The sequence below is a fragment of the Molossus molossus genome, unplaced genomic scaffold (assembly GCF_014108415.1).
Source record: "Molossus molossus isolate mMolMol1 unplaced genomic scaffold, mMolMol1.p scaffold_m16_p_21, whole genome shotgun sequence".
NCBI lineage: Eukaryota > Metazoa > Chordata > Mammalia > Chiroptera > Molossidae > Molossus > Molossus molossus.
This window is the reverse complement of record NW_023425357.1, coordinates 19,396,016-19,538,664: the sequence shown is the minus strand read 5'-3', so window position 1 is coordinate 19,538,664 and position 142,649 is coordinate 19,396,016. Positions and strand designations below refer to the sequence as shown.

The 142,649-nt window shown below is 49.2% G+C and overlaps 3 protein-coding genes, 1 long non-coding RNA gene and 1 other non-coding gene across 15 annotated transcripts; 3 read left to right on the top strand and 2 right to left on the bottom strand.

Moving 5' to 3' along the window:
* Positions 1–54,592: 54,592 nt before the first annotated feature.
* On the top strand, positions 54,593–62,636 carry LOC118638982 (speedy protein E4-like). Its single transcript, XM_036275124.1, has 7 exons — positions 54,593–54,716; positions 55,230–55,454; positions 56,095–56,153; positions 56,547–56,632; positions 58,815–58,986; positions 59,158–59,232; positions 62,532–62,636. The coding sequence occupies exons 1-7, from the start codon at positions 54,608–54,610 to the stop codon at positions 62,634–62,636; spliced, it is 831 nt and encodes a 276-aa protein (XP_036131017.1). The 5' UTR covers positions 54,593–54,607.
* Positions 62,637–80,814: 18,178 nt separating this feature from the next.
* CUNH16orf95 (chromosome unknown C16orf95 homolog) lies at positions 80,815–97,297 on the bottom strand. 9 transcript variants are annotated; one of them, XR_004961145.1, is made up of 10 exons: positions 96,998–97,297; positions 95,801–95,852; positions 94,951–95,091; positions 88,409–88,555; positions 87,678–87,824; positions 86,804–86,840; positions 83,016–83,226; positions 82,756–82,797; positions 82,441–82,638; positions 80,815–81,366 (listed from the first exon to the last, which is right to left on the bottom strand). XR_004961145.1 is itself a non-coding variant. In XM_036275336.1 (9 exons), coding segments are annotated over exons 1-8 (777 nt in total). In that variant the 5' UTR covers positions 97,000–97,297; the 3' UTR covers positions 80,815–81,366; positions 82,756–82,757. The 9 variants fall into 9 exon arrangements, 7 of the variants coding, with proteins under 7 accessions (XP_036131229.1, XP_036131230.1, XP_036131231.1 ...); XR_004961146.1 differs by having other exon boundaries at positions 80,815–81,071; XM_036275336.1 differs by lacking the exon at positions 82,441–82,638.
* Positions 81,735–84,217, top strand: LOC118639111. The gene is made up of 3 exons (XR_004961147.1): positions 81,735–82,498; positions 82,811–82,973; positions 84,090–84,217. It is a non-coding gene; the product is annotated as an uncharacterized LOC118639111 (long non-coding RNA).
* A 5,935-nt stretch (positions 97,298–103,232) lies between the features above and the next one.
* On the bottom strand, positions 103,233–142,312 carry FBXO31 (F-box protein 31). Of its 3 annotated transcripts, XM_036275374.1 has the most exons (10): positions 141,964–142,312; positions 127,708–127,779; positions 123,690–123,776; positions 119,045–119,121; positions 116,787–116,954; positions 115,884–115,958; positions 110,281–110,390; positions 109,610–109,763; positions 108,157–108,476; positions 103,233–105,405 (listed from the first exon to the last, which is right to left on the bottom strand). In XM_036275374.1, exons 1-10 carry the CDS (start codon positions 142,310–142,312, stop codon positions 105,183–105,185), a joined length of 1,635 nt encoding a protein of 544 aa, XP_036131267.1. In that variant the 3' UTR covers positions 103,233–105,182. The 3 variants fall into 3 exon arrangements, with proteins under 3 accessions (XP_036131267.1, XP_036131268.1, XP_036131269.1); XM_036275375.1 differs by lacking the exon at positions 123,690–123,776; XM_036275376.1 differs by lacking the exons at positions 123,690–123,776; positions 127,708–127,779; positions 141,964–142,312 and adding an exon at positions 119,287–119,489.
* LOC118639638 lies at positions 114,800–114,901 on the top strand. The gene has a single exon (XR_004961218.1). It is a non-coding gene; the product is annotated as a U6 spliceosomal RNA (small nuclear RNA).
* Positions 142,313–142,649: the final 337 nt, after the last annotated feature.

Below are 142,649 nucleotides of genomic sequence, written 5' to 3'. Positions count from 1 at the left end.
ACAGAGTGGGTCTGATAGATCAGGAGCTGCTCCAGGCACTTGGCAAGGGTTGACGCTGTTAGCCACACACCCCGGCAGGTCCTATTATCCTGCCCATTTTACTGGTGAAGAAACAAAGGCACAGAGAGCTGGAGCCCCTCAGCCATGATCACACAGCCAGGAGGAGATACAACCTCCTGAGTCACCACTTTTACCACCATAGTCTCTTAGTTCCTACAGGATAACCCACAAGGGCAGCCCGGATAGACCAGGTTTGTTCATTTCATTCCCTCCTCAAAGGACGCAGCCTGTGAGGAAGGAACTCTGGGGAGAAGACCCCCCCCCACACTCCTTGAGGGATCGAGGTCAAAGAACCCACACAGCTCAACACGTGAAATCTACCTGATTCCGAAAGCTGCATCCGGAGATCCTTCCTGTAGACCAGGTAAGTGAGAACTTTCCGGAGCCTTACCTCCCGTACCTCCCTCATGCTGACCCTGGAGGGGGTAGAGAGGGAAGAAGGGGAAGTGAGAGAGAATGAAGAAGACGACTTCCACCCACCTGCCCCTTTGCACGATTCCAAGCCTGAGGGGCCTGATCTGGGGAAGGAAGAAATCTTAAATTGGGTTATGGTTTGGAGTTCTACCGTTACCCTGGACTTCTACTGCCTGGGGAGGGAAAAAAAACTTTTTTTTTTTATTTAAAAGTGACCAGATAGGGTATAGACTTGCCCAAGATTCCAGCCAGGGGGAGCGGGAACAGCATGCAGGGAGAGCAGGTTTAGTGGGAGCGGTGGGGGGCAGAGGGAGTGGCATTCAAGAACCCACACAATAAGCAAATCGCTTCATCTTGCAACCAGGGATCCCTGGGCAAACATTTGGGGGCAGAGCATTACACAGAATTAAGCCAGTTTGGGGGTCACCTTTTCTGACAAACTCATTGGCATGAATTTCTATTTTCATTTCTACCCATTTCTTTCATGTCAGGCTCTACTTTTAGATGTAAATTATCCAAATACATAGTTAACAGGGAGCCTAACAAAAGCCCTGCCCCCTGGAAAACCAGGAGCCCCGGGGGGACCTGCAGACAGTGCCGGCACCACCCCGAAAGGACACGCAGCATCCCTTTCGCCCATTCCCAGCCTGGGGACGACTTTTATTAACCAATTAATTGGCCAAGTGTTTCCCAAAGTGTGTTCTCCAGGACCCTAGTTTCAAGAGGCGGAGGGGGGAAAAGAATGAGAGGATGTCCGGGGTTAAATCTGTTTGAGGGAGGGACGTTCAACTACGTTAAAGCCGTGATGTCATTCGCAACCTTCTTCGGGGAAGCAACGGACATAGCTGGTAAAATGCGTGAGTGGCGTTTCAAAGAAACGTCCCGCTGAGCCTCAGTCGGGAATCAAGGATTGTCAGCCAGTTCCCCTTTTCTCCCGTGTCCGCGCTGAAGGTTCGAGAGACGGAGGAAGTCGTCAGCCTTCGCTTTAGATGGTTTTGTCATCTTGACGTTTTTGCCACAGCCGTGTATTATTTTAACAAATGTTTTTGGAGATTTAAACGTATATCACGGCCAGGGTTGTGGAAAAGCTTAAACGCCACGTGGAAGTATCTGGAAGTTATCACGCAAGCGATAGGGAACCACGGAAGGTCCCTGTGCCGAGAATTTCCTGGACTAAGGTGTCATTTTTAGAAGATTTACCTCGAACCAGTGATCTTCTCCCCCTGCCCCCAACCCCCTGGCCTGACCGTGTCTCTTACACGCCTCCTAAGTGAGGTTTGGATAGTACAGTCTTTCCAGGTGAGGATTCAGAAATAGATTGAAATAGAAAGGGGCTGTTAAGAAAAGGTGCGAAACACTTGGCAATAGGTAAAAAGGATTGTTGGACTTCATGGGAATCCATGAAATTGATTGATTGAATTGAAATATCAGTGGAGTCCTGGCCGGTTTGGTTCAGTGGTTAGTCGGCCTGCGGTCCGGAGAGACCCGGGTTCAATTCCCGCTAAGGGCATGTACCTTGGTTGCGGTTTGTCTCCGGCCCTGGTTGGTCGTGCAGGTGGCAGCCACTCGATGTGTCCCTTTCACATCGATGTTTCTCTCTCTCTCTCTTCCTCTCTCTCCCTCCCACTCTACCTGAACAAAAAATGGAAAAATGTCCTTGGGTGAGGATAAAAAAAAAAAAAGAAATATCAGTGGACACTTCATTGGAATGCCAGCAATTGTCCAGCGAACCCTCCAGGGCCACCTTGGTCTTTGAGCGGCTGTTTAACAGCTGTGTGTTGCAGAACCCTGAGCAGCGCAAATGATTCCTGGCCACAGGAGTGCAACTAAATTCTGTCTGCAGAGATGCACTTCATTTGCCCGGTAAGATGATCCCACACACACCTCTCCTGCCCTGTAGCATCAACAGATGTGTTCCTGTTAAGAAATTCATTTCCGTTTTCCTGATCGTCTCTAACATGTCTGTTCTTCACATGTTCCTTTGAACTGGCTTTAGCATCCTACCAACTTATCAGTGATCTAAGTAGTAAAGTCTCTTCTGTGGGTTCATTTTATACATTGAAAGTCACAATTTTATCTTTTGAGAAGTACATTTTACCACGAGCGAGTCAGCAGGGAAGAAACAAGCCATGGCTCTGCCCCAGCGTATCTGCACGGACAGGAATTAGACACGACAGAATCAAGGACCTGGGTGTTTTATGACTAAGCATGTCCGGCAGCCAGGACCGGAAAGAGATGTGATTTGGAAACAGTTCAGCCGTCAGTTGGGCATGGAGTGGCAGGGGACGGTTCCAGATGTGGCAGAATGGGCCGGGGATGGGAGCGGATGGAGAAAAAATCGGGAACAAGAGAAAATCTGATTATCAGATGTGCAAAACCGTTTACAGACATGTTTCTGTAATTAAACAACGCTTAACAAGACAGAAGGAATGAAGACAAATGAAGAGTTGAGAGGACTGGATGTGGGGAAACTCGTTATTCTCGAATCTGAACAATGAGGTGTTTTCTTAAAAGATACTCAGATAAGAGAGCAGAGAGGAGACTTGTTCCAAGCTGCGCCCGAGCCCACAATCGTACGGTATTTATGTTAAATGGAAAAGCTAATGAAATTACAGGTCAGTGATCAGAAAGCAGTGTCTGCCTGTTAACACTCTTCTTACCCAGGGACAAATAGGCAGGCTGTGTTTTGAATAATAATAACCGAGAAGAGAAGGGGGAAGGGGTCCACTTTGAGGAGAAGATCCGGTCTCTGAGGGTGTTTTCGGGGTGAACGTGACCTCAGGGAGGAGGAGAGGGAAGCATTCCAGAGTCTTCCCTGACTTCAGCAGGACATGCGTCTTGGCTCTGGATTCTGACTCCTCAGGCCTTGCACCCTGTGTCACATGCTTGGCAGGACAGGGAAAGGAATCCGCCCAAGGAGGGTGGGCTCTTCGCTCCACCCCCTCGGTACCCCCCCCCCCCCCCCCCCCCCCCCCCCCCCCCCGTGAGGGTGGAAGAGGTTTTCCTGGATGGGGAGGGGCTGAGCCATACCTAGTAGGTCCCACCTCCTAGGAAGGCAGACCAGAACAATGCTTCAGACTGAAACCTCTGCTTATTTTCTCTTTTTTATTTATTTTTTTTTTTTATCCTCACTCGAGGACATTTTTCCATTTTTTGTTCAGATAGAGTGGGAGGGAGAGAGAGAGAGAGAGAGAGAGAGAGAGAGAAACATCGACGTGAAAGGGACACATTGCGTGGCTGCCACCCGCATGACCCAACCAGGGCCGGGGACAAACTGCAACCGAGGCAGGTGCCCTTAGCGGGAACCGAACCCGGGTCTCTCGGGACCGCTGGGCCAAACCGGCCAGGGCTATTTTCTCTTTTTTAAATAATGCAACTCTCTTGGTCTAAAACTTACATATGGGGTACAAGGTACAAACTTCCAGTAAAAAAGAAAAAAAAGAAAGAAAGAAGTCATGGGGATATAATGTACAACATAGGAAATAGAGTGAATGATACTATCATAACTTTGCATGGTGACAGGTGGTAACTAGATTCATCACGGGGATCATTTCATAATGTATATAAATATTGAGTGATGACGTTTGCACACCTGAAACTAACAGGTACGGTACCAATCAATAAAAAAATAAAACACGTCCAGGGACCACAAGGAGTATAGGGTTTGGGCTCAGCTCAGAGATTTTAAAGTCAGGGCTCGAACTCTTGCAGCTTCTGCTTGTTGACTTGGGTGGGCTCATCTTCCCAACCCTCGAGTCCCTTGCCTTACGTGGGTTCACATCCCCCGGAGCCGAACTCATCGAACTCGGCGGCAGCGGCCAGCGGAACACGCCCGCTGAAGGGAGGCTTTGCTGCACGGTCATCGTTCCTGGTGACTGTTCCTTTCCGTTAGTCTTCGGTTCCGTCACAGGGTAGTCTTTCCATCTGTAAGATGAAATCAGGCGTGCATGTAGCAAGGAAGGGTAGGAATAATAATCTCTCTCGTATTTAAATAGCAGTGCCGGCACTGTTCTGTTTGACCCTCACAGCAAATCTGTGTGGTTGGTGCTGTCCTTGTCTCCACTTGACGGAGATGCCAAGGCCCAAAGGGCTATCGAACCTGCCAGGAGGAGATGGCCAGCAAGTGGGATTGGAACCCAGCAGGCCGGCTGCAGGAATGGAATGTCCCGTGGGGAGCGCACAGAGACAGGGCAGGTGGCTCCCGGCACAGACGGGATCTCTGGGCTGTCGCGGGCCGTCCAGCACACGGGGCCAGAGCTCCCACCTCCGGGCTCAGTTCGGGGCGGGAGGGGGAGGCCAAATGCCCCCAGGAGGCCTCTGTTTCCTGCACCTTCTGACTTTCCCTAAGACAAATCTGATCTGTGGCCAGAAACCAACGACAGCCCCTTCGTGGCACAGGAGAATTCCCCGGCTGCTTTTTAAGAAAAACTAAATGCGATGCGAAGGTAGCGCTACCCTGGCCCAGCTGGCGGCGCGTCCATTGTGGGCAAAGAGAAAGACGGATTTCAGCTGGGACAGACAGTGTGTCTCCTGCCCAGGGACAGAACCTCGCCAGCCACCAGGTGGGGGACCAATTAATTCGTGAAGTCAGTGCTCGAGGCCCCTGGCACAGGCAGCAGCTACGCACACAGTTTTCCATCCTTGCAGGAAGCAGCAGCCTTGCGGAGCCGCTGGGAAGACCCGTCAGAGCTGGTGACTGGTGAGTGCCCAGGGGCCGCTGGGAATGCTCGCCAGCCCAGGGCGCCGGGCCCCCGGGAACCCGGGAAGAGTTAAGCCAGTGTCTGGAGATCGGAGCAAGAAGACATCCCCAAAAGGCAGGGTTTGGGCTCAAAAATTATGCTTCTGTGTGGAGCCTCCAAACGCCTGGGCTCAGCTCAGCCCCGCTAACAGAAAGACCTTTCATGAAGCTCTCAGGAGACATTTCCAAAAGAGAAAATAAAGTAGAGCCTTTCAAGGAAGAAAGTTCAGCCCTCAGCAAAAACTGGGGGGGTGATTTTTTTTTTTTTTTTTAGAAAAATTTAATCAATTTTTGTGGTTTCAATAAAAGCAAAGGGTTTTGTGGTTTTTCCCTCAAATTTTTCACCATTTTCCATAAAAACAAAAACCAATCTTTGAAACCATTTTTTCCCCCCATTGAAAGGGGCAACGTTTTGCCCAGGGAAAGTTTCTTGGAAAAACGTCTCCGCTGCATTTCAGCCTCGGGAAGGCTCCGCCGGGGCCCGGGAGGCCGTGGGCACTCGAGTCGTTGGTCCGTGCTGGGCGGATTTCACCTGCAGCCCGATGCGGGCGCCTGGGCTCCCGGAAATGTGCTTCTGTTGGGAAAATTCTGCACAAAGAGAAAAAATTCTTTTTTTATTTCAGGAGGTTAATTTAGAAGGGGGCCATTTTACTTCCTAGGGAGTCGAACATGAAGGTCTCGGGGTGTTCTGATACACAAGGGTTGTGCCATAAACAGATCTAACTGTGGAAGACAAAATAATGCTCCCCCGATACCCATTCTAGTCCCACGAGTAGAACCATCGTATTTGATATCTAAGAGGATACAAGTTTAACACTTTTTTTTTACAGAGGAGGAAACTGAGGCCCAGAGAGGCTGTGGGACCTTCCCTAAGACTCGGAGATTATTGGCAGAGCTGAGATTCAATCCAAGTCTCTACCTCCACCCAGTAGTTTTTGGTTTGGGTCTGTTGTTGTTTTTTTCACATCTAATATTCTCTCTCAGTAAAACTTACCTATTTTTATCTGTTCTTAATTTCTGGAACAAATATCACCTATACTTTTGCCAGCAAACTTGAATTTTTTTTTTGGACCACCTGAACTGAATGTCAGTAACTTTCACCCTCTTGGAAGTGAACTCCAGCAAAAGAATTCAAACACTCACAAAAATCTTCCTTTCAGACTGGAATCAAGAATGTTCCAGAATGCCCTGGCTGGTTTGGCTCAGCGGACCGAAGGGCTGCAGGTTCAATCTCCAGCCTCGGTCGGGTTGTGCGGGAGATGGCCGATCCACGTGTCTCTCTCACGTCAATGTTTCTCTCGCTTTTCCTCCCTTCCACTCTATCTGAAAAATCAATGGCAGGTGAGCGTTAACAACAACAAAAAAGAATGTTTCAGGAACTTTCAAGGGATCATTTTGGTGAAGCAACCTAAGACTAGCACCCCTCCCGGATTCCTGCTGCCCTACACCCAGCAGCCATGACAACGTTCTCTAGTTTTGCTCTTTGCCTTGGCTGCTGGGGAGCTCAGGGCTGAGTAGTGAGTTTTTGCTTCTGTAGTTTCCCTCCATCTGGATTTGTTCACATAATTCCTCTATATCTCTGCACCTTTATTCTCTTCACTCCCGCCTTTCATTCCGGATTAATGGTTTTATCCTTTGCATTTTATGTTTAAGTAAGTCATTTCAAATTCCTTCTGAAAGTAGGTAAAGACTAAATGCTAAAGTAAATAAATTCTGGCTCTCTCAGACTTCAGACCAAAATGAGTAACGAAATTACTTGATGACAGATGGCCGATTGCAAGTGAAACGCAGAAGTAAATATAAAAAGAGTTTTCCTCAAAAACACCAGCAGAAGAAAGCCGATCTGTGATTGGTCCACCTTTCAGAAACACAAAGAACACGTTCTCCCTCTAGGATGTCTGAACTGGTGAGACTGCCCAGTGCGTCAACCCCAACCCCATTTCACAGATCAGGAGACTGAGGCTCAGAGACAGTGGCTGACTTTTCCCAGGCCATACCGCTTGGACGTGGTGAGGTGACGATCTGAGCTCTTTCCAAAATGTCACTTTCTTCTTCACAAGCATTCCTGGGTCCCCCAAACCGCGTGAGACAGACCTGAGAATTTAATTCACCACAGTGAGTTTTTTTTGGTTTAGCTTTTTCAGGCCAGCCTATACGCTAAATTCTTTTAAAGGGGATTAATTGCTACTCAATGATCTATGATAATCAACAAGTTTTGTGTGTGTGTGTGTGTCCAGCTATCTCTGTTGGAGTAAGACAGATGAGCTAAAATCCAAGAATCTTTATAGCTAAAATGTAGGAAATTACTGGTAAAACAAGCTGTCACACTTATTCAATGAACTTTCTTTATTCTATCAACATTGAACAAGAGCCTCCTACGTACCCACCACCATGAAGAAGAGAGAAGCAGTAAACAAAACAGAAAAAGTGTAAAAATTTCAACCCCTGCAGAACTCAAAGTCCTATCCCAGGAAGCTGATGTCTGAGAGAAAAAAAAAACTTTTATGTTCAACCCAATACCTGGAAATAAACTCTAAACTGTTGGATATTGAAACAAGAGAAAACCCCACAGCCGGTCCATCTTTCTGAACAGAGGGAAGGAAAGTGTTAGTTTCCATAAGCAGTTGCTTTTGTAAGGTGAATGCAAACAATACGATCATTTAAACTTTCCCAGAACGCGTGGTATCACAGGAATGTGTGTCTGCAGCCGGGGACGCGGGGGCCCGCTGAGCCACATGTTCGGCCCCCTCTGTCTTCGTGGAATCTCTGCTTTAATGTCTGCTGAAAACTTAATGCTGAATTAAATGGCTTCCCGAAATCTGGGACCCACAGACACAGGCTTGGGATCTAGAACATTAGTTTTCTGTGTGTTCGTGGAGAGGGACTGATTTAAATATGTTGAGAACGTCTTTAGTGGTAAAAAGCGAGTGGATTTTTTAAAGGAAAATTTTATTGGGAATATTTTTCCCCTTAGGTGTGAAATTTGGCAGGTAGCTGCATTCTCTGATGGACTGTTGAAGACTCGGTTAATTAGAAATAAGATTCGCGTCCAAGGTAAACATCTTGAGACCGCTAAGTCTTCTTAGGATGTTTGTCTGAAATGCTTCTGAAAATAGTATAGCTTTCTATAAAGAAATATTAACCGGTGTTCATAAATGGAGTTGACTACGTTCTAACCCAGCCCTTACTAAGTTGGTATTAGAGGAGGGATTAGGATTTGATTTTATTTGAAAATCCCCAGAGGAAAAGCCATTCCAACCACGGCTTTCTTATCCTTTTTTTTTTTTTTTCCAGAAATAAGGCAACAGCAGCCTCGTTTTGCATCAGAGTGGTGGGAGATGATTAAACCAGCCCCGCCGGCTCGGTGCAGAAATGAGCGCCGCTAATTGCCTGCCGTGCGCTGATAGGATCAGCCAGGTTGACAGAAGGCAAACAGTGACAGTCCGAGGAGTTTCCTCTGGGCTGGGGCACTTAACCTGATTCTGGGCATCGGTGCACCACAGAGCCGGGGGCCGTCCTCACTGCGGGATGGTCTCGTCTTCTCCGTTTTATTTCCCTTATTTCTTTTCTGTCTTCATACTCCGTGTGCTAAGGGCTATTTCGAACCTCCCTGAGTGCCCGCGAGGAACACATAATGAGGGTGCACCTGTTGATTGGGGGGAACACCCCCAGCAGCCTTAGGTTCTTCTGGGCTCCTTGATGGAGGACACTGAGCCTCTGCTGAGCACCCTCTAGGCCCTAGAGCAACCTGTGGGTCGTGGCCCCTTTGGGAGTCGAACGACCCTTTCACAGGGGTCGCCTAAGACATAGCAATAGCAAAATTACAGTTATGAAGTAGCAACGAAAATAATTTTCTGGTTGGGGGTCACCACAACGTGAGGAACTGTGTCAAAGGGCCGCGGCATCAGGAAGGTGACCGCTGCTAGGGGCACCAGTCAGCATCAGTCCCCCCGTTTTCAGAGGAATGAGCTAGGCCGAGAGGCATAAAAATGCAGGATATGGCCCTCCCAGCCACAACAAGGTGAAAAGGGGATTTGAACCCAGAAAATTGGAGAAACAGGCAAGATAACAAAGAGGATGGAAGGGGTGGCAGCGACGGGGGCTGGGCAGGGCGGAGGTCCTGTGCCTGAGGACACAGCTGGACCCCACAGGCGGAGCAGAGTCCAGCAGAGAGTGGGCTGAGCAGGCCTCGTTCCCAGGCTCAGCCATGAGCCCCCCTCTTCGTGAAATCTAATTTTAAAAGCCGTAAGCACAAAATGAGGCATGGTCTAGCTGCAGCTCGCTCTGCCTTGGAGGAAGGACGGGGCAGGTCCTGGGGGGGGGGGGGGTTCAAAGCTCATGCTCCTGCCCTGCTGCTCTGACAGTGGGAGGTTCTGGGGACCCCCAGCTGCTTGCCCACATCACTCCTCAGATTGGGTTCCGCCAGGAAGAGCCCTCATTCCCTCTGACCAACGCCAGTCCGTCCCCCAGCCCCTTGGCTTCTACCAGAGTGTGAGGATGAATGAGTGAATACAGGCCCACAGGCCTTCTCAGAGCGAACCTTTATGAATCACCAGAACGTCGGCCCCGTACGTTTGGGGGTCTGGGTTCTTTCAATGGTCAGCACTAATGACGATGCCTGGAGCACAGTACATGCTCCATAAATACATGTTGACCAAATGGATTATGCAAAGAGATTTAACGAAAAGTCTTTGTTAACTGATCAATTCATAAAACAGGTCTCCTGGGTCCCGGTTCCAATTCCACGGAACCCAGTCACTTCCCTGGGTCCCAAGGGATCCCATCCTGCGTTTCTGCCTCCCAAACCCAGCTGCACCCCCTTCCCATTCCAGCTTGGGCCCACAGCAGAGAGGATAAGCAGGGGCCGCCCCCTGACTGTCCCCAACCCTGCGCTTGGCATTAGTTTCTGTGAAAAGCGGCCACTCCTGACAGGTAAGAACCACGACTTTGCTCCGTGAAGCTGACCGTGTTCAACCTGGCTGTAAGGCTTCGGTCCTCCAGGGCCCAGGCGTGCCCGACTGTCCCCCGGTCCTGGGGCGTCCCCAGCTCCCAGAGCAAATGTTTCTGCGCCTTCCCCAGGACACAGGAGGAGGACCGCCTGGCCTGGAGAAAACCCTGGACCTCTGTTTCCAAGGTCGCGGCTCTGTCTAGCAGCAAACGCCCTGGAGTGGGGAAGGGCCCCTCCCGCTCTCGGGGAACCCACAGCCGGGTCCGTGCCAGAGCATCTTTGCTTTTGTGGGTGAAAAAGGATGTGCTCCCCCTTGGGTCTTGGTGCCTTTGTTTTAAAGCAGTTTTTTCCCCTCTGAGGCAGCACAAACATGCTTCCATCACCTCCTCTCTCCTGTGTGTCGCCCCTTCCTCCGCGCTCAGCGGGGCTCCTCGGACAGAAATGCGCTCTCCAGGATGCCGGCTGTGGACCAGGGCAAGGGGAAATCTTTAACAGGAAAAGAGAAGAGAGAAGAGCCATGCCCTCCCTGCGGGCTTGCAGATGAGGCAGCGCTCTGTGCTGGGGGTGCAGGAGCTGGGAGGCCATGTGCGGGGTGCTGGGGTGCTTCTGGGGAGGGGGTGGAGCAGGTAGCATCCTCTCAGCGTTGCTTCAAGACCCCCCAAAACGAGCTTCACGGGGTCCCCCTGATTGCCCCGTGAAAGGTGTGCTGACCATCCCTGAGAATGTATTCATTCCACAAACAGCTACTGAGGGCCTCCTAGTGCCCACGCGTAGGGTCCCACAGTGACTGTAGTGGACACAAGCCCTGTCCACCCAGAGATGGGGTAAGGAGGCAGGCCCTAAACATCAGTAACAAGTTATTCAGTGTGTGCAAGGGTCCTGTGGCTGCTACAAAAGGTACACAAACTGGGGGGCTTGAAATATAGAAATGTATGCTCTCGTGGTTCTGAAGGCCAGGAGCCCAGAATCAAGGCATTGGTAGGGCCACACACCCTCTGACACTTGTGGGGAAAAACCTGTCCATGTCTTTTTCTCAACTTCTGGCGTTGCCGGCTGTCCTTGGCATGGGTTGGCTGGTAGATGCATCTCTCCGGGCTCTGCCTCCGTCACGTGGCCTCACTTTGTGTCTCTGTGTCCCCTTCTTCTCCTGAGGACACCAGTCATGGGATCGAGGCCCACTTGAATGACCTCATCTGAGCTTGATAATCTGGAGAGACTCTATTTCCAAGTAAGGTTGCATTCACGGGGACCTGGGGTTAGAGCTGGAATGTATCTTTTCAGGGGACACAATTCAACCCACGATGTGTTTGGCGAGACTCAGGCAGAGAAAGGGAGTGCTGGGGTCGGGGTGAGGTTGGGGGGGGCACCGTGTGGCTGTGTGTCCAAAGGCAACACAGTCTTCGCAGACCAGGACAAGAGTGACCAGCACCCCTTTGCACCCTCGGAATTCTGGGGCCCACCCGAAGCTCAGAAGAAAGTCGCTGAGAGCGTCACTTTGTCACCAGGACTCCTGCGCCAATTTTCTCGACCCTCCTCCACCTCCGGGGCGTTTGTCTGACTTTGCGGGTAGGGCCCTTTGCAGCCTGTACTTCAGGCGAGAAGTTGACACGTCTCCACTAAAGCTGCCTCATAAAAGCTGGAAATATATTGAGCAAAGGATTCCATTTCCTGTCCTCGGCCAGCGGGCGCATGTACCAGGCTTTCATTCTCCGCCAAGCACTCCAGGGAGGTAACACTGCAAACCATTTTTCTGGATAAATGTTTATACTGCATAATTTTCCTTTGGTGCAAAGCATTTCATATACACGGGGAAACAGAGAAACAAGCCCAGCCGAGCTGCATAAAGACGGGAATCTAGGAAACCCAGGGGCGGGGAACGAGGACAAACACTTCGATCGTCCAGTTCCACGAGGCGAACCGCGGCCACTCCGGCCCCGGGGGCCCCTCGCCTGCCCTGGAGCTGCGTGCGAACAGGGTGCACCACCACCTATTTCAGGAGAGCCGAGAGTTCTATGCACCGTCCGGGTTCCCCAGGGCCCATCTGTCGCAAACGTTTTAGATAAGCTTTTCCTTCGTTAATGCCTCCTTTGTTTGAGATCTGAACTGGCTCTTGTTTGGTTAAGATCCTGAACAGACCAGGAAAGATTTTTTTTTTTTTTAATTAATCGACTTTATTTTTTAGAGCACTGGGAGGTTACAGAAAATTGAGCACAGAGTCCCCACACGCCTGCGGGGAACTCCTGCCCAGGCCGTGGGGCGCAGTGTCCAGGTTCCTGGCTCCTGCCCCTTATGAGGCCGCCATGGGGACAGGGACACTCTAACAGGCCTGGCTGACAGGAACTGCTCCCCAACACTCTCATCCTAGAGGGGGTGCAGACGAGTCAGCAAGAGCAGCTGTTGTTCACGAGTGTGTGACACAGGAAATGTCCAGGACAGTGTGGCAGATCAGCAGGTGGGAACCACTTTGACCAGTGCTCAGGGGTACAGTTGTTACACAGTGTTGTTCGTGGCTGTGTCTTATTAGTAAGATTAAAATGTTGTAAACAACCTCGAGGTTCAAAGATAGGAATGTGGTTCATTAACCTCAGTCTTCAGTGGATGAAATACTATGCAGCCAGCAAAAATAATTTGAAGACCATGTAATACATGGAAAATTCTTACAACATAATTTCAAGTGAAAAGAAAGCAAAATACAACATTGTACTTACACGTACTAACTGGGGCACATAAAATATATACACACTGGAAAGAAATACATCACACGTGACGGAGTTGTATGTAGTAGCTGAAGAGATAAAGGTTCACATCTTTAACGTCTTACAGGTGCGGAAAATTTGAGACAAAGAAGTGACCCACAAGTGCAAATCGGTTCCAATGGCAATTGGAGGTCATGATCTAAAAGTCAGTATTACTGTCTTTGACAGTTAGCTATTTCTGATCCTTCACTGCAAGCTAACTTAAGAACTATACCAAGATAATTTGCATATATAGTCATACATATATATTTATATATACGCATACCCTTTCATACACATATACTATATATGTACATATACATACACACATACATATATATGTGTGTGTGTTGTGTGTGTATATATATAATGAATATATATACATCTATACATCAGGTTTTTCTTTCCCAAGGAAAAGTTTCCAATCATAATTTCTTTGGCAACAACAACAACAAAATCCCTGAAGGTGGGCTTCCAATGGTCTTATGGAAACAGGTGACCAGGCAGGATTTACGAATATATGATGTAGAGAGGAATGATTTTTTTTTTGCATGGCATGTTCCTGGCAGAGTGTCAGCCATACATGTTCAAAATTATTTTTTAATTAATTTCAATAGTGAAAAAAAGAAAAGAAAAAAAATTCATTGAGTAATTAAATTTCCTGCCTCCAAGCATTTTCACTTAAATGGATCCATTTGTTTTTTAACTGACTCAGTAGAAAGTCACAGGCCAAAAAAATGAGGTCTGAGCGAGTAACCTCGGCCTCCGACCGTAAACCTGGCCACTCTCGGCCTCATCGAGACCCCGTTTCAAGTGCCCCTGGGGTCCTAGGTGAGTTACCTGGGCTTGGATTGCCACTTCTTATCAGAGAGTTATAAATCGCTGGATTCTGAGGTGCTGGCCATTGGCTAGTGGGACGGAGACCGGCCACAGCCAGCTGCACACCCCCGCCGAGCACAGTGAGCTGAGGGCCCACAGAGAAAGCTCGCCAGCCGCTTGCCAGCCAGGGCCCTGGGCCGGGGACGCTCCTCTCCCAGCCTCCTTTTCCCCATCAGAAACAGGAATAAGCAAAGCACCTCTCTTGTCAAATCTGAACGAGATAAAACTGGACTCACGCGTCAAGGGTCTGTCCCCAGATTGGATCCCAGGCATGATTTTCACTTTCTCCTCCCAATTCTGTTTTAATAATCGATTCACCAAAAGGTCGGGTGGAAGCTTGTATTTTCCCCTTTGGCAAAGGCTGGTTTGAAGTGAATGATCGTGGCCCGTTTGACTGTGCCCTTGCTATGTACCAAGCACTTACCCGTATTAGCCACGCAACCCTTCCGGGAGCCCCGGGTTGTGTTCCCATTAGACAGACGGGAAGGCTGAAGCGCAGTAAGCGGTATGACTGGGATTTCAACCCAGCAGCTGGACTCCAAGCCTACATGCTCAACTCCTCCTCCAAGCTACATGCGAAGGGGACAGGGCAGGGCATGAACAAGTCTATTCTTCAATGTAAATATTAATCAGGATCAGAGAGTCATGGGTATGCACACAGCTGCCCTCCTCCTGCCGGCTCCCGCCAGCCACATCTCCAGGGATCTAAGACCCAGACGTGGAAGCCAGACAGGATTCCAATTTCAGTTCCACCATTTTCAAGCTGTGTGATCTCGGGTGAGTCACTGGACGTCTCTGTTCCTCCTTTTCTTCAGTTTCAGGGTAAACAGAGTACCTACTTCAGCGGCTGTTGTGAAGACCAAATGGGATAATGTATATAAAGTGCTCACAGATCAGGAGCTGAGACGCAGAGAAGCTTCCTAACTTGCTCGACATTTCACAACCTGGGTCCCCCCCAACCACGGCCACCACCACCAGCTGTAAAGGAAGTTGGGAAATGAGGGACTCACTTCAACCCAGGTTGGCAAACATTTCCTGTGGAGGACCAGGTGGTAAATATCTTTAGCTTTGCAGGCCACATGGGATCTGCTGCAACTACTCCACTCTGTTGTTGTGATGGGACAGTAGTCACAGACTGTCCATCAATGTGCGAGTGTGGCTGTGTTCCAATAAAACTTTATTTACACAAAGAGGCGGCGGCCTCGGGATGCAGTTTGCCGACTCCTGCTGCAGAGGGGGCCGGGGCTGGGGGCCCTGGATTAAGTCATAATTCTGGCAGAAAGGAAAAGGAAGGGTGGGTGCTGGGGAGAAAAGGTGCAGAATGGGCCCCAAGCACTGAGCTGAATCTCCGTGGCAGACGCTGCAAAGGGTAACGGAAGGAAGAGCTGGGGGCATTGCCAAGTGGGGGGAGCGCTCTTCCCGGAGGCTGTGGTGTTCTTAGAGAGGAATGGGAAGAATCCCTCTCTCCGCGAAACCCTCAGGGTTCCCCCGAGACTCCCGTTCCAGGTCTGCTCTCTGGGATGGAAACTTCCCCTTGGCTTTTAACAGTGTGGGCAGTTGTGGGTGCTGTTCCTGCCCGCTGGGCAGTTGGCTGAGGATGGGGACGCGATAAGGCCCCTTCCGACAGCTGGGATCGCCCACCGACAGTCTCCTCTGTCAGGGCACAGACTGGAGTCAAGCTCCCCAACTCCGTCCGGCCCTGGGGCCTCTGCACCCACTGTTTCCTCGGCCTGCAGCATCCTCGTCCCTGCCCGTTCTTCCCCTGGCCACCCCCCTACAGGTCTCAGCATCAGCACCGATTTCCAGGGCCGACCTCCCTCGGCCAAGCACCCCCCCTGACGGGGTAGGCCCCCTTTAACTAACTCCCATCCACCTGCACTTCCCCTTGTCCCTCTAACCACGCCGTGGTTCTGTCTCCCGCGCTGGACTCGGAGCCTCGGCGGGCAAGGACCCCGTTGATCTTACGCTCCGTGGTTTCCCCAGCTCCAGCTCAGGATCTGACTCAGATATTTGTTAAACAAATTAACAAATGAACACAAAGAAAACGAAATCCCCTGTCCCAAAGGTGATGTGAAAACTCAGCGGTGTGACATCATCGGAATAAGCGGGATGTCTTAACCCTTTTCCCCTCTTCTGGGTTCCCACTTCCCTGCTGTCCAAATTTATAAACAGAGATAAAGTGAATTCACATGAAGGACTAAGCTCTTCTTTTTTTTTTTTTTTTTAAGTTTTTCAGTGGCTGATGTATTTCATTAGCATCGAAAACAATATAGTTCCATTATACATTTTACGCACACGACTAATCCACATGTGTGCAAATTTGCCTCCAAGGACAACTTAGTATTTTTACGACGTGCTTTCAATATTTCCCGTTGTTCCAGTGTAATATTTTTTGCTATTAAAATACATAATAAAGTTCTAGAGGAAAAGAAAACAGGGTCATTCTAAGCAAGTAAAAGCGAGAGATTAGGCCTTCTATGACAACTTTTTCCTCTGTCTTTGGCAAGGGAAGAGTCTGAAATTAACTTTACCTCTTCGACTATAAAAATACACTAAGCCCTGGCCAGTGGGGCTCAGTGGCTGAGCATTATCCCATGCACCGAAGGGTCGCAGGTTCGATCCCCGGTCAGGGCACATGCCCAGGTTTCGGGTTGGATCCCAGTCAGGGCGCAGAGGGTCAGGGCGCCTACGGGAGGTAACGGATCGATGTTTCTCCTCTCTCTCTGCCCCACCCCCTCCCTCTCCCTTCCCCTCTCTCTGAAATCAATAAAACCATATCCTCGGGTGAGGATTAGGCATTTAAATTAAAAATAATAAAAATACATCGAAATAATCATAGGCAGGCTTAAAGTTTAACTTGAACTTGTCACACTGCTTCAAGGTTCTCTTCTCAGAATCCAGAGGCTGGGTTCATCGGCTCTGCAAAGACACAGTGGTATGCAGGGAAGTATCCCACAACCAGCTTTTCAATGAGCGGTGTTTGCTGGCTGCTGGCTGTATCCTCATGCAGCAGAGAGCGAGCCTGGTCTCTTCCTCTTCCTGGAACACCGCTAATTCCATCACGAGCAACCCCCAGCCCCCCATGACCTCATCTAAACCTAATCACTCCCAAAGGCCCCACCTCCAAATCCCATCGCATTAGGGGTTAGGGCTTCAGCATCTGGGTTGGGGGGTGGGAGCACACATTCAGTCCGTCACACTCAGTATTTTTAATGTTGATTACATGTTGAAAGGATAATATTTTGGATGTATTGAGTTAAATAAAGTATGCTGTTAAAATTTTCATTCTCGCTCTTTATAACGTGGCTGTGGGAGGCTTTAAAATCCACATGTGGCTCGTATTTCTACGGACAGTGCTGGTTTGGGTGGACCACGGGTGTGCATCCACGTGCATAAGAATGCACTGTGTGACCTTGAGCATCGCATTGTGCCTCCGGTCCCCAACCTATGCGAGGGGCGTCGTTCTGGCACACAGGGGTGGCCTGTTTCTGTTTGCACCCTCACCTGGCAAACGGCCCTTCCAAAGGAGCCGTTCTCCCCGAGCAGGTGTGTCTGCCGGAGTCCTCTGGCGGGGGGCCGGGGGGTGGGGGGAAGCTGAGGCTCTCACTAGCCCTGGCAGGGCCAGGGATCACAGCCTCTATTTGGTGAAGAACCGACTGTCAGGGAGACACTAAGCAAGAAAAACAAACACGGCCCACCTCTCTATGTGGTTATTTAGGGGAAACGCTCAAAACAAACATGCAAGGAAAGAAGTAGTCAGGAGAAATCAAAGTCGTTAATGAGGATCCCTTGGAACTCACGCCAAGCCCCAGGTAGGAGGAGGGGGAGCAGGGCAGGGTTGTGAAGGGCAAAGGAAATGGAGGGAAGGAGACAGGAGAGACTAACAGAAGTTTGACAAGAGGAAGCTGACTCAGAGTTCAGGTGAAGGGGAGGAAGGAGGTCCCCACGTTTGGAAGTAATTATTTAAACATTTTGCACCTTTCAAAACAGTGGACAGCAATTTCCAGCTCCAAATACCTTCGTGTGCTCCCAGTGCAGGCCCCTCTGAACCCAGCTGGCACGGCAGCTCTTTGCGCGTTGGCTCTGCCAGGCCAGAGGAAACATCTCAGCCCGGCGTGGGGAGAGGGCCGTCCCACTGGGGTCCCTCCGTGGGCTGCCCCGGGCTGGAGGTGCAGAGCGAAAATGCAAGGATGGTTTGTCTGCTGTCACTGGGATGGAACCAGCTGGAACCCACTCACATCCTGCACCAGCCAGTAGTCACATTGTGATGGATGAGGGTCAAGAACCTGCCCCTGACCTGTGTCTTGGGGGGTGGGCTTTACTTAGAGCCCCTGGGTCTCCTGGGGGGAGGGGGATGACGTTGGCTGGGCCCCACAGCAACAGCTCTTGAGCCATCAAGAGGCCTTTGTCAGGGGCATTCTGGATATTTGGATGAGCAGGTGAGAGCTACTGGTTTTGCAGAAACAGAGTTCTACATCCTACGGTTTCAGCAGGGCCCCCTCTGCACCATATGCCACCTGGTAACACCGGTTTCCAAGACGCTGAGCAACCAGACCAAATGGAATTACTCACTTGGCCTGCCTGAAAAATCGAGAGGTTCTGATTAAGACCCTGCCCAGGCCCAGCTAACCGAGTCCAGGCTCCCCTCTGCTCTGCTCCCTCTCACAGTCATCCACACTGACCGCCATGCCCCAGAGGGTTTCCCAGAAGGCACTGCATGGGCCCCTCTTTCCACCTCCGGTGCACTCCATCATCACTCCTTCCTAGCAAATACCCCACCGTCCTCCTCCTGACCCCTGGAGACATCTTCTCTGACTTTCTCCTGCTTCCATCTGAGTGCAATGCTCCCTGTCTCTCCTCTGGCCCTTGCACAGCTATTATTGGCCTCCGCTCTCTGCATCGTAATTATTTCTAGATTTATTCGTCTCCATGTCCGGCTACCAGTTCCTGGGGGGACAATGAGAGTCACTATCTAAGTCACCTTGGTATTTGCACACCGCAGGTGCTGAATGCAAACAGGGAGCATGGATGAATGAAATGAAATCGACCAGGCAGGGAGTTCAGAGTTATTCTGAGCCCTTCTTCTTTAATGGGGAGCACAGGAGCCAAAACTGTGGGCTCTGAAACGGCCAACCTGGGTTTGAGTCCCAGCCCTCAACACCCTCCCCCCTGTGCAACCTTGGGCAAGTAACTTCACATCTCTGTGTGCAATCGTAGAAGCCACCTCCCAGGATGGAGTAGCCAAGTCACTCTACTCGAAGTGCTGAGAGCGGTGCCAGGCACAGAGGAGAGCCGGGGACACCGAGCAGCGTCAGCTGTGATGATTCCGCCGGCACAGAGCACGAAACCAAACGCTTTTTACGAAATTCTGACGTGGACCCCAACAGCCCACGCTGAGCTCGCTGCTTCAAACAGAAGGCAAGGAGTGAAACGGTTCAGCCTCAGGAAGGAGGGATTAGTAGCATTGTGTCTGTTCAGTTACTCAGCTCCCTGCCTCTCCAGAGGGAAACAGCCTTGAAAGATTAGATTATGTGCGCCGCGGGCTGGGCTGCCGCGCGGAGAAGAGGCCGCTGTCTGCCGCTGTCGCCTCCCAGCTGAGGTCTAAGGCTAATTTCCCGTAGGTGGTCTGGGCCAGATTTCCTGGAGGCCCGGGGACAGAACAAACAGCCTTTCCCAGCCCCCGGGGACGACAGCATGAGAGCCCTTTTTGAACCTTTAATTAAAAAATTGAAAGGCCGTGTCCATTCTGCAAACTCCACGTACTCGGTTTTTAGAACAGCAACATGTCGAGCGCCCTTGACTGCGATGGACCCCGGCTTTGGACTAGTGAAAAGTGTTCGCCTTGGAGGAAAACAGTTGGCGCGGGGGGACACGTGCCTGACGACGTGATTCGAAGGGCATCTCTCCTCCGGGTGTCGGGGCCGCGGGGGATGGTGACGAGGGACGTTTGGGAAGTGTTCGTGCTATGACACGATGATGTTCCGAGGGAGTGGTGGCTCAGCCAGGAACAGGAAAGTGCCCTTGGTCCAGGTGTGGGATCGACCAGCGGGCGTGGGAAAGCCCGGCTTCCTGTCCAAGGCGGGAGACAGGAACGCCTTGCTCTTCGGATTTGTGATGACTCCCAGAGAGTCCAACCTTGAGCAGAGAAGCCAAATTCCAGCCATGGTTGACATGAAGGGTTCCTGCATGAGCATCACAAAGCCTGAATTCAAGGCTCTGCCCTGCTGCTCCCCGAGCGGTAGGACCCTGGGCCGGCTTCGTGACCCCTCTGAGCCTTGCTTTCCTCATCTGTACAAGGGTAGAAACATCAGGACCCAATTCCTAGGTTGCTGGCAAAGACTCCATGAGACCTTATACTTACAGACTCTGTCCTGGACCCTGTAGCACAGGATTCAGACAGCAGTGTCCTCCATCCAGGGGTCAGTGTGTTCGGCCTCACCATCCAAAGAATCTTTCAATCTTGTAAAACACCCGGGCACTGGAAGATGTGTGATGCTCGGAGCTGCAGACTCAACAAAGGCTTCCTTGCTCCATGTTTTGTAATAACAAATCTACTGGAAAGCAACGTAATGTCCATCAGATTCAATGTTACCTCTAGACACTGACGAGCCCAGAGCAGACACACAGGGGTGGCCACGGAGAGAACGCCTAGATACTCTGGGACGTGAGCGGGGAACCCAGCCCCAGCACGGCGTGTGCGGAGGGGGCCCGGTGCTCATCATTGAACCTGCAGCCCCCAGCATCACACTCGGCACACAGAGGTGCTCGGAAACATCACTTGAGCCCATGAATACATATAGAATCATTCAATCAGTGTGGCATTCGACGACAAAAGTCTTGTTATCCATACACAATTTTAAGGGCCTGGAAGGAACCCAGAAGGGGGCATCTAACCATGTAGGGTGATTCCCTGGGGAGGGAGGGAGCAGCACCTTTTACTCTGAACTTCAGAATCATTTGAATCTTTAACCCTGAAAATATACTCTTATCTGGCCTGCATCATCTATGAAGTAATAAATCCCCCCCCCCCCATAAAAAGAAACTCACGTATGAACTAGACCCCCTGTTGAATCCCGAGACTTCAGGAATCATTTTGTAGAAGAGTCTTTGGTGACTCATAATTTGAAATGAACATTAATAAATTCAGAGGAGAAAGCTGCGCTGCGCTGACTCCCCACCTGCAGGAGCGGGAACAGGGAAGCAATCAGAGTCGTGAGTTACTATGTCTGAAGAACTTACTAAGAACATAGGGGCCGAAGTTAGAAACCAGAGAGCTCCCAGCGTTTGCCTCTTTCTCTGTATTAACCGGATCACGTGGGTTAATAATAAAACACGCAGAATACGCAGGTGAGGACAGTCCTGGCACTGAGCCACCGTGGGAACGAGGCCCGGGGGTGGCCCAAGTTCCTTCCCGTTTTTCAAAGCCTCTTCAAAGAAGACTGTAGAGATGACAGAGGTGCCCCCAACTAGGGATTTTCTCAAGACACAGGAAGGAAATTCAGGAAGGTCCCTGGTTTCGGAAGAATATGACACACTTTCTTCCTGGTATTTCCTTTCTTACACCTGCGCACACACGCACACACGCACACGTGTGCACACACATACACCCATGCAAACAGCGGCCAAGGAACTTCGAAAACAAATCAATCCCTAAATTAAGGGTGAGAAAGAAACCCCCTCCAGGACAGCGGTGGCGTTTGAAGTGGGGTCCTGTTTGTTTGTGTCAACGCTCTCCCAGTCTCTTTACGAACAGTAGGGGGAGCTATCTTTGGGGATCAGGCAAGGAGATCTCCTACTGGCTTTCTGTCAAAAGCTGAACAGATGTTCCAGCGACTGGAGAACCCACCATCAAACCCATTCTGTAATTGGTGCTTACGGACTTGTGAACCCTCAGAACACTCACCTCCCACGTTCACGCCCCGCACTCGTGGTACCAGCGGCTCGGGTGATCAGAACTGCCTGTCTACATGGCCCCCAACATCCATGAGGAATTGCTCCGTTCTCCTGGGAAGACACAGCCCCTGGGCTGTAGGGATGGTCCTGTGGGGACCTGCTCCATTGTGCTGCCCTGACATGAACGCTTGGGCTTAATCTTCGTAGCATCTCCCCATCAACCCCATTCCAGACTCCGTCATGCATGACAGCTTTCCCAGGTGTGCTGGGTCCTTCGCTGCCTCTTCCCTCTCCCAAACACATCCCTCTGTGGGGGCCTTCGTGTCTTTGATGAATTCTGCCATCTGGTCCGGGGCTTTTTTTGTAGGCACCTGGGAGGCTTTAGAGAGGAGGAAATGACAGTCGCCCTAAATGAGCCAGAAGAACACACAGATGGAGACGTCCGGTGGGCACCTGTGACACAGCCGCCGCACATTTATTCCAAAAGTCAGTGGGGACCCGGTGCCCAGCCACCTGTCAACTAGTGACGTGGGGTGTGTGGCTCTGCGACGTGGGCCACCCCCAGCCCAGACACACAGCTGTCTTCCTGGGCCCGGTCCTCCCCAAACCTAACCGCATCGCCCCACTGAAGTCGCCATGCTCTTGACGGAGCCCCGCCACTCACGAGGTGTTGATGGAGGAGGCAGCTGGTGGTGGCAACAGAGAATGCAAGAGGCAGGGCTGAGAAGCAGAAACAGAAATCAAACGGAGTCACGACAGCGTGTGGCCTTCGTGTAGTTCAGGGCTTCAACCCACCTTTAAGTCCATAAACCATAGATCTTGTTTCTGTCACACACACCCGAAGAGTCCTGATGAATCCTCTGTGTGTGTGTGTGTGTGTGTGTGTGTGTGTGTTTAAATACACATAACATAAAATGGATCACTTTAGCCATTTTTAAAGTGTCCCACTCAGTGGCACTTAGTTCATTCACAGGCTGGACAACCATCACCTCTGTCTAGTTCCAAGACATTGTCATCACCCTAAAGGGAAACCTCGTTCCCAGTCACTCCCCATCCCCTCCTCCTACCCCAGCACCCTGACTTTCTCTCTGTAGCTCTATCTCTCTGGATATTCCATGTACATGGGATCGTACAGTTCTAACCTTTTGTCCAAGTCCAGTTCTAGGGCGACCCTGCAGCAGCACTCACCCCGCAGTGGGAAACGGCGTTGGAGCGGACGGCCTCGCTCTCCAGAAACCAGAAACCGTGTCCGAGCGCGAATCCTTCGCCTTCCCGTCATTCGGTTCACTTCTGTAAGCGCGATGTCGCGCCTGCGCTGTGTGGGCAGCTGGACGCAGTCGCATGACATGGAGAAGGGCGGTCACTGCCTTCCAAGAGCTCACCCTACCCAGGAGGGCTCGAGTGGGTCTGTCATCCCTGCGAGGTGAGTGATCCCCTTACCTGGCAACGCCGGTGTGGCATTTACTTGGGTAAAGTGAGGACCAGGAGGAGGGTGGGGGAGCAGGTGCCCAGGGGGCACCGTTGGAGGTGGCGCTCACTCTCGGGGTTGCGTGAGGGCAGGGTTGGCACCCGAGGGTGGACGCCACCTTCAACTGTGTAGCTGGAAGCCCCACACTCCTCAGCCTGGTCCTGACACACACAAATCTCTCTTGAGGGCTTCCTCCGGGCTGGGCAGTGCACCGCGGACGGGTGTCCTTCCACGTAACCAGGCAGCCGGCGGGGAGGTGGCTCGAGCTCCTCCCCTCCCCCCCACTCACCGGGCTCAGAGAGGTGAAGGCATGTCCCTAAAGCCACAGAGCTCGGGTGTGGCAGAGCAGGGGCTTGAGTCCACCTCCAGATGATCACAGGGCTGGAACGTGCCATCTTAGTGATGAAAGCATGTGTCCTTACGTGGTGTCCCAAAGTGGGGGAATTTTCTGAGCCCCACCGTCATCAGGTGTAACATGTATTTGGAGCTCATCGATACTTACTTGGCCCTCGGCCCTAAGAAGGAATTGGGGTCTCCCGGGACCCTCTGCTGATGGCCAGAAATGTGGGCGTGGCAGCGGCTCCCCCTGCAGTGGGCTCTGCCAGCAGAACGTGCAGGGCGAGAGCCCTCCCTGTCTGGGCACACGGCTCCGCCCACACACACGCGTGCTCCAAACAGCTCGGGAGTCCTGTAAGGTCCTGGAGGCACCGAGAAACACATCCGATTTCTCTAGATGCTTGGTGGCCGGGGGCTGCCATCCTCTTCCACAGTGCAAGCCTGGAACCCTACTCAGCCCAGCCAGTGTAGCAGGGCGCCCCTGAGGAACGGAGCCGCCAGGAGATATACATAGACGTGTGCATGTGTGTATATGTGTGTGTATATATGTATATGTATATGTACTTGTATGTGTGTGTGTCTATATGTATATGTATTTGTATGTGTGTATGTATGTGTGTGTATGTGTGTGTGTTAAAATGGCATGGGATTGTCACTCCAAGATCTGATCCCTAGAAATAAAATGTGTATGACTCTTCCTCCTAACATGGTCCGTGCAGATGGCGAAATCAGCAAAAACATACTCATGCAAAACTAAAACCCAGGAAGTCAAGTTCTCCTAAGAAAGGCCACTTAATATGCTCAGGAGGGTTTGCCGTTGCAAATACATAAGAGAAAATCATAAATATACTTTTCATTATGGTTGAAGAAACAGAAACGAAGTCTACTTTGCAAATAAGTGGGGAAGCCCCCTCACTTGTGAACAGGGAGGGGTGCGGGAGGGAAGGAAACATTCGGGATTAAATACTGTCATTTGAGTGGCGCAGCTGATGAAAGCCAGGAAGTTCGAAAGGCACGCACCGACAATCTGCCACTCCAACTTTACACTCCGGACCCCGAACAAAAGCTGCACTGTGAGGTGCCGGGGACGGCGGCTGGCGTGCCGCGGGGGAAGGGGCACAGCTCTCCTTTCCCTTTAATGGCTTCTCAATGTCGAGTGTGAAAACCAGAATGTTGTTCTGTGGGGCTGACGCTGGGCCCTGCTCCTCCCCCAGCGCTCGGGTGAAATGGTTCCGTGATTAGGGACAGGGGCACCCAGCGCCTTCCTTCACCTCGAAGCATGTACATGCAAGGGTGCGTCCACCCATGGGTTCCTTCCCGTCCCTATCTGGACACACAAAGGCAGCCAAGACGTCCCTGATCTGGAGCCCAAACACCCCTGGCGCTGTCCCTATCACAGTGAATCAAGTAAATCAAACCTGGCCACAGCCGACGCTGGCCCCTCGACAGAAAGCCAGAGGCCAGAGTGCAAGAATCCACGCAGGAAGGGCCCCGAGTCTGGACCGTGTGTGGGTGTTTGGTGTGGAAGAGCCCCAGAGAACAGCGACCGCTGCTGGCTGACTCACATGCTGGGGAGAAACGACAAAGTGACCAAAATTCACAGTGATCCGAGTTCCCCCACATTTGTTCATTGAATTCGACATTGGTCTTAGAAATAATGTCGGTGGTCCTCCTGATAAAACCCTGGAGATTCAAAAGGGGCTTGGACAAACTCCCCGTGGCCGGGGGGCGGGGGGGACCAGAGAGAGGCCTCGCGTCCCACAGCGAACTGCAGGTTCCCTGGGTCCGGAGACACGTGCAAAGGCTTTTGCCTGAGTGCAGAGCTGGAGTGCGTGGTAGGGGAAAGGGAGAGGCACCCACGTCCTGAGAAGGAAGGCAAATGTCAAGGAAGGGGCACGAAGTTGACTGAATTGGATCATTCTTTCCCTTTTAAATAGTTTAAGACTGAAATCTTCTGGCTCTGAGAACAACTACGGGGAACCTACACTACGGGGAACTCTCCTCATCATGCTTCAGGTAAGCAAACACTGAGCAATCCGGTTCTGTCCCCAGCGCCAAGGGGCTCTTTCGCCCTGCTTGAAAACTCCCTGCTGCACCCTGGCTGGGTTTGCTCAGTGGTTAGAGCATCGGCCCGCAGACCAAAGGTCACGGGTTCGATTCCCAGTCAAGGGCACATACCTGGTTTGCAGGTTTGATCCCTGGCTCCAGTGGGGGTCATGTGGGAGGCAGCCAATTGATGTGTTTCTCTCACATTGATGTCTCCCACACACACACTCTATCTAAAAAGCAATGGGAAAAATCCTTGGGTGAGGATTCAAATATAAGTAAGTAAATAAATTTTTAAAAGTCCCTGCTGAGGGCCACGCCCAGAACCAAGGGGCCTGGACTGAAGTCCCCACACTCACCCCCCTTGCACCACCATCCTTCCCTCCAAAATGGCCCACCCTCTGCCACACCTGAAGCTTTTCCCATCCCCACGCCTTTGCCTGAGCTGTACCCTCTGCGTAAAATGCCCCTCCCGAGTGTCCTGTCTGGAAGAAACCCGCACTGCCACCTCCTCGTGGTGCCTATGTCAATGCGCCTGGCAGAACAGATCCCTCTCCGTCCGTGTCTCCTCCACGCACCGTGTCCGGAATCTCCAGAAAGACTATCGCACGCTTTCCCTCTGAGGTACGAGAGGCGGGGCAGGGACCATCTTGTTATGCCTGTCTCCCTGAACAGTAGGTGCTCTGGAATCTGACCTCCCTGGGACCACAAGGAGGGTCTGCATTACCCACAACACCCCCTGAAAAAAAAAGAGGAGGTCAGAGGCACCCACCATCTCGAACTCCACCACCGCCAAGGCTGCCAGCCCAGTCACAGTGAGTGCTTCCTACTGGCCGGCCCAGGGCTAAGTACTTTATATATCCATCATCGCATAACCTCTCAGCAACCTCCCGGCGTCTGGACGTTTATCTCTTCTTCTCAGATGAGGAAAGCAGGGCTCAGAGTGCTCTTGTAACTTTCCCAGGGACACAGAGCCAGGGGCACAGCCCAGAGCCCGCCGTCTCGATTACTTAGAAAAACAGTATTGGGTTCTCAGCCCCACCAGCCTTTCCTGCAGGATTTCCAGGCAAAGCTTCAAAAACATCTCTTCTAACCTCTAGGACGGGTCCTCGTGTGAACAGAACTCAAAATTGAATAGGAGTTTTAACCTGTTTTCTTTTCTTTTCTTTCTTTCTTTTTTTTCTTTCAGATAACTGGTCCAAATGCCCATGATTTTGCCTTGATCTTAAAGTCGTATGGGGGATAAAACAGTGATTTCTCTTCTCTCCTCCACCTCTGGCTTCCATAAAATGTGGGACAGCGCCACCTTCTGGCCAGAAGTCACCAGACAGCTGGCGTCCAGCATGGAGGTGTCCAGCAAGGGGGCTGTCCTTGAGCCCTCCTGAGCAGTTTAGCCTCTTCCATCCCCACTGGAGGAGGAAATACATACGGACACAAGGTGTTCATGAAAAAAGGAGGCTGGATTGTCCTCCCCGGTCTTGCTTAGGCTTCCGGGGCTGCCTGACAGCATGTTTCAAAGGTCAGATACCAAATGGGTCCCTGGGCCAGAAAGTACAGCACCTCCCAGGTGGGCCCTTGGAGGACCACAATTAGGACAAGGGTGCCCCTGTTCATGAGCCAAGTTGGGGGCCCCAGGCATGGGGCAAAGTCAGGACAGGCAAGTGATCGGTGCCCAGCACAGGACCGGCACAGGGGTGATTCTAACAAATCGAGCACAAAGTGAAATGAGATGCGTCGGTCAGCAATGGGCCTGCCTGCGGGGAGCCACAGCTGCAGGCTGAACGAGGCAGGCGGGGTCCACAGCCAGCACTCGCACGGGAGTGGGAGACATCAACACACAAGTGAATACACAGATGATAGTCCCACGTGGTTTGTTGCAGTAAGTTATATTTTGCAGCTAAGTCCCTCTGTACCACTTCCAATAAACAGTTACAGGCAGAGCTGGGGTCTCCTCGAGATAGAGGCCACTGGAAACTTCCATTGGTTCATTCATTCATTCATTCATTCATTCATTCACTCTCTCATTCACTCAGTAAATACAGACTGAGCATCTACGTGACCAATGCCAGGTACCATGATAAGCACGTATGTGTACGTGCCATTAGATCTTCACCATAACCCCTGTGAGGTAGCAAAATGTGTGTTTTATGTATTTGGACATTATGTCCCAGAGAGGTTAGTTAACTTATCCAAGGTCACACAGCTTCTCAGTGGCAGAACCAGAATGTGAGCCAAGGTTTAATCCTAATGCCCACATGTCAAGAGGACTAAGCCTGTGATGGTCCTTCATCTGGGAAATATTTACTGAGCTCCTGTCACAGGGTGGGCGCCGAGCCAGGTTCTCAGACACGCCAGCGAACAGAACAGAACGAGCTGATACAGGAAAGATGGACCATCACGAGCTCACGAGAGAACGGGACGCGTGGAGGAGGAGGAGACTGCTCAGGAGTGGAGCTGGACAGACTGCCCTTGAAACTTAGCTCTTACTTCTTCCCTCTGAGACTCAGTTTTCTCATCTTCATAACAGAGATAAGAGTAGGACTGATGTAAAGGTTAAGAATTACCGGACACCCTGGACATACCCAAGAGTAGTGGCTGTTTTTATCAGCAGCTCAGAAGAAAAGGCAGCAAGTCCCAAGGGGGGCTGACTTGAGGCCCACGGGCAGGGGTGCCAAGACAGGAGGAGGCTGGTGGGTGTCAGGACTGCTCCGACAGTCGTGCGGGACGCCAGGGTGGGGTGGGGGGGGATAAGGCCTGGCCACAGAGCAGCAAGGTGGCGACCGACGCATCCAACAACCTGTCGTGCAGCTTGCTGTGGTTCTCACACATGTCGTATTTAAGGGAGAATAGTCTCCCTTTGTTTTAGAGCTTTTATTTTGCCAGAATGTCAGACTTGTGGTAAAGTTCAGAAAACTATTAAAAATGCCCCATACTCTTAACACCTCCAATGTTAACATCTTCCTTCATCTGCCTTATTTCTCTCTGTACCTTGATTTTGGCGCCGTTTAAGAGTAAGCTGCCATGCAGACATGATGACCCGCTGGCCCCTAAAGTACTTCAACATGCATTTCCTTAAAACAAGAACATTCTCTTTTTCAACAACCGTACTTAGTACAGTACCTCGAATCAGGAAATGCACTTTGTTCCAGTGACACCATCTCATCCACAGACCTTACTCAGGTTTCACCGACTGTTCCAGTAATGGCCCTTGCAGCGAAGAAAACCCCGACCACACACTGCATTCCGCTGCCATGTCTCGTAGGCTCCTCTCATCTGGAACACTCCTCGGTCGTGCTGGGGTTTCTTGGGCCAGTCATTGTGCAGGATGTCCTTCGGGCTGGGTTTGTCGGACATCGGGCCGTGATTAGACTCAGGGTGTGTGTTCTGAGCAGGATCGGGAGGCCCATGAAGCCCACAGTCCGTCGTGACTGTCGATTACGGTGGTGTACGCCATAGTGTCCTGTGGGGAGGTGCTTTGAGACCCATGGAAATATTCTGTTACTCAAGAACCTTCAGGAGCATTTGAGATCTTGCTCCCCAGCATATGTTGCCAGTTTGGCCCAAATAAACTCATAAAATTTCAAAAAAAAGAAAGGAAAAGAAACCTTCACCCACTGGTTTTAGCATCTACTACTACTGATTCTTGTCGGAATCAATACTACCGTGATGGCTGCAGTGTGGTGCTTTTTCAATCGCCCCTTCTAACTTTATTAGCTGGCCTTTGAGCGCACTTTGTGTTAGATGCGGATAAGCACGTAACCATGGGAAACTCGTTTCCCTGCTCCCTTCTTGCCCCCACAGTCTGTTCTCCACACAACAGTTAAAGATCCTTTGGACAAAGAAATCCAAGTTAGCTCACAAGCAAATGAATGAAGCTGGACCCCTACCTCACACCATACACAAAATTAACTCCAGCTGGCTCGAGCAGCTAAATGTAAGAGCTAAAACTTTAAGCTCTAGAAAGAAAACATAGGAGCAAACCTTCAGGACACTGGAATTTCTGATGGATTCTTCGATACGACACCAAAAGCATAAGCATCAAAAGAAAAAAAACATAAATTGGACTTGATCAAAATTTAAAAGTTCAAAAAGTGAACAGACAACCCCCATACCTCGGGGAGAAATGGGAGGCGCCCTCTTCCGGATTGTGGCGCCTTTGGGCATGGACCCAATGGCTCCAGACGGCGCCACACGCTCCTTACTATACACGTATGATGCTTTCGCACCCCAGCTTTTTCCATTGACCATGTAGACCGTGCCTCTCAAACTGTAGTGTGCAGACAAACCATCTGTTAATTCGCAGATTCTGATACAATGGGTCTAGGGTAAGGCTGTGTTTCTGTGTATCGAAGAAGCACAGGGATACCACTGCTCTGGTCCATGGACCACACTTCAAGTCACCAGGTAACAGAAGACCTACCTACTGTATCTCTTTTCCTCTTGTCCTCCGCCACCCGCTTCCCTACACTGCCCAGGGCCTGGGGAAGGGCTGCCTCCCTCTGCGGGCAGGCCAGCCACATGAGATCTGTCTCCTTGACGTGAATTAGACTTTCAGAATTTGGAGACGGAAAAAGAGGGGGAGGAGAAGGAGAAGGAGGAAGAGGAGAGAGGGAAGGACAATGATGATGACAACAATGAGGAGTTTTAAAAACACCTGAAGCAATAGACATAATCTAATATGCATGTAACTGGAATCCCAGAAAAAAGAGAGAGCGAGATAACAATGTAGAAGATATATTTGAAGAGATAAGGGCTGAGAATTTTACAAAACCAATGAAAGGCATCAAATCACAAATCCAAAAAGATCAGAGAACCCCAAGCGGGATTTTTTTTTTTAAAAAACACAGATCATATTCAAAATACTGAAAGACAAAAAGAAAGAGAATATCTTAAAGGCAGCCAAAGAAATTAAGGAACTGCTATAAAAATGACAGCAGGGTTCTCATCAGAAACTATATAATCCAGAGGACAATGAAGTGTCGTCTTCAAAGTGCTGAGAGGAAAAATAATTGTCAACGCGGGCTTCTACCCCCAGGAAAAAATACCTTTCATAAAAGAGCAATTTCTTTTCATTTTCAGAAAAACAAAATCTGAGATGCTACAAGATATTAAAGTAATTTTTTTTTTTTTTTTTTTGCGCAGAAGAAATACAAAACAAGACAGAAACTTGGATCTTCACAAAGAAATCAAGAGCTCTGGAAATCATTTAAATAAAGGTAAGTATAAAAGACTTTTTAATCACTCTAATATGTTGAGTGTCTAAAGCAAAAATGGAAGCAAAAGATTGTGGATTGATAGCCCGGGACAAGCAACGTGTAACAACAGCAGCACGGAAGGTGGCGGACATCTCAGGAGTAGAAATCTCAGGAGACTATTGCAAAGTTCTTACACTACCCGTGAAGAAATATATTATTTGAAGGTAGACTGTGAAAAATGAAAGACGCATATTCTAAACCTTAGGACAGTCAGTAAAATATCATTAACCATTTAATAAACATAAAAAACAAAGAATTTTTTTTTTTTTTTGTAGAAGTAAGATGCATGAGAAAAATAACACAAAGGTAGGGGATGGAGGCCATTTTTACTCAATCTCTTTGATCAAACCAACTGCATCTGTAAAATGCGGAGACGGCCTACATCGCAGGATTATGAAAAGCACTAAATGAGATCACATTTGTGCAGTAGTGAGCCCAGCCCTGACATGTTAGTGCTTGGGAAATAACTGTTGAATGAGTGAATGAATGAATGAATGAATGAATGAATGAATGGGAGTGCTCAGTAGCATACATCCCATTCGCTATATGACAGAGTTAGCATTTCTTCCAAAGCAGAGACCCCAGAAAGCTGCATGTAGATTTCCTATACGGGGCTCACAAGGAAGTGGGTTAAGTGCCAACTAGCGTTGTGTCTCCAAGCCCTGCACTGTAATATAATCAACTCCACCTCCAGAAAGTCAGTTCCCCTCTCTGGAGCTTGTAAGTGAGGCAGACAGAATTTAGTTAGTCATGGCAGTCAGGAAAAATAAACTTACCTAGAGAAAGGGACAAGAGAACCACAAACAGCTCATGTTGAAAAAAAAGGAATGTTTTAATCCCCCAACATCTGTAATGCACATTTATCTTGTGATGAGCATTTGCACTTCTGTGTTTGACCTTGAGAAGCACCTGGGAAGTCTGGCTGGTCTGAGATGAATGCATAAACCACACACAGATTCTACAGCGAACCAGCCCGCAAATATTCTCAACCTGCCCTTGACACGTAAATAACACTGTGAACCTAATCAGTCTAATAGTAGATGATATTAGGATGAAGGGGATAACAACTTCCATTAGGCTTTGTGCCTGAATCCCAAGCTAAGAGCCGTAAATAAAGCTCATGGGAAGGTCTTTAGGTAGGATGTCAAGGAATCACCCATTTTCCATGTGCCCGGGAGAAACTGACCTGAGCGAAGGAGGCAGTGGGAAAGCCCGGGGCAAGTCTGGAGAGGAGCTGGTGGATCCTGGAGGCTGCATGGGGACACTTCGTGCCCACATGCTATCCTCTGAGCCCATTTTGCTCCAGCAATTTCTGCAACAACCAGTGTGCACAGATTCAAGCCCGCACACCGTGCCTCGCTTTGCTCGTCGTGCTTCCTGCCCAGCTTCCCCAGCACTGCCTCCAGGGAAGCCTCCAGAAGCCAGCCCGCCAACAACTACCACCCTGTGGTACTGCCCTTCGCCAGCGGGAGATCAGAGCCCGTGAACACTCACTCACCCCTCTGTCTCCAGCAGACGGTTCCTAGGTGCACGCTACACACTTCCTCAGAAGGTCCCCAACAGAACCGAGTCCCTGTTGCCCACCGCGGGGCTAAGCTGCAGCTCTGATTGGGCTCAGCTGGCCTGACACCACTGGCCCCATGAAATCAGCTTGTTCAGTGACCAACCAACTTGCGGAATTAAACAAAAATGCGTTTATCTCTTTATAATGTTGATAGCAGTTGGCATTGGGAGGGATAGTTTTAATACATTTGAAGATTTCTGCAAAGCTTTAGGTAACTGAGTTTTGTCCTCATAATAGCGTTTGAAGGGGTAGGCTCGTTCCATGCGGTGCGGCGGCAACTCCCCAGCAAAGGGAGAAAGGTACCGCCTGGGCTGCGGATCCGGGGGCAGCAGGGAGACAGTGAGGGGTGTGGGGAGGAGCGTGCCCCAGACTCTGCAGTCCTGGCCCCGCCATCCTCTTCGGCCCTGGCGACCCTTTCGGGTTGGGAGCCTGGTTCTGGGCACTGCCAGGTCTCAGTCTCGGCCGCAGCAATGCCTGGCAAGTCATTTCCGCTTCCATAACCTCTATGAAAAGGGGTGAAACGCCCCACCCAAAGGATGACAGTGAGGGTGAAATCGTGCGATCGACAGGGGATGTTTTCAGTCGTGGCCTCAGTAGCTCCTGCAGTTCTAAAGAAGTGGCTGGAAGGTAGGACTCCTCTCGGTTAGAAACCTGCTCACTGTCCAGGAGCCTTCCTGCCCCATCTCTGCGCCAAGCTAAGCACTGGGAACACACACACAGGGCCACCTTCCAGAGACTTCCAGGCAGCGGAAGACAGCTATGGGGAAGGATGAGTCGGGCTCAAAGAGCAGCATCCACAGAAGAGGAACTCTGAGAAGGAGGGATGGAAGCAGGGAGGGCTCACCTGGCAGGACAGTGAGCCGAGCCAAGGAAGGAGGGTGGAAATGAAAGCTAGTGGGCCGGCCTGGCGGGAGGGTGGGGCCGGGAGAGGACCCGGGGAGGAGGGTTTCACAGGTCGGGAGGACCCAGACTTCTGAGAACTTGACCTAAAAAAAATCTATCCATGCGATCAGTGAAGGTGTCCCTTTAGGGGACGGCAGTTTTCCCTGTGAAAGCGAATTTTAATTTGCATCACTGGCACAGAAAAACTTGATCCACTGAAGGAACTCGTTTCCGAACTGAATCCAGCAGAAATTCTCTTGGGTATGCAGATGCCTGGACCTCCCTACCTGTCACCTCTGGGAGGTTGCACTCAACCCTGCTCTTGCTCCAAACTCCTGTGAGAAAAACCCACAGAATGCTGTGGTGCCAGAACTCAACACAGATCACGTATCAGGTGGTGGCCAACAGGTGAGGAGGAGTGTGTGACACATGGCTGAGGCAGAGACCCCCTGAGCCGCGGGGCTTGGCCAAGCCTGCCTCGTCTGGAGAACGAGGCTCCTCTGCAAGGAAGTGTACCGGCTTGGAAACTAGAAAAAGGCCCTTAACTTACCTGTCTTCGCTTTGTCATCTGTAAAGTGCGAGTGACGATTGTGCCCTACCTCTCAGGGCTGTCACAAGGAGCACATGCAATGTTCACATGGCAGTCACTGTAGTGCCTGGGACATGTAAAGCACTCAATAAATGGTATCTAGTTATCTGTACGTCATCATCACCGCCGCCACCGCCACCGCCACCACCCTATGACTCGGTGTGGCTGTGACGGTGGAAACCCCCCATTTCATGTCCACATTCAATTACAGGCTCTACTCCTGGACCCGGGCTCAGAACGCTCACGTGGGAAACGTTCCGGTGCCAGAGAGCAGACCCTCGGCACACATCACGCTTCTCTCTTCCCACCCCCGGGGCAGACACGGGGCACAACAGTTGATCACAAAGCCCAGCTGCGATCTTGTTCTTATTCTGACACCCTGATGCATGCAGACCCGTGCACAGATCAGAGCTGGCCCAGAAGACGCGATGTATCTACCCACTGAGGTCTCCAGCCAGCGGAGGAAATAGGCCGAAACTGCAAGAAGCCATTGGGACATGCTGAGTGGATCCCTGACTAGCCAGCTTGGCCTTCAGCCCTGGAGTCCAAGATTTTAAAAGCCAGTTCAGGTTCACTCAAAGAATATGAGAAATACACTGTGGTGTCCTCAAATTGAATCCCATAATAGAAAAAAAAAAGGACGTTAGTGGAAAAACCGGTGAAATCCAAATACCATCTGGAATTTAATTAATAGCACTGTATTGGTTTCTTAGTTTTGGCAAATTCCGTGATCATCTAAGAGACGTCAGGGAAACCCGGTGCCAGGTATATGGGAAAACCTGTACTATCAACTGCAACTTTTCAATAAATCTAAAGTTATTACAAAATAACACTTTATTGCCCTGGTCGGGTTGCTCAGTTGGGTGGAGCATCGTACCATACACCAGAAGGTTGTGAGTTTGATTCCCAGTCTGGACACATACCTAGGTTGCAGGTTTGATCCCCAGATGGGGCTCATATCAGAGGCAACCAATCAACGTCTCTCTCTCTCTCTCTCTCTCTCTAATCAATAAAAACCTATCTTCGGGTGAGGATAAAAATAAATAAATAAAAATAAAACTTTACTTAAAATTAGTGCGACAAACAACAAGTGCTGACAAGGAAGTGGGGAAAGGGGAACCCTCGTGCACTGGTGGGATTGCAGACGGGTGCAAACCTGGCACCCGGGTCTTCCCTGATGTCTCTTATCTAATCATGGAATTTGCCAAAACTCAGAAAACAGTACAGAGGTTCCTCAAAAAATTAAAAATGGAACTGCCTTATGACCCAGCAATTCCACTTGTGGGTATATATCCGAAGAAACCCAAAACACTCACTTGCGTGAATATCTGCACCCCTGTGTTCAGTGCAGCAGTATTTACGACAGCCAAGATATGGAAACAACCCACGTGCCCACCAACAAACAAGTGCATAGCACAGCTGTGGCGCATCTACGCAGTGGATTACTATCTGGCCACAAAAATGAACTGGCCCTGTGCAGATAGCTCGGTTGGTTGGAGCGTTGTCCTGATGCCACGGTTTTGGGTTCTACCACTGGTCAGGGCACATACAAGAAGCTACCAATGAAAGCATGGATGGATGGAACAACAGACCAGTGTGTCTCTCTCTGTCTCTGTCTCTCTGTCTCTTTGTCTCTCTGTCTCTCTAAAATCAATAAATAATTGTTTTGTTTTTTTGTTGTTGTTTTTTTGGTATGTGCCCCTAGTGGGAACTGAACCCAGGACTCTCTGGTCCGCAGGCCGACGCTCCAACCGCTGAGCCACACCGGCCAGGGCAATAAAAATGTTTTTTAAAAAGAAATCTTACCATTTGTGACAGCATGGGTGAACCTAGAGGGTATTATACTAAGTGAAATAAGTCAGCCAGAGAAAGACAAATACCATATGATCTCACTTATACTTGAAATCTAATGAACAAAGTTGAAACAAACTCATCAGTAGAGAACACAGACTGATAGGTGGCCAGATGGGAGGAGAGTTGACGGACTGGGTGGAAAGGTGAAGGGATTGAAAAGTACAAATAGTCGCCCTGTCCGGTTTGGCTCAGTGGTTAGAGCATCGGCCTGCGGTCCAGAGAGACCCGGGTTCGGTTCCCACTAGGGGCACGTAGTTTGCAGTTTGTCCCCGGCCCTGCCCTGGTTGGGTCGTATGGGTGGCAGCCACTCAATGTGTCCCTTTCACGTCGATGTTTCTCTCTCTCTCTCTCTCCCTCCCTCCCACTCTATCTGAACAAAATATGGAAAAATGTCCTCGGGTGAGGATTAAAAAAATAAGTCAATAAATAAAAATAAAAAGTACGAATAGTCGCAGGGCTGTGAAGTACAGCATGGGGATAATATTGTAATAACTATGCTGGGCCCGGTGGGTACTGGAAACATCAGAGGGAACACTTTGTTTTGTTTTCATTTTTTTTCTGTATTGATTTTTAGAGAGAGAGGAAGGGAGAGGGAGAGATAGAAACGTTGATGAGAGAGAGCATTGGTTGGCTGCCTCCTGCACATACCCCACTGGGGATCGGGCCCAAAACCTGGGCATGTGCCCCAACCGGGAATCAAACTGGTGACCTCCTGGTGCATGGGTCAATGCGCAACCACTGAGCCACACCAACCGGGCTCAATTTTACTTTTTTGTGAGAACATGATCACAATCTATAGAACCTTGGTGGCTTCAAGCTCTGAGATCCCGTCCCTTCCGCATATGATCCGTTCATTCTTCACCCCTTTGCAAGAAGACACCCCTGGGTGGAGACCACACACGCTTGCTGCGTAGCTGTGTGGCTCTGGGTGAGTCACAGCCCCTCCCTGAGCCTCAGTTCCCTCGGCTGTTCAAGGCAGAATGAGTTAAGATCATGATGGAAAAAGTCCATGGAGCAGATGGCAGGTAGGAAACAGTGAACAGTAACTATCATTATTGTTGGCACTTAAAAAATACCAGTCCACTTCCCTTGTCCTTTCCTAGCATAGAAAATATTCTGTTATAGTCATTAATAACTGTAGCAAAGGAGGCTCTCCAGCTCATTTTTTGTATCTTCTTATGTTCCAGAACATAAGTGGTCATTTTCCCATCCACTGGGTTGGACATTAGACAGTGAACATCTCCAGCTCTCCCACGATCCAAGATATTTCTCTGCAAGAAATATCAACCAAGTTGACGGCCAGAGCTGTGGTCATCTGAAGGCTCTACTGGGGCGGGAGGACCTGCTTCTGAGTTCACTCACTTGGCTGCTGAGGGCTCAGTTCCTTATCACGTGACCGCTCCCAGAGGGCCGCCCATGACATTGCAGCTGACTTCCCCAGGGCAGAAGATCTAACAGAGAAGGAAAGAGAAGACAGAAGTGGAGAGAGGGGAGAGGGAAACAGAGAGAGACAGAGAGATAGATATAGAGACAGAGACAGAGAGATACACACCAACATGGAAGCTGCAGCATCTTTTATGCCTAATCTTGGAAGTGACAGAGCATTACTTCTGCAGATTCTATTGGTCACACAGACCAATCCTGGTGCAAGGAGGGAGGAGAGATTACACAGGGTGTGAATTCCAGAAGGTGGGACCATTGGGCATCACGGAAGCTGGCTGCCACAATGTGTCTGCGGTCTGTTCCCAAGGACACCATCTGGGAGCACAGATAGGAGCCCTGACGTCTCCCTCTGGCCCCTCATCAAGTGGCTGCCTTCAGTTGGGACGGACAACAGGGCTGGCACCTCCTGAAAAGCATGGGAAGGCTGCAACTCGATAGCAAACGAACGGAGAGATTGACACTGTTTCCCACTAACTGCAAGACAACTGGCAGGCGAACACCTAAGGCATTAACACCTCCCTCTCGCCAAGGATAATTATTTCAGCGCATTAGCAGGCTCGGGCCTCATATATGCATTTAAGAAACTCAACCAAGAATCAAAGCCGGAGGTCAGTCCTGCAGGTCGTTGCACATGGTCTTAAATTTTATTTAAGAAGGAAGAATTCAGGACTGTACAAACAGGGTCCATCTGTGCCAGACCGGGTCATAATCAGCTTTTCTCTCACCTGGAAGGACAGAAGCAAGGGAGAAGCTGGGAACCCCGAGCAAACTTTGTTCAAAATGGTTTAAGGGGAGTTGGAAGGAAAGTCGCTATTTATAGGAAATAACTGATGAAATGAAAATCTTTTTTTCTTAATCTTTGCACTGTTACCAGGGATATAAAATTACAGCTTCTGGCTCCCTCCCAAGCAAGCCCTCAGAACCTGGACCCTCAGGGACCCCCAGAGATCTAGAAGTCACAGTGACCCAGGTAACAGGGGCAGTTCCAGAGGTCTGGCCCAGCCAGGCTCCTGTGCATTTCACATCTGGGTTTTGAGAGGCAACAGCTGGAGCGTTCTACCTCAGTGTCCCCCTCTGTAAAATGGGGACATAACAGTACCTATTTCAGAGTATATTATTATTATTATTCCTGATGATGGCTGTGGCTTACATGTATTAAACCCTTGATTGCTCTAGGCCAGGCTTTGGGCTTAGTGTGTCAACAACATGGTCTCATCGGACAGGTGAAGAAATGGAAGTTCGGAAAGGTGAAGTCACTGACCATTTCCAGCTGTCTGAACACACACTGACTCCAGGGCTGGCAGAATAGAGTGGGCCTCAGCCTGTGATGGATAAGTGGATGGATGAATGGCTGGGTGGGTAGAAGGATAGATGGGACAAAGGATGAATAAATGGCTGGAAGGATGATTGAATGGGTGGGTGGGTGGAAGAATTGATGATGATTGGAAGGATGGATACATGGATGGAAGAATGAATGGGTAGGTTAGTGGGTAAGTGAATGGATAGAAGAATGGATGGATGGATGGATGGATGGATGGATGGATGGATGGATGGATAGATGAATGGATGAGTTGGTGGATGGGTGGGTGGGTGTAGAAATAGATCTTCAAGTGGAGGAATAGGATCATTGTTCTGGTTTTGACAAACCCGACTCCTTCCTTTAAAAGAAGTATTAAAATTTTCCATGTGTTTGCTTTCCACAGCCCTTGACAAATATTCCACAGTAGAACAAGGCTTGGCTGTGAAATACCTCTTCTTTTCCTGAGGAAAAACAGCATCTCTTTTTTCTTTCTTGCAAGTGACGCAAAGCATTTCACGTGGCCTCAAACAGATCTAGCACCTAAGGGTCAGGAGCTGGGGACTTCGCCAAACACATACATCATTAAAGCTCCCCTGGAATTAATGTTACCACTGATTTGTGCCCATGAATAAAGCATTAAACAAATACTGAGAGTGAGACAGCTCGTTACCCAGGGCCGTTAAGTGGCTCAAGAAGACTGCGGCTGCATTTGAAGCCAATTAAGAGGCCTCACACTGGGTGTTGGAACCACATGGGGGGCTGGCATGTCCCCTAGCACATAGTAGGCACCTCATAAAACAGGTAGAACAAGCCAACAGAATCCCCCTGTCCCAAAGATTAGCCAACTCCACCAACGAGCCCTGTCTTGGATACCACTCCTCCGGTCCCCTAGGCCTCGTGAGACAGAAGCACAACACTCCAAGCGGAGGACAACCGTGAGCACGCTGTGCAAATGGCCCACACCAATGATAACTACCAGTGACTCAGTTATTTGTTTTCATTTTTTTAATTCTAGTAAAATACACAAACACGATTGACCATGTTAGCCATGTTAAGGACACAGTTCAGTGGCATTAGATACATGCATACGATGCGTTACTACACCCCCATCCACCTCCAGAACTTCATCTTCTCCCACTGAACTCTGTCCCCCTTAAACACACATTCCTCCTCCTCCCCCTCCCCTCCCCCAGCCCCCGGGAACCACCATTCTACTTTCTGTCTCTATCAGTTTGATTGCCCTAGAAACTTCACAGAAGTGGAATCGTACAACACGTGTCCTTTTGGGTCCAGCTTATTTCACTTCTATAATGTCCTCAAGGTTCATCCACGTTGCAGAAGAACTTCCTTCCTTTCTAAGGCTGAATGAGATTCCATTGCATGTCTAGACCACATTTTCTCTATCCATTCATCTGTCTGTGGACGCTTGGGTTTCTTCAACATTGTCAATAATGCTGCTATGAACGTGGCTGTACAAATATCTCTTTGAGGCTCTGCTTTCAATTATTTTGAATATATACCCAGAGGTGGAATTGCAATATCAATGGTAATTCTATGTTCTTGATCTTTTGAGGAACTGACAAACTGTTTTCCATAGTGACTGCACCATTTTTCATTCCCACCAACAGTGCACAAGTGTTTCAATGTCTCCACATCCTTGCCAACACCTATTATTTTCTGGGTTTTGGTGGTGGTGGTTGTTTATACAGTAGCCATCCTAATGGATGTGAGGTGGTATCTCATTGTAGATTTGATTTGCATTTCCCTAATTCTTAGAGATGCTGAGCATCTTTTCATGTGTTTATTGGCCATTTGTTTATCTGCTTTGGAGAAATGTCTGTTCAAGTCTTTTGCCCATTTTGGAATCAGTTGTTCATTTTTTTGTTGTTGAGTTTAGGAGTTCTCTATGTATCTGGATATTAATCTCTTATCAGATGTATGATTTGCAAATATTTTGTCCTATTATGTGGGTTGCATTTTTACTCTGTTGATTGGGTCTTTTGATGAACAATTTTTTTTAATTTTCATGAAGTCTAATTTATCTATTTTTTTCTTTTGTTGTCTGTCTTTGGTGTCACTCTCAAGAAATTATTGCCAAATCCAACGTCATGAAGCTTTTTCCTGATGTCTTCTTATACGAGTTTTATAATTTTAGCTATAACTTTTAAATCTTTTATTTATTTTGAGTTAATTTTGCCCTGTCCGGGCAGCTAAGCTGGTTGGAGCGTTGTCCTGATATGCCAAGGTTGCGGGTTTGATCTCCAGTTGGGATACATACAAGAATCACTTTTGTTTATGGTGTTAGGTAAGTGTCCATCTTCATTCTTTTGTACGTTCCCCAGCATCATTTGTTGAAACGACTCTCCTTTCCCCATTGAATGATCTTGAAAAATTGTTTGACCAGTTATGCGAGGCTTTGTTCTGGGCTCAGTTCTATTCCATCGGCCTATGTGTTGGTCTTTATGCCCACATCACACTGTTTTGATTACTGTAGCTTTATAGTAAGTTTTGAAATCAGGAAGTGTGACCCCTTCAGCTTTATTCTTTTTAAGATTGTTTTGGCTATTCAGCATCCTTTGAAATTCTATATGAATTTTAGGATAGGTTTTTCTATTTTTGCAAAAGACATCATTCGGATTTTGATAGGGATTGTGTTGAATCTGTAGATTACTTTGAGTAGTAAGACTGCTTACATATTAATAATATTAAGTCTTCTAATCCATAAACTCGGGGGTCTTTCCATCTACTTTTGTCTTTCATTTCTTTCAGCAATGATCAGTAGTCACCTGGGAGAAGGCTGATGGCTAGTGTCTAACTCCTTAGTGTTTCAGGTGGGCCCCACCAAGAAGAGCTGCTGGTTCCCTCCAGTGGAGGAGGTGTTCTGGGAAGGTGCTCAGGACAGAGGGAGACCAACTACGGAGTGTTCCCTCCACTCACACCCAGTGGTCTCAAACCCTAATAAAATAACACTCCTTCCCAGATCCCAAGAAGTGTGGCGTAAACTGCAAACACAAGGCCTATGCCCTGAGTCCAGAGACAGACAGAGAAGCAACCCCCATTGTCAGGAATGCAAGCACCCCAGCAATTTAGCCCAGAGAGAGTCCTCCTGGTCCGCACCCAGAGCTCCCAGACTGAGGTGCCCAAAGCTGGGCCTCCTGGGCTCTGGAGAGCAGCTCTAGTACATCATCACTGATGACGGGAAGGTGACCAGGAGACAAGACAAGGAGAGGAGGGAGAGGAGGGGAGAGGGTAACAGACAAGAAAGGGGCAAGAGGGGGCAGGAGGAAGAAGGGGAAGAAATGGGAGAGGAGGAGGGGGAATGGGTGAGAGGAGGAGGGAGAGGAAGTTGGGGAGGATGAAGGGGGCCACTAGTTGGTGGGCACTTTTGCCCTCCAGGACCTTGCAAAGCGCTTGATTCGCAGTATCTCATCGAGTCCTCACTGAAACCCAAAGCCCGATTTCTCAGATGTGAAGAGGAAGGCTCGGGGAGGTGACATAACTAACCCAAGGGCACACCACTAGCAGGTCAAGCGGCTAAATGTCACCAGGCCTGTGTGACATCAGACCTATTTTTATTGCTCTAGCACATATTCAATCATGCAGGAACGGAGTGTCATTTAATAACCAGTCGCGGTCTTTCAGTTGTAGCGAAATGGGCCTCTGTGCACAGTATGTGCCCTCTCTGTCATCCAGAACAGGGGTAGAGAACATCCCATTTGCTGGTGTCGGGATGACCTGGAGCATGCAGGCAGCAGGACCCACGGCAGCCCCCCTCCAAGCCCCACCCCCCAAGTCTCTGTCTTCTCCACCTGCACCCACTCCCCAAGTAATTGCATCCGGCCCCTGGGCTCTAAAACAAGCCCGCTGGTGACTCGGATTTACACCTCCAGCACTGACCTCTCCCTTCCACTCAGACTCAGAGGCTAAAGTGGCTCCTCAGCACTGCCCACCGCAGGACCTGCTCTTTCCTCACCTTCCCCGGCTTAGCAAATGGAACTTCAGGTTCCCAGGCAGCTCTTCTCCTGCCCGCCCCACCCCCAATCCGTCAGCAAATCCTGTCCTTTCCATCTGCAAAACACACCAGGATCCAGGGCTCATACCTTCCCAGGTTACCAGGCAGCTTTCCCAAGGCCCTCCAGAGCCTATTCTCAGAACGGCCACCAGAGGGCGTTTATTAGACTCCAAGCCTGGTCAGTCACTCGTTCCTGGAGCCCTCAAGGGCTTCCCCAATTCAAACGAAACCCTAAGTCCTTCCCATGATATACTGACCTCCTGACCAGGCCTGAGCTGACCCCTCCAGGCCTCCATTCCTGACCACCATCAACTACTGTCTCCACTCCAGCCACAACGAGCTCCTGCCATGCCTCACACTCCGCGTGTCTGCCCGCGGGGCCTCTGCACTTGCCACCCTCTGCCAGGCACTCCCCCCAGATTCCCACACCCCCTTTCAATCCTCTGCCCAGCGCCCCCCCTTCAGAAAGGCCCACCTCACCCATCACCACCCACCCCTTTACTGTGCCTCCTGCACCCGTCTTCCTAGGGCCAACACCATCAGCTAGAGTGTTTGTCTGTATATTTGTATCATTTGTCACTGTTCTGTAGAATCAGACCTGCAGGAGCAGAAACCAGCGTCTATGACACATCGCGTCTCAGTCCCCAAGTTTGTCACCTGATGAAAATCAGAGGTACATGCGGTTTGGTCATCTCTCCCCACTCATAAACATTACCGCTCACAGACCACAGGGTTCAGAGTGTCACGCGTCTGATGCCGTGGTGACTTCCATGCTCCACACATGCCCATGTCTGTGTCTCAGCCCCCAGCACAGCACACCCTAGAGGAGAAACACCCTCTCATAGCACCCTGGAGTCCAAGGGACTTCCTGTCACAGGTTTGTCACTTTTGTTTTGCTTTGTCATATGTTGACTGGCATTGTCAGCTGTGCGCAGCCGGGACCGCCCAAGACGGTGGAAGGGATGCGCGGAGGCCGAGGACGGGCCATTTGCAGCAGGGACCATGTGAATGGCAGCAGACGTGAAAAGCAGCTCACTGTTGATTAATTACATAACGCTCATTGAAATAACCCGGCAACAGCTGCATTTCTTACCTCTCAGGCTGGAAGATTCCAAAGAGAATGCTGTCCAGCGCAGGTGTGGGAAATGGGTGTGGCCGTGGGGTCCACACCCCAGTGGCACTGTTAGAAATGTGGTACACCTGTGTCTGCGCGGTGTGTTACATGCAGCAGAGAACACGTGCCTTCGCTGAAATCGCAGACAGGACCCACTAGCACACCTTGCAGGCGGGGAAACACCTCGTGTGGGGGTGCATTCGGACACAGGCATTCAACACATAGTCCCAAACACACTCGACAATGGAACCCTCGAAGAGCAGCTTCGGTAATGAGTGTTCCACGGAACCCTAGTAAGAACAAGCTGAGATACAGGCTGGGAAGTGTCAGCACTAAAAAGGAAAAGTCCTGCCCTGGCCGGTGGCTCAGTGGGTTGGAGCACTGTCCCATACGCAGGAAGGTGGTGGGTTCGATTCCCGGTCAGGGCACATACCCAGGTTTCAGGTTTGATCCCCGGCTGGGGCACTTGTGGGGACCCGGGATGCACTTCGCTCCTTTTTGCTTCCAGAACGTGAAGGGTGTGGGTTCTGCTCTTGCTCCCCAGCCGCTCCTCCTCGCCTCCGAGTTATCCTCAGTTCGAGGGCCCTGGGGCTCCGATCTCCGTCCTTTACTCTGCTGTCCACACTCACTGCTTTGCCGGTGGTCCCATCTGCCCTCCTGGCTTTAATTACCGTCTAAATATCGACATTCCCCAGATTTAGATCACCAGCCCAGACTTTCTCCTAAATTCCAGACGCACAGGTCCCAGATCTCAGACTCGGCGTGCCTGAAATTCGACTGCTGTTCCTCTCCAAACCTGTTCCTCCTGCAGCTTCTAGAGAGCCAGTCTGCAATGTGTGCCACAGTCACCAAAGCAACAGGCAGCACCCAGCTCGCTGTGCACTTTACCGCATGGGCGAGCCCACGGCAGGTCTGACCAGGGCCACGAGAACTGTGGCAACAATGTGCGTCTATTTGTAATGTGCCGCTGCTCGAATCAGCATGATCACGGACGTTCCACACTGGTTTCTGATTGGGTGACAGCTTCAAGCAGCTCGGCCCCGAGTTCCCGTGTATGCATCACAAGGGGGGTGGGGCTGTATTGTTCTTCCTCTGGCTTAAACTTCACAAGCACTTTTAACTTTAAGAAAATGGGTCTCAGAAAACCTGGACAGCAAATTTAGAAACCAATCAGAACTGCAGAGGCTTAGGGACTGTAGGTTAGTCACAAAAGACAAGGGAACAAGCCATCGGGCGTGTGTGAAAAGGCCCCTCAGTACAGCAACCGCCCAGAGACAGTTTTGTGAGCCCAGGATCGGCGCTGCTTCCACGGTTCACGCGAGCCAGACATCGGCGTGCAGGCGAGAGCACATGGGACCACTCTGCCCCTGCCCAGAGCCGGGCTGCGGCTGCAGACTCACTCCCCTGCAGTCGGGGAGGGACGCCGTGTCTCCTCCCCTTTCTGAGGACTTGCATGACTGCCTGGGAAAGCAGTACTGGAATTACACTGGTGAAGACTGAGAGAAAGAGTATCCCCCAAGGATCGTAAATGACAAAGACCCAAGGGGACGTTAACAGACAGGCTCCTTTGGTCAGCGGTCTCACGGGCATTGCTGGGAACCAGACTACAACGAACAGGGACAGCCTGCGGCGGCCAAAGACCTCAGCCCAAGGACCTTGGACCAGCAGGAGGCCTCCCACACATCAGGGGGACAGACAACCTCAGACATGCAAATCCTGGAGTCAGGGGCTCGCCCACCACCTATGTGGCCAGGAAGGGAAAATAAGAACCATGAGAGATGCAAGAACCACCAGACCAGTGAGCTCCTCCCCCCTCCCCACCACCACGAAAGACGATACACCCCAGTATCACTGAAGAGGGTGCTCTTGAACTAGGAATCCCACCCACGCACACTTGTCATTCTGAGAAATTCCAAGTACTCGATGTCTCACAGTGAAAATACTACAGAATTATATAATAATCCTGGAAAATCAACGGAAAAGGCAAATAAACTTGAAAGCAAATGTTTACTAACATGACCCAAACTGGGGAAATGTATAAACATTTAACACTACTTTGTAAGTCAGCAAGAAAAGCCAAAGAAAACAAAACAGGATCACGATAGAAAGACCAGCAGGGACACGAACAGGCCCTTTGCATGAAGACAGAAATGGGCCCGTCGGAAAAGGCTCCATACTGTATGGTTCCAACTAGGCGACCATCGGCAAGGGCACAGATACACACAGTAAGAAGATCAGCAGCTGTCAGGGGTACGGGGAGGGAGGGATGCAGAGGGTCCGGAAACTATTCTGCACGGCTCAGTGATGGGGATGCATGCCTTTATACATTTGTCAACCTAAACACACAACACAAGTGAACCCTAATGTAAACTATGGGCTTTGGATACTAGTGTGTCGCCATTGATCCTTCGATGGTAGCAATGTACACACCGAGTGAGATGATAACAACAGAGACACTGAGAGGGAAGGGTATATGAGAACGCTGTGCTGTCTGCCCAACTGTGCTGCAAACCTAAAAACACTCAATTACTGGGGGCGGCAGGGTTTCTAACTATGTAAAAATATAAACCTCACTCGTGATTAAAGAAACATCCCAAGCCTATCAATATAGTACTGGGGCCTAGGATCAGACAGAGCACCCGTAAAAAGTCCTATTCCCACCCTGGCCCGTTTGGCTCAGCGGTTAGAGCATCAGCCTGTGGTTCAGAGAGACCCGGGTTCGGTTCCTGCTAAGGGCATGTACCTCAGTTGCAGTTTGTCCCCCGCCCTGGTTGGGTTGTGCAGGTGGCAGCCACTCGATGTGTCCCTTTCATGCTGATGTTTCTCTCTCTCTCTCCCTTCCACTCTATCTGAACAAAATGGAAAAATGTCCTCAGGTGAGGATTAAAAAAAAAGTCTTATTCCTTTTCTAGAATCTCACGAGAACCAGAGCCCCCATGACTCACCCCCCCCCACTTCATACCATTCACATAAGCAGTCTCTATATATGACATCTTTTTATCAAATGACTCACTTTCCCAATGAAAAGATTTCAAATTCTCTGCAGAGCAAAACCGAAACTCAGGCCAGCACTGGTGGCCCCTCCGCCAGTCCTAGGTCCGTCTTCACTCACAGTTCTCTCTGCTCAGGAGGAGACCGCGTTCTAAGGAAGCGGGGGTCCTCCCTGGCACCCCGGGAGCACCTCAGTCCTCTTCAGGCCGGTCTCCTTCTGAGCACCTCGCCCACCTTTGCCACTACTCAGGTCCTGGTCACGTCAGGGCCGTCACAAACTGCCTCGTCCCACCTCGCCCTCCCCCTCTGTGGGGGGACTGAGCCTCATACTGGACGGGACTTTGCTGGTGACTAAAACGTTGTTGTCCCATAGATGTCTTGTTAGTTACAACCAGGCCGTGCTCGCCATCACTGCGGAGCTTCCCACGTGCTGGCCGGGAGGGTTCAGTGACCTCCCACGACTGCTGCAGCGCGTGACCTCCTCCTCCGAGGAGAGGCTCCTTGGGGAAAAGGACTCCCCTCAAAATCGCATCCAAGGAAAGGTCGCAGAAACCACAGCGGAGACTGCAGAAGGGCGAGGCGGCCGCGGCCGCGGCTGGGACTGGCGAACCTCCACGGGGCTGTGTGCTAGACCACAGGGACCTTCACCAGGTCGGCTCAGGGCAGGGGCAGGGACGGAACCAAGACTGTAGGCGGCCGGAGAAAACTTGAATGGGAGAGAAAGAGTCTTTGCGGGAAACGTCACCGCACAATCTGCGGTGACAATCAAAGAGATATTTGGGGAGACTTTATTCGAAGAGTGAAAGGGCCGTGTCTCCAGGTGGTCCTTGTTTTACCCCGGCCCCAGCAGTGAAAACAGGCTCTCTGCGGGACGGCAATGCTCTGGTCACCAGCAAAGTTCTGGAGACTCGCGGCAGCAGGGCATGGCTGAGGAGCTGTCCTTTAGGAAGGCTACTCAGTTACAGTGAGAGTCAACAAAATCTTTAAAACCCACGAGGAAACAAAAGTGTTTCGCCAGGACAACGTAAGTCATTTTGGGGGGGACAGATGCCAAGGACATGAGGCGCACTTGAACTTGGGCCGTAAGAGCGCTAAAGGGTCACACGTGGGAACAGGACAGCAAGGCCGGTGCCGACCGGCTGCTCCGTTTCATCTGAGCATAGCTTTTGTCTGACTCTACTTCCCCATTTTAAAGTCTGAACCATTCGCCTCCTAAGGTGCATTATAAAACAAACAAGGGAATAACCGCATCACCAGGAAAACTCACCAGAGGTTTACTCGTTTGCTGCTGCTCTTGGAAAGCTGTGGAGGACTGGAGAGGCGGGGGGAGACCTGGAGGAGGAAGATGAAGGGAACGAAGTTAGGAGTGATCTGGCCTGCCAAGGAAGTTCTCTTCCTGCGTGAGGACTCACCCAGAAAGTTCCATGAAGGACACCTCTGGGAGACGGTCTCTTCAAACCTTCAGAAGCGACTGGAAGAATGATAAGCGGGAGCATCCATCTGTACGTCTGTAACTCCCACGTAATCATGTGGTGTCCCAGTGGGTGCATTTCTCTTTAGTGAGCGAATATCAATCGAAGCCTTTTGAAACCATCTTCCATTATTAAACATAAGACAAAAAAGGAAGTTTTGTTATGTAGTCATCTACTTTCTTACTCTTTCAACAAGATCGGAAAGTCCCCAGGAAGCTCTGAGTGAAGGGGTACACCCAAACATGGCTAAGTCTTTAAGTTAAGTGTACAAATTTGAGAGTGCTGCTCCAAGGATCTCTTGCTAAGAAACCCAGTTCGACCTAACTGCAGTACAGTGGACACGTCACTTGGCCTGGGAGTCTGTCCTGTCAGCAGCCCCACCCGCAGGCCAGTCTCTTCCGCTGCCATGGGGGCAGCAGGATGGAACCCTTGCAGGTTGTTGTCCTGACCTGGTCAAGCATGGAAAGTAACTCCCCGCACCTGGCAGCGTTCGCTTACTGGTACCTGTGACTATCACCCTTCCACTCTATCATTCTTTGGTGCCTGCCAAGCAGTGTAGGGATCCATTTCATCTTGCAGCTGCCCAAGACATGCCTCGGGTGTAAGTTTCCCCTAATAAACTCCATTAACTACCAGCCTCTTTCTTCGGTCTTTTCCTTGCCCTGCACTTATGGAGGTAGGTTTTCCCACCACGGCGCTTTTCCCCAGGGACTTCTTGCAAAAACACGGCCCGCCTTCCCTCCTTTGCCCAGATGTCCCCTCTACAGGACAGCCACCAGCAGGGCCCAGCCAACCCCCTCTACCCAGATATACTGTTCTCTGGGTGTCACAACCCCTAATGCCTAGCAGACGTGAGCACCTACCACCCACCGAGGTCGCTATTTTCAGGCTCATGACTCCTTTTTTTTTTTTTTTTTTACTGAGAGTATTAAAGATGTCCCACCATTGCCCGCCCACTTTGTTTCCTTCCACCCATCTCCCCATGCCCCAGCCCTTCACCTTCCTATTGTCTGTGTCCATGGGCTATGCATATATGTATATAAGTTCTTCGATTAATCTCTTCCCTCCCGCACCTCCCCCACTCACTCTGAGATTCATCAGTCTGTTCCATGTTTCCATGCCTCTGGTTGTTTTATTCATCAGTTTATTGTGTTCATTAGATTCCACATATAAGTGGGATCACATGATACTTATCTTTCTCTGACTGGCTTATTTTGCTTAGCATAACCATCTCCAGGTCCCTCTATGCTGTCTCAAAGGGTAATAGACCCTTTTTTTTACAGCTGCATAGTATTCCATTGTGTAAATGTACCACAGCTTTTTTATCCACTCATCTATTGAACACTTGCGCTGCTTCCAGATCTTAGCTATTGTAAATAGTGCTGCTAAGAACATATACTCTTTTTGATTGGTGGGATCACTGGGTCAAATGGCAGTTCCATTTTTAACATTTTGAGGAAACACCACACTGTTTCCTATAGTGGCTGCACCAGTCTGCATTCCCATTAGCAGTGTACTAAGGTTCCCTTTTCTCCACACCCTCACCAGTAATTGTTTGTTGACTTATTAATGGTAGCTGTTCTGACAGGTGTGAAGTGGTATCTCATTGTCATTTTAATTTGCATCTCTCTGATGATTAGTGACGTTGAGCATTTTTTCATATGTCTCTTGGCCATTTGTATGTCCTCTTTGGAGAAGTGTCTATTCAGGTCCTCTGCCCATTTTTAATTGGATTGTCTTTCTTTTGTTGAGTTGTACAAGTATTTTAAATATTTTGGAAATCAACCCTATATCCAATGCATCGTTGCAAATATGTTCTCCCATACAGTGGGATCCCTTCTCATTTTGATGCTGGTTTCTTTGGCTGTGCAGAAGCTTTTTAGTTTGATGCAGTCCCACTTATTCATTTTTCCTTTGCTTCTCTTGCTCTAAGCAATGTACTGATGATAACTCTGCTCTGTGAGATGTCTGAGATTTTGCTGCCTATGTTTTCTTCTAGGATTTTTATGGCTTCACAACTTACATGTAAATATTTTACCCATTTTGAGTTTATCTTGTCTATGGTGAAAGTTGGTGATCTAGTTTCATTTTTATGCCTGGACATACAGTATCCAGCTTTCCCAACACCATATATTAAAGAGACCGTTGTTTTCTCCATTGGATGCTCTTTACTCCTTTGTCAAGTATTAATTGAGCATAATGGCTTGGGTTGATTTCTGGGTTCTCTGTTCTGTTCCATTGATCTATGTGCCTATTCTTATGCCAATACCATGCTGTTTTGATTAGTGACTTTGTAGTGCAACCTGATATCCAGTATTGTGATCCCTTCTACTTTGCTCTTCTTTCTTTTTTTTTTAAGATTGCTGCAGCTATTCAGAGTCTTTTTAGTTCCACATAAAATTTTGGAGTATCTGTTCTAGATCTGTGAAATATGACACTGGTATTTTAATAGGCATTGCATTGAATCTATAGATTGCTTTGGGGAGTACAGATATTTTAATGATGTTAATTCTACCAATCCATGAACACAGTATATTGTTTCACTTGTTTATATCTTCCTCTATCACGTTTTTCAACATCCTGTAGTTTTCCAAGTACATGTTTTTTGCCTCCTTGGTTAAGTTTATTCCTACGTTATCTTAATTTTTTTTCTTGCAAGTTGTCCCACTTGTTGGCATATAGTTTTTCATAGTCTTTTCTTACAATACTTTGTATTTCTGTGTTGTCAATTACTACTTCATCTCTTTTGTTTCTGATTTTATTTATTTGAATCCTCTCTCTCTGTTTCTAGACGAGCCTGGCTAAAGGGTCATCAATCTTGTTTATCATTTCAAAGAACCAGCTCTTCATTTCATTGATCTTTTCTATTGTTTTTTTAGCCACTGTGCCCTTTATTCCTGATCTGTTCTTCATCATTTCCTTCCTTCTACTTACTCTGGGCTTTTCTTGTTGTTCTCTAATTTTTTAACTTGTGGAGTTAGATAGTATATTCGAAATTTTTCTTGTTTTTTGAGATAGGCCTGGAGTGCTGTGAACTTCCTTCTCAGGACTGCATTCACTGGGTCCCGTCGATTTAGGGTTATTGTGTGTTCATTCTCATTTATTTCCAGAAAATTTTGGATTTCTTCCTCAATCTCATTGGTAACCTATTCATTGTTTAATAACATGCTACTTAGCTTCCATGTGTTTGAATGTTTTTAAATGTTTCATTGTAGTTGATTTCCAGTTTCATGCCATTGTGATCCTAGAAGATGCTTGTTATGACTTTCAGTCTCCTTGAACTTGTAGAGACTTAGTTTTTGTCCTCACACATGGTCTGTCTTTGAGAATGACTCATGTCAGTCTCACAAATCTTAAAGAGAGGACAGTCTTCATGCTGTGGTAAGACAAGTATCATCAAAGGGTCTAATAAAACTCAAAAATTAGTTATCAAAGATAAGACACTGTCATATTAGATACTCACAGACCCGGGTCCTGCTGCGCCTTGCTCTTCTCACGTTCTCTGGTCGGCAGGCAAACCCCAGCTACCAGGCCCCCTCAGCAACCCATTCTCTCCCTTCAGCTCAGAGACTCCCCAGAGCTCCCCCACCCCCTACCATGGCCTGGACTGTCTCTGGGCAATGAACTGGACACTCTCAGGGTTCACGTCTCTCTCCAAGTGGCTAAAAACTGTCATTTCATATATTTTCCCATTTAAAAACTTGTTTCAGCTTGGAGGGGAACGTGGATCCCATGATTCCATTGTGGCCAGAAGCAACAGAGGCCCACCTCTTACTGTGGCTTCATTAAAGTCTTTAGAATATAAAGCTTTCTCTTGTTCTATTAGAAAATGGAAATAATTCCCCCAATTTGTCATGTATGCTCCTGACTTATTTTTTTAACTTTTATTTTCTGTAATGTAGACTTTTTTTACTTATCGTGTTCAAATCTGTCACTTTCTCTCCTCTCACATTTTGTCTTTTTGGACATTGTCCTGAAGAAGCCATTCCTGCCCTTAACGGTCTCATTAGTTGCCTGTGTTTTCTCCCGTCTCTGTGTCCTCATTCATGCATCCGTGCTACTAAGATCACTGACAGCTGTCTTCAAGTGTTGTAAATCAGCCTCCTCAAACTCAAAGTTGTTTCCTAAGGGTTGACCTTGTACAGCGATGGGACACACGTCATCATGGAGAAGTACCCTCCATCTGCGGGGACTCCTGGGACAGCCTGGCCCTGGAAGGTGCAGAGGAACTCCCGGACTGTGCACCTGGTCCAAGACCTGGTCCAAGTTGCAAAGCCCATGACGGCCAACAAAGGAGACATGCAGTCTCTGCATCTCCAATGAATAGAGTCTTTAAAATTTCAGCTTTATCGAGGTATAATAAACATATAAAATCATAACACATTTAAAGTGTACATCATGGAGGTTTCATATATGTATATATTGTGAAAGGATTCTCCCCACCCAATCAATATATCCATTACCTCACTTATTTACCGTGTGTGTGTGAGAGAGAGAGCACACTTAAGTTCTACCCTCTTAGCAAACGTCAATTCTACAACAGTGTTGACAACCATAGTCACCATGTTGCACATGCCATCCTCAGACCTTGCTCATCTTGTAACTGCAAGTTTGTACCCTTTACCAGCCTTACCCTGTTCCCCACCCCCAGCCCCTGGCAAACACTTTTCTGTTGTCTGGTTCCATGAGTCTGACTTTTTTTTTTGGTCTTCATTTGATTACACATATTAGTGATACCACACAGAATTAGTCTTTGTCTGTCTGGTTCATTTTACTTGGTGTAATACCACGCAAGTCCACTCATATTTTCAAAAGCAGCAGATTTCCTTCCTGCCCCAAGTTGAACAACGTTCCACTTATGTGTATAGATCACACCTCTGTGGCCATTCATCTCCTGATGGGCACAGGTTGTTTCCACGTCTCGGCCATCCCTCTGAATAAATACCTGGAACTGACATTGCTGCATCAAATAGTGCCTCTATTTGTAATATTTTGAGGAAACTCCATATGTTTTCTGGATGAACTGATATGACTTCACTCGTGTTTGGAATGAGCTGGTTAAGTGATCAAAATGAAAAATAAAAGTTTGGGGACATCCCGAATTTCTCATTGAAGTACAAACAATGGATCATAAGCAAGACTCGGAGCCAAAAGGTGGAAACAAGCCAAGTGTCCATCAGCAGACGGATGGATAAACAATATGGGACCTATAAAATGGACATTATTCATCCTTAAAAAGGAAGGAAGTTCTGACACATGCTACAACATGGATGAACCTTGAGGACGCTATGCTGACTAAATGAGCAAGAAATAAATGGACAAATGCTAAACGATTCCAGTTATATGAGGTCCCAAGAATAATCAGACTCATACCAACAGAGAGTAGAATGGTGGCTGCCAGGGGCTGGGGGAGTCAGTATTTAATGGGTGCAGAGTCTCAGTTTTGGAAAAGGAAAGAGTTCTGGAGATGCATGGTGGTGGTTGTAGCACAACGTGAATGTGCTCAATGCCACTGAATTTAACATCAAATATGGCACAATGGTCAAGTTTGTTACGTGTTTTTTACGGAAGGACGGAAGGGAGGGAGGGAAGGAGGTTGACTGATTCAGTGCCCAGGAGATGAGCAGAGGTATCAGGTAGACAGGTGCTTCAGAAGAATCAGCCCCTGAGCCTGCAGGACACTGAGTTGGTTAGTCTCCTTTCTGAATCTCAGCTCCCACCTTCAAAGAACATCATGTTCTGTCTTTAATTGAAGATCTGTTCACTTAGTCTTTTTGTGAGTGTGACATTTGAATCATAGGATACATGAGTGGTGGTGAAATGTCTGGCCAAGAGTGATACACAGGCTAAAAACTGAGATGCAGATTAGTGTCTTAACTGGAATTGAGGGGCAGACTTTGGGCCATCCATAGACTCTGAAGTTCTAGACACCATCTGAGTTTGTGAGCACGTGTACCCTTTTCTAGGACTCTAGGTTCACACAATGTCTCCGGGACTAAAAGATGCCTGAGGCTAGAGGACGTGTCCCCTCCGGTATAGAATCCTGAACACCGTGTCTGTAACCATCGAGCTTTGCCAAATGGAGAATTTTAAAGGCACTTTTTAATCCGACGAGTCAATGTACCTGGGATCTTTCTTACACACTTATCTCATTCTTATAAGTTCTTCGCATTTCTGCTTTCCCCGAATGTCCTTGTCACCTCCCTCCACCACCAGACTATATATGCTGAAATAGGAATGGGAAAAGAGAGAGTCCAACATCTTTCAAGTTGAGAATGGAGAGAACACGGCGTCTCCTGGGGAGGAGTAAACAGTGATGCTGACACTCGGGGATCGTTTTCCAGGCTGGTCAGAGGTGATGGGGTCAGTGGCAAGAGATATGGTTTACCCCCGATTTCCAGGAGAAGGGCACACACGGCAGTTACCCGTGTTTGGATTCTTCAAACTGGTTGCCAGGTTGAAGTGACCAATGACATCAGAGGCTTCCGACCTTCCTGATTGGAAGGACCAAATTCCGTGCTGCTTGGCAGCAGAGTAGAGCAACAGCATCTTCTCCAGGAGTCTGAACCGACCACGGTCTAGCTTTCCTGAAAGGGAAGAGTTTGGGACAAATCATGGCCAGTCGTGAGCCACGTTCCCAGTCTGAGAAGCAGAGCGCCCAGCCTAACTGCTCAGGGGGCCCCCCGGAGGTGACAGAGGTGGACGTCATCCCAGGGCCGTCAGGTGAGGAGCCGGGCAGAGGGATCTGAGAGGTCTGACAGTTGAGGAGGAAGGGGCCCTGAGCAGGCTGTGTGTGAAAGAAAGGAGAGACTCCGAAAGCCAGGCATTAGGGGGATGACAGGAGCTGGGGACAAGGATATCCCCATGAAAGGGAAGCGTGACAAGCAAGGAGGGGGGGTTAGAAGATGAGATCCGAGGATGAGAGACAGGAAGGAGGGTTCCTTTTTCCTCCCTCTATTGAGAAAAATAACCTCTCACAAGGAAGAGTTTTGAGGACAGACGTAAACAACGGCAAGATGAAGTGGGGTTGGGGGTGAGCCGATGGATCTCCCCAAAGGAGAAGGACGGAAAGGGGGCTGGGGAGAAGGCCAGCGGTCGGTGAGACTGGAGGGAACGGAAGGGTTTTCGGGGAATCGGGGGGCGGGGTGGGGGGTGGGGTTTAGGTGTCCAGTAGCTGAATTCCAAAAGCAAAAGCTTTATATCGTAGCCTCTTTTTTGTTTGTTTTGTTTACTCAGCACCCTGTGTGGACTCCAGCCCCCCGCCTCGATCCACTGGCCAGAAGAGGAAGAGGCGCAGGTCAGCGGAGGAGGCGGCGGAGGAGGAGACGCAGGAGGAGACGGCCCCTGGGGCTCGGGACACCTGGGTTGTGGAGACCCTGTGTGGGCTCAAGATGAAGCTGAAGAGGCAGCGGGTGTCTTCAGTGCTGCCCGAACACCACGAGGCCTTCACCAGGCTGCTCGGTAGGAAGGGCCCGGACAGCACCCTCCAACCCTGCTCTCTCCCTTGAAAATGAAAACCATCCCAATGACCACTCTTTTCCAGTGGGAAGAACTGCCTGCTCGGTGATGGCCTTTCTTGTATTGAGCACTCGCCAGGGACACTTAGAAATGACAGAGAGTCACACTAGACTTGACATGGGTCTGCACCCGAGATCAGACAGTTTGGTTGCCACTGCACCCTCTGAGACTCCTCCGCTCTCACTGGCCTTTTGAGTCTAAATACCTCCACCTGGGAGAGGGGGGCACGATCAGGCCATCTTCCCGCCCTGGTGCGATGCCAGTTGGGGAAACGCCCAGATGGCTACGGCATCGGCAGGGGTACACATGATGAGGGAGCGTCACTGATTACGCAAGCTCTGAATCACGCGGATACGCTACTGACACCCCGTCTGTCTGTCTGTCAGCCGGGCTGGGTGGGGTGGGGGCCACCGCCACCTCCCTGCCCAGGAACAGTGTCCTCTATCCCTCTTCCTGTCAGCTCCACCCTTGGCCACCATCCTGAAACCTTCCCAAGACGGGCAAGGTTCTCCTCTTTGCCCAGGGACACAACCGTGACAACCCTGCTCCTGTCACCAAGCTAACACGCACCTTTTTTTCTCAGAGGATCCTGTCATTAAGAGATTCCTGGCCTGGGACACCAATCTGAGGGTGTCTGACAAGGTAAATATCCCTCTGTACCATCTGTGCTGGGGCAAGGGACAGCTTCCTGCCCACAGTCCTCTCCGACCCGATGCCTTGTCGCCACTCCCCTGGGGACCCAGGGGTCTGTGCGGTGTGGACAGGCAGCCCTGCCTCTGCCTGGCTCCTCTGGGATCAGAGCCCAAGTCTTGCCCCTGTGGTTTTTGCCACATCAAGTCCCCTCCTCTCTCAGCTCCTGGGACTCCCCTCTGCTGCAGCCTCCTGGCCCAGGGTCCGAGAGATGCTCCTGAGGCCGGCTGTCCTAGACACATGCCCTCACACCCTCCACGCTGCCACCGGGGAGCATCACCGTCCCTCACCCACTGCCCCTCCTGTTTCACACTGTGCGTCCTCCCGTCTGTCCCTGTTGCACAGTACCTGCTGTCCATGGTGATCGCGTACTTCAGCCGCGCGGGCCTCTTCGCCTGGCAGTACCAGCGCATTCACTTCTTCCTGGCCCTGTGAGTATTCTGCTCAGCGCCTCCGCCAGTCTTCATACCCTGGGGAGATGGACCGAGAGAAGTAGGCCCTGACCTTTCGTCTACTTTCTTAACCTGTTTGCATGGTTTCCTTTGTGTATTGAAATGATAAGAGTGTAGTATAATGTTTTTTATACTGTTCCTTGTAAAAGCCAACAACCCTAATGTCATTGAAAAGACTGAACAAGGCAAAGGAAAACGTAAAAGCCTCACAAAGAACTGACACCACCTTGTCCCCAAGCAAACTGGCTTAAAACTAGCCATTTCTAATTCTTCTGTCTCTCTTTATCTCTTTCTCTGTCTCTATCTGTCCCCTGCTCCCACCATCCACCCTCCAACCCCCACCCTTGGCCCCATAACAATACCAAATGAAATGATCTTCCTCATCAATTCAGGCCCTGATTAAATAACGCAGACCCTGCCTGTGTGGCTCCCTTAGTAGGAGTGTCATCCACTACATAGAGTCCCGGTCTGGGCACATACTAGGTTGCAGGTTCTATCCCTGACCTAGGACGGGGCGCATGTGTGAGGCAGCTGATTGATGCTTCTCTGTCTCTGTTTCTCTCTCCCCTTCCACGCTCTCTAAAAATCAAAGTAAATGTCCTCGAGTGGTGAATAAGGAATAAAAAAGTACTAAACAACACAGATCTGATGTAAGATGCTACCGAGGGCTCTTTCTTACAAGTCTCCCTGACTATGCTTCCAAAACACGGTCTAACCACTTCAACACCCTCCCCAACCATTTCATTGGTTAGTTACCTTCTAAATCAAGGCCAGAGTACTCAGCTTGCATTCAGCTCTCCGCCATCCCCACCACACGCCCACCACGCCGACATCCATTGTGTTTTCTGTCTAGGTATTTTAAACACACAGGTATCCAGAACAAAGACGCATTCTTTTTTTTTTAATCCTCACCCGAGGACACTTCTCCATTTTTTGTTCAGATAGGGGGAGAGGGAGGGAAAGAGAGGAAGAGAGAGAGAGAGAGAAACATTGATATGAAAGGGACACATCGAGTGGTTGCCACCCACACGACCAACCGGGGCTGGGGACAAACTGCAACCGAGGTACGTGCCCTTAGCAGGAACCAAACCCGAGTCTCTCTGGACCACAGGCAGACGCTCTAACTGCTGAGCTAAACCGGCCAGGGCAAAAAAAGACACATTCTTAAAATTGATTCAAACACCACAATCTTCACATACTGTCTTGACCCCCAATTGCTACATCCCAGTAGCACTTTCATTAAAACTCTATTCGGATGTAATATTTTGTATTACAGTATTTCTCATCCCCCCCTTCTCGTTTCCCAACCCCATTAGGCGGGGCTTGTCAACATATCAATGGTTTTTTCTTAGGACACTTCACACATCTCTCTTCATTTTGCAGATGTTTAATTATATGTCGAGCCTGTAAGGTAATGAGGTTTGCATGTGACTATGAAACAAGCCGTCCATTCATTCATTCTATGAAAACATATGAAGTGCATGCCATGTGCCAGGCAGCGTGAGGGTGGGAAGAGAACTGAAAAGTGCTGCTGCCCTGGCCGGTTTGGCTCAGCGGTTAGAGCATCGGCCCGTGGACTGCAGAGTCCCGGGTTCGGTTTCCACTAAGAGCATGTACCTCGGTTGCAGTTTGTCCCCGGCCCCGGTTGGGGTTGTGTGGGTGGCAGCCAGTCGATGTGTCTCTCTCACATCTGTGTTTCTCTCTCTCTCTTCCTCCCTCTCTCCCTCCCACTCTATCTGAAGATAAATGCAAAAATGTCCTTGGGTAAGGATAAAAATAAAAGAAAATGAAAAGAAAAGAAAAAGTGCTGTTGAATTAATCCACCGATGAACCAAGCCCTCTTTTAGTCCTTCGGTAGGAAAGTGATGAATACAGAAATGGACCAGCCGGTCCCCGCGCTCAGGAGCTGTGTAGGTCTGACTGCACAGGGAGACAGGTGTGCACACGCACCACGTTGAAGGGAAGGGACCAGCTTCCCCACTGAACTGTATCTTCATCATCATAGTGGAGAGGTGTCCTTCAGGGCCCTGCTCAGCTTCTTGATGACAGGGCTCCGTAGTCCTGTGTGAACAGGATCCCGCCCGGGTCCTTTCTGGGAAGCTGACCTCAGGCAGGATCCTCCTGTCCTGCTCCTGACTGGCAACCTGCTGTCTTTCCTCAGCTACCTGGCCCTCGACATGGAAGAGAACTACCATGCCCCTAAACAGGCCATCTTCTCCTTCCTCTACGGGGAGAACAACTGCTCCCAGCGCCCCTTGTTCCACAAACTGCGCTTCCAGTTCTTCTGCTCCATGGGCTGGAGGGCAAGGGTCTCCCCAGAGGAGTGCGAACAGGTAGGTGGGCTGTAGGGATGAGGTGGAGGGGGCCAGACTGGAGACCTGGGAGGTCCTGGGGGATCGCTTTGGGGATTTGGGGAGGACAAAGAATTGGGGGATGGACAAGGGATGGGATGGGGGTCCACCTGTAGAGTCGTCATCTTTTCAGGGGGCAATTTGTCTTTCCAGATCCAAGCTTATGATCCAGACCTCTGGGTGTGGGGGCGAGATCGTGCCCTCATTTCCGAGACCACCGTGCCTAAGGTAGGTCAGAAGGAAGGCGGGTCTGTCCTACAGGTGCAAACACAATGATGATGCCCCGTTGGGAAATCGAGGAGTGCAGCAGCTGGGCCCTCGCTCATCGTCCCCTCTCCGCCACCCTTCCGCACGTTGCAGTAGACCCGCCAGGCACACAGCCAGGCTCTGGTCCACACCAGCCGAAGCGCCAGCTGCACACAGGCACCTCGGGGCGGGGGGGGGGAGGGGGGGTGCCAGACCTCAAGATTTGGCTGAAATCACTTTAACCAAAGTAACTGGGTCCAAACAATAGCTTAGTTGAAATGCTGAGTTTTGTGAAAATGAATAGGTTTCCATATATTGTGACTTTGTGTTGTTCATTCCTTTGGGACTTCCATCCCTCAGAAATACCAACTACTATATTCATCTACAACAAAGTCAATGTCTAACGTTGGATGTTAGATGGAACAGTCTCCAGACACACACACACACACACACACACACATCACGACTAGTTATGTTCTTCAAATTTACTTGCAAACACATAGCTTATGGCCGCATCACCGGTGTGTTTTTCACGTCCCCTGGCTCACCAGTCTCTCCTCCCGTCCCAGTACACACGTCACCCTCAGCTTTGTGGTCTAGTTGTCAGAAGGAGAGATCTGAGAACGACTAGGGCTGGAAGTCTGAGATGGAGATCAGGTGCCGGCACACTCGGGTTCTAGTGAGGACCCTCTTCTGCGCTCTTTTATGAGGACAGTAATTTCATTCTTTTTTTTTTTTTTTTTTGTATGTGCCCTTAGCGGGAACCGAACCAGGACTCTCTGGTCCGCAGGCCAATGCTCCAACCGCTGAGCCAAATGGGACAGGGCGAATAATCTCATTCTTAAGGGCTCCACCCAGTGCCCTAACCACCTTCCAAAGGCCCCCACCTCCTAATACCATCACCTTGGAGTTTATGAATTTTGAGGGACACAAACATTCAGACCATAGCACTAGCCACCTTTAGAGTAGGTATGAGGTTAAACATGAGGATGCAGGGTTAGGAGTAGGGATCGGGCATCTGGCCTCATGCTCTGTGATGCTGACGTGTCAGTGATGTTTGTAGTGAGGTCAGAGGTTCAGATGTTAAGAAGCAGCAATGGACCAAGGTGTGAGTGAGCTAACGCAGCAGTCTCCCCGGGTCTGCGGCTCCCTCAACAGAATCGCCCTGAGTCCTGACTCTAAAGCAGGTTACTGGGTATATTAAGTGATGTCTGGTCTCAGGATCATCAAAGTCCAGGAATCACACTTGAAAACAATGGTTCCAGAGTAGGGTTGAGAATGGAGGATGAGAGATAGGAGGGGATTAATAGCTTAGTCTAAAGTCTGGTTAGAACTGAGAATTCACGTGATCTTTGTATCTGGAGAGCTGCCCTTTGGGGATGTGACATCCTGTGTCTTTCTCTTACCTCTAAGCCCAGGCAAAGCTGGAGTTGTCAGCAGCAAGTCCATCCCGACACTGACGACAGACCTGAGGAAGGGAAAGTGGAGCCTCCTGCGCAGGTCTAGCAGAACCCCGAATGTTCTCGAACCAGCTGAACAGTTCCGTCCTGCTCCTGTGGTTCCATCCCTTCCTATGGCACCACCCCACATTTCACATTGTTTAATTCACGTCTCCCCTGAGGTAGAAGCTGGAGGTTCCTATTTCTATACACTTGGTTGCAACGGCCTGGAGCTATCTGAAGGTGGCGTTTGGGGGCTCAGAACAGGGGGAAAACACTTTAAAAGTATAAAATTAGAGCCACAAAATTATGATAGCTGTATGTACGCCACATATCTTTTTGCCACCTCCACCCACACCCTGTAAACCATCAATTTCATTAGTTTATTTTGCAAATGTTGCCCACAGATATTTATTCTCATATTTAATTTTTAGATATTTATGTAAGTGGTTTTAAAATAGTGGTAGTTTTAAAAGCAAACGGTTCCTACAAACCGTTTTATAGTTGTTATACATATGTAAATGTAATTTTGTCTACATTTCCAAGAGAGATTTTTGTGGTTTTATTCATATAACATCAATGATCTTATAGCTAGGTGGGTAGTTGCCCCCATATTCTTGGAAATGTAATTTTTATTTTATGGTCTTTATTACTGAATTGTGAGAATTCACTTGCAATTTTTTAACTTGCCTAGATGACGTGTGTGTGTATGTTACTTTAGATCACTAAAGAAAGAGCACATGGCAATGTATCTCTTGAGGAAATCTAATAAAGATGAAATTCTCACCTTCAATGTGTGTGGTCACATGAGTTCATTAGCCTGTTCACTGTCACATGAGAAGGTAGTTTAATGAGGCTGTTACTATTTACACACATTTCTGAACTCTGAAAAATCATCCTGGTTATTGCAGAAAACACAGCAGAAGTTGAGGCGGATCCTACACTAGAGTCAGAGAGCAGGGAAGAAGGGGACGGTACTGAAGCAGGGGAAGGGAAGAGGAGAGAGAAGGAAGAAAGCTCCATGGGCACCTAGACAAAGGTCTGAAACTCAGAGCCAAGGGCTGGTGACTCAGGGAGACATGCTGTCCTGGAAACAGGCCATGACTGACGGACCCTGGGGCACAAGAGAACACACAGTGCTCACTGCGTTACCCCTAATGGGGTCCTTTTCACAGCCTTCAATTCCAGCCTGACGTGACAGGGGACATCTCGAGCCTGTGGTGAGGCGGGAACTGTGGACAGAGATGAGGGCAGTGGAGGAATTCCTGGGGGCGGGGAGGAAGCGAGGAAGGAGGGGTCCTCACAGGAACTGGATTCGGAGGAAAGTGTCCTGGGACATGGGGTCATCAGAGAACACAGGGACAGTCCCAGGTACCAGGCTTCCGTGTCCTCAGCTTGCGTCCCTCACAGCACACACATGTGCTTCACCCATCAGAGAAGCTCACCTGAGCTTTGGTGACCTGGGCTTTTCTTGGGGTTTCATTATGAGGGCACGATCTTGTCAATCACTGGCGCAATAGCCCCTTCTCCTCCCCAGAGACTGGGCTCTAATCCCTGACCTGCAATCACAGGGTTGGTCTTTCTGGCCTGACTGCCCACCCGCACCCCAAGGCACCTGCTTAGCAGAAACCCAGGTGTGCTCCAAGGGGCCCCGCGTAGTTTGCAGACATTCCTATCACTCAGGACATTCTGAGGATTTAGGGGTTTCCTCCAAGAAACCAGGGACAAGGACAAGCCGGCAGGTTCATGATACAACACTCTGAGCATGACCGGGAGCCATGTCAGAACTCAGGTGGTCAGGGGAGGTAAACAGGTGCGGCTCAGGGACGTCTCAGGCCACAGCTGTGGCAGCGGAGACGCAAGCGGAAGAAGTGCGGAGAGAAAGAACGGGGTGCTCACGGGCCACTGGACAGCTCCAGAGATGTGGGGGCAGCTGATGACCTGTGAGCCACTGAGTGAAGAGCAGACAAGAGGACAGGTGTCTGTCTGTCTGTTGGGGGTGGGATTCTTTTTCCCAACAAGGGGGAGGGAAGGTTGCCCAGGGAAATAGTCTGTGATGTTATTGCCGAACCCCATCTACCGATATTTTAGTTAAATGTCTCACTTATTAAGGAGCATGATACACCCCTTTCTTTCCCTTATTTGTCAGAGTTGTCTGTGGCCACTGGTTCTAAGCCTTAAGCTCTCGGGGTAAGGACAGGACTAGGGTGACGGCACACCCCCTGCAGCGATGACATGGCAGACATTCCTTTAAATGAAGAGGACACTGGAGTCCCGGCTCCGGTGGCTCGTCTCCTCCACAGTGTTGGGCAAAAGGAATATGGGACTTCTTTGTACAATGCTTGTAACTGTCCTGTGAATGTGAACTTTTTTCAGAATAACGTGTTGAATAAAGGAGAATGCTATCAAATATAGAGGGAACGTGTCTAAGGGACTTGGAAGAAGCCGTTCAAAGATGGTCTCGGGTTGGGTCAGCATCAAAGAGAGTAACAACTTCAATCTACCAAAATACTTAAATTCATTTCCACCCATCAGCTCATAACAATAATAAAAGGAAACAAACTTAAAATCCTGTTCGGTACTTTGGAAACGTTCTTTCTTGTGAACCACAGAAGCCGGGAGGGAGCCGGGTTTCTTCTTCAGCAGAGCATTCGGGCTGGGGCGTGAGGAGGTAAAGCGCGCATGGCCGCCCCGTCTGCTGCAAGGGGTCCAAGGAGGGGGCAGTTAGCATCCACCAGCAGAGGCTGACGCCCCAGACAGACAGGGAGATGTGTGGCTTCCAGAAGGAGGAGGACAATCGTCATGCACAAGAGTCCTGCCAAAGAACTGAACCCGAGTCTGAGTACAGTTCCCATCTAACTACCAATTTGACGAGGCAGACGGACGTTTAAAGAAAGTAAAGTTACTTCTGGTCAGGATGGCGGGTAGATAAACGGGGTATCGCCTCCTCCCACACCACATCAAAATGACAACTAACCTACAGAACAACCATCTTTCAGAACTGCCTGAAATCCCGCTGAATGGAAGCCCTACTACTACGAAATTAAAGCAGCCACATTGACACTGGGAGGAGGGGCTGAGGCGCAGCAGGCTGGCCCCACACCCAAGTGTGGCGGATAAAAATCAGGAGGACACCTCGGCTGGGAAGGTCCTCCCTGAGGAGTGAGGGGTCCCCTCCCACACCAGCCCCCCAGCTCAGGATTCCAGTGCCAGGAAGAGAATCCCCATCACTTCTGGCTGTAAAACCAGCAGGAACTGAGGCTCAGGGAGGCTGAGGCTGCAGGAGCCCCAGGCAGCTCTTCTTAAAGGGCCCACACGCAGACTTACTAGGACTTGCTCCCTCTGAGCTCAGAGGGGTGGCAGCTTGAAGGGCACCGGAGACATACAGGGTAGAACTGAGCTGTTTGGCCTCGGGAGGAGGGCTGGAGAGGCGGCTTTCTCCTGGACAGACGTGCTGGTGGAGGCTGTTGTTCCTTTGGTGAGTCCTTCCCTGGGGTGGGACTCCAGCAACCTGGCTCACACTGTTTGCCCCATCCTGGTGATTCCCTGAGGCTCCGCCCCACCCAACTATCTGGCCCACCCAATCTGTTTCCAAAGGCTTTACCATAGGATTGATCTGTCTTGGATCCTGCTTCAGAGTTTCCTAAAACCTCTCAAACAAGCAGCATCTGGCCACAGTGAGCCCCATACCTCTCGTTAAGTGGCCCCAGGCCCAGCACTAGAAGCAGCCAGCCTTGGTTCACAACTTGGCTTTTCCTGGGCAACTCCAAGCCCAGCACAAGAAGCAGCCAGCTGCAGATCACTTTGTAGCTTATACCTATGGCCCCGGGTAGAACACAGGCAGTGGGTGACCTTGCCCCAGAGCCAGCACACCCAGTGGACAGCTCCAGACCACATCAAAGCACCACCACCCAACCACCTCCGCAAGTGACACACTCAATGAGCGGACTCAGTGGGTCCCAGAGCCCTGATGAAGTAAGTCTTGCTCTGTGTGGTGGGCCCTGCACAGCTGGTCCTCCAAGGTAGTCAGAGGTCAGTGGTCAGTGGGAACAGCCAGTCTTGCAGCTGATCAGCCTGAGTAAATCCCTCCCATTGACGTGTCAACAGCAATCAAGACTCAATTACAACAGAAGGGTGTATAGTCCACACTAGGGGTGTACCTCAAGGGCCCAGCTGGGAGGCTGTGCCCCTAGACCCTACAGGACACCTACAATAGACCACCCTACAAAACCTAGGAGACATAGCAACTCTACCTAATACATAGAAACAATCACAGAGAAACAGCTAAAAATGAGGAGACAAAGAAATATGTCCCAAATGAAAGAAAAAAACAAAACTCCAGGAAAAGAACTAAACAAAATGGAGATAAGCAATCAATCAGATGCAGAGTTCAAAACACAGTTTATAAGGTTGCTCAAGGAACTAGGTGAGACAGACATTCAAGAAACTTAAAGAGACCTCTGAGGAACTTAGTGAGAACATCAACAACATAAGAAAGGACCAGTCAGAAATGAAGGAGGCACTAATTGAAATGAATAATTTACAGGGAATCAATAGCACAGTAGGTAAAGCCAAGAAGCAAACCATTGATTTAGAATATAAGGAAGCAAAAAACACCCAATCAGAATAACAAAAAGAAAAAAGAATCCAAAAAAATGAGGATAGTGTAAGAAGCCTCTGGGACAACTTCAAGCGTGCCAACATTCATGTCATGAGTTGCCAGAAGAGAGAGAACAAAAAATTGAAAACCTATTTGAAACAATAATGACAGAGAACTTCCCTAACTTGGTGAAGGAAACAGACATTCAAGTCCAGGAAGTACAGACAGTCCCAAACAAGATGAATCCAAAGAGGTCCACACCAAGACACATCTTCTTCAAAATGCCAAAGGTTAAAGACAAAGAGAAAATCTTAAAAAAAATTTTTTTTTGTTCTCACCTGAGGACACTTTTTGCATTCACCTTCAGATAAAGCAAGAGGGAGAGAGGGAGGAAGAGAGAGAGAGAAACATTGACGTGAGAGAGACACATCGAGTGGTTGCCACCCACACGACCCCAACCAGGGCCAGGAACAAACTGCAACTGAGATACGTGCCCTTAGTGGGAACTGAACCTGGGTCTCTCTGGACTGCAGGCAGATGCTCAAACCAGCCATGGCCAAAGAGAGAACGTGAAAAGCAGAAAGAGAAAGCAGTTCATTACCTACAGAGGAGCTCCCACAAGACTGTCAGCTGATTTCTCAAAAAAAACTTTGCAGGCCAGAAAGGAGTGGCAAGGTGATGAAAAGCAATGACCTACAACCAAGATTATTCTATCCTGCAAAGCTGTCATTTAGAATCGATGGATATATCAAGAGTTTCCCAGACAAGAAAAAGCTAAAGGAGTTCACCACAAAACCAATATTGTATGAAATGTTGAAAGGTCTTCTTGAAGGAGAAAAACAAAAATATGAACAATAAAATGGCAATTAATACGTATCTATCAACATCTGAATCTACAAACAAAATAAGCAAGCAGAACAGAAACAGACTCACAGATACAGAGAACTTTTTGTTGCTTGCCAGATGGGTGGGGGCTGGGGGATGGGTAAAAAATATTAAGGAATTAAGAAGTACAAATTGGTTGTTAAACTGATGAGCCTCAAAGGGAAGGGGGGAGGGAGGGCAGGATGAGATGACCCAAAGAACTTCTGTGCATATAAGCATAACCAATGGACACCGACAATAGTGTGGGGAAGGCAGAAGGGGGGCAGGATTGGGGAGGGGGGGTCAATGGGGAAAAAAGGAGGGAACATCTGTAATACAGTCAACCATAAAGATGAGTTTAAAAAAATAAGAAAAGCAAAGTTAAAACAGATGGCAGTGCAATCCTCACAATCCAAACAATGGGAAACTGAGGACAAATCATTTCTTCACAAAACAAGTTGCAATGAAACAGAACAAGAGACATCAAGGGGGAGTTACTATTAAAAGAGTTAAGCCCCAGCCGGTTTGGCTCAGCGGTTAGAGCTTTGGCCCGCGGACAAGAGAGACCCGGGTTCGGTTCCCACTAAGGGCACGTACCTCGGTTGCAGTTTGCCCCCGGCCCTGGTTGGGTCATACGGGTGGCAGCCAACTCGATGTGTCCCTTTCACGTCGATGTTTCTCTCTCCCTCCCACTCTGTCTGAACAAAATCTGGAAAAATGTCCTTGGGTGGGGATTAAAAAAAGAGTTAAAACACCTATCTCCCACCTGAAACGTATGGACTCTGTCCGTGTCCTGACTGAAAAGAACACACCAAACATTTAGGAAACTGAAACTTTGACACCGAATATTATTTAAGAAGGACTGGTGTTGTGAGGTATCCCCACCCACTTTTTGAAAGACTCCTTATTGACAGTTCGAGGATCCACACAGAAACAATTACAGGTGCAATTTTTTAAAGCCAAGTCAAGTTTGGAAGACACTGATGTGAAAGGCAGGTGAATGGTCACGTGAGGAAAAGGTCTGGAAAAGGTCCATTGATTTGACTCTAACTGGGTCAGGGCTGACCTTCACCCCCAGACGCAGGAAGGTGGTAAGGACAAAGCCAAGACACTGAGACCTGAAGTGGGACTGGGCAGTGAGGACATCTTGACCAGAGAATACCTGGACTGAATGGTAAAGATGGAAATGTGTTTATGTTCCCTAATCTTTTTTTTCAGTGATACTGTTAATGTAGTTCATGTAATTTTCTTCTTCTAGAAAATATCATAATTTTTAAAATGTGATTAAAAATATGAATCTAGCCCTGGCCGGTTTGGCTCAGTGGTTAGAGCGTCCGCCTGCGGTCAAGAGAGACCCGGGTTCGGTTCCCGCTAAGGGCATGTACCTCGGTTGCAGTTTGTCCCCGGCCCTGGTTGGTCGTGCGGGTGGCAGCCACTCGATGTGTCCCTTTCACATCGATGTTTCCATCTCTCTCTCTTCCTCTCTCTCCTTCCCACTCTGTACAAAAAATGGAAAAATGTCCTTGGATGAGGATTAAAAAAAAAATATATATATATATATGAATCTAGCCCTGCCAGTGTGGCTCAGTGGTTGAGCGCTGATCCATGCACCAAGAGGTTGCCGGTTCGATTTCCAGTCAGGACACACGCCCAAGTGGTGGGCCTGGTCCTCAGTGGGGGGCATGCAGGAGGCGGCCAATCGATGTTCTCGCTCATCAATGTTTCTGTCTCTCACCCTCTCCCTCTCTCTCTAAAATCAATAAAGAAAAAAATATATGAATCTACGTGCTTTCGACCTCCAGTGTGTGTGGAGATGCCCCCTGCCGGTGGACACTGCGGCATCTTTCCTCCAGGCTCCCAGCTTCAGAGAGAGACCTTCAGCTTGTAGGGGTCACCGCAAGTTCTGGAGACTCGAAGTGCGTAGCAAGGTGTCGGAAAGGCTGATTCCTTCTGGGTCTTCTTCCCTGGACTTGTACGTGGCCACCTTCTCCCTGTGTCTTCACATCGTCTTCCTTCTGTTCATTCCAGTTCTGTGTGCTTTTCATCTCAAGAAGATCCTGTCGTTTTTACCTGTAGAAATTCACTTTGAGTCTTTTCAAAATATCTTTTCTGTCTCTACTGAATCTTTGAACATATGGAATACGGTTATAAATTATTTTAATGTTCTCCGGTAACTGTAACATCTGTGTCAGTGCTAGGCCCATTTCAGTTGATTGGTTCTTTTCTTTATGGGTTTACTTTTCTACTTATTTCCCCCGATGTCTCGGCTCTTTCTCAGCTCTGCCTCAGTTCTCCCTCCCTGCTCCGGGGCTGGGAACCTCAGGCAGTCGCTCTAGGGCTCACCTTGGCGGTTTCCCATCTCTCACAGGCATGTCTAGTGTTTCTCCATGAAGTAAAATCCTGACTTTGGACCAAGAGGGCAGAATCATAAATATACATGTACGTGCGAGCATGTGAGTTGTCTGCATAAGTTTTAAAAGTTCACATATGTGCCTGTGTGTGGTTGAGATATATGTATCACACACATATGTATAGTTGTCTAGTTCTCCATGAGAAACAGAACATCAGCTACCAAGGATCTAGTGTATTTTTTCCTCTGTAACTTTTTTGGTTTTGGTTGTTTTTTTTTTCCTTATCCTTCTGGATATTTTATTAGGAAATTTCTGGATCACTGTATCCGCCCCCCCCCCCCCCCCCCCAATGTTCTTGTTCGCAATGAGATAGCCCTTGTGATGGGAGTCTTCGGCTCAGGTATCATTTTGGGTTCCGCCTGTAATACTTCTTGTTGTTCCTCCTCCACATTCCGTCTTTCTGAAAATGTTCCAACTGTTGGATCTGGCTTTCTTATCTCCAATTTTTGTCATCATTTCCATTTCTTATTTTTCTGAGAGACTTCCTCAATTTTAAATTCTATGTCCCATTTGTTAACCAAAATTCTTGAGGATTTTTTTTTTTAATTCAACAATCCAGTCTTTAATTTCTAAGTATCCTCCGGTGGCTGTTTTTAGCAGAATGTTTTCATTTTCTGGCAGCAATATCCTGCTGAATTTATGAACAAACATAAATCAATACAAAATAATGTAAGTTGTTTTCCTGTTATGAATTTGATTCTATTGTCACTGGGTTGTTCATCTTGATGCTTTTCTTTTATTTATGTTATTTTCCTCTGCTGACGATTCTTGACTTTTAATTTCAATTTTTTAGAGAATAATTGCTAAAGCTCCTATGAATGTATTAAACTAATGACCCCATTGTGCTCCTCTTCCCTTTATGGGGGGATGGCTGCAGAGGGAACGGAGAGGGATGTGTATGTAATCAGCTGGGTTTCACTCCATTTTTCCTCCAAATTCTTTTATTGTGGTAAAATACACATAACACAAAATCCGCTATCTTAACCATCTTTAAATGTACAATTCAGTGGTATTAAATACATTCATACTGTTGTGCAACCATGACCACCATTCAAAAGCTTCTCAACTTGTAAAACCGAAACTCTGTTCCTTTTCAACACCAACTCCCCATTTCTTCTTAGTCCCTGGCAACCTCCCTTCTGTTCTGTCTATAGAACTGAGTACTCTAAGTACCTCGTGTAAGTGAAATCACACAGTATTTGTCCTTTTGTGACTGGCTTGTTTTACTAAGTATAATGTCCTTAAAGTTCATCTATGTTGTAGTATATGCTGAAATGTCCTTTTTTAAGGCTGAATACTATTTCCTTGTGTGTATGTACCACATTTTGCTTATCCATACATCATCCATCAGTGAACTACTTGGGTTACTTCCACATTTTAGCTATTGGAATAATGCTTCTGTGAACAAGGGTGTACAAATCTCTCTTCGAGGCCTTGCTTTCTTTTGCGAGGGGATACAGACCCAGAATTGGAATTGCTGGATCACATGATAATTCTACTTCCGATGTATTGAGGAACCACCATACTGTGCCCACAGCAGCTGCACCATTTTACTTTCCCACCAACCATGCACAAGGGTTCCCGTTTCTCCAACACTTGTTATTTAGCCGCGGTGAAGCTGCTCAGGTTGCTTTGTGTTGAGAGTAGTTTTCTGAGAGCTTCCTTTAGGAAAAACACCCGCGTCCCACATGGATCGAGTTGACTCTGTGTCCTGGTTTGCCTGAGACTGTCTTGGATTACATCTCCATTCCTGGTATCCCATCTTGCTCATCATTTGTCCCAGACAGAAGTTTTCTGTTTGGATAGTGACTATATCATCACCCTAATTAAGGGGGGGGGGGGATGTACTCTGCACTGTCTTGGCCGCGGGGTTGCTGCCAGATCCAGCCTTCACCTGCTGCTCTGTGTACTGAAAACAAGAAACCGCTCGAGCAGCTCAGCTGTCCTGGGCTCGATTCGGTCAGCCAGTCGCTGCACCTCGACAGGAGCCTCTTAGTGGGCCTGGAGGTTTTCTTTTTCCTATTTTTTGTCTTCGCCACACTTTTTTTTTACTTATTTCTATTTATTTATTTATTTTATCCGAGGACATTTTTGCATTTATCTTCAGATAGAGTGGGAGGGAGAGGGGGGGGAAGAGAGAGAAACATCGACGTGACAGAGACACATCGACTGGTTGCCACCCACACGACCCCAACTGGGACAGGGACAGACTGCAAGCAACGTACGTGCCCTTAGTGGGAACTGAATGGGAGTCTCTCTGGTCCGCAGACCGACACTCTAACTGCTGAGCAAACCAGCCAGGGCAACACTTTTTTTTTTTTTTTTAAGAAGAAGCTATAAATAAAGTTTTGAATGCTTCTGGGTTCAAGTTAAACACTTTCAGTTCCCCAAAAGTTCACAGACTTGAACAAACCTATCGTCCCCGTTTCCTCCGCCAGGAGAGGACACCGCGGGCCCGTGTGGGGAGCGAGTGGTTCACTCACTGCGTTTGCCTCTGTCCGCTCAGCCCTGGGAAGAGCCCCCGGGTGGGGCCTCCCCGTGCCATCTGTAGAGCCTAGGTCTTGGCATTGGAGGAGAGACAAGGACCCTTCCCCCGAAAGCAGGTGGCCTAAGTGGGAAGTGCCAGACTGGAGACCCCAGGGGCCAAGGGGCATTACCAGCTGACACCATCTCTAGGCACCTTGGGTGCTGGCCCAAGACAGGACAGCTTTCCGGATGCAGTGAAGAAACTGAGGGGAGGTCCGTGCTTCCGTGTGAACTGGCCACACGTGCAAACGTTCTCAATCACACAGAACAGAGCCCACGCGCAGACCCCCACACCCAGGAAACCCGCTGCAAGGACAGCCCTCGTTAGCCAGGCCTCAGGCAGATCGGGCCGGGCTCTCGGCTCACACCCTGGAGCCGGCCATCTCGGAGCTCTCGTGGACACAGCTGCCCTCCTGCCTGGAGCACACCTGTCCCAATGCTGGGCATCAGAGCAGACAGCCCCGCGCAGTTAAATCACCCGGTGCTCACCTCCTCGGCATGACCACCCACTCCTGGGGACGGTCCTGGGTTGGGCTGGCACAGTGCCCATCCCGGCCTGCTGACTGCTCTGCCTTTGGACACAAGATGAAGTGGCCCGTGTAGGAAGCTGAAAGGACTAAAGCCAGAGAAGCAAAGACTAAACCCACTTCTTCCTGGGCAGTCATCCCATCTGACACCAACTTAGCTCTTCCTGTGCCATGGAAGGCTCCTTGCCCCCACTCCTCACTCCCTGGCGGGACAGTTGGAGTGGCAGCGGGAACCTGGGGCGGGGACCACAGGGGGGATCTGCCTGTGAGGCTGCGGCCGTGCTGGCCCCTCGCCAGGTGGCCTACAGCCCTCACTGCCCTCCTTGAGGCGGGCCTGCGACCTCTGGGCACACGTGCTTCCTTTCCTGGAGAGATGGGGCACCCGTCCACCTCAGTGTGGGGCTCACACTCAGCTCCCCAGAACTCAGATTTTGGGCCTCAAGCTCAAATAAGACAGGGCATGCTCAGATAAGACACTGGCCAGTTTTGGGGGGTGTGGGGAGCAGGGAAACGCAGAGAGAGCCCAGAGTGGGGAGGGCTGTGAAGGGGGTATCAGGGTGCCACCTAGAGCCACTTCTAATCATAGCTGAGAATCTGAAAGCAGAGTGTCCTTTCCTGGCCATCAAGATGCACCATGGCCCCAGGGTATGCTCACGGCAGCAGCTATGGTCTGCCATGTTCCCACAGATGGAGGCGTAACTGGATTTTTATACATGGGGTGGTGGGAACAGTGGGCTCGGGGCTCTGAATAAGTTTAAAAGTGGTGGGCTTAGGGCTGGGGCAGTCTACTAACTAGTACCAGGGTCAGAAAGGAGAACAGGGCAGGGGGCCCTCAGTTACAGTCCCCCTCACAGTCTGAGCTGGGCTGACTGGGTGGTCACCCCACAGACCAGCCCAGATGCAGTTCCCAGTCCTGGATGCAGTCTCCCCAGTAACCTCGGTCTAACGATGACTGGGAAAGGGGAGGCGCGGCGGGAGGTGTGCCCTGATCTCCTGACCCAAAGCAGGAAGCCAGAGAGGGGAGGGGGCTTCCCAGGGGCTTCCTGGCTTCAGATGGGTGGCCATGACATTGAAGATGGGCAAGGACGGGGCTCCATTACTAACACCACCATGTTCCCGGGGAGGAGGGCTTCGTACTGGCCTGGGGCATGGGGCCAGTGGAGCCGAGGGGCTGCTGGGATGGCTTGAGCCTGAGGAACCCCTACTGGCCTGTGCAAGAAGAGTGGGTGTGTGCGCAGTGGGCATGGACACACTCCAGGTCTGGCACATCCACTCCACACTCTCAGCTCCACTGTTTTTTCCCTTGTCTTCAAACTTCCAGCTGTCGTGAAGTGAGGTGGGAACCTAGAGAGCAGGGACGCAACCTGCCCCTCGTCCGTGCAGACCCGACTGGGTCATCCTGCAAGCAAGCTTTCCTCTGAGCCAGTGGGCAGCACAGGTTGGTTTCTCAGACCTCAGACCTGGGAGAAACCATGAGCACCAGCCCCACTGAGCCACACTGCCCATCCCGGACTTTGTTCAGGGCACACCTACCCTCTGGTGAACGGATCTGGGATGCTCTTCCCAACATCCACATACTGGGAAGCCCCTAGTACAGAGCAGTCTATCTGATGTCACCTCGCCTCACCCACTACCAGTTATGGATGATGTGGCTCAGGCAGTCCTCAGTGGGCACACACCCAGCTCCTCGGTGCGCCTCTCCTCGGGCTTCTGGGGCACTGCTCCCTGCACTCCAGCTGCTGCTTGTCCTGGCAGTGCTGCTGGAACAGATTCTTAGTGTAGTCACGGAGCTACACGTCCAGCTCGGTGAGTTCCTCCATGTGCAGGACAGTGTCCCATCCACCTCCACGCTGCCCGTGTGGTGCTGCTGTACTGCTGAAGGGCCGGGTGACCTTGAGGTTGAACATCTATCTGCTCGAACAGGGCCTGTGTCTTGCCCTGGAGAACTACAGCCATCTCATCTCCGTGGGTGAGGGGGGCTTGCTCTCTGAGTTACTATGTGGGAGCTTCTAGTCAATGGTTTTGTCCTTGAGTTTGAAGAAATGTGATAAAGCCATTTAATTGCTTTTGGGCACCAGGCAGAGTATTTGTATCTCTGCTTCTTCTTCAAAGGATTCTAATTTTGATAAGGTACAAAACAGGTCACCTTATGAAGCAGCCTCTGAGGTGACACCTTCTACTCGGAGGCGTAGAAGTCGAGCAGATGGCCCACGCCTGGCTCCGTTTCTCACGCACAGGGTACAGCAGCACCAAACCCAACGTGACCGTCAGCTGGAGCAGGTAGAAGGGCCGTGGGCAGCAGCAGGTGACTTCCCATGTCAGAGTTATGCAAGTACTTCAATAAAACAGCACATTTACAGAAGCTCCTAGATCCTCGGGAGTGGCCGGCAGTAGCTCTATGCCTCAGGTGTGCTCAATCACACCTTCCAGGACCAGACAGCTCTCCCTCCAGCACGTGTACACAAGCGCCTTTGTGATTGTACAGGTGATTCTCACGTGTAGGGATGGTCCACGCCTACCGGAACTGAGGACTCGGTCACTCTCGTGGCCCTTGCATTCTCCGTAGCTTACCTGCTCCATTACTACAGAATTCCTTCATGTTCAGGCGTTCAAAAGTCTGACAAGTTCCTTAACTTCTCTGAGGCTCCGTTTCCCCATCTTTGAAATGGGCATGATTAAATGGCTGTCTTGTTGGGCTGTTCCCAAGATTAAACTTGGCAGAAATTGCTAATCATCTTCCCAGCATCCACTCTACCAATGTCCTTAGTATGGAGCCCAGTGTAAAGCAGGTGAATCCTGGCCCATTATGACCTCTGCCTCCCAGGCTCCCCACAGAGGTGCAGCCACAGACAAGGCTCTGGCTTAGAGCTTCAGAACCTTCCAGAAGATTTGTATCAGTGAATGTGCTATTCAAGATTTAGGGGAGGGCTACTTCAAGGGAGCTGTGGTCAGCAGAATAACCCCGAAAGATGCCCAGGTCCTCATCTCTGACACCTGAGCCGGGAAGAGGGTTATTGAACAAGTAATGAATAACAAAGTAGATCAATTGTGGAGTTCTGTGGTGGGAAAAAACTCTCAACCAGAGACACCTGTCACTTAAAGGAATCTGATGGTCATAGCCCTTCATAGTGTGGATGCTAGTTCTGCAATCTGTGTGTTTCCACAGTCTGGCCAGGTGTCAAGCAGAAGCACTTGGAGCCTGTCTTAGCCTGAAATCACCCTAGATTCGGCGGCTACTGGGAGATCCAAGGCTGTTTTCCTTCCAGACTGTTGCATTTCAGGCTGCGGAGCACTTGGGTGCTGTCAAGGATGAAAGCGACATTAGCCTCTGTGCTCTCCAGGCTAATCGCACAGCAGAGAGCTCGCAGCTGCTCCCCGCGGCAGCTGCCTGGGGCCACGCTGACCGCTGTGGCCGGGTTCTCATGCCCGACGACGAGCCGAGCACCCACGGAGAGGACCGCCAGTCACCCTACCCCCGAAACAGTGGGGTCTGCTTCATCCCAGGGCTAAGAGGAGCTTGTCAAGTATAGAAATCGCTTCTGCAGGAAGCGGCTGGCTGCCGTTTGGAAGCCAGGGAAATGGGTTGACAGCGAAGGGACGAGCTCTCCGTGGGCTCTGAAGGACTTTCTGGAAGGGGAATTTAGGGAATTTCCCCTGCAAGAGGTTGAGAGAGTCCCTGGCTCTCGCAGGATCCTTTCCCATCCTAGGAATCCGATTCTCATAGTCATTTGGGGCCTTTCATTTGCACTGTAAAGAGCCCAAAGTTTTTAATTTTTTTTTTTTATCGTCACCTGAGGCCTTTTTTTTTTTTTTATCATCACCTGAGGCCTTTTTTTTTTTGCATTTATCTTGAGATAGAGCAGGAGGGAGTGAGGGAGGAAGACAGAGAGAGAAACATCGATGTGAGAAAAGCACACTGAGTGTTTGCCACCCACACAACCCTAACCAGGGCCAGGGACAAACTGCAACCGAGGTACATGCCCTTAGCGGGAACCGAACTCGGGTCTCTCTGGTCCGCGGGCCCACGCTCCAAACGCTGAGCCAAACCAGCCAGGGCAAGCCTGATGTTTTTAAACCACTGTCGGCCCCAAAAGGATTCTGTCTGCCACCCGCACACCCAAGGAACTCTTCTTCCCTCTACCCAGAACATGCTCCCCTGCCCACTGCAGGCTTTTTTTAAAAATATATTTTCTTTATTGATTTTAGAGAGAGAGGAAGGGAGAGGGAGAGAGAGCGAGAAACATTGATGAGAGAGAACTTAGACTGGCCGCCTCCCATGTGCTCCGCACTGGGCATGTGCCCTGACCGGGAATCGAACTGGTGACCTCTTGGTGCCTGGGTCGACGCTCAACCACTGAGCCACACCGGCCAGGCCACTGCAGGCTTTTGTTGTTTGTTTCAACTCCCAACTACCAGGAAGCCTCCCAAGACCCTGCCCCTAAGAGGTGTCTCCTGCTGGTACACCACCCCTCGCTCACATGCTCCCCTGCAGTACTGGAAAGCCTGCTGTCCGTCCCTCATCACCCACCACACTGGGACAGAGGTCTGGGCCAGGGCTCCTGTCTGGGACAAGGAGGGGATAGTCGAAGTCTAGGCGGGGGCAGAGAAATGTCCCTCGATGAATGTTGAGGTGCTTCTCAGTTCTGGTTTCAATGAGGCTGCTTTTGCCTGCGGCAGCGGGTTGGCCATATCTTCCCGCATAATCTTTTCAAAGAATGGTTTTCCTCCAACGGTGTGCTGTCCTCGGCCCCTGAGCAGGCAGCAGACAGACTTCTCAGAAAACCAGACACTGTTTCCCCGAGGAGACGCAAGACCTAGATGGAGCGGCCTCCGGGTCACTGAGGTCCCTGGGAGCTGACCTGGCTCTGTAGGAAGGGAGGACAGCAGGTTGCCACCCTCTTGGGACCTGGGTTTTCACACCGTACTGGGGTGAGTGGCCACCCCGCCTGGTGAGCTGGGCGAGCCTTCAGCGTCCCTGCGACCGACCGAGAGCTCGAGGTGAAGATCAGACAACCAGGGACTCGCCGCCCTCACTCTCACACCAGAAAGGCTTGGACGGCAAGAAGCTGACCAGCATTTCTAAAGCAAGTGCTGTAACAAGGGTCGGGAAGCATTCTAGAAGGTCATGAGCTATATTTGGGTCCCACAGGGCTGTCATGTTATCTAGCAGGGAAGACCGGTCAAGGGCAGCAGCCACAGGGCTATGGTCTGCGCTGTCCAATGTGCTGGCCACTAAGCACACACGGCTGCTTCTAGTTCAACTGCAGTGAATCAGCATTCAAGTTCACATCAGACTGCCCGGTGTGTCTCAGTGGTTGAGCGTCGACCCATGCACCAAGAGGACACCAGTTCAATTCCTAGTCAGGACACATGCCCGGGTTGTGGGCCAAATCCCCAGTGGGGCAGCATGCAGGAGGCGGCCAAATGATGCTCTCTCATCATTGATGTTTCTCTCTCTCCCTCTACTTCCTCTCTCTCTAAAATCAATTTAAAAAAAGAGGAAAAAAAAATTTTAATTCACAGCGTCAGAAGCAGTGGCCACATTTCAAGTGCTCAATAGCCACATGTGGCTTGTGGCTCCTGTCCTGACAGGTATGGATCTAGAATACTCCATCACAGAAGGTTTTCCTGCATAGGGTTGTACTACGTGGTAACTGCTCAGCAAATGGTATGGGGTAGAGAGATGGAAAAGAGGAGGAAAAAGAGAAAAGAGAAGGGAGGGGAGGAAGGTATTTCTTTGTGCTCCCTGACTTGAATCTGAGGTGTCTCTGATCACAGGAACATCTTTCCCCAAGCCCCTAAAACTGCTTGAACACATTCTGCCCTGAAGGTCTCAGACTTCAGGGCCTCACCTGGAGCCAGCCCCAGAAGATGGCGGGTAAAACCAGAGCCAAACTGGGCACCGGAGCAGCTCCGGACCTTCTCTGGCTTCTCTGAGAGCGGGCCAGACCAGAGACTTTCAGACAGTGCCCTCTCGTGGCTCCTCGCGGCAGCTTCAAGGAGATGCGCGCAGGCAGGGAGTGCCTGGGCTCAGATCTGATGACCACACAGCACGTCCAGCTTGGCCACTGCAGCAGTTATCACTGCAGTAAGGACACGTGGCTATGTCACTCATCTGGAGCACATCTGTACAGATTTCTGAATGACGGCACCGAATACTCCTCCATACCTGGAAGGAAATCATGGCTGCCGCCGCTGAAGTCCTCTCCTCCCTCCATCACCGTCCCCTGCCAGGTTTTCCGCTGCGGCCTCCGAGGAGGTCTCCCACATCCATTCTCGCCCTCCATTCCAGTCAACTTGATTCAGCCAAAGGAGCTTTTCCCAAATGCAAGTCGGATGCGCTTGTGATCTTTTAAAAACCTCTCACCGTCTGGCCCCTGAACCATCTTCTATCACTGTCCCCTTCCAAGCATGAGACTGTCACCTGGAGGCCTGCACACCGTGTACCTCTGTCCAGACATTCGCTCCTCACCCTTCGTTGCTAGGACACCTAGACTCATCTTCAAGTCTCAGCTCAGATGGCCCTGCCCCCGGGATCCTTCCCTGACCCTCAAGGCCCAGTCAGCAAGCCTAATCTTATCTAAGGTTCCCCAAAGCAGAGCCTGAGGCAAGGACGAAACACAAGTGTTTTATTGGGGGGTAATCCAGCAGGCTTGTAAGGAAGTAGGGAAGTGACGCAGGAGAGGAAGGAGCCAGGACAAAGGACATGACCAGGAAGGTGACCACTGTAAGCAGTCAAGGCTCAGTCCTGCTGGGACGTCAAGACAGTAGAGGACACAGCTCAGAGTGGGGAGAGGCTGGGAGTTTATCCACATCTTCCACCATCACCGGCGGAGGGCTGCTCCCTGGGGTGCCACTCCCCAGCCCATCCAGCCTACTCTTGCCCAGGCTCCCACAGCCAAAGATCACCCCAGTCGGGGATTGCTGGTCCTTGGGGCAACACGGGAATGTGGGCAGAATGAGACATGGACAATGTTCCCTGCACTCCCACACCCATGCTCCTATGTACTTCACTCTTAACAACACTCTCCATCTGCCTGAGGTCAACTCGGGGTTCAGGCATGTCTTCTTACACTCTCCCCCCAACGCCTGGCACATAGTAGGCACCAATGTTTGCTGACTGAATGCATGGTGCTTAATGCAGCCTTGGAGCACCCGAGATGTACCCAGAGAACACAGCTGTGCCCCCCCAAGGGAAGCCCGGAGGCCTCCACAACTGCCAGCTCACAGAGAAGGATGTGTCCGAAACAGCCTGCAGGGCCAGCCACTGGCCCGCTGACCGGAGCCTTCTTCATCCTGCATGCCTGTGGCACCCAGTCCTCTCCAAACTAGACTGCTTCAGGTCTCTGAAATGGACACCCTGCTCGTGCATCCTAGGGTCTGGTTCTTGTAGGAATCTGTCCGTTCCCTCCTGCCCGGGCAGCAGCAGAGGTCAGCTCATGGTGAGGGATTTCAGTGGTTTCTATTTTCCTCTTTGTACTTGTCTGTATTCTCAAAATCCCCCAAAGCAAATTGTACTGCTTTTCTAATTAAATTCTTTTTTCTTTATTGACTTTTTTTTTTAGAGAGAGGGAGAGGAAGAGAAAGACAGAAACATCAATGAGAAAGAACATCGACTGGCTGCCTCCTGCACGCCCCCACTGGGGACCTGGGCATGTGCCCTGACTGGGACTTGAACTAGCAACTTCTTGGTGCATGGGTCAATGCTCAACCCCTGAGCCACCCCGGCTGGGCTCTAATTAAACTTTTATTTGGGGATCATTGTAGACTCACATGTACTTACAAGAAACAATAGAGATTCCGTGTTACTCTTCATCCAGTTTGCCCTAGTCGGTAACATCTTGCAAAACTATGATATGATATCACAACCAGAACATTGATGAAAGTCAAGATATAAAATATTTCCATCACAAGGTTGCCTCATGTTGCCCGTGTACGTTCACACCCATTTCCTTCCCACGTCACCCACTCCTGACCCTGGCAACCACTAATCTGTTCTCCATAGCTATACTTTTATCATTTGAAGAATGTTATGCAGGACAACTAGATATCCACATGCAAAGTAATGAACCCAGACCCCTACCCTCACACCATATACAAACATTACAAAAAGAACTCAAAATAGATTTTAAAAATCTAAATGGAACAGTTAAACTATGAATCTCTTAAAAGACAGCATAGGTAAATCTTTGTGAACTTTAATTATGCAATGTTTTCTTAGAAATGACCATATGACCTAGAGAATAAGCAACCTTAGAAACATTAAACAGTTACCATATGACCCAGCATTCCTAGGTACATATCCACGAGAAATAAAAATATGTTCACACAATAACTTGTATACAAAAGTTCATAGCAGCACTAGTCACAATAGCCAAAATGTGGAAACAACCCGAATGTCCACCAACTAATGAATGGATACACAAGAAGTAGTCTCTCCATATAATGTAATATTATTCAGTCATAAGCAGGAAATGAAGAACTGGTACCTGCTACAATGTGGGCAAACCTTGAAAACTTTAAGCTAAGTGAAAGAAGCCAGACACAAAAGACCCACATATTATATGATTACATGAACATAAAATGGGCAGAATGGGAAAAGTCAGGAGTGGTCTTCAGGGGCTGGGGAAGACGGGAAGGAGAAGTGATTGCCTGGCAGGTACAGGGTTTCTTTAGGGGTGATGAAAAAGGTCTAGAATTAGATCGTGGTAAATATACTGAAAACCACTGACTCACATACTTTTAAAAAGTGTATTTTAGCCCTGGCCAGTGTGGCTCAGTTGATTGGACCGTCTTCCCATGCATTGAAGGATCGCGGGTTCGATCTCCGGTCAGGGCACATATCCAATACCCAGGTTGTCTCCACAACTGACCGATGCTTCTCTCTCTCTCCACCCCCCCTTCTTCTCTAAAATCAGTAAAATAAATGAAATAAAAAGGTATATTTTATGATATGTGAATGGTATCTTCATTTTAAAAATTCAATTCACATACAATTTTATGTTGTTTAAAGTGAGACCCACCTTAGTCAGATGCTAAAACCATTTCGGGTCCCTCATCCAGAGGGCCCGCTGTCCTCGCAGAGAGGAGAGAAACCTGGAGATGCCCCCGTCCCACAGTGACACAGAGGTAGAGAACAAGTCACTCCTTCATGATGGGAAATCATTATCAATAAAAAAGTGGCCACTTTAGAGTTTCACAAATAACATTTATTGACTACATTTATAACAGAATCTCACCCGCATTCACAGCAGCTCTGTGCGACCAAGCACCTCTCATGATAAACAACTTGGACTGAATCTTGGGTGTGAATTATGTGGGCTGAGAAAACAGAGACTATCACAGACTCCTCTGATTTAACAACTTTCATTAAGAGACCTTGATTATGATTGACATTTTTGCTGATGTTCTTGGTACTAGCTGAAGATTCCAACTTCAAACCCCCAAAAAATGGCTGGAAAGCAAAGAGAAAGGCAGTTACTAGGAACTGTCCTCCAGCTGAGCCCACACTGCCCTTGCGGGGCCTGTCCAGAAGCCTTCATGGGGAGGAGAGTGGAGAGGGATGTCATCCAGGTCCCCCGTGCGCTTAGTCCTGAGGAGCCCAGGCAGGAGAGGGGTGCTGTGAGGTGACGCCGGGGTGCAGCCTCAGCTGGCTCACTTTTAGCCATGGGACCTCAGGCGAGTCACTCAACCCCTCAGAGCCCGCTCTCTCCTTCTAGAACAAGGAAGAGAGTCCCAGCTTTGCAGAACTGGAAAAGGAATTGAATGAAAGAAAAGCTGTAGCATGTCTGATCAAGAAGGCAAGTGCTTGACCTAATCACTGCCCCCCAGGGCTCCCTGTTGGGAAGGTTCTGAGCTCGCCTGCCCTCTCGAGGCCTCCCCAGTTCCAGCAAGTCTCTGCCAAGCCAGCTGATGGGCAGCCGGCGGCTTCTCCTCAGATAAGCTGGTTGTGTAGTGTAGTTTGGGGTATCTCACGGAGCATCCCACACACACCCCAGCTGCAGGATATCTCTCCTACACAGCTGGTTGGCACATGCACCTCTGCCCTAAGAGCCTGACTCAAAAGCAAACACTTCCTATAAAAGCATCAGCGATTTTCCTTGGGGCCTACCCTCACCATCTACTTAACAGTCAAGCGTCTTTCTTTGTTCTTCCCAGAGTGGGTACAGGGGAGTCCAACTAAATTTGACATCGAGTTGGCAAACATAAAAATCAAGATGAATCTTCACGAAAAGCAGAGAAGGGGAATCTCACAATGCTGACCTACTCATGTTTACAGGTCATGCCAAGCTGACGAGCCCCTGCCCTGGCACCTTTCCTGGGAGCACACGCCGAGAGGTCGTGCCCCAGGTCACTGGTAAGGGAATGTACATCACAGGGCTGTCTGTCATCCCAGAAAGTCCAACACTATGAGGACAGACAAGCAGGACACAGGGGAGAGGGACTGTGACAAAGACAAGACTAACCTGCCACTGACAACTAGAAAAATGGGGAAATGACATCTACAACTGTTTATAGGTACTGGACATTTTCTAGAATATTCCTCGTACAATTACACGGAGGAGACAGGCAATTCAAAAGCAAACAAGCCAATACATGTAAATGAGAATGGCATGCATTTCCATATTAATATGTATTGGCATGTCTTCTATGTACACAGACATGTGTTTATGTGTATTTACACAGAGGTTGGATGAACAGGAATTGGGCGAGATGGGGTAATGATCGGGAAAGAATGGGTGAACTGGGGTGGATTGAGTTTAGAGGAGGAAGGCTTTTGCAGAGGAGACTAAAGAAAGAAGCTGGGCAAGGGGAGGCCCTACCTTGAGCCCCCGAGTCACCCTGGAAGCTTCCTGGAGGAGAAACTCAGCAGGGTTCCAGGTAAGAAACAGGGGCCTGTTCCAGGCTGGTGGCATCCAGACTGGGGACTTCCCAAGGTAGAGCCGTGACGGCTGGGGCAGGGCTGGCCGACAGGCAGCAAGGCATCACCCTAAAGGTGTGGCCAAACCCCAGAAGGCTGGCTGGGCGATGAAATGTACAGGAGCTGAACTGGTGGTCTTTTGGGGCAGGAGGCTCTTAGAACTTGGGAACAGGGAAGAGGTGAAGAAAGGTGGGCGGCCCAGGTGCCCACTCCTCACCATCAGCTCTCTCTTATCCGCACTGCTCTTCCGTTAACCCGGCTGGAATGAGAAGACACTGGCGTTGGGGAGGAGCAAGACCGGACAGCGATCACACGTGACAGTGATCATGGCCGCACCCACTTCTCACCCTTCTGTTGAACTACAACCAAGTTCTGCCACATCCTTGACTCAACTAAACCCCAGCAGCCCCTGGGGGAAGCAGCCCAGGGAATAAGGTGGGTCTAGGGCACCTCTGCCCCCACCCGGAGCCTGCTCACCGAATGATCTCAATGGCCCTCAAGACAGTCTGGAGGAAGGTCAGGAGGCTGAGGCAGAGAGGCAGGAAGGGGGTCTGGAGGCTTGCCCTCCTCCCCGGGGCCAGCGGCCCGTCCTGGTGCAGGGCCTGGAGCTGCAGCCACTTGAGGAGGAGGCGTCTGCTGCCACAGATCCGCCAGCGGTTGTGCCAAGAGTGTGAATCCAGGGGGGTTTCTAGGCAGAGAAAGCAAAACAGGCCCAGCCTGGGTGTGGGGACAAGCCCGTCCTAAGATTGTACACTGCACACCAGACAGCCCTCCAGAACCCAGGGCAGGAAGCCAAGTGTCCCAGCAAGGTGGATCACAGCCCCGGGGTGTGGATACTGAACCAACACTCATCTAGATAAAGAGAGCTGTTTTCTTTTTTTTTTTTGGTACGTGCCCCTAGTGGGAACCGAACCCAAGACTCTCTGGTCCACAGGCCAATGCTCCAACCGCTGAGCCAAACCGGCCAGGGCAAATGGATAAAAAAGCTGTGGTATATATACACAATGGAGTATTATGCAGCTGTAAGAAAGAAAGATCTCTTGTCCTTTGAGACGACATGGAGGGACCTGGAGAGTATTATCCTAAGCGAAACAAGCCAAGCAGAGAAAGACAAATATCACATGATCTCACTTATTTGTGGAATATAATGAACATAACAGTCTGAGGAACAGGGTAGTCCCAGAGATGTGGAAGTTGGGTACAGACTGACAATCCCCAGAAGAGGGGGTGGGAGGAGAGAGATAAACCACAGAACTTATATGCATGTGTGCATGAACAATGGACATGGACCACAAAGCTGGGGACAGGGCGGGGGAATCAGTGTGTGTGTGTGGGGGGGGGAACATCTGTAACAAAAATTAATTAATTAAATTTTAAAAAATAACAATAATAAAGAGAGTTGTTTACTTATTTCCACAGTGATCATGGGGTGTCCTGGGGTTTTTTTCAGTCTTTATCTTTTAGAGCTGCATACTGAAATATGTATGGATGAAGGTATACGGAATTTAGCTGGGATCTGCTACACATTCATCTTTTTTTTTCTTTTTTGAGGGGGGAACAGACTGGGTGAAGCTCAGATGAAACCAGGTTGGCAAGGACCTGATGATTGGAGCTGAGTGATGGAAACATGGGATTTATCTGAGTATTTGAAATTTCCCAAAATAAAAAGTTAACAATGCCTGGCCAGTGTGACTCAGTGGTTGAGCAATGACTCATGCACCAAGAGGTCACCGGTTCAATTCCTGGTCGAGACACATGTCCAGGTTGTAGGCCAAATCCCCAGTCAGGGGCATGCAGGAGGCAGCCAATCGATGTTCTCTCTCATCAATGTTTCTATCTCTCGCTCCCTCTCCCTTCCTCTCTCTCTAAAATCAATAAAGAAAAAAAAAAATTATTTAAGCTAACAGCAATCACAACCCCGTTGGATTCCAATGTTCCCATCTCCTTGACACTCTCTAGCTTTCTTGACACCTGCTTTGTAAACATGTGCCCTTCTGTATTACAACTCATTTATGTGTTATAGTATTATTAGGCTACTAGCATAAAATGTACATTCTAATTATACTGATATGAAGGCACACTATTAATATAAAATATAACAAATATATTTTCCTTATAAGGAATCTACCACAAAAGCATTCAAAAAAAGCAGATGAGCCCCCTCTTTATAAGGAAAGTACAAGACGAGAAATATGGATTTTCTCTTTAAAATAGAAATCAGCTGGACAGGAGGCCCAAAGAAACACATTTAAGTTCCTGTGTGTGAAGCTCGAGAGGAGCCCCTCCCCTGCGCAGTGGGCCCCCCCTCTCAGTCCTGTCCTGTGGACACCTCTGGCTTGAACGGATTTGAGGGCTTGGAAACATTATTAATACTAACGGCCTGAACTATAAAACAAAGGCTGGAGTGAGTTAATATTTTTTTAACAATGTATCAGTTGGCATAAACGATTCAACAATAACCTAACTGAGCTTTTAGCTTTTCTTAAAGATGCAGAGTATTATTCAAAGCCAAAAACCACCTAGAAAAATAACCCCATAAAATGTGTGTGATTATACAGTTAGAATAGCAGTTTGTCCTACTGTTCTTCTCCTACTGGTGTAGAGTTGTTTAAATAAAATGACTGGGGCTCTTTTACCTGAAACTATAGCGAATGTACTGCTTTCTACTTTGTTCACTACGCACCCCACGCCCCACTCCAGTGTCCCTTTGCCCGGCTTTCCCGGCCCTCTTCCCCGCCCGCTTCCCTGCCCTCATGGGTCACCAGTAACTGTCAGTTCAGACACGTACCACCCAGCCCCTATTTGCATCCTAACGGGGTTTTTGCTTGTTAAATTTACATTAATGGAGTCCTATTGTATGGGCTACAGAGACTTCCTTTTGCTTTTCTATGTTGCCATGTGCCTGGGGTGGGGGTGGGGGTCCATTTCATTGTCCCTATCAGCTGCAGACTCTAGGTGGCAAGTGCCACACTTCAAATACACCCCCACTGATGTCCATCCTCCCACTGAGAGATCCTTATGTTGCTCCAATATTTTGCCATGGAAATTACTGCTGCAGACAGGGGTGCGTGTGGGAGTGTCTACAGATATGACCCAGATGTGACTTGCTGGATTAAGGCTTATACACATTATGAAATTTGATGGACACCTCCAAATTGCTCCCGTGACAAAGGCTGTGATCATTTACACCCCTCCTAATTGTGTTACTTTTATAATCAGAAAAAAATAGGAATCTTTTTCAACATGAAGAGGCGGGTGTGCTGGGTACTGGCCGTTCATGTCCCAAGCACCCTCCCACCCAGCTCCTCTTGGGCTCAGAAGAGGCTGCTCGGATCACTCGCCGTCACAGGCACCCTGGTGTTGGTCCTCTAACCTCTCGGTATCTGTGCATTTCCTCCTGTGTCCACAGATTCTATCAGCGGTACTCTGGCTACAGCACGCCAAAGGGCGGACGTGGTACAAGCCCACAAAACATGTCCACTCTGCTCACATGCAATGCCATCGGCACCAGAAAGGGACTTCAGGAGCAAGTCCAACCCGCTCATTTTACAGACAAAGATGCCACCTCCTTGCATAGTATGATATGGGTGTATAACTGAATATATACTGTGAATATATTTTGTCATGAATATATACTGAATTGTAAACATATATGTATGTACTATGTCTGTCATGAATATATGAAAGTATATATACTAGGTCACAAATGTGAGTGTATAAAGATACTGTGTAATGAATATATGCATAAATATGGTATCATGAACATATTAGTTATGAATATACAATGTAGGAATGTGTACTATGTCATGAATATATCAATACACAATCATAAATAAATATATATATATATATATGTGACACACACCATGTCATGAATTACAGATGATTAGAGCTATTAAAAAAAAAACCACACACTTTAGCGGGAACCGAACCTGGGTCTCTCTGGTCTGTGGGTGGACGCTCTAACCACTGAGCCAAACTGGTCGAGGCAAAAAAACCACACACTTTAAATACCATCTAACTCCAGATTACAAATTGGTCTCATCTTATAACCCAATGCGGAGAGACTGGCAGAGTCTGAGGCTTCCCTGCATTCACCGGGAAAAGGTGGTGGGTGACTAGTGGCGCCTGGCAACAGCAGGGTAGGAGAAGTGTGGTGCATGCCAGTGTGTGGACGTCTGTGTGTTACAGGCATGTGGGATGAGAGCGGTCTCCCCATCCCCTTCACAATGGTCCTGAGACCCCGCCTTCCCAGGGAGAGTTACCTGTAATGCCTTTACAACTCGGCTGCCTTTTCACCACCTAAAAGAAAAGCATGTGGGCAAATGTGACCACCCTGGTGATCCGTGGCGGGGAGTCCTTTGGTCTGGAAACCACCAAAGGGGCCTGCATAAAACACCAGCTCTGCTCTCCTTTTAAAAGGACTCTGGGTCCTAGTTCTGGGGACAGTTTACTGCTTGATGATGGAAAACCTGCAACTGGAACGTGGGCGAAGGCAGAGAGAAAGCCTCTAACTACCACCCAGGGCACACCTGGGAGAAAGGGTGCTGGGGCTGAGGCAGGTGGACCTGGCCGACCTGCAGTCGCTGTCCTGTACCCAAAGCTCTGGAGGAGTCAAACTGAGCAGAGTGAGGACAGACTCAGAGCGATGGTCCTTCCCTGACACCCTCCCTCCACCACCACCCACCATGCCTGCCAGGGCTGGGACTATAAGCACAGGATGCTCAGACAGGCTGAGGAGCCGGAAGGAGGTGTTGGAAAGGAGGCAAGGAGGTGAGCAAGCAAGGTGGTGGAGGAGAGGGGAAAGAGGAGGAGGAGGAGGGGAAAGAGGAAGAGGAGAAGAGGAAAGAGGAGGAGGAGGTGGTGGGAGAAATGGTGGGAAAGAGGGCAGTAGAGACAGGCACCCTGTTCAGAGAGCAGTGTACCCCTTTCCCAATCCCCACCAGGACACATGCCCTGGCCTCATCCCACACACCACCTCTGTTCCTTTGCCATGGCTTTCAGAGAATCCCCTCCTTACAGGACACCAATGGAGACCTCTGTGGGGAAAGAACCCAGCACCCTCCCCCCTTTTCTCTGTGTCTTCCCAAAGGCCCACCCTCTCTCTCAGGCCCCCTGCTGTGTGAGCCTCCCTCTTACCTTCTTGTAAGACCTCAGGACCCGGGGCACCCAGTAGGGCATCACAGCCTGATCCCTAGGCACTGGGAGGCGGCCCCCAAAGCAGTGACCTGGGCAGGGGCATGCCTTGGTGGCTTTGGGGATATCAACCTGGACCTTCTTTTGGATCTAACAGAGAGGAAGGGAAGAGAAGGTTCAAAGGGGGATGGAGCTGTGCCCCAGACAAACTTGGCCTCAAGGACCAACCTGATGAGCTCCTCTATATTCCCCCCACAAGGACACTCCAACCCCCAGCCGAGGGAGCAGGTCTCCTTCTCCTGACATTCTGGTGGGAGGCACCAGCACCTCTGTGGTTCCTCTGCCCTCACTACCCACCCAGATCCTGGCTTCCCTAACCCTAACCCTGGACCCTAATGTTTGAGGAGAATACCTCGTCTAACTTGGTTACTGCTAAGATGGCGGGAGAAATGGTGGGAAAGAGGGCAGTAGAGACAGGCACCCTCTTCAGAGAGCAGTGTATCCCCTTCCCATCCCCGCCAGGACACATGACCTGGCCTCACTGCACACACCACCTCTGTTCCTTTGCCATGGCTTTCAGAGGGCCCCCTCCCCACAGGACACCAACGGAGGCCTCTGTGGGGAAAGAATCCAGCATCCTCCCCCCTCATTTCAGGGACCCTCCAAAGGACCACCCTCACTCTCAGGCCGTGCCCTCTCTCTCAGGCCCCCTGCTGTGTGAGCCTCCCTCTTACCTTCGTGTAAGACCTCAGCACCCGGGGCACCCAGTAGGGCATCACAGCCTGATCCCTAGGCACTGGGAGGCGGCCCCCAAAGCCGTGCCCTGGGCAGGAACACGCCTTGGTGGCTTTGGAGACATTAACCTGGACCATCTCTTGGATCTAACAGAGAGCAAGGGAAGAGAAGGCTCGTGACATTCTGGGATGGGAGGCGCCAGCACCTCCATGGTCACCCTGCGCTCACTACCCACCACTTGCCCTCTGCAGTGGGACTCCGAGTGGCGAGTGGTACAGGGGCAGGACACACAGATTGGAGCTGAGAGAGATGGCTCTGTCCTGAGCCTGGTGGCCTCCGGATCAGCCCTTGGGCACAACATTCGGCCCCTCTAAGCCTCAGTATTCTCAGCCATAAAGAGGACTCTGCTAGCATTTTGACAACATCAATCAGAGTCTAAAATGACAATCTTTGATCCAGCAATCCACTTCTGGGACTGTGTCCCAGGAGGACTTGGGTGCCTTTGCAAAATGTGTGCACAGACCACTCACTGCAGCATTGGCTGTCGTGACTGAACAACCTGAATGCCCACCAATAGGAGACAATAAATGACAGGACAAGGGCACAAAAGGAAATGGTCCAGTCTGTCCGGACAGGATGTTAAGTGGGAAATACAGCACTGTAAGCACAGCATGCTACCATTTGCATTTTAAAAAAGAGTATATGTGTAATATTGCTTGCATAAGAATTGCAGTGGGACACACCCAATTCCCCACCCCTCCCTGCAGCCTCCCCACTTGCTGTGTGACTCTGCAGTTCCTTCCAGCAGGAACAGAGTACACCCAACCCCTCCACTCTGGTTAGACCAGGCACTGGTCTGGCCCACGGAATGAAGAGGAGGGGACAGCAGCCCGTCTGGACCTAGGCCAAAGGATCCTCACAGGCTTCCAGCTGCTCTTGCTTCGTCGTCATTGTCATTGCGGCGAGAAGACCCAGCCTGAACAAGCCCACCAGCCTCAAGATCAGGGACACAAGGGGCTGAGCTGCCCAGCAGGGGGCCCCCTTAGACACACAAATAATAACAGTGACTGCTGTTTCAAGCCAGGAGTTTGGGTGACTTGTTAAACATCACTAGTGAAAGAATCTGTTAGCATAGGTAGCTAGATATTAATAAAGGAAAGGAGCAAAGGGAATCAGACATTATTATGCATAATCAACTAGGGAAGCACAGGCTTGCTTCCCTAGGAAGTTACCGCTTCACACACTCCCCAGGGAACCACCAGCCGGAAGATCACTGGGGAGGAATAGAACAAAAAGGGGGAGGTAAGCACATGTGCAGTAGGAGCCAAGATGGTGACCACAGAGGCCTGTCAGTCTAGCCAGAAAATGATGGAATACTTCCCAAACTCAGTCTACAGAGCCAGCATTACCCTAGTACAAAAACAAAGGCATTACAAGGAAAGTACAGACCAACATTCCTCATGAATACAGATGCACAATTTCTAATTAAATATATCAAAAGGACAATACATCATGATTAAATCAGGTTCATCTTAGGAATGGTTGGTTTCACTTTTGAAAATTAATCAATGTAATTCATCATATTAACAAACCAAAAAAGGAAAACCATGTGATGATCTCAATAGACACAGGCAAAATCCGACATTCATTTCTGATAAAAGTACTCAGCAAGCTAGGAATACAAAGGGAACTTTCTTGGCCCAATAAGGGCATTTAAATTTGCAGCTAACATCATGTCAACGTCATACTTAATGGTGAAAACCCATACACTATGCCTCTAAGATCAGGATAGACAAGGATGTCTTATTTGTTTTTTAATTTTTTAAAATTTATTTTGAGAGAGGGAGGAAGGGAGAAGGAGACAGAGGGAGATAGAAACATCAATGAGAGAGAACAATGACTGGCCACCTCCTGCATGTCCCCCACTGGGGTTTTAGCCCACAACCTGGGCATGTGCCTGACCAGGAATCAAACCGTCGACCTCTTGGTGCATGGGTCGACACTCAACCACTGAGCCACACTGGCCGGGCAAAACAAGAATGTCTTATCTCCCCATTCTATACAACGGTGTACTGAAAGTTCTAGCCAGGTACCAGGCAAGAAAAATAAATAAAAGGCATCCAGGTTGGAAAGGAAGAAATAAAACCATCTTTATCTGCAGGTGACATGGTCATCTATGTAGAAAATCTGATGGAATCTATAAATAAAAGCTACTAGAAAAAAATTAGTTTAGCAATATTATGGGATAAAATATAAAAATACAAAAATCAATGGTATTCTAAATACTAGTAATGAGCAATCAATCATAAAGTGAATTGTAAAAGCAATGTCATAAAAATATAAAATACTTATGGATCAATCCAGCAAACTATGTGCAAGACCTGTACACTTAAAAACTGCAAAATACTGTTGAGAAGTATTAAAGACCTAAATAAATACAGAGATTACCGTGTTCATGGGTCAGAAGACTTAACATTAAGATGATTCTCTTGGAATTGATCTGTACACATAATCCAAATCAAAATCCCAGTAGGACCGTTTCTGCAGAAATTGACAAACTGATTCTAAAATTCACACAGAAAAGCAAAAAACCTATAATAATTCAACTTTTAAAAAGTAGCCCTGGCCAGTTTGGCTCAGAGGTTAGAGCATCAGCCTGCGATCCGGAGAGACCCAGGTTCGGTTCCCGCTAAGGGCACATACTTCGGTTGCAGTTTGTCCCCGGTCCTCGTTGGTTGTGCGGGTGGCAGCCACTCGATGTGTCCCTTCACGTCGATGTTTCTCTCTCTCTCTCCCTTCCTCTCTCTCCCTCCCACTCTATCTGTACAAAAAATGGAAAAATATCCTCGGGTGAGGATTAAAAAAAAAGTAAAACGACACTGGAGAACTAACACTACCCGATTTCCAAACTTTTTATGCTGTCACAGTAATCAAGACTGTGTGGTATTAGCATGAAGACAGACTATTTGATCAGTGGAACTGAATGGAGTCCAGAAATAGACTCATTCATCTATGACAACAATTTATTTTAGGCTCCCATATTTAATCGGATGTGCGAAGAACAAACAATCTAACTGGGGAACCTTAAGTTCTGACTTCCTGCCAAGCACATAAACATGCAAGAAACTTTGTAGGATGCTGGCACATTCACTAAGCATATTAACTCCTGAGCCAGGTTAAATAATATTAAGGGAGAGCCCATGAAGTCCTTGTTCATCAAAAGCGTCCTGTGTGATTTTAAGCCTTTCTTTTTAGCAGAGACACCTTTTCCTCTGCTCCCACTCTTTTTCCAACTGTTTCCATGGTCATGGTCTTCCACTACGACACCACGTGCGTGCGCAGGGAGCGACCAGGTCCAGCATCGCCCACGGCATAGCAGGGCTGAGCCTGGGCAGGTTTTGAAAAACATTCGGCCCCTTCCAGCGGGCCGAGGAAAGTAGGTGGCCTGGGCGCCAAAGGCTGCTGCCAATGGTACTCGCAGCTTCTGATATGAAACCTTTTTGCTTCATACAACGGATGGATGTGCCACCACTCCTGGGCTATACAACCAACCCCCCACCCCCACCCCATAGCTCCCACCTGTCCCCTGAAACCAATCATTACCGCGCTCCAGCCTGCACAGCGCCCCTGCCCCCTTCCCAGGTGCACAGAGAGCTAGGTGGCCCCATCCGGGCCAGGGCCCACAGAGGAGCAGGGCCGAGACACACAGCATCCAGCACAGTCCAGGGCCTCCAGTGTTCCGCAATGCCGCACCAACGCTGCTTTTTTATTCCCAGGACAACTAATTTTTGACAAATGTGCAAAGGCAAGTCAGTGGAAAAAGGTAGTGGTAGTTTTCACAACAAAAATATAATGTTACCGCAACTAGACATCCATATGCAGAAAAACTAACTCGATCCATACCTCATGCCATTGCAAAAATTAACTTAACATGGACCACAGGAAGAAAACATGAACTCTAAACTATAAAACTTCTAGAAAGAAACATGGGAGAAATTTTTCAGATCTTGGGTTAGGCAAAAATTTCTTAGAAATGTTTAGAAAGCCTAATCCATTGCTTGCTGGGGGTGGCCACACCTAAGCAAGACCCAGAAAAGGTCAAATTGATAAATTGGACTTCATCAAATCTAGAACTTGTGCTCTTTGACAGACAGTCATAAGAGAATAAAAAGACAAGCCAAACATGGAGAAAATATCTGCTCGTTGAATATCAGATAAAGAACTTGCATCCAGCCCTGGTTGGTTTGGCTCAGCAGTTAGAGCATTGGCCCACGGACCAAAGAGTCTCAGGTTCGATTCCAGTCAAAGGCATATACCTCGGTTGCAGTTCGTCCCTGGCCCTGGTCAGGGTCATGCAGGAGGCAGCCAGTCGATGTGTTTCTCTCATGTCGTTGTTTCTCACACTCTCTCTCTCTCTCTCTAATAGAAAAATGTCCTTGTGTGAGGATTGAAAAAAAAAGAACTTGCATTCAGAATATAAAAAGAACTCTCAAAACTCAGAAATAAAAACAAACAAACCCATTTTTTCTAAATATTTGAACAGACACTTAGATATCAAATAAGATATGCAAAATCATATGAAGAGAGGTCAATACCATTTGTCATAATAGAATTACTATTAAAACCACAGTGAGATGTATACCTATCAAGATGGCTAAAATTTTTTAAATTGACCAAACCAAGTGTTAGTGAGGATGTGAAGGAACTTGAACTTTATACACTACTGGTAAGAATGTAAAATAATATAACCACTTTGGAAAAAACAGTTGCTAGCTTCTTAAAAAGTTAAATATACACCCACCATATGATCCAGCAATTCCACTCCTAAGTATTTGCCCAAGAAAAATGAAGTCATGTTCATACAATACAAAGACCTGTACACAAATATTCATAGCAACTTTATTTATAATAGACAAAACTTCTGAAAGTGATCCAAACGTCCTTCATTGGGTGAATGGATAAAGTATAGTCTACTCATATACAGTGATACCTCGGTTCTCGAACGCCTCGGATTTCGACCAAATCGGTATTCGACCAGGAGATTCGAGAAACTTTTGTCTTGGAATCCGAACAAATATTTGGAACTCGAACTTCCAAGATGAGCCGAGTTGAGCCGAATGGCGTTCATTCGACCCAGCGCGCCTTGCTTGCGTCATCAGTGTGAGTGCAGAGAGAGTCACGCTTTGTGGAGAGAGTCACGCTTTGTGGAGAGAGTCACGCTTTACACTGAATTTAACCCTTAGACATACTGTACACTTTTATTTCTTGTTGAGACTTATGTTTTTCTACATATTATATACAAATTAGGCCAGTAAATAGGCATTTTCTGGGGCTTGGAACGAATTAATCCAGTTTCCATTATTTCCTATTGGGTTTCATTGCTTCGGTTCTCGAACAATTTGGTTCTCGACCGTCCTCCTGGAACGAATTATGTTCGAGAACCGAGGTATCACTGTAATGGAAACACTACTCAGCAGTAAAAAGGAATGAACTATTGATATACACAACCATGTGAATGAATCTCAAAAGTAACTGTGCTGAGTGAAAGAAGCCAGACCGCCCCCCGCAAAAAAAGTATATACTATATGATTCTGTTTATATAAAATTCAAGAACTAATCTATAGCAACAGAAACAGATTAGTGGTTGCCTGGGGACGACAGCAGGACAGGGAAAGTTAGATGTGGGGGACAAAGGGGAATAAGAAAACTCTTTAGGGTTGTGTATATGTACATTATCTCAATTGTGGTGGTGTATATTATGTACGTCAAGACTTAGCAAACTGTACACTTTACATATGTGCAGTTTATCATATGTCATTCATAACCCCATAAATCTGTTTTTTAAAAGAATCTGATTTTGCCAGTGATTAGAGCACTGGCCTACAGACCGAGGGGTCAAGGGTTTGATTCCTGATCAGGGGCATGTACCTGGGTTGCAGGTTTGATCCCCAGCCCTGGTCGGGGTCATGCAGGAAGCAGCCAATCGATGTGTCTCTATCACATCGATATTTCTCTCTCTCTCCCCTTTCCATTCTATCTAAAAACCAATGGAAAAATATCCTTGGGTGAGGATTTTTTTAAAAAAAGAATCTGATTTTTGTGGGGGTTTTTTGTTGTTGTTTTTTAAATCCTCACCCAAGGATATTTTTCCATTTATTTTCAAATAAGTGGAAGGTAGGGGGAGGAGGGGGGAGAGAGAGAGAGAGAGAGAGAGAGAGAGAGAGAGAGAGAGAGAGAGAGAAACACGAATTTGAGAGAGACACATCAATTGGTTGCCTGTCGCACAACCCCAACCAGGGTCGGGGACCAAACTGCAACCAAGGTGCATGCTCTTGACTGGAATCAAACCCCAGACTCTTTGGTATGAGGGCAGCCAGGGAAAGAATCTGATTTTTAAAAATCACAAACGAGCTCCCATAAATTTAAAAATATTATTCATATTACTCTGATTATGTGAATCCTAACTTGATTCTGAGGGGTGACTGGTCCCCTGAAGTTCACCCAGCATCCAGATGAAGAACACCTGGTTCAAGTCACCTACCTGCTTTCGGGGTCTCAGGGACTGAGGGACCCAGTAAGGTAGCGCTGCCTCAGCCCTGGGCACTGGTAGGCGGCCCCCAAATCTGGACTGGTACTCACAGCAGATGGGCTCTCGGTGAACAGCACTGGAGACGGGACACATCTGAGCAAGAGCCAGAAAAGACAACTGAATGGGATGCTGCATTTGTAATGTGAGCCAACGAACAGTCTGGAACAGTAAATCAATGCGCAAAGAAAGCCGGTTGAGGCAGGGTGTCCAAGGGCAGGAACAGGGCCTCGTCTCCTACTGCAGCTCAGAAAGAAGCTGGCTACCGTGGTTCACCCTCCCAAGTCATTTAGAGGGGGACCGTGAGAGCCTGCAGAACAGGTGTGCTGGTACTGGTGACCACTTACTGCCACAGTACCACAAGCAAGTCTTAGGCTCTGAAAATAGGGAAGTACAAACAACTCTAGTGGAGAAGACTGCTCTTTTTGTGATTATGTGTCAATGTGCACAGTGTTTTCCATTTGCAAAGGCATTCCACATCCATCCCAGGTGATTCTGCCCACACTCACAGGCAGAAAGGAGAGGGGAAGGCATCCTCTCCAGGGGCAGATAAAGGAGCCCAGAGCATACACATCAGAGGGCAGTGTTGGTTCTCCCAGGCCTCCTGGATCCCAGTCTCGAGGTGTCATGAAGAACTAGGGGCTAGGGATAGGCAGTGAGTGACACTACATAGAGATTTTGGGAAACAGGTGATGGCCCCTACAACCATGAACTCCCTGCTTCTGAACCCGCATTCTCTGCTCTCCCCACCCCACAGGGGTGTGTCGGGGTTGGGGTAAAGTAGCTGAGGGTTTGCTTTCCTTACCAAAAGATCTGTGAGGCACACTTCTTTCCCAAAGGTTTGAAATGTGCTCTTCCTAGAAAAGAAGAACAGGAAGGCTTAGAAAGCTCTGGGCTTTGTGTAAATTGGTTACAGGAGTGCTAGGGTGAGGGCCTGGGCCAGCCTTCTTGGAACTGGTTCATAGCATTCAAACCCAGGGGTGTAAGGGATCGTCCTTCTAAGCCTAAGAGGGGTAGGAGGTGATTACAAAAGGTGTGTGTGGGCTCCTGTGCTAATGCCGGAGGTTTCCAGATGTTGGGTTATTGCGGAATCCTGCATCCTTGAACCTACTTGGTCAGGCCCACTCCAGCTAAACTTGAGCTAGGCCCTGTGGGAAAGATAGGAACATTTCAACCTGGTGAGAACTTTCCAAGACATGGAGCTGCCAAACACATCTATGATGCTTTATCAGTCACCCCCAAGCTTACTTGGAATACTGAAGGAAAATATTGTTAAAACTGCACAATTGATTCAATTCCTTCCAGCATAAAAACCTGGGCGCTCTGCCTCTGGGGTGACAGACTCTGTTACTCTTCCTCACTCTCCCCTCAACAAATTGTAGAATGTTGGCCATATGGAATCGCCAGTGGGCATAAATGGAATGTCAAAAGTGTTTTGTAATATGAAAACCATAAGAGTAATACAAATGTTTTTGTGTTTCATTATTATCATAATTATTATTGCTGTTTTATTACAGCAATAGCTTCTGCTCATTGAGAGCAACTCATTCGGCTAATATTGAAAACACAGAGGATGCGGGACGTTGCCCTGCAAAGCATCCAAGCACCCTGCTAGCAATGACAGCACTGCTGTTGGGGGGGGGGGGGGGGGGTAACCATCTCATTTCCTGCAGCTCAAATGGGCTGGAACACCTGACTCCCCCGTGGGAAAGCTTGGCCCCGCCCTTCTCAGAGACTGGCTCAGAAGGGTGTCCTCCACCACGTCGGTCCGGTGAAACTGATTCTGGGACTTGGTGCTGTAATTCCTGGCAAGGAGAATCTGTCGAGGTGGTCAGCCTTGGTGGTCGCCTTGCCTGCAGGAGGAGCGCCGGCACACAGGAAAGCACAACCGAGAGCCGAAGAGAACAGTCCCCGACCACGGCTCCGGCGTGCCTCGGCACACCCGTGTCTCGAGACCTTCCCGAGGCACTCGGTGAAACAATACCCGCCCGTCTGTGCTTACATTCTGTGCTTAGGTGTGGCCTCTGCACTGCCTGTCGCACAAGCTACTGCCGGGAAGGACGCGGGCCGCGCTCCCAGCCCACAGGCGCTGCGGGTCGAGTGCGCTCTAACAGACCCAACGGACGCCCGAGGGCTCCCGGAAGTGCCGCCGCGGCCGAGCCACAGTCGCGGTGATGGAGGTGGGGATGCTCATTGTGATGTGGTGACGAAGGCGGAAGCTAACGGAGAAGTCACTTCTTGCGCAGACCAGCACTCCCATGCCCGCCCTCCCTCCAGACCGCGGACCGCGGACCGCGGGTCCCCCTTCCGCCCCCAGCGCTCTGAGGCCCGCCCTTCCGGAGACCAGCCCCTCGGCGTGCCCCGCTGATTGGTGCGTCTCCAGCCAGTAGAGCGCTATCTTCTAGGCATGTGCACTTAGATCGTGACTGATTGGCTCCTACTGGAACTGGCCTCGGGGTTGGTGGGTCAGTGGATCCGCCGCCAGGGTGGTCCAGCGGGGCAGGGCAGGTCGAGCCGCACCTTTGTCCTTGGTTGTCCAGCCCTGCCGCCTAGCCCGTGGGCGTCGGCCCGGAACATCTACTCACCATTTCGGACGGATTGGCCCTGGGGCGCCCCAGCCGGGGAGCAGGGGTTCTGTCCCCTGGAAGGGGAGGAGGTGCGACCCTCGGCCTTGCAGGGGCCCGGGGACGAACATCTTGGCTTGAGTATGTCACACGCAGGACTTGGCATATACTGGTATTTAAAGTTGTTCGTGGTTTTTCTGAAATTCTGATTTAACTTCGCACCCCGCTTCACTCGCTAAATCTGACAACCCTACCGATGGGCTCAAATTGTGACTTTGGGAGGAATGTGTATTTCTTGAGCAAGCTCAGATATAAAAGGCCGTGGAATTCAAAACGGCTGTCGTACCGGGGATCCAGCTGCTGCTTGAACCATTTGGCCTCGTGTCCTCTGCCCCTTAGTCTCCCCTTCACCCTCACTCCCTGCACATGTGCGTGCTCTGCGCGGTTGCTAAAATGAAAACAGGATTATGTCCTCACATTTTTGTAAAACCAAACGCTTTCTGCCTCTGCATGTTCCTTTATTACTGACTTTAATTTGTATTTTTTGGAAACGAGTTTTTACCCACTTTTCACTATTTTCATGCTGACTTTAATACTCTCAATGTCAGTATTTGCCCAAACCAACTGTAGACCTAATGGGCAACACCCCAATGTGCTGTGCTAACCATGGAGCAAACAGGGTGCTCCCAGACACTACTCAGCTTACTTGGCTTTGCTATTTAATCTCTAACCTATGAGCAGGACTGAGCTTCCAAGACAAAATACATGCATGCACTCCTGGCTGGCACCCATGCTGACTGGGCAGTGCCCCTACCATATCAGCTGCTAAATATCTCAAACATCACCCCCTCTGTGTGTTTGTAAATTTCATCACTGGTCTCTTAATAGCTAATGACAAAATTATCCAGGAAATCTATCTCATCATTAGCCTAGCATTTTGTTGTTAATCCTCACCCAAGAATATTTTTCCATTGATTTTGAGAAAGAGTGGAAGGGAGTGAGGGAGATAGAAAAATACTGATGTTAGAGACACACACTGAGAAAGGCACGTCACCTCCTGCACAACCCCAGCCTGGGCTGGGATCGAATCTGCAAACCAGGTATATGCCCTTGGCCAGAATTGAATCCGAGACCCTTCAATCCTGGGCCTGGTGCTCTAACCTCTGAGCAAAACTGGCCAGGGCTAGCCTAGCATTTTATTTACACCCAGCTGTCGTCTTTCTGCCCGCCTTGGACTGCTATTGGCTTCCCTGCTATTTCCCTTCTCCTGGGCCACTGGAACATGGCTGTAGCATAGAGGACCGGCTCATGCCCCTCAGAAGCCCTGGCCCTTACCAGTGGGACACTGTCTTGCCCTTTCATGTCAAGAATAGCTCATCACTGTCCCCATCCCCACCAGGAATGGCTAAAATTAAAAGGACTGAAGATACCAAGTTTTTGAGGATGTGGCACAATGCTCATAGATACACCCACGTTGGCAAACTGGCAGTATTACAAAACCTAAACAAGGAATACAGTTCCTTGCCCAGGTACACAGCCAAGAGAAATGAGAGCTTATGTCCACCAGAAGACATGGGCAAAAACATCCACAGCAATCTTCTGTTAACAACTCCAAACTGGAAATGACCCAAGTGTCCACAGGAGAAAAGATTTTTAAAAATATATGGCACATTCACATTGAACACAAACATGCAGTCACAGACCCCAACAAAGTAGATGAAGCACACAAAGAAGTCAGACCCAAAATGTGCATGTGATTCCACCTGTGACATTCAAAGCCAGGAAAGCAAATCCACCACTGTACCAGCTGGTAATCCAAAGGAGACCCCACCCACCCTGCCCCAAGTTTCAGAATAACAAGGGCATGATCCCAATCCTCACCCTGCCTCTTACTGTGTATAGCAGGCAAGTCTCCTAACTTTTCCAAGCCTCAGTTTAGTCAGTAAAACTAGTGAGAACCATAGAACCAATCCCACGGGAAGTTTGAGATCAGGTAAGACAGAGCATGAAAGACATCAACTGTCACTACCTGAGTGTGGCAAAATCATACCCCCCACCCTCTGCCCCCTATTTCCCTTTTCCTTCCCACTGCAAGCAACGGTTGGGTCATTGCCACTGTCTGGAAGGGAAATGGGACCAGAGAAGCATGTGACTGCCGAAGGTTTCTGTACCAGGCTTTGTTTCCAAAGCTCCAGGTCGGGCAAGGGGGTGCAGAACGAGGGCTCTGAGTCCGAGTCATGGTGCAGGAGAACCCTGCGTTCACCAACTAAGGGTCCCTGCATAAGAGCATGAAGGGGACTTGCATTTAGCCTGTTACTCAGCCTAACGGACCCACCACAGGCATAGAGTTCTATAAACTTTGTGGGTTAAATGAAAACATGATTTTTAAGTAAATCTAAATAAGAACTATAATTTTTTAAAATTTCGTGTTCCTTATTGGGGGACTTCTGAGTCAGAAGTTAAAGCATCCCTTCCCAGCTGGGGTCCCCCAGTAGGTTTGGGTTAAGACAACGCCAGGCGCAGCTGACTTGTGTTGGTGTGTTCTGTGTTAACGGCCCCTGCATTCAGGATGCTCATTTTCTCACCCATACTGAAGCCTGTGTTATTTGCCCAGTCCCCACTGGTGGACATCATCCTGTGTGACTCTGCTGCCAAACCCTTACCTTTCCTCCTCAGATCACAGGTTTCATGGTCACCCTTATTCTCACCTGTCTGTGACATTCTAGCATTCTCTCTGCAATTAGCTGTATAACTTGGTCTTCCTTGTCTCCTTCACTGCATCCTCCTGCAGTCTGCTGGGGGACACAGAGCCCACCATCCTCCTCCCCCTGACTGTCATCAGAGCGCTGACAGAGGGGGAAAGCCCAAGCCAGAGAGCCAGGTTCTGAGTGTTCATTTTCAGACGCCTCTGTCACCATCACACCTGCCTCCACCCCCCTCTCCCCAGAGGCCCCACATCCTAGTGCTTCCCCAAAGCATCCTCTAGAAGGGGTTCTGAGAAGCGTCTCACTTGCCTATGGTACCCAACAGAAGCTTGCCTTCCAATACAACCATGGAAAACTGGGAACAGAGAGAAGCTCCATGGTGATAAGGGCAGCCAACCTCTTTCCCCACCCTGCATCCTGGAGGGAACCTGAGGACAGGAATTGGGTCTAGGTCCTCACCTCGCCTACAAGATGCTCAGCAGACACTTTCTGACTATCTGAACAAGGGCAGCCTGTGAATTCCTCTGTTGCCTGGGCTCCCAGACTGGAACAGTGTCCAGGCACCTGTTGTCCACCGAGTGGTCATGGTGGCTCTGTGAGGTGGGCTCCAGGACTGAGCCACGAGCAGGCAGGTCCTGAGACCGTGCTTGGGCACATGGGCAAGAGCGGCATCAGCTCTTCTCTCGTCCCCCCAACGCAGTCCAGCAGTCCACACTCCTCACTCAGGGTCCTGTCACTTACCAGGGCTCAGGCTGTGTCAACCCTTACCAGAATCCCCACAGCAGCCTCCTGGGGGCCTCCCAGCACCTTCTTCACCTGCAGTCCCTTCTCAACATGACAGCCAGAGCCATCTTCTGAGCCTGGTCGGAAATCTCCAGGGGCTCAGACGTAGGGCCCTGTTCCGCACAATGCCCCAAGGATGTGGTGTGATCTGTGCCTGTGTGAATACAAGTACATGTGTGCAAATCTCATTTCCAATGACAGTATCAGGCAAGCTGATGGCGTTGTGGTGTTACCAAACTCAAGGGGTTCGCCACTTGGGGTGTTCTATTCGAGGAGATGTGGTTGTCATTGGGTAGTTTCATTTACCTGCAGCAAGTAAAGAAGAGGCGATTCACAACCACAGCTCTGTCCCCCTCCCCACAAGGGGGGCTTATGTAACTAAACAGTGTATAGAAGCAATGTGAACAGGTTTGGATACACTATTTGGTTAATTAAATATTCTTTCTTCTTGGCAGTTGGCTCAAGTTAACAGGTTGGGTTCTGCTCAAGTCTGTCCTTCACAGCTGCCTCTGCAAAACACTGTACTACATTTTAACATTTAGCAAGAATAGCATTTAGTAATAGTGAGAACTATCAGACCTTGGGACCCTTGTCCTGTCTAACAGTGGCTTTCTCCTACTCTCTAAATACTTCTGAGAATGTTCAAATTACCATCCAGATCTTCTCCCAAAAACAGAGGTTAGCCTGTTAACACTGGAATAGCCCATAAATGGGATGTTTCCCCCTCAAGCAGGGCAGGGTTTTGAGGACATTCTCATGGCACTCTTTTTTTTTCCATTTTTTGTTCAGGTAGAGTGGGAGAGAGAGAGAGGAACAGAGAGAGAGAGAGAAACATCAATGTGAAAGGAACACATTGAGTGGCTGCCACCCGCACAACCAACCAGGGCCGGGGACAAACTGCAGCCGAGGTACGCGCCCTTAGCGGGAACCAAACCCGGGTCTCTCAGGACCGCAGACCGACGCTCTAACCGCTGAGCCAAACCGGCCAGGGCTCTCATGGCACTCTTAACACTCAGAACACGAAGGTAGTGAACAGAATAAAATGTTCCAAAAGAACACGACTGCTTTCTGCAAGCTCTGAGTCACACATCTGGCTGCTCAGAGTCTATCCACCAGATACCATGCTCATAGCAACTCGGGAAATTTCGTTCCATGACCAACTTCAAAAAACAACAAAAGAACTGAGATTTCTGTTCCTCTGTCACTGCTCACAAGCACTAAAAATGACTCACACTGGCAGTGCGAGAAAACCTAGGCAACCCACAAACTGCAAACCAGCCGTGCAGCGACCTCAGGGTGGAGAGAAGCAGCTGGCTAAGCGAGGGGTCTTGGCTGTCTGGGCTGCAGCAGTCACCTCGAAGTTCTCAGTGAAAGAGAAAGCTGCCTGTCGGCTCGGCCCTGGGCTAGTTCTGCATGAAGCGGGAATGGAGGCCCACCTGCACCTAGCGAGTCAGACCACGGGGCGCGCTCCCGCCCTCCATGCTGGCCAGGAGGACTTGTCTGGTCCTGAGCTGCCTGGTGCCAGGACAGAGGGCGTGAGAGGAAAGCAGCAGAGCAGCGAGCACCAGCCACGGTGAGCCAGACCCCAGTCTGGACTGAGGAAGGAGTTGGTTCTTCTCCCACTGCCGGGAGGCCTCCACACCTGTTCACACGCAGCAGTGGACACTGGAGGGCTGAGCTGGATGGGCAGATATAACCGGATACACCGCCAGGCTCGTGCCACAGCTGGGGGGGGAAAGTTCATTGACAATGAGCACTGAGCCCCAAATACAAAGAATCTCCAATAACTTACGTCTGAAATCTCCAATCACATGCTCTTCGGTTGAGTAGCAGACAACAGAGCAGACATTCAGCTGTTTCTTCCAGTCCACACAACTTACCTTACCCGACCTCACAGCAAGGCAGCAAATGAAGACCGGTGCCAACAACGAAAAATGTCTAAGGACCTTTGAAGGCCCACCTGCCACCTTCCCCAAATCAAGCACCACATGGGCATTGCTGGTCCCTAAAATGGGTCATTCAGGTCCAGCTAATTCATGTAGGAAGTTCTCCCAATGAGCTGCCTGACCATTCCCTGACCAAGGGGAGCAGCTGGCACTGGGTCCCTGCACTCACCTGCTGAACTGGAAATCAAGAGCTGGCTAAGGACTTATCAGAGTGGGAACACAACATATACTCTGGACAACTGGCAGCTGGCCCTTGGCGTCACTGCGGGCCACGGCCAGATGGACAGACCCCACAGGCCCTGTGCCCTCACCTCACATCAGAGACAAGCCTGACGTGAATACAACCAACAGTCCACAGCCCAGGGTTACTCATTATTTGTAGAAACCATGCATAGATCCAAACACCAGAGGCAGGTTACATCATTTGGATTTGAGATCGGTTTTTAATCAGAAGTACTCATCTTCGATCCATGTGAGCTTTACAATACTTAGGGGAGGCCTCAGACGCGGATGGTGTTCCTTAGAGCGAGCTTCAGGCTCTGGGTAAAATAGGCATTTTCTTGATTTTATTTAAACAATGGTGAAACTTAGAGAACAGCTTGCACACCCAGTTGTCTTTCATTTTTACTTTCTTCAAAGCTTCACGGCCATAGTTATCACACGGTTCAGGGCCGGCCACACTTGGCACGAGAGGAAAAGTCATACTGCAAGATAGGAGCAGTGACACTTTTAGGCTCAGTCCTGCAAAAGACGTGAAAACTGGGAGCATGCTTCAACGTGACTGCAGGACCTGCTAGAAGGATCTGGAAGGTGAGCAGCGGGCATGCATCTCTGATGAGACTCAGCTGACAGCACCAGGCAGATGAGCCCCATGGCTGCCCAGGAGGGACCTCACCTTCTCCACCTGCCTCTCCCGGGTCTCCACAGAACCTCCTGGGAGAGCCAGTCTGCCATTTAGGGGCTGTGTTCCAAAGCTTGTTGATTCTGACACTCGGAAGCAAAAAGGTCAAAGTTGCCAAACAAACTGAAGCTAGGGCAGTGGGAATATTTTTATTTAAATAAATTTTTAAAAAGGCCAGAGAGAAACTAATGAGGAAAAGGGGACACATTTCATGAGACAGCTCAGGCTGGTCTCCACATGGAGGTACCAAAAAGCTGTCCCCTTCCCTGGAGTCCTTTGCACCGAGCCTGAGGGCTTAACACAATGCACCCAAGGACACGCAACGGAGAGGGGACAAACTCCGCCCTGTCCTCTGTGAATCACATGTGCAGATGGCACACACACACAGGGTCATAAAAAGACATAGCCCTGGCCCCAGTTCTGGGACACGTGGCTGCAGTTTGGGTTTCTAACATGAGAGCAGATACCTGTGTGCAGGGCGGTACACAGTGCGTGCCGACTGCAACTGGCTGCAGGGAAGGCTCTAAAGCTAGAGACACCAGGGCGAGCTCATGGTGCTACCAGGGCCCAGGCCCAGGGCAGTGTCCACAGGGCCACCAAACTGCTGAAACCTGCAGTGATGTTCTCCAGTGACTCCTATCACTAGCCCCATTCTCCTGATTCAGAAACTGAGATGGGGGTGAAGTGCTCTTGTCCAAAATCAGAGTCAGTATAGAAACAAAAATTCACCAAAAAAGTGAGGATAAAAAGAAAACAAAAACAAAATAAAGAGAAATGGGAACTCAGGCCTGCGTCCGGAGACTGACAGCCCCCGACTCCCTGGGGCTCTGTCTACAAACACGGGCCTCCCTACCAGCCCAGGCTGCACTTCACCTCCGCGAGGCCCTCACAGGCTGATGGCCACTTTCATGTGCGTTCTGCAGAGTGGATGGCGGAGCTGGCACCCCCACACTGGACCCTGACATCAAGACACTCAGTTATGTCATGAACTTCCCTGAAGGAGGATTTTGTTTTCCTAGAAAACTGTCAGTGAGCCAGAGACAAACTCGATTTCTCCGATTCCTTTTCTTTCTTTATAAGACATGCTCAGCTCAGCTCGGCCTTCCCATCGGCTAGCGGCAAATATGCAGACATATGTTGCACACTCTATAGAAAGTGTCTTGGGCTGAGATGCCTACAAGACGGTGGGTGTTCAGGTTAGAAAGTCTAATCTCCAAAGTGCATGCTGCTGCTCTTCCCAGGTCATGGGTTCGGAGCTGCCCCCCAACCCCGGCAGGGAAGGGGGCCGTCAGGAGGTCAGGGACTGAATGTTCTTGAGCATCTCCTCAAAGGCCTGTGGGGATGGAGCATCCGCATTCCGAAAGGTGGCCTGGACTCTGCTGTACAGGCTGAAGGACTTCAGCTCCAGCCAGATGAACCCAAAGCGGTCTTCGTCGAACAGGATGAAGACTCCCGGGGTGCGCTCAGGGCTAGTGAAGCCATGGCCAGCGATGAGGCCCGTGCCGTAGAAACTGAACAAAGAAAGAGGGAAAGAACAAGGGAGAAGAGTGAGAGGAGCCTCGAGGCACTGCATTGGCCCAAGTCAAGCACCGTGTCATCCTGGACTGTCCTAAAACACCCTTCATTCCATTCGAGCCACTTTTCGCCAGCACTTGACAGCAGGAAGCCAAGAATCAGCAGGCATCCCAAGAGGGCCCGTCCTCGCAGGCTCCTGCACAAGGCTGCAGTCCAGCGCGCCAAGCCATCGTAGCAGAGGGGCAGGGCTCTGGGCGTGCGGGGAGATGGACGTTCACTTACAGAGCACGTGAGCAGGTGTGCTGGGCTCTCCCCACCAAACACTGATTTCTACCACTTCACCCAACTAGAGGAGGAGGATCTCAGGCAGCCCCACCTCACAACTCTGACTCAAAGTGTATGTCTTATAACTCAGGCCTGGGTAACAAAAACCTTAATTCCTGGGGTAGTTATGTCATCACACAAACAATTCAAATATAATCGATAAAGACTTATTGGCATGCAGCTGACATTAACTCAGAAGGCAGAACTTTCAAATATCCATATGGCCAAGTTTCAAGATCTTTATCAGGCTGAAATACATTTGTCTTTCTTTTTGTTGTTTGTTAATCCTCACTCAAGGACAGTTTTCCACTGATTTTTAGATAAAGTGGAAGGGAGAGAGGGTGGGGGCAGAAAGAAAGAGAGAAACATCAATGTGACACATAGATTGGTTGCCTCTGGCACGACCCCAACCAGAGCCAGGGATGGAACCTGCAACCCAGGTATGAGCCCTTGACCAAGAATAGAATCTGAGAGCCTTTTATCCTCGGGCTGATGCACTAACCGCTGAGCCAAACCGGCCAGGGCACATTTGTCTTTATTGCAAAGAAGTTGGTGCTTCTGACAGATGACAAGAAATCAGGGCTGGCCTGAATCTCCCCTCATGTGGAATGGCGCCTGAGACCCCCACCGCCCCCCACCACGCTCAGGCTATGATGGATTGGAGAGGAGAGAGCAGCCTGTGGTTCAGAGGGTTTCTCAGGTGGGGAAAAAGAGCACCAGGGCCCACAGGGAGGCACAGGAATGGTCTCCTGCACAGGCCTCGCAGACACAGACCAGACAGGGACGGATCGCAGCAGGCCTTCCCAAGCCTGGAGCCCCTGAGGTTCAGGACGGGTGGAGGACCACCCTACGACTCTGCCAGGGCTCTGGACCAGAGCTTCCAGACTGTCCGGCCCTAGCATGCTTGTGAGCTAATAAAGGGCTCTTGGCTAGCCATGAGCTACTAAGAGTTGTCAAGTTTGACAGGGATAACAGAGCCTTTTTCATTTATGGCCTTTCACATGGGTATGTAATAGGAAAAACAGTGAATATTAGCCTAATAACTTTGCATGGTGACAAATGATTACTAGGCTTATTGTGATGATCACATCGTAAGGTATATAGATGTCAAATCACTATGCTATACACCTGAAACTAATATCATATTGCATGTCAACTCTACTTTAATAAAAAAGTTTAAAACTTGACAAAAAAATTTACATCAGGTGAAATTATATATCAGATGCTATTTGTATGTCTCCCTCTGGAAAAAGCAAATTTAGTCACTTCTTTCATAATTATATAACAAGAAGAAAATGTAATAAATGTTTTCCACCAAGCCTGGGTCAATACCCAAATCCCCTACAGGGAGCGTGGTGAGCTGGCGCACTGTTAGTCTATTCGGAAAGAGCCGCTTCGACCCCTGCAGACACAGCAGTTGGCCCCAAGGTCAAGGGAAACAAATCTTCATACATAACTTGAAAAGGTGGAGGGAGTCCGCTGTAATGCCAGGAGACTGACAGCTTAGTCCCTCAAACTGTACAGAAGAACTTTCTATGATGATGAAATATTCTAGATCTGCACGTCCATGTGGTAGCATCAGCCACGCGTGGCTACTGAGTATGTGAAATGTGGCCAGTGCAACTGAGGACCTGAATTTTTAATCTGATTCACTTTAGAGAAACTGAAATAGCCCTAGAGTATAGGAGACTGGGGCAAGGGTCTCCTAATTCACCTCCCAGGGAAAGGCCCGAATGGCAGGGCTGGGCCTGCGCAGTGGAAAGCAGAGGCCTGAGACAGAAACCACAAGAACAGCAAGTCAGACGAAGAGCTGGCAGCCTGGGGGAGGCCTTGTCCCAAGATCAGGGGTCGTGACCTCTGCAGGGCAGGAAGCGGCAATGGCCACCCCTTCCGAATGCTGTCTGGAGGGAGGGAGGCAGGGAGAGAGGAAGGAAGAAGGGAAGGAAGGAAAGAAGAAAGTAAGGAGAAGAATCACAGGAAGAAATAATGGACCGACTTCGGAACTACCTTCGTTAGATGGATGGAGATCGTGACAGGCCTTACCTGCAAGGGTACCCAGGCGAACTCCCAGCAGGCTTTCTACATGGAGAGCTGCGGGCAGGGGAGAGTCCTCTTCCTCACTGTCTGCTTCAATGCTGCCTGACATCCTGCCTCGTCTCCCTTTTACCTTAGTGACTCAAGACGCAAGGCATTCTAGGAGGAGTCTTCACACCTGGCAGTTCTAACAACCCCAGTCGGAGGCTCCCCGAGGGGTGTGACAGCTGACTGTACCGGCCAGGAGACAGTGCCATCTGTTAGGTCTGAGCTGAGGCTGGGACCAAGCTGTCCGAGGCTCCCGTTCCAGTGCAGCAAGCCCGCGGGCCATCCTGTCAGGGCCCAGTCCCACCCTGAAGCCGGGTCTTCGCCCACCCTCCTGTCCTTACCACATCCTGCAGGTTCGGGGGTAGTTCTCATTCCTGGAGCTCACACCCACAGGCAGAACAAACGGGACAGGCTGCTCCTGCAGAGCTGCGGCCTCTTCGTGCCTGGGCTCTCTGACCTTCGCAGTGGGTGGCCCGGCACCCTCGCCATCCTCAGTCCTGTCTTCCTGCTGCTGCTGCTCCTGGCGCACCTGCTCATGAACCTCCAGGACGATGCGGGAGAGCTCGTTGAAGTTGCAGAGGTTCTCGACGTCAGGCAGCTGGATGCGGTGCATGAGGTCGATCTCTACTGTCTGTTGCCCAGCGGGGATGTTGGGGTCACCCTGTAGAGCGAGTGGGTGGCAGTCAGCAGGGCTCAGAGACCAGAAGAAACATGCTCCAGCCTAGATCCCACCTCTGGCCAGATGAGCTCACTCCACTGTTCCTATTGACTTAGCAGCAACCCCTTAAGAATATTTTAGAAGTCCTTAAAAATTAGAGCAGGTGGCCCCATCTGTGAAGGGTCTTTGAGGAAAAAAAGGACAGCATTTACTAGTGACCTGCTGAGAGTCCACAGGAACCCAGCACGGCGAATCATCTGCATCCAGAGACCTCAGATGGAAACTAGCCTGTGTGACAGCTGAGCAGACTGGAGTTTACAGAACTGCATCCCCTCCCAGGGTCAGGCAGAGGACAGCAGGCCTGAGAGAGCAGCCGAAAGGTCTGCCTGGAATGGAGACAATCCTAACCCTGAACCCCAGGAGATCTCCCAAGCCCGAGAGTTCTACACGAGTCCCAGGAGCACGCCAGAAATCTGCAGGAGAGCCCCACTGTGCCATGGACGCAGCCCTGGTTCCAGGCTCTCATTCACAGGAGCCTTCCCAAAAGCAGAGGGACACAGGCAGACCGAAGTTCAAGAGTAACGCTTTGTGAGGATGAGGAAGTGGTGCTGCTGCTTCAGGATGCTTTAGTGCATCTGCCAGAAGCTCACCCAACAACTGTGCAAATGACAGGTGAGCACAGTGTGATTGGCAGCCTCTGGAGTGGGCAGCACAGGGCCTACTGGGCTCGACAACTCTCCAACTACTTTCACAAGCTGTTGAGGCCAGGATAGGCAGTGGGGCCTGTCTACCGCAAGGGGTCTCCAATGTGGTGGCCCTTGGGGTCGCCTGGGGTGCCTGCGGAGCCCTTATCCAGGCCCCTTCCCCATTAAATCAAATCTGTAGGAAGGAACAAGGGCATCAGTGTTTTCTCAACTTCCCCAGATATACAGTGTGCAGCCAGGCCGAGAGCCATGTGGGAAAGCAGCAGGGCTCAAAATCCTGAGATTCTGGCTGGGCGGGTCCGGGTGGGGCCTAAGGGTCTGCATTCCCAACCAGCTCCCTGGTGAAGTGGGGCCAAAGCCCGAGTCGCACTCTCCACGGCCATCCTGACAAGTCCACACAGGGCTGGACCCCCCGGCAGCCCCAGGACTTACCGTGATCTTCGTGGCCCTGGCGTGCTTCCCATGGAAGCTGAGCATGACAATCTCCAGGCCGTGGCTGCCATAGGTGCCTTTGAAGAGGCCTGGCTTGATGAGGTCGTCCGGGTGGCTGGGCGGGAGGTAGATGCGGCGGTAGGTCAGGCAGTTGCTGTGTGGGGAGTGGGGAGTGTGAGCACGGCAGGGCCCCACGGAGCTGCAGCAGTGCAGAGCCCACACCTCCCTGCCCCACCATGGGGGCCGGGCAAGGCAGACAGTCTAGCATGGCCAGGTCAGTGGGGAGCACGGCCCACCCACACGTGCATGGCACCCTCACACCTTCTGATTCCAACAAGGCGTAACAGGGGCTCAGGTGTCTCTGCTGGGTGCCCCAGGGCAGCTGGAGTAGAGCTCTCTGCAGAGGGAAGGGAATACCACCCTGCTCTGTCACCCATGTGCAGGGGACATGGCAAAGGGGCTAAACAGGGCTGTGGGGACAGGGACCAGGGACAGAGGCTGAGAAGGCAGCCCCCCAGGTGGTGTGGGAAACCGCCCCGAGGATTACGCACACACAGCAGGCCCACTAGAGCACATGCTGGTGGACGATGGTGGCAAATAGGCAGAAAACTGTCGGCGGGCCAGAGGGGACGGGACCGTGTCACAGCACCACAGAGGGCGGCTGCACTTACTCATACTGACTGGTGTAGATGAACTTCATCAGGATGAGCTCCTGCATGTGCTCGTGGAAAATGTCCTCCAGCGTCCGCCCCCATTCTTCCCTCAGCCACGTTCGGAATTCCTTCCGAGAGAAGACAGGTCATGAAAACCACCATGACACGGGGGCAGGGAGAGGCTGCTCGCTGTGCTACTGAGTGGACAGAGCAGCATTTCTATAGTTGTGGGCGATGCAGCCGGGGACACACCTATGACACAGGAGCCCACCTGGGTGGAAAAATAAAGATGGGGTTGGGCAGGAGAATGGGGGTCTGCCACGTGTTTGGTCTCCCAGCACCTGGCCTCCCCTCCTGCGGATGTGTGCCACCAGTGACGCCTGAGGGGCTGTGGTCCCTCCTGCGGATGTGTGCCACCAGGGACGCCTGAGGGGCTCTGGTCCCTCCTGCGGATGTGTGCCACCAGTGACGCCTGAGGGGCTGTGGTCCCTCCTGCGGATGTGTGCCACCAGTGACGCCTGAGGGGCTCTGGTCCCTCCTGCGGATGTGTGCCACCAGTGACGCCTGAGGGGCTCTGGTCCCTGCTGCGGATGTGTGCCACCAGTGACGCCTGAGGGGCTGTGGTCCCTCCTGCGGATGTGTGCCACCAGTGACGCCTGAGGGGCTCTGGTCCCTGCTGCGGATGTGTGCCACCAGGGACGCCTGAGGGGCTCTGGTCCCTGCTGCGGATGTGTGCCACCAGTGACGCCTGAGGGGCTCTGGTCCCTGCTGCGGATGTGTGCCACCAGGGACGCCTGAGGGGCTCTGGTCCCTGCTGCGGATGTATGCCACCAGGGACGCCTGAGGGGCTCTGGTCCCTGCTGCGGATGTGTGCCACCAGTGACGCCTGAGGGGCTGTGGTCCCTGCTCTCCCAGAGCACACGAGCCCAGACTTCAGGGGAGGCAGCAGGGACATGGGGTCCCTTCAGGTGAGGCTGGGGTCACAGTCATGTCCAGAGCTCTCGGGAACAACCGCATGAGCCTCACTCGGGTCCCACCCGTGAACCAGGAGTCGTCTACGCTGAGCTGGCCACTGCACAGCCCAGTGCGCAGGCTTCCGGAAGAGCAGCAGCAGAGCAGGACTCAGCCTCTGAATCCCATGCCGGGCGAGCTGGCCCCGGTGGTTTCTGCAGCTGCCGACGAGGAACACGATAGGCACAGCCGGGGTCGAGAGACTGTGCGTGGATTTTCCTTTCTCAAATGAGCATTCATAGTCATGTTGCATGTTCAGTAAGTGTATGCGCAAATAGGGAGCTTTTTTATAAACACTGAGGCCCCAAAGCTCAATAATTCATTATGGAATCAAACACTGTGAAGGACATTTAGTGCTTAATTGCTTGATTCTGCACATTTAACTTAATCCACAGAACTGAGCTCTTAACTCAGTATAGTGTTTCTAATGATTATCTAGAATTAGCTCTACAAACAGAAGCAAAAGCAATTTACTAAAACAACAAAAGAGTACAATCTATCAGTTGCTTTAGTATGTTACTGCCCAAAACCTGGCAAAGAACAAAAATTACTAGTGATTGAACAAAATGACTATTAGAACTACAAAGTCAATATATAAAAATCAACTGGATTTTTACATACTAGCAACACAAAATTATAAAATAAAAATTTTAAATCTTATTTACAATAGCCTAAAACAAAACCATCACAGGACTTAGGAATAAGTATTACAAAATATGTGCAAAACCTCCACTCTGAAAACCCCAACACTGCTGAAAGAAAGTAAAGAGGCCTAATAATAGTCAGAGGTCTCTATCGACGGGAAGTCTCCTCATTAAGTCAGCAATTCTCTACAAATTGACCTACAGATTCAATGTCAATCAATCCCACCAGACTAGCCTTTCTGTAGAAACTGACAAGCTGATTCTGAAATTCATATGGAAATAAAAAGAACCTAAACATCCAAAGCAATCTTGCAAAATAACAAAGCTGAAGGACCCACACTAGCTCATGTTACGACTTTCTGTAAAACTACAGTAATTAGGATGGTGGCATGAGCATAAGGGCTGACAAATATATAAACAGAAATACACAGAGAGCCTGGAATCAGACCCACATGGATGCATCTGGCAGCTGATTTTTGACAAAGCTGACCTAAGCCACCTGATCCCTACCTCGCACCATACACAAAACACTAATTCAAGATGGGTCATAGACCTAAACATAATATGAAGCTACCAAAACTTGGGGATGCGAATGGGTCTGTCACTTGAGGATAGGCAAAGTTTTTTAGGACACAGAAAACGATAACCATTAAAAAAAATTTTTTTGACAAATCATACTTCATCCCAGTCAAAGCCTTCCACTTAAATGGCTCAACTCATGGAGAGAAAAGGCCCTTAAGAAAAAAATCAAATAGATAAATAACAGATAAAAATGGAAGCAAGTGAATGTAATGAACAAAGATTTCAATGTTGCCATGGTGAAAAATCAGACGTGAGCTATGTGCCACAGAGAAGATGGCTTGTGAATAGTCCTAATCTCATTTATTTTGCATGAAAAGGCCAAAGTCATTAGGAATACCAACCAGACCCAATTACTCAGAACAAAGAACTGTGAAATACATATGTTTATTACAAAATAACCTCATAAAGTATATACACATAAGGAGAAACACAGGGGCCTAGAACATATGAGAACCCGTTTAAAATGTATCCAGGGCTGGCTCACCACGAGCTAGCACTATACTATATGATCACTGTCTTACTCTGCACAACAACTAGGAGATGGATGCTAACATTTTCCTTTTTCTATAGAGGTTTGCGACTTATAAAAGTAAAGAGACCTTTCCAAAGTTGCGCAGCTAGTAAGTGACAGAAGTCCACATGCTAACTGGTCTTGCCTCCACCAAGGTCAATACCAGGGCCAACAGGAGCATGGCAGGCAGGGCTCACCTGCCCCGGTGGCTGTACACAAGGACCATCAAACTGACAACATGTAACAAGAATCTGGAACATCGTCAGGGCCTGTACCCAGCAATTCCATTTCTGCATGATCCAAAATCCAGATAAGATTTTTGCACAGAGTTCAGACAGTACAGTGACACTAATAACACCTGGCATCTTCCTGAATGGCTCCAGCCAGGCCTAGTGCTAAGTCATTCACCTGCAGTATCCTATTCAACCCTACCAAATCACTTGGTAATCGTATGACCCCATTTTACAGATAAGAACTGAAGCCCCCAGAGGGTAAGTCAGTCAAGCATGTGGTCAAGAGGGTAACAGGAGAAGAGTGAACATTTGAACACAAACCCCATGTCCACCTGCAGGTGAATGGTTACATCCAATTATATCATAGCACCATGAGGGAATGCTATGCTGATGGAATGCTATGCTGAACTAAAAATAAATCTTGTAAAGGGTTCTAACAAGACTGGAAAATACCTCTGGAGTAATAGTAATACTTAAAAAAAAGAAAAAAGCCCTGGCCGGTTTGGCTCAGCAGTTGGAGCGTCGGCCTGCAGTACAGAGAGACCCGGGTTCAGTTCCCGCTAAGGGCACGTACCTCGGTTGCAGTTTGTCCCCAGCCCTGGTTGGTCGTGCGGGTGGCAGCCACTCGATGTGACCCTTCACATCGATGTTTCTCTCTCTCTCTCTTCCTCTCTCTCCCTCCTGCTCTATCTGAACAAAAAATGGAAAAATGTCCTTGGTTGAGGATTAAAAAAAAAAAAAGAAAAAAGATCCAAGTGAGAGAGTTAGATTTTAATTACATCAGAAATGCCAAAACAAAACAAAACAAAAACAAACCCATAAAGGGAGGTTGGAGAATGGACTTGAAGACAGCTCCTAAGTGGGGCTGCACCGGCACTTTTTCCTGCCAGATTCTGCTTATTTCCTATTTGATGATGATAAAGCATCATTTTAGTACCTGGATGATTACTTCCCCATTTCTGATCCTCCCTGCAACCCCCAGGTTTCCAGAAGCCTCAGGAAGAGAGGCCTGGACAGGTAAGGAAGTCAAGTGGTGGCTGGGCCTTGGCCATAATCCATGAAGACAAGCCGGGCAGCATCTGCATTGTGGAGGCAGAGTCTGGGGTGACCCGAGGGCTATACTACTGCTCACAGGGATCTAGGAGACACAGCTGTAGTTTGCAGAGCACAGGAGAGGGTCACATGAGGCTCAGGCAGAGGACGCTGCAGCCCTGAGGTCACGCCACAGGACAGCCTGGATTTAGCCTTCAGGTGCACAACGCTGGCAGAAATCCTGGAACCATAGTTTGCATGCGAGCAAGGGGGAGAGGTGGCAAGCCCTGCGGATGCAGTTTATGACCCCATAGGGCTGGCTTCTGGTACTGATGAAGGGTGGAGCCCACGTGAAGAGGTGGGGAGGACAACTTCATGAGCAGGATGTGAAAGGAAGCACAAGCTAGCATGAGCCATCAGACTAACAAACCGGCTGAGAAATGCACCCCCCAAAAATACACAGAAGCTGTAATGAGTGTTCTATATTTTAAAAGTTCAAGTTTTTCTTAAGAAATGGCAATATTGTACTTGCTTTGGCAGCACATACACTAAACTTGGAACGACAGAGATTAGCAGGGCCCCAGCACAAGGATGAAATGCAAATTAGTGAAGTGTTCCATAGTTTTAAAAATAAAATAAAATAAAAAAGAAATGGCAACACTTTGAAATGGCAGTATGACTTACATCCTTAGAAAACCACAACTACGGGACAAGGTAAAATTACTAGTGCAAACAAAGGGAAGCACAAAGAAACCCCTAGGTGTAGCTGACACACAGGTTTATCCACTGTTCTACCTGGTCTGAAACTGCAATCACCAGGTCCACCTGCAGGGAGGACAGGGAGGTTCTGAGAACAGCCTCTAGTCTCCCTGCAACTCACCTCCAAGAAGAAACCTGCAGAGTACACAGCTCTCGACAACGGGGTGAAGGAGAACTACCTAGTGAACATGATTTCCTTTTGGTCATTCACTCTGAGGGTTGGCGGGTATGTGGTATGAGAACATGGGCCCCTTCCCAAGCTCAATCCCCCCTCCCCCCTGTGGGCATATGATGATGAAGGGCATCTGTGATGGTGCTGCGGGACGCTGGGAGCCTGGCCAGCTCCTTGGTCTAGGAAACTACCAAAAAGAAACTGTTTTCAGCTGAGCCCGGACTGAAAACGGCGGGCGCTCTGATCTCACGTAGCCTGTGCCAGCACGCCCACCCTGCATGCCCGGCGTGCTCTGTTTCTGTGCTCTGTGGCACCTGCACCGGGAAAGCCTGTGCTGCAGCGGCTTCCCCAGCCTGCACCCCTGCAGTGAGCACAGAAGTCCTCACAAACTCCTGTCTCACAGTCAGTCCTCCGGGGTATTTTTTGGAAATCGGCGAGCAATACATTGAGGTTTTCTCAGACCTCGCTCTTTGCACAACAGCGGGGAAACAAAAACCTATGCTTGTGTGCACATATCCATACGAGGCCATTTCTGACAAAGGGGTCAGACACACTTTCAGCACCAACAATGTGAGGATGAACTACGGGAGAGGGCCCTCTTGGTGGTGGCACGCTGACGATGTCAAACCATTCAACCTCATGTCTGCTCCTTGCGCACGGAAGGGGTTCTGGCTTACCTCCTGTCGCCCACCAGACATCCTGTGGTGCTCTGTCTGGTTGCACTTGGTGGAGAACTCGTCCTTCTTCACAATCTTGAGCATTCATGACAAAGCAGAGAGGGGAACAAATCAGTCACGACATGATGAGCCACCAGACGATGAGCCCCTCCTAACCAATGCACCCCACTCATCCACAGAAGCCCACTATGCCTCCAAATCGTGACCAGTCCAGGAGCTCAGAACCATCCTGAGCATGCACTTCCTCCTCAGAGGAGAGAGGTGCTTGTGCTTTGCCAAGGGGATTTTTAGAGCAGGAAAATGGGGCAGTTGTTACGTAGTGTTAGAGGTTTTGAGAAAAGAAAAGTAGTGAACTGTGGTTGGAAAGAACAATGGTTTTTATTTTATTTTATTTTATTTTATTTTATTTTATTTATCCTCACCCAAGGACATGTTAGCATTTATCTTCAGGTAGACCGGGAAGGAGAGAGGGAAAAAGGGAAAAAGAGAAAAAGAGAAACATCAATGTGAGAGAGACACATTGACTGGTTGCCACCCACACGATCCCAACCAGGGCGGGGACAAACTGCAACCCAGGTACATGCCCTTAGCGGGAACCGAACCCGAGACTGTCTGGTCCACTCTAACCACTGAGCCAAACCGGCCAGGGCAGAACAATGGTTTTTAACTGGGTGCAGCACCAGTGGAAGGTTCCAACTAGTGATTCTTTGGGGAGTTACATCACAGCACCATAGCATGAATAATACACAGAAGGGGTGGAGGTGCAGCCCCGTTTCCTCCCGTTCCCCTGATCTGTATGGACACAGGCTTGTAAACTCAGCTGGCACCGGGACCGGAGAGAGCAGAGGAAACCTCGCCCTCACTGCTCATGGCTGCAGTTCTCAGGGAGCCAAGCACACTCACTTGGATGTGGCCGTTGTGGGGCCCTCTGTGGCCATACATGCACTCCACGGTGGCCGACTTCCTCTCCATCAGGTGGACTCTAAACAAGGGCTTGAATCGCATTGGGTCGTCCACATGAGGGTCATGGGGAGGCAGGTACATCCAACCAATAATGAACAAGCCGTCCACCTGTGGTGAGGAGAAAGGGTGCGTGTCCACGCGAGGTGACAATGAGGCACCGAGGCAGAGGTTCCTCGCCCTGCAGCAGTCCATGATGCCCACCCACGTTTCCACACTCCAGTCCCACGGAGAATCTCAGGGCCAAAGACATCAAGATGCCCCTGATCTATCACAACAGGACAAGCACAGCCTCGCCACCAAGTGCTGGTTAATTAGAAAGTAGTTACCTAATGTAAAATAATGTGACTATAGTTCACAACACTACTTCATCACTGCAATGTGCTGAGAGTAGTACTTAAACGTGAGGTGATGGATGTGCTCATTAACCAGATGGTGGGACTCCCTTCACAATGTCTACGTAGATCAAACCGCCACATGTGCTTTATAAATCTTACAATTTTGTCAATATATTTCAATAAAGCTGAAAAAAACACTTTTTTAATATATAAAAAAAGCAGTTAGACCTGAATTCCAGAAAGCCTTTTAGAAAGAACTTCCAGATCTAAAATGGGGGTGGGGAGCTAAATGACACGAGGAAAAGCAAGCAGAATAATCCAGGAAGTGACACCCAACGGGACAACCGGCCTGAGTAAAAAAATGGGAGCGCTGCTTTCAACAGGAGGGGCTCACGGGGCAAAACAAACAAGCGCAACGTGAGGGCCTCGTTTAGGTCCCAATTTGAAGGAACCAGCTGTCAAAAGGCAGGTTTGAGACAACCAAGGAGCCTTCCATATGGACTGAGTCTCGGGTAATATCAAGGAAGTGCTGGTACTTTTGCAAGGTATGATAAGAATGCGGTAGACACGTAGAAAAATACTCAGATTTTTAGAGCCACACTGAAGTACGAACAGATAAAGTGGCACAGGCCCAGGATCTGCTTGAAATTGCCTGAAAACAAGCCACCAAGGGGTGGAGACAGAGGCCACAATCTTGGCACACCATCGACAACTGCTGAATGCAGGTGGTGGGCATCAGCAGTTCATGCTACTGTTCCCGCTGTCCTCGAGTGTCTGAAACAGTGAGTGACGGAAAGTGACAGAGCTCAAATCACAGGACGGCGCAGCCCCACACACTGCGCTCCGCGCAAAGGCGCCACGTTCTAGTGGAGGGACAGGGACAGCCTCATTTGAGATGACCCAGCAATCACTCCTGCTTTCCCAGGAGGGCCTGGTCCATGGCTCCTACCCCTATCGACAGAGGAGGAGAGGAATCGATCACTTTAGTGGCTGACTAGGCTGAGACAACAGCCAGTAGCTACTGTTCAGTCACGGGTTCCATTTTCCCCTAATTGTCCCCTGCTTTCAGAAGCTGCTTTTTTAAAAAATTTTATTACTCACTGCCAGTATGAAAAACACTCATCACCAGTCCTGACTAAAAGGAAAAAAATATGCCCACACCGAGAGTTGTCTGGCTTGTCCCTGAACGTTTTCAAAGCAATGCTTTTCCTTGGTGATATTAAATATAACACATGTAAAGTGTGCTTCTTAATGACTGTTTGCACCAAATACTAAGAATATAAGGCAATATTTATCCACCTGGTGAGCAAAATACAGTGACAGAGTAACCAGCGTGACCAGGGGGCCCATCTGGACCAGGCTCGGAAGAACCACACCAAGGCTGTCCAGGGCCCCAGCGGCCACTGTGAGGCAGACACACGACCATTACACGACGTGCAGCCAGCCCCCTGGACTGGGCTCAGGCAGGTGCCAGCAGGAGGGAAAGCAGAAGCAGAAACCAGGGCTCCCCAGGGGCAACTGACTGTTTTACTGCGACATCAACTACAGCAACACTGGGACCCAAGTGCCTGCCCTGCCCAGAGAGTTGGCAAAGTATAACTGTACATGCCCGGCCCTAGGGCTTCTGCTCAAGAGCCACATTCGGAGCATATGCCACCTTCACGGCGGGGAAGACAGCTGCTCTGCAGAGAACCAGCTGGGGCCGCAAAAATAACCTGATGGGAAATTCCTTGTGATTACTTGAACATCATACAGAAAGTAGCTGACTTCCCCCTCCGGTGGAAAAGGCACGGAGTCCCTCCCGTCCACGTGGGGCAGCAGCCCTGACTCACGAGAATCCACACCCGAGGCTCCCAGACTTACCACCACGTTCAGCAGTCCTCCATACGGCCCGATATCTGGCTGCCACAACCCCAAGATGTGTCTGTATCGGTGCAGCACTACAGGAAGAGAAAGAGGTTTCACTTTAGAGCCAGCCAGTCTTCACTGTATAGCAAGTCAGAGGAAAGGGCAGGAGAAGGGAGAAATTATGAAGAAATTACGAAGAAATTACGAAGGCTTGTAACAGAGCCTTGTAAACAAATGTGGACTTAAGCAAATCTTACCTATGAAAGTTCCTAAAGAATTCTAAGAATAAAAATGTTAACTGGGTCATTTTGAAACCCAGCCTCTATGTGAGCAGCTCCAGTGACAGGGAACTGCTGTCTTGCAGGACAAACTGAGTGCCTCTATGAACTGATAAGCCTTCCGGCACTTTACACAACTGAGGAAGTGCAGGATTCTTTAAAGGGTGGGGGTCGAGTTTAAACTGTCATGAACTGTTTATTAAGAATTAAGTCAGGCCCTGGCCGGTTTGGCTCAGTGGTTAGAGCGTCTGCCTGTGGTCCAGAGAGACCTGGGTTCGGTTCCCGCTAAGGGCATGTACCTCTGTTGCAGTTTGTCCCCGACCCTGGTTGGGTCATGTGGGTGGTAGCCACTCGATGTGTCCCTTTCACATTGATATTTCTCTCTCTCTCTCTTCCTCTCTCTCCCTCCCACTCTATCTGAACAAAAAATGGAAAAAATGTCCTCGGGTGAGGATTAAAAAAAACAAAAACAAAAACAAACCAAAAAAGAATTAAGTCAGGCCCGGCCGATGTGGCTCAGTGGTTGAGCATCAGACCATGCACCAAGAGGTCGCCGGTTTGATTCCCAGTCAGGACACATGCCCAGGTTGTGGGCCCGATCCCCAGTGTGGGGCATGCAGGAGGCAGCCAATCGATGTTCTCTCTCATCGATGTTTCTATCTCTGTCTCCCTCTCCCTTCCTCTCTCTCTAAAATTAATAAAGAAAAAAAAAAACCTTAAAGAAAAATGAATTAAGTCAGGTCATCTCTCTTTTTTAAAAATAGGGCACTTCCCACCTATTTCGAAAGCAATGCATGCATATTCACTGAAGGCAACTGGAGAGAAGGAAACCCAGTGCCAGCCTCAAATCCCTCTACAGAGATGATCAGCTGCAGTCAACATTCTGGAAAATGTCCTTCACTTCAATTTCCTTTGCACATGTACTTGAGTGAATAAATGAATGAGTTAAAGGGCAACCAACTTATACAAAGCCCTGACTACAGGCGATAGGGTCTGGGGTCTCTGTGCAGGCAGTGTGTGGTGGTCAATTCCACACGCCCACTGCACTGGGCCATGTTATTCTGGATGTGTCTATGAGGCTGTTTCTGGATGAGATTAACATTTAAATCGGTGGACTGAATAAAGCTGACTGCTCTCCCCAGTGTGGTGGGCCTCATCCAATCAGGTGAAGGCCTGACCAGAAGAAGGTTACTGTACCACCAGCAAGAGGAAACTCCTCCTGCCTGGCTGCAAGAGCTGAAGCATGTGTTTTCTAACTCTGAACTCTAAAAATGGGCTCCTCCTGACTAAAAGAAGAGGCTAACCCTTCTGCAAATAAAGAGGACTTTCTTCCTACCTGACCACCTTGAGCTGGACACTGGTTAGAAGTGGCCTATCTCCTCACTGTGTGGTGAGCAACATTCTACCAAATTCCTTGTATCTACTTGAGCAATCTGGAGCACAGCCAGAATTCTAGGTCAGAACCTCAAAACTCAGAGCCCTACGGTTACAGTTATTTTTAAGTTCAAAATGCGTTTTGACAGTCACCATCAGTTTGCACACAGGGATGTGTTAGATAAGTCATAAGAACACTACATCCCCCATGACACTTCCAACTTCTTACAGACAGGAATTACCAAGAATATCAGGCAACGAATGCCCTAGCTGGCGTGGCTCAGCAGTCAGAGTGTCGGCCCTCAAACCACATGGTCGCAGGTTGGATTCCCGGTCAAGAGCAAGTACCTGGGTTGCAGGTTTGATCCCTTGTCCAGTTGGGTTATGTGCGGGAGGCAACCAATCAATGTGTCTCTCACATTAATGTTTCTCCCTCTCTCTCCCCCAAACCCCCTCACCCAAATCAAGAGAAAAAATATCCCTGAGTGAGGATTAACAACAACAACAAAAAATATGGCCTGATATTGAGAAAAATCAACAAAAGTGACACAGCAAAAGCAACTAATCTGAGACCACAAAGCTCCTAACAGTCAGAATCTGCAGCCTCAGATGATGCTGATTTGCTTCTCTCCAGGACAGTGTCTTGCACTCAAGACTGCTGATTTTCTCTGCTCGAACCAACAAAGGCCCAGAGGGTTTTAAGAGACCAGAGAACACAAGTTCTCCACAGCTCCAGCAACAGTGCAGGGTTCCAAGTACCTCACAAGCCAATCGTCACGGCAGACTTTTCTGGGAAGTCTGGCTAACAGCAGGGAAGAAATTCTGAGCTGTACTCCATCAGAACACTGTAGAGACTGGAATACCAAACACCTGGGCACAGAAAGGTCTGAAATTGGGGTTGAAATGACTTTTTTCCCACGTTAACTTTTCTCCCGACAGTCATGGTGGTAACAGACTACTCACAGTTCAAATGCGTCCAGAGAAATGCAACCAATGCTTACAAAGGGTTATTTTCATTATATTTTCCAGATCCTCCAAGTTTTCTGCAAAGACCACTGTATTTTTATGACTACATTAAACCTCAGAGAGGACGGCAGTCTCCAGTTAGAACAGTTTCTCCTAAGCTGTCAGCTACCGGCAGCTGGGGGTCATCACAACATGTGGCTAAGGTCCAGATGCTCTGGAAGTCGTCTCCTAGAAGCGTGGTTAAAAGTCTGGACTCATGACACATCCTTACAAGCTACAGAAAGCTTCTGACCACCCCCTGGGAACAAAAAGAACACACCCCCAACACAACTCTAGGCAATTCCTAGGTCCCGGCCACCGAGCCTCCCTCCCAGAGCTGGGTCAGAATTCCATTCCTGGTCTTAGGTGTAAGTCCCAGATACACTGAAGCTCTGGAAGAATCCTGTGCGTATGTATGACATAATGAACCTCTAAGTGCTTGTCCATCTGTATTTAAAAGCCCATGCCAGGCCATTCCCGGCAGCACAGCTGTGGCGACAGATTGACTGTTCTCATCAGTAAGCCCTACGTAACACTCTCTCCCATGGGCCTGGAGAAGCAACCTTGGTTCACTGACTGCTAAGCAGAGAGGGCAGTTAGTTTATCACAAACGTTTTAGAGAGGCTACTTCTAAACGTGTTTGGAACATAACAGAATTCATGCCTTCAGACTTGCCTCTGCCTCCGCCAACTGCTCATACACACTCCTGACGAGGCCCCCTTGCCACAGGTCTTCACTCAAGCAGTTCAGCCCTGGGCCTGACTGTACAAACACAGTTGTGGGGTTCACTGTGCACAGTGCCCAGACATCACCCCAAAACTTGCTGACCAGTCCTGGCATTTCCACATCCTCTGAAGTAAAATTGGACCAACAAGCACTTTAGCGACATGCCCAGAGCCTGGGAGGGTTAGGAGAAATTCCATAAATGACTCTATTCCTTGTGGTCCAGGTAGGTTTGTTAGAAATTGTGCACTTGTAAGACTCAGAGGTGGGCCTGGTCCACGCAGGCGATGCTGACACAGGCACACTCAGCGCCGCTGAGGAGTAAGTACAGGAATGTCCCTGTACTTCTACCAACGTAACATCTGCTTTCAGTGCAAGCAGATATTTCTAATATCTTTCTTGACAACTGAAATTCACACTCTCCATCTCAGCTCAACCTAATAAAAAGTAGAGACAGCCTTAATCACTATGGAATATGGCTTAGGAAAATTTCCAGAGCCCATGTAATACCAATCAAGAGGAATCAGGTTCCAAAAAATCACATTTCTATATACTTCTGTCTCGTGTGTATATAGGTCCATTGTATATGCAATTTTTTTCAAATTCACAGATGCTGTCCTAACGCGACTGACTAATGAAGCCTAGAAGTAAACCACTTACATTTCATTTTCAAATCGAAAGGTTTTAAGGCTTCTAATTCTGTTCTGTCCTCGCAGCCTCAATAAATGATAAATGTTAAAATGTGCGTCACAGCCCTGGCCGATTTGGCGCTGTGGTTAGAGAGTCGGCCCTTGGACTAAAAGGTCTTGGACTTGACTCCCAGTCAAGGGCACATACCTGGGTTTCAGGTTTGATCCCGGGCCCCAGTTGGGGTCATATGGGAGGCAGCCCATCAATGTGTCTCTCTCACTTGGATGTTTCTCTCTCTCTCTCTCTCTCTCTTCCCCTCCCTCCCTTCCACTCTACCAAAAATTAATGGAAAAATATCCTCATGTGAGGATCAACAAAAATAAATAAATTTTTTTAAATGTGCATCAACAAAGTGATTGTGCTGGTATTACCCTGCAAAACAAAAGGTGCTGCAGAAACCTGGCCCATATCAGGTGTTATCCTGGCCATGGCCGAGCCCCAGAGAACACTGCAGAAAGGTGAAAAGACAGCAAAAGCCAAGGTCAGCTCGCTCTCAGGACCAAAGCATCCACGTGCTGAGTTAGAGGTCCCTCTCCATGCAGCTGTTCGCCGTGCTCCCCGCCAAAGCCAAAGTAGCAGGAGGTACATACGGCAAGTGTATACATCTCTGTACTCCATGTGCTCGTAATCGGGAAGAATTTTCATGAAACGTCCTGACTTCACGCGAGGGTTTATACCTGAACAGACACAGCAGGGAAAGGGCTAAGGATGGTTCCGCTTTCACGATGGTATAAACAGTTTTCATGTGACTCGACCTCTCCCTCACCACCATCATATGCAACCCCTGGTACCTTGGGAGGCAAGCACTTGCTCAAACTAAGAGGCCTGACTAGAAAGAAAACGTGATACATGTTCCCTTTCATCAATGGGTTCATACCAGAAACTCATGATGGCAGCAAACTTGGAACACTCTCCACGCTCTCTCTCCTCCCTCAACTGTCACGTCAATGGAGCTCACTGAGGCAGGAGAGCGGAGGGCGCGGCTATGGATATGTGGAGTGACTGCTTAGGGAACCCTTGTGTCCCAACTGAGATACTCAGCTTGTACAGTGAACGCCTGGCACTTTCTTTCACTTGTGTTTGTTTTGTTTTACGCCGTCTGCCAGCTCCTCACGCAGACCCTTGTCCTCGGAGTCAGGGCTGGCTCTCTCCCACCTACGCCAGGGGCGAAGACCGCGTATTCCAGAAGCTGAGTCACGCTCTCCTGGATAAGGCCTTCAAAGCAAACTCACAAAGACATGTTCTTGCACTGAAACCTGCTGTGGCTGGTGGCAAATTAAACACTTTGGGATACTAAATAAAGATAATATGAATTATCTGGATTTCCCAACCATTTTCAAGGGGTCAAGAATCGGCAGTCAAAAGATATCTCCAGATACCCTCCTCCGTTCACCCATGTCCTCACCTGTATGTGTGTGTGTTCACTTCACCGTGGCCCTGGTGCCCTCGCTGTTGCCAACCTCCTGACTTACCCCTGGCCACACCATGCCCTGCTCCCCAGCAGTCACTACCCACCTACAAAGAGACTGTTCCTTCACATGTCTGCTGTCTGTCCTGCAAGCTGGACCTGAGCCAGAACGAAGGCTGCTCTCTGCTAACCCCCCTTAGAGACTGTCTGATCGTAATGACGTTCATTCAGATATAAGTCAGCACCTCCCTTGCCTCCTACTATGTGCTGGTTCCTGGAACAAGTTGACCTGACCTGGTCAAGCATGGAAAGTAACTTCCCGTACCTAGTAGCTCTACATACTAGTACCTGTGACTATCACCCTTTTACCCTATATAATTCTTTGGTGCCTGCAGTGTGGGGATCTATTTCATCCTGCAGCTGCCCAAGACATGCCTCATATGTAAGTTTCCCCTAATAAACTCCACTAATTACCAGACTGAAGTGATCAGCCTCTTTCTTCACTCTTTTCCCTGCCCTCCCCTATGCCTGCCGACCTGTGCCTAAGTGTCCCCTCTACAGGACAGCCACCAGCAGGGGCCGGCCACCCCCTCCACCCACTGCTGAGTTGAGCTCCATGGGGGCCTCATTTAACAGGTGTGCTGTCCTCTGGGTGTCACAGCCCCTAATGCCTGGCAGATGTGAGCACCTGCCCCCCTCCAGGACACCATTTTAAGTGCTCACAACTCTTAAAGACAGAACAGTCTTCACGCTGCTTTAAGACAATATCATCAAATGGCCCAACAAAACTCAAAAAGCAGTTATTGAAGGAAAGAACCTGTCATATTAGATACTCATAAAGCCAGCTGTCATTCACAAGAGCCAGGAAACACTTCTTGTGTGTATGTGCACAGAGACTGCTGCAGCAAGAGCTTGGTCATGACTACAAGCCTGACGACAAGGTGAATTCCTCCAACTCTACGCTCCGGCTAGATTTAAGACACTGAGCTCTGGGCACACAACGGAGGAACCGAGGGTAGAGCCAGGACTGTGTGGGCGCCCACAGGATAAAAGGTGGGAGGGGAGCAGGGGAGCAACCAGCTATCTGCCTCTGAAACTCTGGGCTGACAGGACAGGAAGGGTTACACTTTCATGCGACATGACCACTCTGGCCTCCCAGACTTACTTCCTCTGGAGAGACGCATCTTTCTGGGGTTGGTGGGATGTGAAGCAGAAGCAAGAGAAGAAACCAAAGTCTGAAAGTGCAAGAGGCAGGAGGAGCAGGGCGGTCTTGAGCACATCAGCCTTGCAGTGGGGCCCTGGGCCAGGGACAGCAGCATAGGAGGCAGCAGCCAGTGTGAAGATGGTGGCTGGGGACAAGGGTGAAGCCCAAGGCCCACAGAAGGGGAGGAGTAGGGGATGCTAGGAGTTGGTAGAACTGGGGCTGAAATGTGGCAGGGCAGAGGGGTCCCAACAACAGCCTCTCCAAGGCTCCCTGAGGCAGGTGGGAAGGGACAAGAGCTTGAAGGGCACGGCTGAGCCACTAAGAATTATGCATGGAAGAGGAAGGTCCATGAAGAACTCAGAGCCTTTTGACAGGAAGTAGCCCCAAGTGTGAGCAAATTCTAACCCAACACTCTAATCAATCCAACACTCCCAAATGGCCACGGGATCACAGTGTGGAGAGTCTCGGTGGAATAAGGAAATGACGAGACGATAAAATCAGTTGAGATACAGGGACTGAGCACCACCCATGCCTCCTGCTCAGCCGCTCTGCAGAAATGCCATGCACTACCTGCGCTGGAGCGCAGTCCCATGAAGGAGGGGCATCTCAGAAGGGGACTGTGACAGGAACAAATCCATGGAAAGATGGAATAGAGAGAGTGACCCCAACCAGCCCCGGGCCCTGGAAGAAAGCTCGGAGCACTTCAGCAGTCAGCAGCCTGGCCCATAGTGAAGCCTCATCACCTGCCCACTACTCGGTCCTGAACCACACGTTTCCTTGGAGAAACATGACCCTCAGTTCCTGGGTATGGGACTTGGTAAGCAGACATCACCTGGTCTGCTTTCAATGGAGAACTGGGTAGAAAGCTCAAAAGACTGTGAAAACTAAAATCTCCTCAGATGGTTTTAAGATGAACACTTAAGGTCCTTTTCAAAGAGGTCAACAGGTCAACTTTAGGCCAAAGAGAACTGGGTCACCATTGTTTTTCTTACTCTGTTCTTTAATCCCCAGCCCTGGGTGCTCATAACGCATGCCACACCCCAACGGAATGGTGAGTGAGTAGGCTGCTCCGGGGTGAAATCAGGGCTAATAGGAGCCTTCACAGCCTCCTGTGAAGGGGCACAGAAGAAAGGCCAGCCGGGAAGGTATCTGGGGCTGGGGAAACTTGGAGCACCCAAGAAGTGTTGCTGATGACTCTGGAAAGTAAAGGCACAAAGAACAGAAATGTGGAGCTGAGGGGCTGACACATCCAGAGGAAACTGAAGGGAAAACCAAACTGAAGGGCTGGAGCCGTTCCAGGCTGGAGGGAGGACAGGGCCCACAGGCAGCCCTGGTAGCAGGGAGGCAGCAGGAGGCTCATGGTTTCATTTCCCAGTTACTACCAGCCATCTGCACATCCAATCAGGCTGGGGGTCCAGAATGCAGAGAAAGAGACCCCTCTGGAAGCACCCAGAGTTTGTTTCCAGTGCAGACATGTTTCTCAGATCTAACGGTCCTTGACACCTAATATCCTGTGATGGGCTGAAAAATAAGGGTACTGACACACCCAGAAAGGTAGAGAAGAGAGCCCCCCCCCCCCCCAGTTTTGGTGCTATTACTACCCGTGCTGTCTTTAAAATGTCACTCATGCCCTGGCCAATGTGGCTCAGTTGGCTGGGGAACGTCTGTGCCCTGAAATGTTGCCAGTTCAATTCCCGGTCAGGGCACAAGCCCCAGTTGGGGGTTCAATTCCCAGTAGGAGTAATGCAGCAGGTGGCTGATTGATGTTTCTCTCTCCCTCTCCCTTCTTCTCTCTCCCTCTCCCTTCCTCGCTCTCTAAAAATCAATACAAAATCTTTAAAAAAAATAAGTAATAAAATGTCAATTTGACATTAAAATTAAGGTGTCCGAGAATGGAATTGGGTTTTTGGTAAAATTAATTTATTATCCATGGTTGATGTCCACGATGTCTGCTCTCAGATTGAAGTTAATGATGGATGATATTAGATTAACTTACGCTTCGCGTAGACGTCTCGACAAGACACACCTGTGATCTCCAGCTTCCGCAGGTTTTCACAAACACCATACTCTGTAACAAGAAATATTTGCTAGACGTTACAGTCAAGAAATCACAAAGAACAGCAACAGGCAGAATGATAGGCGGAGGAGGAGGAGGGAGGGAGGAAGCAGGGTGCATGCCTAAGCCTTGGCCTTGTCTTGCTTGTCTGATCACACAATCCCAAAATCAGACAATCCCGTTTATGAACATGGCATGGCAGAAATTCAGTGTTCTAGAAACAATGCATGTTCCCACGAAAATGAGATTGTTATTGGTGTCAGGGTTCCACAAAGGTCCCTTTCACCCCCAGTTTGGCTCACCACATTACTAATTCTATTAAACAAAACACAGGTCCTATGACTGAAGACCCAGGCAAAACACTGGAAGGAGGAGTGGACACTCTACCCTTTTGCATTGGGCTACCTTAGAACAACAGACAATGAGGGGATCCAAGCCCTCCCCACTTATCTGGCTAACAACACACATCCTCCTCCTTCCTCCTCCCTGTCCCTACTCTCAACCCCACCATGGCCCCACTTTTCAAAATCAACCCCCTCAGCACTTCCCAACCAAAACCTTGGGTCCTTCTGTTCAGGTCTCAGCAAGGCTTCAAAAGGAAAACACTGTAACTGAACTAATTTACACTAATACAGAATTGCCTGTTGGCCAAGAGCTAATAATGACACCACCAGCCTCATGCTGGGCACCATGCCAAGCTCCTTCTGGGCACCACTGCACTCTACCCTGCCAGCAGCCCATGAGAGGTGCTATTATCATCTCCATTTTAATAATGAAAAAAATAGGGGCAGAGAGGTGACTGATTTGCACAAAGGAGCATGGGCTCACAATGGGGGACCCAGAATCAAAGCCTTGATGGTAACGCCTCACAGTGGTGAGCACAGCTCTGGCACAGGTGTGTGCTCAGCAAGCGTTTGATGAGGAGAACGGGTCCCCTAGGACCTCACAGTAATAACCAGGACTCTCATGCACTATGCTCATACCAGGTGCAGGCATTCAACTGGGGCTTCACAGGACAGCCTAATAACACAATCCTGACAATCACCTCTAAGGCCAGGACTAGGGCTGCCTCTCGGGGAGGGAAACAGGCTTGGCGAGGCTGATGACTCAGCAGTCATCTGAAATATGGACTGATGCAGCCTGACCAGTTGCAGAACTGCACTGTCCCTCATCTCATTACTTTCGATCGTGCCTGAGGTCTGGTCTTTTCAACAGAATGAATGACATTAACCCAATGCTTCTATAACTGTTAGGATTTTGAGAGTAGACAAAGTCGAGCTCAAAACGCACACAGACTAGACAAGTAATCTGGGGCGAGGTGGTTACTACTCTGCAAAGCCCTTTGGTCAGGACTGCCCAAGGGCCCCTGCTTTTCCCTACCGCCACTACTGATGAACAGACGTTAAGATAAAGACCTGAAACCACGGCCTTGCTCATTATCAGGCAAAATACATCTGTTTTATCCTTTTGCCAAGAGGGATGTGAATTCCATTCTAGAGGATTACGTATATAGCTTATAAGCACTTGTAAAGAAAGGTAAATCAGCCCCAGCCAGTTTGGCTCAGCAGTTAGAGCATTGGCCTGCGGTCCAAAGAAACCCGGTTCCTGTCCCACTACGGGCACGTACCTCGGATGCAGTTTGTCCCCGGCCCTGGTTGGGCCGTGCGGGTGGCATCGATGTTTCTCTCTCTCTCTTCCTCCTACTCTATCTGAACAAAATATGGAAAAATGTATGGGTGAGGATTAAAAATAAATAAACAAATAATGTGGGCATGTAAGATGAGTTGATCAGCAATCTGAGACCACAGCTTGTCAAAATCCTTGCAGATCACCCCTGGTCGGTGGAACAAACGGGAACAACTGATCTACCCCATTCTCACTGAGAAGAGCTCTGCTCTATATTAAACTGTCCTCACACTTTTCTGTGGCTCTGTGATGCCAACTGGCTCCTCCTGAACACTACCAGTCATTGTCACTACTCTGTCCAGCTCTCCATAAAAACACTTTGTCCTTCTCTTGTACAATGATGCACTTCAAAACTGTTACTGCATAGTAATATTGGTGCTTTGGTTTGTTTTCTGTGTGGCTTTGGAAGACCAGCTCCTTTTCCCAGTTCCAGCATGCCACCTTTTCCCAGTTCCAGCATGCTACCAGTGCATGAAGCAGCCAAGGACCAGCCTCTTTCTGCCTTGTTGACAAAGCGGTTTGACTGTGGGGCAGGAGGTGTGGGAGGGTGTCCTCCTTTGAATTGCATGCTTTTGTAATATGTGTCAGTGCTGAAGGCTAACAGTTACATACAGGGCAAGACCTGAAAATGCATCCATCTGTGCTCTTGTTGCTGATGGCACCTGAAATCAAAAGCCAGGTCTTTTTTGAGGCACCGAGACTGTCCCCCGGGCATTCTTCTGCTCTCAGACTACAGAGGGCTAGTGATTTGGTTTATGATTCCTATGAGTCCAATGGATATTCTAACTTGAGAGAAACTACCATTGCTTGCCCCTCATTAATCACTTGAATTTCTGAGTGATTCTAAGGTTTTTAGCTTAGATGACCAAATCACATAAATCTCTGTGTACTTTGTCAACAAATGGTATTGCTAATATCACAAAGGAGATGAACTTGCACAACCAGATAAAGCATCTTCTATTAACAATCAGAAGAACCCTGGCCAGTTTGGCTCAGCAGTTAGAGCCTCAGCCCACAGACCAGAGAGTCCCGGGTTCGGTTCCTGCTAAGGGCGTGTACCTCGGCTGCAGTTCGTCCCCGGCCCCAGTTGGGGTCGTGCAGGTGGCAACCAGTCGATGTTTCTCTCTCTTCCTCCCTCTCTCCCTCCCACTCTATCTAAAAATAAATGCAAAAATGTCCTCGAGTGAGGCAAGAGGTTGCCAGTTCGATTCCCAGTCAGAGCACATGCCCAGGTTGCAGGTCGAGGCAGCCAATCCAAACATTGATGTTTCTACCTCTCCTCCTCCTTTCCTCTCTCTAAAAAATCAATAAAAACATATTTAAAAACTCAGAAGAAAAGCAAAGTTATGATGTAGTCTAATGAATACAGCAATCCTTAGTGGGTTTTTCTTAATGTTCCCCAAAGATCACAACAAATCCACCAAAGTAGAATAATGTCATTGTGACCCAAATGTTTCTGTAAGAAATGTTCGGTGTTTTCCACATGATGGAAAAATCTTTTTTTTAAAAAGAGTGGCCAAGAACAATTCCACATCCTTTGATTGTTCTATAAACCTTCCCATAAGTCATTAAGAACAAATGCCCTGAAAATAGCCTTAGGGCCAGTGTACGTGCCAGAACTGCATATCTTCCTTTCAGAAAACTAACAAGTATTAACTCCATCCTCTGGCAGAGATCCGTCTGAATAATTAAAAGTTACCACACCGAACCATGCTGCCTATTGCCACTCTTTAAGTATGGGATTTGGTGTTCCAGGCCATCAGTTCAAAAAATGTCCTTGCTAATGTAGCACATAAGGTAATTTCTGAAAATCTTTTTTGAAAGTGTCTAAACCAAAGATGGCAACAAAGTGTCAAAAAGTTGGGAAGGGGAAGAAAAATGGGTGAACTGGACTTGAGGAAATTTCTTAAATCAAATAGTCAGACTCTGCTAAAGAATCTGGTGCATTTTCTCAAACAATTAAACATAGAATTACCATATGATCCAGATATTCTACTTCTGGGTATATAACCAAGAGAACTGAAAGCAGGGATTCGAAAAGGTATTTGCACACCCATGTTCACAGCAGCGTTACTCACAACAGCTCAAAGATGGAAGCAACCCCAGTGTCCACTGACAGATGAATGGATAACTAAATGTGATCCATCTATAAACTGGAATATTATGCAGTCTTTAAAAGGAAAGAAATCCTGCCCTGGCCAGTTTGGCTCAGTGGTTAGAGCGTCGGCCTGCGGTCCGGAGAGACCCGGGTTCGGTTCCCGCTAAGGGCACGTACTTCGGTTGCAGTTTGTCCCCGGCCCTGGTTGGTCGTGCGGGTGGCAGCCACTCGATGTGTCCCTTCACGTCGATGTTTCTCTCTCTCTCTCCCTTCCTCTCTCTCCCTCCCACTCTATCTGTACAAAAAATGGAAAAATATCCTCGGGTGAGGATAAAAAAAAAAAAAAAAAGGAAAGAAATCCTGACACATGCAGTAACGTGGGTGGACCTTGAGGATGTTACACTGAGTGAAATAAGCCAGTCACAGAAGGGCAAATACTGTATGATTCCATTTATATAAGGTCCCCAGAGGAGTTGAATTCATAGAGACAGAAAGAAGAATGGTGGATGCCAGGGACCGGGGAAGGGAAAATGGGGAGTTTATTTTTAATGGGAACAGAGTTTCGGTTTGGGAAGATGGAAAGAGCCACGGAGACGGACGGAGGGCGATGGCTGCACAACAATGTGAATGACTACTTAATGCCACTCCACTGTACACTTAAAAATTGTTAAAATAGTAAATTTTATTTTAGGTTTGTGTCACCACAATAAAAAATTAAATTGCCACTTCAAATATTCCAATCTGAAATTTTCCAAAGAGCCATTTGAAAAATGTTTTGCCAAGAGTTAAAAAACAACCCAGTAGTTTGGCCTGAGTCAAGTCAACAACGAAGCTGCGCGTAGCTGCCAAGGGCTGCCCACCCCTCATCACGCATTTCCTGTCCAGCGAGGCCAGTGCTGTGTGATGGGGCTAACCGAAAACTCTGTCCCATAACACATTTCTTTTTTTTTTTTTTTAAATCCTCACCTAAGGATATGTTTTTATTGATTTGGGAGAGAGAGAGAGAAAGAAACACCGAAATGAGAGAGAAACATTGATGTGAGAGATAAACATCAATCTGTTGCCCCCCATACACACTCCAACCAGGGATCGAAACCAAAACCTAAATCTGTGCCCTCACCAGGTATGGAACCCGAATGATACTCCAACCAACTGAACCACCCAGCCAGGCAGCACATTTCTGAATATGCACCGAATCTAGTCAGTCTCTATGGGTGGGAATGGAGTAGGAGAATTTTCTCTCTCTCTTTTCTACTCTCTCACCTCCACGGGAGAGCCCAATGGCCACACATCTGTTTCCTTAGGCTCCTTCCCTAAGAGAAGATGGAGCAGTGGGGACGGCACCCATGCCAGCGTGCTGAGATCTTGGCACTGGAACAGAAGGGGACAAAGAGCGCTGACGCCGTTACTCTGTGCACTGCCTTGGCATTGAGAGACTACAATTAGAGGGGACTTAGCCTCCGTGACCCAAAAAATGGAATTGTGACACCTTGGAAAGGCGCACGGCTAAGGCACCATCTGTAGCAAACTGGTAGGCACACAGGTAAGTCTTGAAAGGGAGGTTCTCTCCTGGTCCTTGAGGGGCTCAAATGCCAGACAGGAGTCCACCGGCAACACAGAAGCACTGAAGAATCTCCGGGGGAAAAGCAGCGTGGACAGGGCCTGCATTTGGACTATTAACCTGTGGGTGGGACCAGCAGAGCTGCACCCGGAAATGCAGGCGGGTGGGAGTGTCCAGAGAGGAGGCCACTGGACCACCAGTAAGGCAGAGGCAGGAGGAAAGGAGGATGCAACCCAGATCTGGCACCTGGCAAGCAGCAGGGAGCTGGGGAGGGGCGGGGTGTCGACTGGAGGAATGCTGCTGGCTTGTTTCCTACCTGCTATAAACTCACACAGTTTTCTAAATAAAAGTAAAAGGCAGTACTGATGGGAAAGACTGCATTTCTGTCTGTACTAAATTGGGAATAATTATAACCCTTAATAAAACATGGTTCTAACTTTTCTTCCGAGGCTGAAAAGGAAGTCCAAGGCAGAAGGGCGGGAGCCGGTGGGAAGGAGGAGTGGGGCACGAGAGGCCCCCAGGTTTCCTGATAAGCTGCTCTGAGCGAATATCCATGAACACTCCTCAACAACAGAGCCCTGATTTCAAACCCCCTGTGTGCTCTCTAGCGGCTGCTCTACTCAGCTATGACTGTAAATGCACGTAATGCCCTTTAAAAAAAATAATAACGTAGCCAATTTAGAAAAACACTCTGCAGCCAGCTCATCTCAGGATGGGAAAGAGTGTGAAAACCAAAACCTGGACATGGCTCATAGGTGTCTCCTATTAAACACCTAGAACATTCCGGATACTAAACAAATAGTTCCTGAGGACAGATGAAACCACCTACACAAATCAATGTGACTTATTCCCAACAATGTTCTCCCTGCAAAGATAAACAGTCTTGATGCCAACAGGAACCTTGAGAAATTTCACTCTTCCAGCTAGATGACTCCGACCACCATCCGGCTCCCATGATAGGCATCCCCCTGGCCAAGGGAGACCCACTTAGGCTAGGGCCCACCTGTTACCCCGGACACCCATTCTTCCTGAATGCAAGCACACCTGCTCTGTCTCAGTACCTATTTTGAGACCATGAGATATGCTCCCGAGTCTGACTGCAATCATCTCACACTAGCCCTTTTCTAATATCCCAGACGTCCCTCTTCCTCCACCAGTACTAGACAAGCAGACCTGTAGATTCCAGGTTTACTCTCCATGGCCACTGGGTGAACAGTGATGGCATCACTGGCAAAGGATGCTGACTCATGAGTTTGGAACCCAGATCATCTCCTGAAAGGGCCTGGTTTTGGGGAGGACACTTGTCCCTCTCCAAAGGCCCACAGGTGCTCTTCTTGTATTTATCTGTATGCCCTTTACAGTCAGAAAGACAAACTCATATCCTCAAGTGCATTACATAACCACTTTATAAACACAGTAAAACAGTAAAAATGGCAGAGCCTGGTCCTCTAACAACCAACCAATTCTTTTTGGCGTGTCACTAGTGTCTAGGCCAAGGGGAAATCTTTACTCAATGCTTTCTGGGTACCAGATTCACTTCCAGCTTGCTTTCTTAAGGTTAAAAAACAGGAAGTCTTAAGAGGCACCATTTTTCTTTATCCTTTTCTACTTTGCTAACTGAAAGGATTAGGTTTTTCTATGAAGCAGCATATGAGATTCAACTTGTAGAAACACAGAGAACTGTAGTCAATTAGCAAAGCAGAAGAAAAGGATAAAGGTTTTCCCTGTAGTTTTGAGATCCCGGTGTATGTCCAGGAGGTAGACTTGGCTTCCTCTTCTCATGGTTGAGGCTCATGTGTTTCTATGACCTGGACAGTTTGTTTATCCAACTGCCAACCTGCCCTCCCTTCCACCAAAATTGGTGGGCTCAAAAAGCATCTGCTTAATAGGAATCAAAAAATATTTCTTAAGCCAACCTTAAAACCAACAACTTGCCCATTTCACTCTTCCAGCAATAGCCCTTCTAATTTCAGCCATATTTAAAAGCCACATTTCTCATATTTTGCATCAGGATGTCAAACAGAACAGAAATAGCATTTTCTTCTGCATGCAAAAAACAAAATTAAATATTGGTTTTTAATTTCCCATTTCTGTCATAAAGATCACACATTATGGGAAAAATATATTTCTAATTATGATGGAATATAAACCCACTTTAGACTTACAACTGATCAAATATTATTCCATGTGTCATTAAGACCACTTACCCATCAAGAAAAGAAACGGGAAAATTATATATTATCAAATCAAAACCTGACCGTGGCAGCAGGCACTAAGCTGAAAAAAATGAAAGTTTTGTGACTCAATATGTAGAGTTCAGTGTTGAATGGAAAAATACACGTATGAGCATTCCCTTTGTTTTTAAATATATCTTGTTATTACTTGACTATTTTGATTTATAACTATGGTCTGAATTTTGTAAACTCATTAGCATTAGGTAGACCATGAAATATTGAATAAGTGAAGCATTTCACCAACTAGATGGCTAAGTATTAACCAAAAAAAAGCACCGTCAGGGTCAAAGGCAAAATAAAGTCCTTGGCTTCCACCCCGGGTTCTCTGAGAAATGATGACTTATTTATAGCCCCACATGCAGGAGGCCTGTAGCCAAAGGAATGATGCATCAGAAAGTGTTCGCCCTCCATCTACCCGTTCGTGCCCGGGAGACTGGGTTTGGTTTCATTTCCTGTAAGGGGGAAAACAACACCTGTTTTGTCATATACTTGCCCAAATCAGGAGCACAGATTTGGTTTCTCAGTAGCAATCTTTTCACTTGTCCAGAGAAATACCAACTAGAAAATACTTATTCCCACAGCTCCAACATGCAAGGGACTATAATGGCCAAAGTTCTATAAAATAACTTTTTTATATTGATAATTTATTACTTCTAAGACACTGGAAATTTTGAGCTTCTCACCAAATATTATAAAAAAGCGACTTCACCCTGGCTGGTTTGGCTCAGCAGTTAGAGCGTCGGCCCGCGGTCCAGGGAGACCTGGGTTCGGTTCCCGCTAAGGGCACGTACCTCGGTTGCAGTTTGTCCCCGGACCTGGCTGGGTCGTGTGGGAGGCAACCACTCGATGTGTCCCTTTCACATCAATGTTTCTCTCTCTCTCCCCCTCCCACTCTATCTGAACAAAAAATGGAAAAATGTCCTCAAGTGAGGATAAAAAAAAAAAAAAGCTACTTCATTTTAGGTTTCTAATATACCTCCCTCCTGCCCCAAAATCATCCTATCATTTTAGGAAGCGCTATTGAACAATACATGCCTTAGTGGCACCCTTAAGTTTTGGGGCTCAAAGAGTTAAGACCACACTTGTCTCGCACACGACTATGTTTATATATAAATCCAATCATAATTATACTAACTCTATGAGACACCTATGAATACCACATAGGACTCTCCAATTACTGACCTAGATAAGCTGGAAATTAAAGCTACCAGAGTGAAATCGTGAAACTGAAGACCTAGCTGTGGACTCTCTTCGTAAGTTTGGGATGACAAAGTTAAAGATTTATAATTTTGATTTATATTGTAACATTCACAAAAGTCACTATAAATGTAGTTAAAAAGCACGTGACTATAAGAAAATATTTCACAATATATTAAACAAAATTATATCCAGATTAAATTAATAAACCCACATATCGATAAGAAAATAACAACAGAAAAAGAGGGCAAAGGCTAAGGATAAGCAAAAGAAATTCAAATTTCCAATAACTTTATTTATTTATTTATTTATTTCTCAATCCTCACCCGAGGGCATTTTTCTGTTTATCATGAGATAGAGTAGAAGGGAGGGAGGGAGGGAGGGAGAGAAAAACATTGATGTGAGAGAAGCACATCGACTGGCTGCCTCCCACATGACCTGACCAGGGCCAGGGACCAATCGCAACTGAGGTACCTGCACTTGACCAGAATCGAACCCGCAACTCATTGGTCCATGGGCTGACGCTCTAACCACTGAACCAAACTGGCCACGGACCAATAACTTTATTTTTGAAATGTGCGTCCTCACTAGTTATCACACAGATGAAAATTAAAATGAGATGCTGCCCTGGCCAGTGTGGCAAAGTGGTTAGAGCATTGGCCCGCATACCAAAGGGTCACGGGTTCAATTCCCAGTCAAGGGCATATACCTGGGGTGCAGGTCTGATCTCTAGCCCCAGTCGGGGTACATGAAGGTGGCAACCAATCGATGTCTCTTTCTCACATCCATGTTTCTCCCCCCCACACCCCCACTCCTTACTTGCCTCTAGTCTCTCTCTAAAAATCAATGGGAAAAAAATATATCCTCAGGTAAGGATTAATAAAAAATAAAAAGAAAAGAAAATGAATGAGATGCTGCTTCTCACTCACATTGGCACACATTTTAAAAGGTAAATCATTCACATTAAAGAGAATCTAGCAGATATTCAATTAATTAAGATAACCTAGACCACAAAAGGCAGCTACTTTGAGATGATGCATATTGGGCATTTGTATTTTATGTTTTGTGACTTGCCTAGTCATGCCCCAGTGACAGGTGTGTAAACAGGTAAAATCATTCCAGGAAATAACTGAATAGTATCTAGTAAAAATGCAAATCTAAAAACAAAACCTGTGAATCTCAAAGCCCACTGCCCAGCAACACTGCTTTTGGATATATTCCTTAAAAAATGTTCAAACTTATGAGACTGTTCACTGTCACACTGGGTATAATGAAAAAATAAATAAAAACAAATGAAGAAACAAAAGTGTGGCCTCTTCAAAGTATGAACCAGCACATAGCATTTAAAAAGATTTAACCAGACCCTGGCCAGTGTGGCTCAGTTGGCTGGAGCTTAGTCCCACATACCAAAAGGTTGTGGGTTCGATTCCTGATCTGGGTTTCTCTCTCACATTGATGTTTCTCCCCCCCCTTTCCTCTCTCTCTATTCTTTTTTTTTTTTTTTTTTTTTTTTTTATCCTCACCCGAGGATACTTTTCCATTTTTTGTACAGATAGAGTGGGAGGGAGAGAGAGGAAGACAGAGAGAGAGAGAAACATCGACGTGAAGGGACACATCAAGTGGCTGCCACCCGCACGACCAACCAGGGCCGGGGACAAACTGCAACCGAAGTACATGCCCTTAGCGGGAACCGAACCCGGGTCTCTCCGGACCGCAGGCCGACGCTCTAACCGCTGAGCCAAACCAGCCAGGGCTCCTCTCTCTCTAAAATCAATAAAAACATACCCTTGAGTGCGGATTTTTAAAAATTACAAAAAAATAAATAAAAATACTTAAATGTATTAACAGGGACAGAACTTATTAAAAACACAAGGTGATGGGGGGAAAGCAGAAGTACAATACTTACAGTACGATACAGTTCTAAAATTTGAACCACCACAAAACAATGTAATGTGTTGGGGATGTATATAGGTATATGTACATACAAGTAAATTAAACCCACGACTGGCTGCTTCCCACAATGAGAACAATGGTGATCAGAAGGGACTTGAGTCTTAACTGAGATGTTTTGTTTAAAAAAAGGTAGAGGATTCCAAACCAAATATGACAAAACAGTTATTTATTGAGGGGGTGACTAGGAATATGCCTGTTTTATCTGTCAATATAAAAAACATTCAAACCTGTGAAGAATTTTTGTGAGTTTATTTGAGCCAAAACCGTCGATCATTGCCAGGAAGCAAAATCTCAACAGGCTGAGATAATGCTCTGGAGAATGGCAGTTGTGCCCTTTTTTTTATAAATTACAATCAAAAGAGAAGATGCAAGTGAGTTAGATGAAATCCACTGGTGACAGATCAGGGAGGTGGGAGAAAGCAAAGCAGGAAACCTTTGGGACTGGATGGAAAGTAATGACAGACACAGACATCTTTTATACAGGTGGGCACAGGATAGTTAACAGTCAACAATGAGCTGGATAGCAGGGAGAGGGTCTGTGGTCTCTGCAGACTGGTGCCTGTGCTCTGAGGTGTCCAGAGAAGGGAAAATCACTTGGACATTCCAAAACTATGTTATGGTAGATGCAATAAGACAACAGACAGGCTCAGTTAAAGATTGACCTTTGTCAGGGAAGATGTTGGCCTAGGACATGACTACCTGACATTTAGTTTAAGTTTTCATTTCAGACCATCCTTTACGTTCCATCTCTGAGTTCGCACGGCCACCATGCAGACCTTCCCTGAGCTTGTCAGGCTAACATGAGGCCTCTTTTCATCCACATATCTTTTTTTTTTTTTCTTTATTGATTTCAAAGAGAGAGGAAAGGAGAGGAAGAGAGGTAGAAACATTAATGAGAGAGAACATCAATTGGCTGCCTCCTGCACGCCCCCCACTGGGGATCTGGCCCACAACCTGGGCATGTGCCCTGACCGGGAATCGAACCAGTGACCTCCTGGTGCATGGGTCGACGCTCAACCACTAAACCACACCAGCCAGGCCACGTATCATTTTTATCTTTCATTTTTTAATTTCTCAAAATTAAAATTGCCCTAGCATGTCAGACCATCTCGGTGAACAAGATGCCTGGATTCCACCATCATGATGTCTGTCTGTAGTCCCAGGAAAGATGAACTGAGAAATGCAGCAGTGGGGAAGGAAGGATTCAAGGGTCCTTCTATGTCTGCTCCCCAACTTCTTTCTATGTCTTCATTGGGACTTTTTATATTTCCCTTTTTTTTAAATCCTCATCCAAGGATACGGAGGATATATATATACACACACACATACATATATATTTTTTATCCTCACCTGAGGACATTTTTGCATATATCTTGAGATAGAACAGTAGGGAGAGAGGGAGGAAGAGAGAAAAACATCGATGTGAGAGAACCACAACCAAGGTACGTGTTCTTAGCGGGAACTGAACCTGGGGCTCTCTGGTCTGCGGGACAATGCAGGAGGATATTTTTACATTTATCTTCACACAGGGTGAGATAGAGAGAGAGGAAGAAGAGAAACATCGATGTGAGAGAGACACATCGATTGGTTGCAACCCGCACAACCCCAACCGAGGTATATGCCCTTGGCCAGAATCAAACCCAGGACTCTTTGGTCTGCAGGCTGGCACTCTAACCACTAAGCCAAACTGACCAGGGCTGGACTTTTTATATTTCTAGAACAAGTCTAGAAATTTACCGAGTTGTAACTCTAGTTAATTCTACTCTGTGGCATGCCTTTGAGTTTTCTGATTACATAAAAGTCTTCTGTTACTCTCCATTCTTAGAGTTGAACTACACACACACAAACATGTTATAGTTCCCCAGAGACCACAACACAGGTTTGGCTGACTGATGGAGAAACTCCTCAAAGCACAATGGAACATCTCTGACAAACCAGGGTCCTACAGGTGTACAAAATACAAAACAAAGCAAATGAAAATCATAGAGAAAGAGAAAGTAGAACTTTCTTTGCCTCTGTTTTGAAAAGTCAAAAGAACCCCAGCCCACGTGACTCAGTTGGCTGGAGCATCACTCAGTATACCAAAGGGTCACAAGTTTGATCCTTGGTCAGGGTGAATGCAGAGAGGCAACCAATCAATGTTGATGTTTCTCTCTCACACTGATCTCTCTCTCTCCCTCTGCCTTCCTCTTGCTCTAAAATCAATAAAAACATATCCTCGGGTGAGGTTTTTTTTTTAAAGTCAAAATAGCCCTGGCCAGTTTGGCTCAGCGGTTAGAACGTCGGCCTGCGGTCCAAAGAGACCCGGGTTTGGTTCCCACTAAGAACACATACCTCAGTTGCAGTTAGTCCCCAGCCCCCGTGGGTGGCAACCACTCAATGTGTCTCTCTCACACTGATGTTTCTCTCTCTTTCTCACTCTCTATCTGAAGATAAATGCAAAAATGTCCTCGGGTGAGGATAAAAATAACAATAACAGTTTATTTGAGCCAAACTGATGATATATTCCCGTCAGCAAGATTTCAAATGCTCCCTGATGATTCTTACTTTCATTCTTTTGCTGTTCTCCGTTGTTCAGATTTATCCGGTTTACTAGTGTATGAGAGCTTATTGAACATCAGAGATCTGTCAACGTTTAAACGCAGAGAGCCTTGCACTCTGGATTAAGGAAACCTTTCCTCCTGGGATTTGTTACAAAACTACTACTTGATATCCTCACTGCTGCCACCAGCATCCCTGAAGAGGACAGCAACCCCTCCCGCACTACCTGGCTCCACCCACCTGTCCACAGACCCAGGCTTTTTCTCAAGAGAACTTCCAAACACTTGGCTCGCTCTGCTCCCTAACTACTCAAACTCACCTTCATAGCTCTCCTCAGCTTCCCACCCATCGCCCAAAGGGCTGGGTGGAGGAGGTCTCCCGCAGATATCCGGTTACTACCCAGCCTAAACCTCCAGGGTCTCACACCTACAGGGACGCCCCCATTGCCCCAACTGGCATCCCTTCTCTTGGCTCCGCGGAGTCCTGTTTCCTCCTACCCCTCTCTGAGCACCCCAATGCCCACCGAGAACTCTACCTCCCCGGCACCCCGGATCTGTGACGGGACCCCACCACCACCACCACCACCTCTGCACAGCCAGGTCAGTCCTTTAGTGCTTCCGGATCTGTGAAAGGTCACCCTCCTGGGCCCAAGAGGAGCCGAGACCCCCGAGACCCCCGAGTCCCCTCCAGGCCCGAATCCTCCGGCTAGCCGAGACCCTGCCCAGGAGGCCCCCGATCTAGGACAGGTCCCTGTCCAGGGCCCTTGGGGAACTCAGAGCCCCCTTCCAGGCCGGCACACCTGCCGCCTGGACCTGCGAGTACCCTCGCAACCCCGGAACCTCCCCCCACGCCCGGACCTCCGCCCCGAGCCCCGCTCCAGGCCCAAGTCCCCTCCCAAGCCTGGACCCCCGCTATCGCGCACTCACCCTCCCGGCAGCGCCGTCTCCAGATGGTGTCATTGTGCAGGATGCGACAGAACTTGGTGCAGACCTGTGCCAGGCTGGGCAGGTCGGTGCCGGGTAGCGAGGCGAAGATCTCCACCAACAGCTCGGGAGGCAGCTCCAGGAGCGAGCAGCGCGGGGGCGGCGAGGGGCTCGCGCTCCGGCCGCCCCACTCCCCGCACAGCGCCGCCGCGCCCGCCTCGATGCGCTCCTCTTCTAGGTCGGTGTCCGGCTCGCTGTCGGCCGCCGCCGTCTCGGCCGGGCCCCGGCGCTGCTGGCGACGCCGGCATCCCCGCGAAGAGCCCACGCCACAGAGGCGAGCGCACACCGCCATGCCGGGCAAGTAACGGACCCGCCGCCGCGCGTGCGCGGGCGCTGCTGCGAGCCGGCCCCGCCCCGCTGGAGCCCAGAGCAGGCCCCCCAGGGCCTAGTCACGCCCCATCAGAGCCGAGCCCTCCCAGTCCTGAGCCTAGCCACGCCCCACTCAGCTCGGCCCCTCCCCCAGGGGGGACCCGCAGAGGCCCCGCCCCAGGAAGCCCCGCCTGCCCCGGTGGGTGATCCGGGGATCCCTTTCCTAGTGGGCCGGTGAGCCCCGGGCGGCTCTGGCCTCTGCTCATCTGAGGTCTGAAGGCTTCCTGTCCCATTCCCGGAGCAAAGAATGTCACCCGCAA

What these genes read in the sequence shown, in the direction of transcription:
- LOC118638982 (XM_036275124.1), top strand. Translation starts at nt 54,608, where the DNA reads ATGGCCAGTCGTGAGCCACGTTCCCAGTCTGAGAAGCAGAGCGCCCAG. An exon ending in ATTCACTTCTTCCTGGCCCT is followed by an intron (nt 56,633 to 58,814) that starts GTGAGTATTCTG and finishes GTCTTTCCTCAG; the next exon opens with CTACCTGGCCCTCGACATGG. An exon ending in CCGAGACCACCGTGCCTAAG is followed by an intron (nt 59,233 to 62,531) that starts GTAGGTCAGAAG and finishes CTCAGGCCACAG; the next exon opens with CTGTGGCAGCGGAGACGCAA.
- CUNH16orf95 (XM_036275336.1), bottom strand. An exon ending in TGCTGAGGTCTTACACGAAG is followed by an intron (nt 87,825 to 88,408) that starts GTAAGAGGGAGG and finishes CCTCTCTGTTAG; the next exon opens with ATCCAAAAGAAGGTCCAGGT. An exon ending in AGGGCCATTGAGATCATTCG is followed by an intron (nt 82,798 to 83,015) that starts GTGAGCAGGCTC and finishes TTCTCATTCCAG; the next exon opens with CCGGGTTAACGGAAGAGCAG.
- FBXO31 (XM_036275374.1), bottom strand. Translation starts at nt 142,312, where the DNA reads ATGGCGGTGTGCGCTCGCCTCTGTGGCGTGGGCTCTTCGCGGGGATGC. An exon ending in GAGGACTGCTGAACGTGGTG is followed by an intron (nt 116,955 to 119,044) that starts GTAAGTCTGGGA and finishes TCCTCACCACAG; the next exon opens with GTGGACGGCTTGTTCATTAT. An exon ending in CCCACAACGGCCACATCCAA is followed by an intron (nt 115,959 to 116,786) that starts GTGAGTGTGCTT and finishes TGAATGCTCAAG; the next exon opens with ATTGTGAAGAAGGACGAGTT.